This window comes from Salvia hispanica, chromosome 1 (genome assembly GCF_029641045.1).
Source record: "Salvia hispanica isolate PSC_SH4W2 chromosome 1, Shi_PSC_v1, whole genome shotgun sequence".
Classification (NCBI taxonomy): Eukaryota; Viridiplantae; Streptophyta; class Magnoliopsida; order Lamiales; family Lamiaceae; genus Salvia; species Salvia hispanica.
In genome coordinates, this window is record NC_142692.1 from 24,944,446 (window position 1) to 25,085,318 (window position 140,873).

At 38.9% G+C, this 140,873-nt stretch overlaps 8 protein-coding genes across 9 annotated transcripts in view; 7 read left to right on the plus strand and 1 right to left on the minus strand.

Moving 5' to 3' along the window:
• Positions 1–23,951: 23,951 nt before the first annotated feature.
• LOC148933496 (protein FAR1-RELATED SEQUENCE 5-like) lies at positions 23,952–26,364 on the plus strand. The gene is made up of 4 exons (XM_089060347.1): positions 23,952–24,352; positions 24,977–25,251; positions 25,379–25,457; positions 25,833–26,364. Exons 1-4 carry the CDS (start codon positions 23,952–23,954, stop codon positions 26,362–26,364), a joined length of 1,287 nt encoding a protein of 428 aa, XP_088916473.1.
• Positions 26,365–46,844: 20,480 nt separating this feature from the next.
• LOC125196947 (uncharacterized) lies at positions 46,845–53,150 on the plus strand. The gene is given in 5 exon segments (XM_089060349.1): positions 46,845–47,075; positions 47,193–49,077; positions 49,165–49,356; positions 52,767–52,825; positions 53,007–53,150. Coding segments are annotated over 5 exon segments (2,511 nt in total).
• Positions 53,151–62,065: 8,915 nt separating this feature from the next.
• Positions 62,066–64,600, plus strand: LOC148933497 (protein FAR1-RELATED SEQUENCE 5-like). Its single transcript, XM_089060352.1, has 5 exons — positions 62,066–62,138; positions 62,436–63,114; positions 63,293–63,360; positions 63,460–63,551; positions 63,665–64,600. Exons 1-5 carry the CDS (start codon positions 62,066–62,068, stop codon positions 64,598–64,600), a joined length of 1,848 nt encoding a protein of 615 aa, XP_088916478.1.
• A 15,133-nt stretch (positions 64,601–79,733) lies between these two features.
• On the minus strand, positions 79,734–80,296 carry LOC125218853 (Cytochrome C assembly protein). Its single transcript, XM_048120632.2, is given in 3 exon segments — positions 79,734–80,096; positions 80,098–80,131; positions 80,238–80,296. Coding segments are annotated over 3 exon segments (456 nt in total).
• A 338-nt stretch (positions 80,297–80,634) lies between these two features.
• On the plus strand, positions 80,635–80,853 carry LOC125218852 (uncharacterized). Its single transcript, XM_089069221.1, is given in 1 exon segment — positions 80,635–80,853. A coding segment is annotated over 1 exon segment (219 nt).
• A 44,407-nt stretch (positions 80,854–125,260) lies between these two features.
• Positions 125,261–126,314, plus strand: LOC148933498 (glutathione S-transferase T2-like). The gene is made up of 2 exons (XM_089060354.1): positions 125,261–125,314; positions 125,811–126,314. The coding sequence occupies exons 1-2, from the start codon at positions 125,261–125,263 to the stop codon at positions 126,312–126,314; spliced, it is 558 nt and encodes a 185-aa protein (XP_088916480.1).
• Positions 126,315–127,558: 1,244 nt separating this feature from the next.
• LOC125217710 (17.8 kDa class I heat shock protein-like) lies at positions 127,559–128,343 on the plus strand. The gene has a single exon (XM_048119231.2). It carries the CDS (start codon positions 127,753–127,755, stop codon positions 128,221–128,223), a length of 471 nt encoding a protein of 156 aa, XP_047975188.1. The 5' UTR covers positions 127,559–127,752; the 3' UTR covers positions 128,224–128,343.
• Positions 128,344–136,404: 8,061 nt separating this feature from the next.
• Positions 136,405–140,873, plus strand: part of EIN2 (NRAMP metal ion transporter family protein) — a 7,015-nt gene continuing 2,546 nt past the window's right edge. Inside the window, exons 1-7 of one of the 2 annotated variants that reach the window (XM_048081838.2) lie at positions 136,405–136,600; positions 137,576–138,305; positions 138,872–138,958; positions 139,047–139,157; positions 139,239–139,451; positions 139,664–139,846; positions 139,951–140,873. The exon at positions 139,951–140,873 is cut by the window's right edge and continues 1,672 nt beyond it. In XM_048081838.2, the coding sequence (XP_047937795.1) occupies positions 138,057–138,305; positions 138,872–138,958; positions 139,047–139,157; positions 139,239–139,451; positions 139,664–139,846; positions 139,951–140,873 (1,766 nt within the window). In that variant the 5' untranslated portion in view covers positions 136,405–136,600; positions 137,576–138,056. Of the gene's footprint in view, positions 136,601–137,575; positions 138,306–138,871; positions 138,959–139,046; positions 139,452–139,663; positions 139,847–139,950 lie in introns of both variants that reach the window. The other variant, XM_089062510.1, reaches the window with a different exon arrangement.

Sequence of the window (140,873 nt, forward strand, 5' to 3'; positions counted from 1 at the left end):
CTTACACAATCGTTGGCATTCGACCGCATGGAGAAGTGGAAATTCAGGGAGTCAATGCTAACTCTGTTTCGTTCCTTGTTAATGGTCATAGAGTGAAAGTGTTTAGGGATAGTTCGGAGTTGTGTGAAGTGGAAGAAATTCCACTCCACACACCTTCCACTATAGCCTAGTAAGCCATGTTTAAATATTCTTCGGGAATTACTAGGTCAGGTAGATAGGGTAAAATTTTCGATCAGCTGACTGGACCAGTTAATTCCCAAGAATATTTAAACAATTAGGTGTAAATAACATGAATAAGTTTTTTTTTAAAAAAATACAAAAAAATATATATATACTTCTAAAACCCAAAAAGATTTTTGAAAATTCTGATCGTCTGTGGAAATGCACAAGTGTCAAAGGCTCATCTCTTTGACCCAGACGTTCAGCAAATTTCGTTATTTTTTACTAAGTGTTTCGGATTACCAGGTCAGAGGGAAGTGAGAAAAATCAGGGGGAAGTTTGAATTTTGAATTTTAAAAAGCTGGCGAGGCGTACGGTTGCTCGCGTCAGAGACGCGACCGTTCGGCTGCAGCCAATCATAATATTCCCTTTTCTATTTTATTTCCTTTTCCTTTTTCTTTTCCTTTTAATTATTTTATTTTCCTTTTATTTTCTTTTTCCTAAAATAACTTCCCTAAGAAAACTAATTAACTTCCCCCACCCAAAAATTATTTTCTCATAACTCACCATTCCCAAACTTTTTTCTCTCTCTGCAGATCCGAGAAACATCAAACCCAACGCCATTAACCACCGCCGTTAACCACCGCCGTACACGAAGATGCAGAAAAATCCGGTGTCACGCACAACCCGCGGAAAGAACCCGCCGAAGGGAAAGACCACGAAGAAGGTGGCGGAGGCGACGAGTTCGGCTCCCATGACCGAGAAAACACCCACGCCGCCACCAGAAGAAAACCCCACCCCACCGGAACTTTCACCGCAGCCCATACCGACTGAAGTGCAACCACAGCAAAACACGGGACAAGACAACCCCGCCGAGGCGAAATCCGAAGAAGTAGAATCGGATCCCGAGGAAGTCATAGAAGAATTCATGAGGAAGTACGGGAAGGGGCCGAAGGTGAGCAAATTCTTCGCAAAAATGTCGGAGGCATGCCGGAAACAAGAAGAGGTAATTCCTGCCCTAACCCCACTTACAATTCCACCAAGACCACACACATTAATCGAAACACCCACCGCACAAGCCTTACCAACGCACACCGAAAACCCCCAAATTTAACGGAAACCCTAACCCAAGAGACGAACCCCCCACATACAAGTCCTCGAAAAGAAACTGAGCCCCATGCCGAACCCTCTGTAAATAAAGAAGAAACTGGAGAGGAGGAGGGTGATAGGATGGGTATGGAGGAATTAAAGAGAGAGGATGGAGGGGGTAGTCTAGGAGAGCAAGAAGAAATACCGGATGTAGAGGCCGCTGGGTCAGGGGATGGAAGGGAACAGGAGGAGGGTAGAGATGGTGGGGAGAGTGACAGAACAGAGGAAGTGGGTCAAAAAGAAACAGGGGAGGTGGAAGCGAGTGAAGAACAGGGTATAGAGGTGACTGAGGATGATGTGAAGTGTTGGTTTTGCAGCGGAAATCTATTTAGTTTGATTGAAAGATTTACATCTAAACATGCTTTTATCTGATTGTAAACTAGAAACATGTTCATAAGCATATAATCAAGATCATACTGAATATATATGCAATTAAATAGAACGATTTACCGTATGAATTCAATCAATTGAATTCGAACTCCTTCTTCAATCGATCTCTACCACGGATCTTCTGATCTGTTCACTTTAACTTGGAATTGACCTTTGTGTGGGCAAAGCTTGTCAAATACTCAAAAACCGGAGAAGAATTGGAGACAGAAATCTCTAAGGAAGAAGAACCCTAGAAATCGATTTTTCTTTCACAGATTGCAGAGAACTAAAAATATCGGTAGAATTAATTCTGTCTTATCTTCTTCTCCCTTTTATATTAAGTTAATTATTTTGGGCCAGACCAGGGATCTATGGAGGATTGGATTGGGCCACAATTCAGGCTTTCACTAATTAAATTAAAACTAATTTAATTCAAGCCCAAACTTAAATATTATTATCGTCCACTATAGATATAATATTGACTGCCCGTCCAATTCCGGGACTTCCTCTTTAATTAAATCATTTCCCGTGTTAAAGATATAAATATCCATTAATTAATATCAAGTCTGCTATCTGACTTTTATTAATTAATTTCTTTTTCCAAGAGTTTTCTAGTTTAGAAACATTATTTATTATTCATGGAATAAATTCCAACTGGCCAGTTTTCTGAATAATAAAACCTTTTTCTAAACACCTCTTGAGGATATTATCAGACTGGCCTCTCCCAGCACACGATTCATTGCAATAACAATACTAGCACCACTTAGACATTAATGATCACTACCCAATCTATTAGGATTCTTGGGCAACGAAATACCCTCACCATTTGATAAGTCAAAGTCGTTTTCAATTAATATCGTATGCTCAATGTTATGTCAACAATGATTAAGAAATGACAATCACCGAGACCTCGTCTTTCAGTAAATAGCCAAGAAAGACTTATCTCACTGTTTGATCCTTTCAGTGCTATACCACACCGACGTCGTTCATTTCCTTAGGTAAGAAAATTTTCGGGCTGACGTCGCAACCTTTCACGATAGGTAGTCAAAGTCTATCTAGGTTGTGAAACATTTTTCTTACTGCAAGAACCGACAAGTTACCTACTGTGAACGCCGCTCCACAACTCGTCTACTGTGCAGAAGACTTAGACTCATTTTGCTTAAACTATGTATTTAAATAGAAAACATATTTCAACATCTCATAAATACATAAGTAACCCATAAGCAAAACACATTGTAACAAAATATTCTTTCTCATTAAATGGTAAAAATGGATAGAAGAGTTATTACATATACAAGCATACGAAAGATGCTTTTCCAGTATACTAAACTCTAACAGGAAGGGTAGTGAAGGTAGCGTAGGTGAAGAAGGTGAGACGGGTGTTGACAAGGAGGCTGAGAAAGAAGGTGAGAGTGTTGATGAGGAAGTTGCTGTTGAGGAGACCGAGAAGGAAGTTGAAAATGAGGAGGAAGGAAGAGACGGCAATGAGCAAGATGCTGAGAATGTTTGTGAAGAAATCGAGACTGACATCGTCGTGGTGGACGATACGACTACTGATGAACAAGTGACTCCGACGGATGAGAGGATGACGAGTAGGCAATCCCGTCTGAACAGAAAGCAAGTGGATGAGGCAGAGGCAGGCAGATCCAAGCCCCTGAGGCTGGAAGACATAGAGGAGACTGAGGATGGTATTCCCCCGGTCCAGGAGACTGTGGCAGCTGAGAAGGAGATCTCTCCAGAGGCTATGGAGACGAGATACGAAGCTGAGAGGAAAAGGAAGGGGAAGCATACTGCTAAGCCCCAGCAGAAGAAATCTCGCCCCGCGAACACCACTGTGGTGATTAGCGAGCCAGAGGCGATCCATGTGCTGTTTGCCCATCCAACAGACAAAGAGGAGGCTGAGATACCAGCCGTGGAAGAGAGCCCGTTTGAGACGATGGAGGTCCTTGTGACCAAGAGGTTGTTGGAAGCCATGGTCCAGTTTGAGGACCCAAAGCTGCAGAAGGCATGTGATGGCCGAGCCACGAATGGAAAATCGACGAAGTCCGGAAAGAAGTTGTGCCTCTCGGACCTGGAGGAACTAGGAATGGAGAAGAAGTTCATCTCCTACTTCAAAAGCATCGGGTTTGAGTGGCTTCTCAACCACAGCAATGCGGAGGTGCCGGTGGCTCTGGCCAAGGAGTTCTTCACATCATTCAAGTTCAAACAATCTACAGATCTCGATGCGGACACAATCTCCTTCAGGATATTCAACGAGGAGATGGAAATGAGTATAAGGGAGTGGTCGTTGAGACTGGGACTACTGACACCTGAGGAGGAGGAAGAAGGAGCGTGGAATGTGAGAGAGATCGGCGCGCCCAAGAATACAGCTGGCTTCGATGCTGAGGAGGCCTGGAGGATGGTTGCCCACAAGAAGGTGGCCAAGTTCAAGGCAAGCACTTCGAAGGGGATGAACATCACTGACCCTGTACTCCGATTGGCACAAGTATATATCGGGTACAATCTCTTGGGTCAAGTGGGTGCAACCCTCACTACTCCAGAGCTGTATTTCATGTGGTGCATGCTGAACAATGTGAAGGTCCACCTCGGGTACTGGACTGCCTATGCGTGCCAGAGAGTCAGAACTCACTCCGACCGCCATCTCTACACGTGCAACTTGCTGGGAGCATACCTCCAGAGAAACGTGTCAATGAAGATAGCCAACTCGGTCATCAACCTGCCAGTGTGTAGCGACCCAGGATACTTCGATCTCCCGTTCTTCTTCAACAAAGGACTGACTATAATGAAGGATGGCACGTTGAGATTTTACGAAGTAGGGAAGGGTGATGGAGTGAAGATAAAGACAGAGAAGGCAGATGATGAAGGCGAGGAGAAGGTGGCAGACGAAGGGTGGCGGACGAGAATGGAGGACACGATGTTGAAGCTGGGAGCAAATACGGTGCAGCAACAAGAGATCTTGCTGAAGCTGCACCAAGAGGCGTTGGCTCAGAGGGCGATGATGGCCGCGCAAGCTGACAAGATGGCCCAGGCCATGGAAACAATGATGAAGATGGTCACTGTGGTTGGCCATAAGATCCTCCGGGCCCAGCAGCAGCGCATGCCTCCCAAGTTGCCCACAGAATCTAGGCAGCTGACTCCAGGAGCTACCCCAGAAAAGCCAGCCCCCAGCACCCAAGGAATGCCACTAGAGAAGAAGAGAAAGGACAACGAGACCACCACCAGCGTACCAGTGAAGAAGGATACCCCCAGGCCAGGGGAACAGAAGGCCAAGAAGGATGATGAACCCAAACCCAGCCAGAAGAAAGCAAAGACGATGCCCAAGAAGTCTGGTCCCACGAGGGACCAGAGCCAGAATTGACCCCCCTCCAACCAAGTAATTTTAAATTTCAGTTTTTTTTTATGTCATTTTATGTTTTAGTTCGTTTTTTTTACAAAGCATGCCATTTTTATGTGTCTGTGAATACTTGTGTTATCTTTATGTATATATGTGTTAGCTATCTTCTCCCACTTAGCCCGATGCTCGGTCTAAGTGTGAGAAGTTTGTTTTTATATAGCATGCTTTGGTGTCTGTTAATTTGTGTACCTTCTCCCACTTAGCCCGATGCTCGGTCTAAGTGTGAGAAGTTTGTTTTTTTTATATAATATGTGTTTTGTGAGTCTTTTAGGTGTCGCACTAACTTAGCCCTGTTTTCCACTTCACAAAAAAATGCTTGGGGACAAGCATGGTGAAGTGGGAGGGGGGAGGGAGTTAGTGCAAGTTAGTGTCAATTATATGTGTCTGTTTACTAGGTCTAGGAGTTAGTAGTAGTTAGTTAGTAGGAAATTATGTGTTTATGCATAACTGGTGAATAGAAAGCAAAGCCCCTTAGTGAGAGTGATTGAAGAGAGAATGCATGTCAACTTTGATGCCCTTTTCCTTAATAAATCAAAATCGGTTTGGATGAAGTAAGGACGAAAGAGTATGCCTCGACTAATCTAGCTGTGAAGCCCTCCACAAAAGTGAGTTATAAGCCTTAAACACTTCATACTAACACAAAATGAGAGGGCTGCCACTTGATGCTTAGGGAAAGAACTTAGAAGGAGAAAATTTTTGGTGATAAAAGTAACCTCTCGGGCCTAGGGGAAGGGTACTGGAGGTATAAGCTGGACGAAGTCCAGGGTCTAAAAAGGGAGGAACAAACTGGAACAAGGTCCAGATAAAAAAAAAAATTGGAGTTATAAGCTGGACGAAGTCCAGGGAGGTATAAGCTGGACGAAGTCCAGGAGGGAAGGAGAAAATTATAATAAGAGCTAAGACAGGGGAACTATCTGACCCGAGGCATCAGTGGTATGGCATATAAAGAGCGAACGATCCTAACATCCCTGGTGAGGAATGAGTGATCGAGCGAATCCAACAGTTAGTGAAGTTAGGGGCTATCTTGACAAACTGACAAGCCGATTAGATAGAAGAAGGGAAGGGGAAGATTCGGAGACTGTAGGTTCTTGAATTGACCTTAATCTTGTGGGGATGGCTGCTAGAAAATAAACCAGTTTATGCAATTATATGTTTATGTGTTGATATGTGTTTTTATCTGTTTTCTTTGTCTAAGTCCTTAGCGTCTAGGTCTAGTAGTTTGAGTCTTTTTCCTTTTTTAGTAGAGTCGGTTAAAGGGAAACCATGCATTGAAACGTGCCTTATTCCTTTTTCTTGTCTTCATACTTGAGGGCAAGTATGGTTTAAGTGTGAGCAGTTTGATAAGGCTCGTTTCATACATCGGTTTAGGGTTAAAATTCTGTGCATTTGGGGCGCTAATGTGCGTTATTGAGTTCAGGTGCGTAGTAAATCTGTCGGACCCAGGAGTTGTTGTTACCTGACTTGGCAGATGCAAAAGAGATGAAATTGAAGCAAAAATCAGAAGTTGTCGTTCAGACCTGGGAGAATCAAAAGTGCGCGACAGGAGCAGAATGGAGCGAGAGCAAATTATTTTAAAGAGTCTTACTCAAGGGCAGGAGCGTAAAATCACCAGAGGGGATACCCTAGGGATCAGAGCCTCACATATATAAAGAGCTCAACCTTGAAGAACAAGACAATCGGTGAACAGCCACTTCTACGCTCTCCTAGCTCTAGTTTTAGTTCTCTACTTCAAATTTTCATCTTCGACTGCTGCGCACTTGGACATGGAGGATTCTGGCCACCGTGGTTCTCATCGTCATCGTTGTTATTTTGCTGTGTAACACTGCCTTGTGGAGGCGAAGAAACAATTTTATTTGCTTTCGTTTAGTACCTTATTGATTTCTAAGTTTCACAACTCTAGTTTCTTGCTTTGATCTACTGGATTCAGACCTATTTCTAGTTATTATGGAAGTTTATGTTTGCTTTTGGTCGAATATCTCTGAGTTTATGTTCATCTCTTGTTTTTAGCTTTCGTTCTTGTTTGTTGTTGGATGTTTGGAGCTGAGATCTGTGTTTGTTGTTGGAGGTTGGGAATTTGCATATGAAGATGTTTGGATTTGTTGAATCTTGGTGTTTCGGAGTTGGAGTTTCGCATATTTGGTGCTTGATGTTTACGTTATGCATGATTATGGCTATTTACTTTCTGTTTCTGCATCCTTTAGGTCCAGTAGAGTAGATCTGTTAGTTTAGGCTTTAATTTCTCGTTTTAAGTCTAAATCTAAAGTTTGCTCTGTTTTCATGGTGTTTAAAACTCTGTTTTATCTGCTACTCTCATTTGATTCCCGAAGAAGATGAAGTTGTTGGTAGTTAGAACCAAATCTGCTTTATGTCAGTACTTTTCTGCATGTACTTTACTTTTTCTGCATATCTGCTAGACCTGTCAGTACGATCTACTTTGTCTCTTTTACTTTTCTGCATGCTTTTCCAGACCCTGGTAGTTTACGGAAGTTTGTCTTGCTTTTCGCTTTATGCTTGTTTGCCCAAATTAGGAAAGTCTGTCTAGTTAAGTTTACCCCTAGCTGTCTTAGAACTTAAAAATATCTCACTTTCTCTGAGTCATGTATGTTCCGTACGCTTTCGTTTCTTAGGCCCAGTAAAGTTCTTCTGATCCTTTAGACCGAGTAGGTAGAGTAAAGTTCTCCTGGTCTATTAGACCCAATAGGTAGAGTAAAGTTTCGCTTATCTCTCAGACCCAGTAGTTTTAAGTTCTCGACCCACAAAAATTGCGTGGCAGCAGCCAACCCCTTTCTTTTCCAAAACATCCTCAAATGCAGTTTCGTAACACCTACTTCCTCGTGGGATCGATCCTTTACTTCCCTGTGCTAAGTTATAGTATAGTGGGTTGAGGTTTTTTGAAGGGACAGAGTGCACCCAACGACCCCTTTCTGATAAGTTTCATGATCTTCTAGCCTCTGAAGTCTAGTCGAATCCTCTGGACCTGTTAGATCGAGTGACACATATCACAGTACAAACCTGCACTGCACTCTTGGGACCTGTCAAAGGGCAAAGAGCACATGGTTTGGAAGCTTAATAAGGCCATTTATGGCCTCAAGCAAGCATCTAGATCATGGAATCAGTGCTTCGATCAAACTGTTCATAAGTTTGGATTCAAAAAATGCCCTAACGAGAGCTGCGTGTACAAGAAGGTAGAAAAATGGAATGTGTTGTTCTTAGTTTTATATGTAGATGACATTCTTCTAATTGGAAACAATAGAAAGATGTTGTCATCAGTTCGAACTTGGTTGTCAAACCAGTTCGAGATGAATGATATGGGAGATGCGGGACACATCCTAGGTATCAAGGTCCTTAGGGATCATGAGAAAAGGATGTTGTGATTATCCCAAGAACCCTACATCGATACTGTACTTAGTCGTTTTAGCATGCAAGATGCCAAGAAAGGTTTCTTACCTTTTAGACATGGCATCCATTTATCTCAAGAGATGTGTCCTAAGACTGCATCTGAGATAGCAGAGATGAGAAGGATACCATACGCTTCGGCACTTGGTAGTCAAATCCGGGCCAAGGACATTGGACTGCAGTAAAGAACATACTCAAGTACCTTAAACGGACTAAGGACTATGTTCTAGTTTACAAAGAAGGCGAGCTATGTCCTTTGGGATATACTGATTTAGACTTTCAAGCTGATCAGGACTCGAGAAAATCTACTTCTGGTTATGTGTTTACCTTAGGAGGTGGAGCCGTAATTTGGAAGAGTGTAAAGCAGAAATGCATTGCAGACTCTACCATGGAAGCCGAATATGTGGCCGCTTTGGAGGCTGCAAAGGAGGCTGTATGGCTCAAGAACTTTCTTATGGACTTAGGTGTGGTTACGAATCTGCCCAAGAGCATCACCATTTATTGTGATAATTCTGGTGCTGTGGCAAATTCGAAGGAACCAAGAGCTCACAAAGCGAGCAAACACATTGAGAGGAAGTACATAAAATCAGAGATATAGTGCAGAGAGGAGACATACAAGTAGTCAAGATCCTTTTACTAAGGCATTGGCGGTCAAACCGTTCGAGCGCCACGTAGAAGGAATGGGAGTTCGACTCGCTCGAGACCTCAAATCGCTTTCAGTATAAGTGGGAGAATTAGACGTAGTGCACATTTTTTTTGTATACTCGAAAGCTGTTTGAGTATAAGTGGGAGATTATTAGAGTTTGTATACTAGAAATCACCTTTCGAGTGATTGCATACTGTTAAAACTCTTATTTTATTTTCCAAATGAATAAACAGATTATTTTTGTCATAATGTTGTTATGTTTTACATTTAATGGATGTTTATTGCATATTTAAATGTATAAGTAACTTAACAAAGTCTAAGTCTTTGTTTTAATAGACCGGTTGTGGGCGTCATTCACTTTAAGGTAATACTGTCAGTTCTAAACAAAGAAAAAGAATAATTTCACAACCTAGATAGGCTTAGACTACCTATCGTGAAGGGTTGCAATGTCAGTACGATTATTTCTAAGTCTTACTGAAATAAGATGCCGTTGGTGTGGTATAGCACTGAATGGATCTAACAACGAGACAGTCTTTATGCTATCTACTGAAAGACGAGGTCTCGTAAATTATTTCTCAATCAATGTACGTTAGCATTGAGCATACGGTATTGATTATGCACTACTTTGACTTACCAAATGGTGCGGGTTTTTCGCAACCCAATAAGCCTGGTATATTGGGTAGTGGTGATTAATATCGAGCGGTGCTAGGATTGCTATTATGTTGAATCGTGCTCGAGGTGAGTCTTGTTTGATAACATCCTCAAGAGAAGCTTGAAATAAGGTTTTATTATTCGGAACCTAGCTAGTTGGAGTTTAATTACTGAAAGGGGAGACCGGGTATGGTAGGTAAACACGCTGTGCGCACAGAAAGAATATAACAGGTTCCATTGGTCCAGCAAATCCACTAGATCACGCGGTCTAGGAACTCGTTGGTCGTCGGACACACAGAGCACTCTTTCAAAAACCCTCAACCACTTTACTAAACCTAGCATAGGGAAGTAGGGATCGATCCCACAGAGATGGATGCGTAATAATCATGTTCAAGGATTTGGACTTATTTTTGGGGTTGGCTGCTGCCACGCATTTTTCTTGGGTTGAGGAAAATAAACTTAACTTGGGAATTTAAACTGCTACGCTAACAGCTAGACCTAGGCGAAACAGCAAAAGCATGCACGAAAATTAACCGAACAATCACTAGATCTAAGAAACTACTCTAATTACCTAGACCTGGGAAACAAACTGACTGTGGGGACCATGACTGAAAAAGCAGAGTACGGACGAAAAGCTGGAAAAACAACTAACTCTGGTACTAACTAACAGCGACATCATCTTCTTCAACCAATTTGCGTAAAAACTCAGAAGAAAAACAACATGAACGAAATCAGAACAGAGCAAACTGAATCTAAACCATTTTAAAGAGTAATAACAAAGAACTAAACAGATCTACAAATGCTAGACGAAGCAAAACAGAAAGCAAGCGGAATACTCAAAATCCATTCACAACTCAACCTCCTCACTTCGGATCCAAACTCAGACGCTAAATCCACTCCGGATCCAAGCATCCGACACAAACTCCAACTCAAAGAAACATTTCATAACTTCAGATTTAAACAACAACCTCCAATCAATCAACAAACCACAGATCTATCACCAAATTCCCAGATCAAGTACCACAACAGCAAAAACAGAGATCGACATATAACTTGTCAAAATAAACTCTCAACAGCAGGATCTACGTAAATCAACTTGAAAAATCACAGATAAACGCAAACTAACAGAAGTGAATAGATAATCAGTAGCATCAACAACCGCATCGACTCCCAAAAGTGAAGTTCGACCGTAAAAGTGCAAAACAAACTGAAAATTAAAGAGATTGTATCTTCGCCCTCACGCGGACGGTGTTGCGACTGAAATTTCTGAAAAAAAACCCCTTCGGAACCGAAACTACCCCGGATCTCCCATTCCCAAGTGTGTGTTGTGTGTGTGAGCTAAGAGGGAGCGAAAAAGAGTGATAATTTGTGTGTTGCATGCTCTTCTATTTATAGGCGTTGGAGTGGGGCCCAACGAGGTATAGATAGACTTTGTTGCCCTCAGCTAATGACTCCCTCCTTCACGCCTTCTTTTTCCTTAGATTCTGCTCATTTTTACTTCATTCCTTCGCTAGATTGTTTCCTTCAACACCTCCTTGATCTAGCGATTCTGTCACACACCTGGCTTATAAACCGTGTTAGACCCAGCAAAATGTAACGCGTTTCACCATATAACCGATGCATGAAATTAGCCTTATCAAACTGCTCACACTTAAACCATACTTGTCCTCAAGTATAAAGACAAGAAAACAAGAATAAGGCGAATTTCAAGCAAGGTTATCCCCTGACCGACTCTTTAGACTCTAGACAGACTCCTAGACCTAGACACAATAAAAAAAACATACAAACACATAAACACATAAACACATATGCATGAGCTAGCTTCAACTTTTAGGCAACCATCCCCACAAGATTAAGGTCAATCCAACAGGCTGCACTCCTCCAAATAGGCCCTTTCCCTTCCTCTACCTAGCCAATCTGTCAGCTCGTCAAGATAGCCTTTTACTTACCCAATTGTTGGATTCACTCGATCACTCATTCCTCACCAGGGATGTTAGGATCGATTCTCTCTTAAGTTATTGCCACACCACTGAAGCGTCGGGTTATGAGAGTTTCTCCTTTTCCTGGGTCAGGCTATTATTGTTCCTGCCCTTTAGAAAACTCCCCCTGGACTTCGTCCAGCTTATTCCTCCTTATATATTTTTATTTTTATTTTCTCTTCCCTTTTTTTCCATTTTTTTTTCTTTGGACTTTGTCCAGCTTATTCCTCCATTTCCCCCTCTCTTCTGGACTTCGTCCAGCTTATAACACCTTACCCTGGACTTCGTCCAGCTTATACCTTCATAACCCAATTTCCCTATTTTTTTTTCTCCTTCACAACTCTTCTCCCTAAGCATTCAGTGGCGGCCCTTAAACATGTGTTAGCTCAAAGTTATTTAAGGCTTATAACTCGCTATTATAGTAGGGCTTCACAACTAAGTAAGTAAAGGCATCCTCCATCGTTCTCGCTTCACTCAGATTGACTTGGTTTATTAAAGGAAAAAGCTTCTAAGTTGAAACGCCTCCTATTTTCAATTACTTTCACTAAGGGGATCATGCCGTATTATATTCACTGCTTCATGCGACACAACAAATCTTAGACCTAAAGACTCTTAACATGCAGACAAATTCATGCATTGACTCCTCTCCCCCTCCCACTTCACTCAAGCTTGTCCCCAAGCCATCGTTGTGAAGGGGGGAAACAGAGAAATCAATGCAGCACCAACAACAATTCATATAAAAACAAAAACTTCTCACACTTAGTCCAAGCATTGGGCTAAGTGGGAGGGGAACACAACAAAACAGAAAATACAAACTTCTCACACTTAGACCACGCAGTGGGCTAAGTGGGAGAAGACATAGAAAAATACAAAACACAAATAGTCAACAAAAATAAACACAGATAACTGAAAGTGAGAAAAGTAAAAGTTACTTGGTCATGGGGTGGTGATTCACTTCTGGGGCTGGCTCCCTCGAGAGCCAGACTGGGGTGGGATTCCGGGTCGGGTCACTTTCACTTTCTTCTTTGCTGGCTGCTCCAGCTCTTCCTCTTCCTGTTCTGGCTGGTCGGGTCTGGCTTCTTCACTAGAGACTTTGATTTAGGTGGGGCTGGAACTTGTTTGGGAACGGGTGGGGAGATCAACTGCTTGAGCGATTGCTGCGATCGCTTGACGGAGGGACTGCTCTGGATGGGCTGCTTGACCTCACTGCTGGACCCAGGAGTTACCTTCGACTGGGTCAAGGGGAGTGTCTGTTGCAACCACTTCAACATCTTCATTGAAAGTTCCACCGCTTCCGTCATTCGCTCATTTTGTTTGGCGCACTTCACCGCCAAATCTGCAATGTTGCCCCTCAGGGTCTTCACTTCCTCCCGATTCCTGTTCAATTCCTTTCTGATCCCACCAAGTTCCTTTATCATTTCCTTCCTCATCAACTGCATCTCCTTCCTCACATCCTGGACTTCCTTACGTAGCTCTTCAACCTCTTCACTTGGCATGGCTTCCTCGGCTTCCTCAGGCTCTGCTTTTACCTTGTCTAACGAGTAGAAGAGGGTCTTGGCGCCATGAGTTTGCAGCAACCCCTTGTTGAAAAAATAATCAACACTGAACACCTCCGGGGGGTCGCACATGACTACCAAAGGAGCGGCCTTGGCAATCTTCATTTCTATGTTTCGTTGGAGGTAGGCGCCGAGGAGGTGGCAGGTATACATATGACGCGCAGGGTTGCTCGTCATTTGGTGGCATGCCTGAGCCAGCCAATAACCTAGGTGCACCTTCACGCCTTTCGCCATGCACCATGTGAAGTAAAGGTCGGTAGTTGTAAGAGATGAATTAGCGGTTCCCATCAAGTTGTAGCTGATAAACGTCTGAGCAAAGCGGAGGATCCGGTCTTCGATGTGGGAGGCTTTGGAGTAGCTGGACTTGAACGTTCCCTCCTTGGGGTGAGTGATCAGTTCCCATGCCGTTTGAACCTTGAAACCCGGCGTGTTCTTCGACAAACCGATCATCCTTTCATTCCATGCCCCCTCCTCATCCTCAGCTTGGGTAAACAATCCCATTCGCAGAGACCATTCCCGGATGCTCATCTCATATTCATCATTAAAAAGCCTGAACGTTATTGAATCCGCGTCAAGGTCAGTGGTGTTTTTTAATCGAAAGGTGGAGAAAAACTCCCTTGCTAGATCCACCGGCACCCTCTCCTGGCTGTGCTGTAGTAACCACTCAAATCCTATCGAATAGATATAAGCGCGGAATTCCTTGTCACATGCAATCATTTTAAGCTCCCTTGAGCTGTACTGCTTCCCAGAGTTGGCCATCTTCCCGGCGCTACATCTTTCCTTGTACACTGCGGTCCTCTTCTGATCGTCGAACTGCCTCATCTCCTCTAGCAGCTCTTTAGTCAACTAGACCTCTGGATGTCCTCGAATAGGCTCTTCTTCAGCTTCTTCAGATTCATAGTCGGGCTCAGGGATAGGCTCGTCTTGTTCCTCGACAGAGGGATCCTCGGTCATAGGGGAAAGGGTCTCCTCGACCTCCTTGACGGAGGGAGCTTTCCTTGACCGAGTAGATGAGGTCGCCGCCGCCTTCCCTTTTCTCGCCCTTTCCTTGGCCAGGCGGTGTTCCTCTGCCTCCGCAGCATCAGGAACTAAGTCATCGACTTCATCGAGGAGACTCCTCCTGGTGCGCCTCCTTTCTGCCCTCTTGTCTATCTTGGGTTCATCTTCCTCCTGGTCACCCACCAGGTCCACAATCAAATTCAGCTCTCCCTCGGGCTCTGGTACTCCAGTCGCAAGTAGATCTGCTTCTTCCAACAACTTTTCCGGGGTTTCCCCCTCATGTTCCACTATCGGGGTCGCCCCCTCAACATAAATGGGGTTCTCCCCCCAGACACCACTTGGGGTCGCCCCCTCTTCCATGAGTTCAGGGGTCGCACCCCTGAATTCAGTTGGGGTCTCATCCCCAGTTTCCATAGGGGTTTCCCCCTCAGCAACATCCTTCACAATAGGGGTTTCCCCCTCAATCGTACTGTTCACAATAGGGGTTTCCCCCTCCACAACTTCATCTAAAACAGGGGTTTCCCCCTCACCAACTTCCTTACCTTCAAAATTAGGGTTCTCGTCGCCTTGCTTTTCTGTCTCCACCATTGTCCCGCCGTTCGTCGGTCCATCACCCCCTGGCCGTTCGTGTACCGCCTCCTCTTTCTCCGTCTCCTGTGAAGCGGTTTCTGCATGTTGAGATCCAGAATCTTGCGGCCTTTCTTCACGAAGATTCGCCAGTTCTACAGCCGAGTCTGCCAGAATCGTCAGTGGTGGTATGACCGGCGCGGACGTCATTAGGCTAGCGGAGAACAGGGCATATACTTCTTTTGTTTTCTCGATGCTCCCCAATTTCTGCGTCAATTCTGCCAACAGGGTTGGGTCGTACACGGTCTGCTGCGAACTTCCAGTGAGTTTGGTTGACTCCATCACTGCAGATCTGAAATTAGATAAAAACTGGGTCGAATTTTGGTTAGGGTTTGTATTTTAGAGAGAGAACGAAAGTAGAGAGAAGGGAGAGTAAATCAGATTTTCGTCGATTCGGGATTATTGGAGAGAGAGAAGCGACGGTTGCTTTTCTGATGAAAGGATGGTGCAGTTGCAGGCATGATGTAAGCAACCGTATAACTCCCATAATTATCGGCAGATTTTGAAATTCAAATTATCTCCGTCCCTATTTGACCTCTTCCTCCAAGCCTTCCTTGACTTCTTCCTTCATGCTTTCCTTAACTTCTTCCTTCAGATTCTTCTCTAGCTGATTCCCTTGATCATGATCCTATACTTATATAATAAAAAAAATTGAAGGTTCCAGACTCCCAGGTCAAGGTTAGAGTATAAAGTATCGGTTTCCTTCGGAGTCTGGTGCTTTGAAAATATTTTTGGATTTTCTTTAGTTTGAAAAATAATTAAACTATTTACACACTTCTTTAGAGTATTCCCGAGATTCCCTGGTTCAGTTCGTATTTTCAAAATTGTTAACCTACTGCTTGACCCAGGAATTCATCGAGAATACCTCCTCGTCCGTCTAGGAGATAGTAGGGAGTGCGTGTAGTGGAACTTCATCCACCACACACAACTCGGAATTATCCCTATAGACTTTCACTCTATGACCATTGACAAGGAAAGGGACAGAGTTAGAAGCACTTCCCTGGATCTCCACTGCTCCGTTTGCACGGATGCCGGCGATTGTATATGGGCCGATCCATTTAGACTTCAATTTCCCTGGCATTAGCTTGAGTCGCGATTGGAAAAGGAGCACCTTCTGCCCCACATGAAGTTCCTTGACCCAGAGATTCTTATCATGCCATAACTTCGTCCTTTCTTTGTACCACATGGCAGACTCAAATGACTCAGCCGAAGTTCCTCCAATTCTTGCAATTGTAACTTCCTCTCTTCTTCGCAAGCTATCGGCTTCATGTTCAACTCTTTCACTGCCCAGTACGCCTTGTGCTCAATACCAACAGGTAAGTGACACATCTTGCCAAACACAAGCCTGTAAGGCGACATTCCAATAGGCGTTTTAAAAGCAGTTCTTTAGGCCCACAATGCGTCTCCGAGCCTCTTGCTCCAGTCCTTCCTTGACGGATTAACTGTTTTCTCCAATATCTCCTTGATCTCGCGATTAGAAATCTTTGCTTGGCCATTAGACTGGGGATGGTACGGAGTCGACACTCTATGGTGAACACCATATTTCTTCATCAGAGCCTCGATGGTGCGATTACAGAAATGAGTTCCTTGATCTGAGACGATGGCCCAGGGAACTCCATATCTGTTGAAAATATTGGCCTTCAAAATTTTTGCCATCTCCTTCGATTCGCATGTTGTGGTGGCCTTAGCTTCTATCCACTTGGACATATAGTCTACTGCAACCAATATATACGTGTTCCCACAAGATGATGGGAACGGTCCCATAAAGTCCATTCCCCACACATCAAAAATTTCACACACGATCACCGGGACCTGAGGCATCTCGTCCCTCCTTGAAATTCCCCCCGTCTGTTGGCACCTCTAGCAACATTGGCAGAACACAAAGGCATCCCTATTTAGCGTCGGCCAATAAAAACCGTTGTCCAAAACTTTCCTCGCTGTCTTCCTTGGTCCAAAGTGTCCTCCACATGCCAAAGTGTGGCAATGAATTAACACATCTTTTTGTTCCCATTCGGGAATGCAGCGTCTAATCACTTGATCTGAGCACATTTTCCACAGGTAAGGGTCGTCCCAAAAGTAATATTTGGCTTCGCTTTTAATTTTCATCCTCTGGGCCCGGGAAACTTCATCTGAACTTGGCACTTCTCCCGTGACCAAGTAGTTGGCTAAGTCAGCAAACCACGGTTCTGTGTTCAGTGTGCGCTTCCCTTTATCCGATTCCCCTAGACCGGTTAAAGCTAAAACCGCTTCCCAGTTGAGTGGTCTAGGAAATTTCTCAAGAAAGTACAAATGCTCCTCGGGAAAGGCATCAGGTATGGCCTCTTCTGTTTCCCCTTGATATATTCTGCTCAAGTGATCAGCTACTCTATTCTCCGTTCCTCTTTTGTCTCTTACTTCCCAATCAAACTCCTGCAAGAGTAACACCCAACAGATTAATCTCGACTTAGACTCCTTCTTAGCCAGTAAGTACTTTACTATCGTGTGATCCGTGAAGACTATAACCCTTGACCCAAGGAGGTAGGGTCGGAATTTTTCAAACGAGTATACGACAGCCAACCTTTCCTTCTCCGTGGTGTCATAATTCTTCTGAGCCTGATTCAGCGTTTTGGAAGCATAGAAGATCACATAGCTTTTTCCATCAATTTTCTGCCCTATGACAGCTTCCACAGCAAAATCACTCGCGTCACACATTATCTCGAAAAGATGGTTCCAGTCTGGCGCCCTGATAATTGGTGCTGACACTAACCTGTCCTTAAGCAACTGAAATGCCTTTTTGCATCCTTCGTCAAAGACGAATTCCACATCAATGTGTAACAGACGAGTGAGTGGTTGTGCGATTTTTGCGAAATCCTTGATAAACCTCCTATAAAACCCTGCATGACCTAGGAAGCCTCTCACCTCTTTTTGGTTCGTAGGGTATGGTAACTTTGATATCACATCTACCTTTGCTTTGTCCACTTGTATCCCTCTCTCCGAAACCACGTGACCCAGGACAATGCCTTCAGTCGCCATGAAATGGCATTTCTCCAAATTTAATACTAAATGCTTCTCTTGGCATCTCTGTAACACTAGATCAAAGCTGGGTAAACAAGTATCAAATGAGTTCCCATATACGGTGAAATCGTCCATGAATATCTCAATGCATACTTCCAGCAAATCCGAAAAAATGCTCATCATACACCGCTGGAAGGTTCCCGGTGCATTACACAATCCAAACGGCATTCTTCGGTATACATAGGTACCAAAGGGGCACGTGAACGTGGTTTTCCCTTGGTCCTCTGGATTAACGTAAATTTGGAAGTAACCACTGTATCCATCAAGGAAACAAAAGTACTGCTTGCCAGCCAGTCTTTCTAGCATCTGATCAATGAAAGGTAGATGGAAATGATCCTTCTTTGTGGCTTCGTTCAACTTCCTGTAGTCGATGCACATCCTCCACCCTGTCACTAGTCTGGTGGGCACCAGCTCATTCTTTTCATTCTTAACAACCTGTATTCCAGATTTTTTTGGCACCATATGGACAGGACTGACCCACTCACTGTCCGGAATGGAGTAGATGATCCCTAGGGCAAGCAATTTTAACACTTCCTTTAGGACCTCCTCTCGCATGTTCAGATTCAGTTTCCGTTGTGCATCTCGATGAGCCTTTGCACCTTCTTCTAGCCGAATGTGGTGCATACAAAGATCCGGACTTATTCCTACCAAATCCGAAAGAGTCCACCCTATTGCTTTCTTGTTTCTTTTGATGACTTCCAATAACCCCTTCTCTTGCTCCTTGGTCAGGTTACTGTTGACTATTACCGGAAATGTCCCATTCTCCTCCAAGTAAGCGTACTTGAGGCCTGGTGGAAGCGTCTTCAGCTCCTTCTTTGTTCCATTCATCTCCTGGGGCAAGGGATTTTTTTCCGCAATTTTTGGCAATGCCTCATTCTCAGACCCAGGAGATTTCTCCAGACTAGCCACGTGAGCCGATCCCTTAGATTTGGCTGACTCAGGTCTTCTACAAAACTCCATGATGGCCTCTGTGAGTTCCTCATCTGTCAATCCTGTTGTGTTCATCCTACAATTGAATGGCTCAACTCCGAGTTACCAATTTGTCCCTGCATTAATTCCGTCTCAAGATATTCTTGGACCACGGGGTTAATTACATCAATAGCATAGAGGTTCTCAACATCTAAAGGCCTTTTCATCCCCTCGTCTATGCTAAAAGTATATTTTTCCCCATTATAATCCAAGCAAATCGTTCCATCGAAGACATCGATAATGGTCTTAGCGGTACGCAAAAATGGTTTCCCTAAAAGTACACCACTAGACTCAGCAGACTCATTATCATTCATCTTGATCACATAAAAATCAGCAGGATATAGAAAATCATGCACCTTGACTATAACATTTTCCAACACACCTTCAGGACAAATGCAAGTTCTATCTGCTAACTGGAACACTACCTTGGTAGCAACCATCCTTACTCCAGTCAATTTCTTATAGATCGAAAGCGGTAAAACATTAATGGACGCCCCTAGATCACACATAGCATGCTCGACCTTGATGTCCCCTAGAGAGATGGGTAATGTGAACATACTTGGGTTAGTGCATTTTGAAGGCATCCTCTTCTTTTGTATCACAGCAGACACATTCTACCCGATCACAATTTTTCCGTCTGGCTTGGTCTTCCCTGCAATGAATTCTTTGATGAACTTGCTGAAAGCAGACATTTTTAGGGCTTGCAAGAATGGCAGGTTGATTTCCAACTTGCTAAAAATCTCCATGAGATCCTCTGCATCATCCTTTTTTTTCTTTGCATCCCCTCGGTATGGAAATGGCTTTGGTCGCTTTACTGCATTAGTGAAAGTCCCAGCCTGGGTTTCATCAGCTCCCCTGTTTCCTTCCTTGCTCACTTCTTCAGGTTCTGGGTCTAGGAAGAATGGGTCTCTTGGTCGAGGTAGGGATCCCCCTAAATCTCCCTTCTAGAGGTCATCCTGAACAAGGATTTCCCTGGGTCTAGAGCTATCTTCTTGATGCATCTGACTCTTTTTTCCTTCACTAGCCTGCATAGGCACCTCCTCGTCAATTTCTAGCATCGGTCCTTCATAACCCCACCCAGATCTCAAGGTGATTTGACTAATGTTTGCTCGGTCTGGCGGTTTGACGGTAGCAGGAAGCTTCCCTTCAGTTCCCCGCATCTCATTCAAGGAGACTGCGATCTGGGACAGTTGCTTTGCAATCATATCCATGGCGGCTTTATGTTCAGACTGAGCGTCTTGTAACTTGTGCACCACGTCATTGTTGGAGTGCAGGTTACTCTGCATGAACTGCTGTGAATTCACTAGGTCGTGGACCATGTCATCCAAACTCCTCTGTGGTCTGGAGTTGAACTGATTAGAATTTGGCCCTTGACCTTGGTTCTGACGATAATTCCCTTGATGATTGTTGTATTGATTACTAGACCCTTGATTCCCCTGATGGTTGTTGTACTGGTTACCAGACCCTAGATTCCCTTGATGATTTGGTTGGAAATTCTGGTAGTTCCCTTGGTTGTTTCTCTGATGAGGTGGCACATATGAGCTCCCTGGATTATTCTGATTCCTATTTCCCCAATTAGTATGGTCCTGATTCCTGTACCCCAGTTGCAATTGCCCCTCTTGACCTTTCCCTGACCAGTTGGATTGCCTCTCCGGAGGGTGTGCATAGTTCGTGAGCTGAAGTGGGGGTGGCTGGCCTTGATCATGATCCGTCCACCTAAAGTTTGGGTGAGTCCTCCATGCAGCATCCCTCTGTCTTCCTTGGTTCCAACTTCCGTTGGGATTCCAACTTCCCATCGAGTTTGCCTGAGCTTGGCACTCCCCTTCACAGGGCTGACTGTAATACGGCTGAAGTTGCCTTTCCTCTGGACCAGGGGGTTTCTCGATTTCCACTGGAGCATGCGGATTGTATTTCTCAATTGCATTCAGCAAGGCTTTCTCCAGTTTATCGATCCTATCTTCCACCTTCTTGTCATCTTGTTCCATTACTGAATTGGCTGACCCTCTCCTCAATATACTTCGCGGGTTATCATAGGCCTTCTTCGCCTCGATCAGCCTTCCTAAAGTTTCCCTAACTTCACTTGCTTTATTCTTAGTAAAATTTCCCCCGCTCGAGGAATTCATCAAGTCCTTCGATTCAGGATTTGCACCTTCGTAGAACAGATAGTAGGTCTCCGCTTCTATCATCCTGTGGTTCGGACAAGCATCCAGCAGCCCCTTGAACCGGGACCAATAAGAACTCAGAGACTCATCGTATTCCTGCTTGCACTCCTGAATCTCCTTCTTCAAGGCATTCGTCTTGTTGGACGGAAAAAAGTAATCCAAAAACTCTAGTTTAAAGACCTTCCATGTGTTGATCGAGTCCGGTGAGAGCCTTAGCAGCCAAGTATTCGCCTCTCCTTTGAGAGCAAACAGGATTGCTCGAAGACGGTAGTCCTCCTCTGTGGCCTCGTTGGGTCGCTTTTGAATACTGCATAGTTTACTGAACTCGTTCAAAAATTCATAAGAGCATTCGTTCCTTCGCCCAGAGAACGTGGGTAGAAGTCTGAGTACATTCGTTTTGATATCAATCGACCTCCGGCGTGGGTTCGAGACTATAGCATGGGCGGGTTCACCGTCGAGTTGTGCGGTGAGCGACCCTATTTCCGGATCAGGATCTATTAGATGAGCCATATTCGGGTCTTCCTCCTCCTCGGTCTCGGAATGCTCTGTTTCTGTTGATGACTCCGGGTTCTCCTCTCCCGACGAATTCCACTCTTTTTCACTCTCTGAATCGAACGGGAATGGATCCTCCGTCCTCAATCCTGATCTGGTGGTGATGTTAGATGTAGATTACTTGACTCGCCACTTGTATTGGCCACTCCCTGACCCAGATGAGCTCGCCCAACTTACAGAATGGAAGCCTGCGTTCATAAACTGTCAAGGAGAAAGAAAAAAACAGAAATTAAAATATTTACACCAAATCCTTAAACGCAATAACAATAAACGCCATCCTTCCCCGGCAACGGCGCCATATGAAAGGGGAGACCGGGTATGGTCTGTAAACACGCTGTGCGCACAGAAAGAATATAACAGGTTCCCTTGGTCCAGCAAATCCACTAGATCACGCGGTCTAGGAACTCGTTGGTCGTCGGAAAATCCTAGTCGTCGGACACACAGAGCACTCTTTCCAAAACCCCCAACCACTTTACTAAACCTAGCATAGGGAAGTAGGGATCGATCCCACATAGATGGATGCGTAATCATGTTCAAGGATTTGGACTTATTTTTGGGGTTGGCTGCTGCCACGCATTTTTCTATCACCAAATTCCCAGATCAAGTACCACAACAGCAAAAACAGAGATCGACATATAACTTGTCAAAATAAACTCTCAACAGCAGGATCTACGTAAATCAACTTGAAAAATCACAGATAAGCGCAAAATAACAGATGTGAATAGATAATCAGTAGCATCAACAACCGCATCGACTCCCAAAAGTGAATTCGACCGTAAAAGTGCAAAACAAACTGAAAATTAAAGAGATTGTATCTTCGCCCTCACGCGGACGGTGTTGCGACTGAAATTTCTGAAAAAAAAAACCCTTCGGAACCGAAACTACCCCAGATCTCCCATTCCCAAGTGTGTGTTGTGTGTGTGAGCTAAGAGTGAGCGAAAAAGAGTGATAATTTGTGTGTTGCATGCTCTTCTATTTATAGGCGTTGGAGTGGGGCCCAGTGAGGTATAGATAGACTTTGTTGCCCTCAGCTACTGACTCCCTCCTTCACGCCTTCTTTTTCCTTAGATTCTGCTCATTTTTACTTCATTCCTTCGCTAGATTGTTTCCTTCAGCACCTCCTTGATCTAGCGATTCTGTCACACATCTGGCTTATAAACCGTGTTAGACCCAGCAAAATGTAACGCTTTTCACCATATAACCCGATGCATGAAATTAGCCTTATCAATTACTCTATGAATAATAAATAAGGTTTTCTTGCTGAGTCCTCTCTTGGAATAAATAAGATATTAATTAATTAAGTCCATAGCAGACAATAATTGATTAATGGATGTTTCTATCTTAAGCGCGGGAAATAAATATAAAGTAATGGAAACCCGAAGTACTTGTAATTTCGGATTTGGATGGGGAGTGCAATATTACTTCTGTAGTGGCTGCTCGTAATATTCCAGTTTCAAGCTTATATTAAATTGGGTTTAATTTAATTAGTAAAAAGCTAATTGGAGGAGCCCATATCCAAAGCCTTCCATAGATCCCTGTCTGGGCCCAATATGTGACTTATTATAAATAGGAGAATAAAGGAGACAGAAAATACACTTGTATTTTACTCAAAATTTTCGGCCCCCTCTACTCCTAGTAGTGGTCGAATTTTTCTCCTCCGTGGGAAAGAATTTATGTGTTCTCTATTTAAGTCCTAGTGCACTGGTGAGATCAGCCCACCCTGATATCAGTCCACAGTCCGGGAACCAGTCAGAAGATCCGTGGTTTTGTACTAAAGATCTTCACGTGGAGAAGGCGCTAGCTATCTTCGATTCTTTGGAGAATCATCAAGGTATAATGGCTGAACCTTAGAAAGGCATGTTTTAGGTTTCAATTAATTTAAAGCATGTTATTATTTGAGTTATGAGCATGATACATGTGATAATTATGCGAATAGAATTTGTCTAAATAATCCGCTAAATAGATCAGAATTATTATGTAATTGATTTATGTGAGCGCTTCCGCTGCCAACCCCTACACCTTGATCTTGCATTGGACTTCTACAACAATTATGCTCGATATGTTGGGTTTGACACCCGTAAGAAAGGATCGAAAAAGGAAAAATATGTCATTACTTGGATTTATGTGGTGTGTAGCCGAGACGGTACAAAGCAAAGAAAAAATGAACAACATGAGGTGAAACGCAAGCGTTCTTCTACTAAGTGCTTTTGTAATGCTAAAGTGTCTTGGAAGTTTTTTATGGGTATTGGTTATGTTATACAAAGTTTTGTTGAAGAACATAATCACGAGATGGTTGAGGAACGCCATAAGCGTTTTATGAAGTTGAACCGCAATTTGGATTTAGTCCATCAGAAATTCATACTTGATTGCGCTAACGCAAATATCGGTCCAACATTAAGTTTTAGCTTACTCAAGGAAGTTCTTGGTGGATTAGATTATGTAGGGTGTACTGTTTTAGAAGTGCGCAACTACAGACGCGACCTTAGAGCATACGTGGAAGGAGCTGATGCAAAAATGCTATTAAATGAGATGCGCAGGAAGAATGAACTTTGTGCAGCATTTACCTATGAATTTGAGGTCAACTCAAAGGATAGACTGACACGTTTGTTTTGGTGTGATCCAACTGCAAAGAGAAATTATCATTTGTATGGTGATATTATTTCTTTTGATACGACATACTCAACAAATAGGTACGTGCACACTAATTATATTCATATGCCTCATAGTTTACTGTCTTTCACTTCAATGTAGTATATTGAGCGTATAATGATATATATTGTTCATATAGTGAACTAGTATATGATTATAGCGTATTGTTTATTTCTGCATGCTTATAGTGTATTGTTTTTCAATTTAGTGAAGTATATTGAGCATTTAGTGAACTACAATAAGCTTACAATGAAGTATATTGAGCATGACTCATATTGTACTGTTTTTATTCATTTTAGTGAAGTATATTGAGCATTTAGTGGACTAAAATATGCTTACAGTAAAGTGTATTGAGTATGCTTATATTGCTCTGTTTTTTCGTTTCAGTGAAGTAAAATGTGTTTAGAGTGAAGTATTCCTTGATTAGAGTGAAGTGTTTGTGATCCATGCTTATGTGCACTATTTTATCACTTCAGTGAAGTAAAATATGCTTAGACTGAAGTATTATAGAGTTAGAGTGAAGTGTTTGTGATCCATGCTTAAAGTGCTTTGTTTTTGCATTTCAGTGAAGTAAAACATGCTTATAATGAAGTATTTCATGCTTAAAGTGAAGTGTTTGTGACTAATGTATATTCTGCATGTCTTATAGTGATTTTAACATGTAGGTACTGCATGATATTTGCTCCTTTTATGGGCAAGGATAATCATGGTTGCCCTGTGACATTTGCTGCTGGCCTTTTGTCCAAGGAAAATGCCAACTCTTTTTCATGGTTATTTAAACAATTTGTGAAATGTATGGGTGTGGCTCCCAAGCTAATCGTAACCGACCAAGACTTAGGACACATTTGGTGCATGTGGCATATAATGAATAAAGTTGCTGACAAATTGCCAAAGAACATGCTTGGTAGTGAAGAACTAAAGAAGAAATTGAATACATGTGGTTTGGTCGGAGTTGATAGAGCCCGATGCATTTGAAGAATCTTGGCATGCTATAATGGAAAGATATGGGCTGGCCAATAATGACTGGTTTTCATCAATGTTTGCATCTCGAATGTTTTGGGTTCCAGCCTTTTTCCGTGATTTTCCGATGAGCTCGTTGATAAAGACAACATCTTTGTCCGAATCACAGAATAACTTCTTTAAAAGGTACGCAAAGTGTCGGACTAACCTTATGCTATTTTATATGAACTATAACCATGCTTTGGAGACTCAAAGAAGTAATAGCGCAAAGCTTGAATACTATGATTCAACAAAAGTGCCTATATTGCGAACAGAATTGGAAATCGAGAAACATGCATCAACGATATATAGTGGTAGTGCTTTTAATGCAATTCAAGAGGAGATAGTTTATGCATGTTTCTCTTTGTCTTGTGCAACTCTAGGAGTGTCTACCAATAGAGAGAATGAAGTATATAACATAAATGACAAGGATTCAAACTCATGGACAGTGACTTACTCCATTGGCGATGACACCTATTTGTGTGGATGTAAAAAATTTGAGTGACTTGGTCTATTGTGCAGCCATATATTTTGTGTGTTGAAATATAAGTTTGTGAAGTTGATACCTGAGAAGTTGCGTGGATGGAGATGGTTGAAGTCACAGTTTGTGAAGCCAATACATGGAGGTTTTTGTGATGATCATGAAATATTCTCTGTTGTAGACGAGAAGAAGATTGCATTTAAAAACATGTATGCATTATTCTTTGAAATAGCACAAAGTATTGAAGGAAACATTGACCAAATCAATGTATTTACTGCAATTATTGAAGAAGGTAAGAAGCAGCTTCTTGGAGAAGGTGTTGTTCTGTCTTCAATAGAGAAGCGAGCTTTGATTGAAAACTTCTATGGCTCACAAGTTCCAAAATTTATTGAAGTTTATCCTCCTAATGTTGTCAGTACAAAGGGAAGTGGAAGTAGGAGGAAATCAAAGAAGGAGGCAGCAATCAAGTTAGCAAAGAAACCAGGCCGAAAGTGTGGAAACTGCCATCTGATTGGACACCATGATTCGAGGAACTGCAAAAAGGTGAATGAGAAGACAAAACAGAGGCAGTGAGGATTTGGAAAGAAATAGTTCACTTTGGTTTTAGGAGGAGAAGAACAAGAAAAAGAGGATAAACCAATTTTGAAGCTGGTTGTTTTGTTTTATTCCAATAGTTCTGTTCCAAAATTTATTACTTCATTCAGATATTTCTGTTCTTCATTCCTTTAGTTCTATACTTCAGTCTTATAGTTTCTTCATTTACATATTGAATTTGAATTTGTTTAAACTTTTTGCAAGCTTAAATAGAATAGACTGAAGTGTTTTTATAATGGCTTATTTGTTCTTTATTATGACGTTTATCTTAATCTTACTTTGATATATTTTCGATTTGTCAATCACTTATCAATAATCAATAGATCTTAGAAATGAACAAAATATGGTACCCAATGCAGTATTTCAGGCTAACACTGAACAACATTTAAAGAGGAAAAACCAATGTTGAGGCTGGTTGTTCTATTCTGTTCCAGTAGCTCTGTTCCAAATGTTACTTTATTCGGATATTTCTATTCTTCATTCCCTTACTTTTGTACTTCAATCATGTAGTTTCTTACTTCGTTTACATTTTTGAATTTAAACTTGTTTAGACTTTTTGCAAGCTTAAAGAGAATAGACTGAAGTGTTTTTATAATGTCTTATTAATCTTACTTTATATTTTTCATTTGTCAATATATCTTTGAAATGAACTAAGATTTCTGAAATGAACTAAATCGGTTATCCAATGCAGTTTTATAGGCTAATAATGAACAACATTACAAAGTGTGGTATTTTATTCAAAATTGCTCAAAACAGATGTATGTCAAATACAAAATTTGATTCATTATTTCTTCTTTAAATATGCCGCAATCATTTTCTCAACATAAATTTTAATGTGTTTGCTTTCCTCTTCGTAATACGCTGATGTAACAATTTTGTTGTTGAAGCTTTCGTGGCTGTTTTCGGCTAACAGCAGTGCCGAACAATATTTGGCCCTCAAGCTCTGAAGCACACCTGAACTTGATTTCTTCAAGCTGCAATTCCAGCAACCTTCACGCTCACCCTTGTACGTTTCCATATGCCGCATCAGAAATACTCCACAGTCTTCAACGTTATCAACTGTCCTCTATGGAATTTTCAATCTCTCCATTTTGGCATTGGAAACGATCTTGCAATATGAGTGGAGATCATTCTTGGTGAGGAAGTGACAAAATATGATCTCTGCATGTACAAAACAAATACATGGCATTTGTAGTTGTGTGTATTCATATGTATGTGCTATAAAATTTAATCATAAGAGAAGAATACGAACCAATGTTTCTGGAATGTGACCATAATTAATTGTGAGGTCGTTGTCATCCCCGTTTGCAGAATTGTCTATTATAGCAATAGCATTTCTCTTGAAGCAAAAACAAACAGCATAATAATGCTGATTTGCACATATGGGGAAGAAGACCTATTGAATGAAGTAACAAGCAATATGAATGAAGTAATAAAGTATACAAATGAAGTACTGAACAATCTGAAAAATGAAGTAATATGAAAAATGAATGAAGTAATAAAACGTATGAATGAAGTAATATAGTGTAAAAATGAAGTACTAATGAAGTAATGATGCTTGTACCGTGTTCACATCTTTCCATTTGAAATATGTAATTTCCTTCACCTCTCTGTCCAAGTTGTTACAAAAGTTTGCAATAACTGTGTTGACATCCATGGATTGAGGCTTTGTCACAATGGTGTACAACTGCATATTAATATTAATGTAGTTAGGATCTTCATAACATACAATCTTATTATATTTCAATAATTTGTACTTACACATGGATAAGTGGTGAAGAATAGCCGCCTTGATGAGTATGGTGATCGGATTTCTTCCATGTTGTTGAGGTAGGAAGCCCATGCATCTATAACGCCAACCACAATCAATTGCCAAGGTATCAAAGAACACATTTCCATATTTGTAACTTTCACAACATCGTCGTCATAAACAAGTACAAATCTGCACATTATGTAATACATGTTAGAATTTCACATTCTATTGTTGGATATGTTAATGGTGTGATATACTATTAGAAAACAATATTAGAAATCATACCCGTTTCTTTCATGTGTTACAAGAATCCAGTAATATGATTCTTTCTCATCTTTACTGTGCTTATTTGTAATCTTAACTGGTCTGTCAGCGAATGGAGATCGCAATGCATGAGAAACAGTTTTCTCTGCTCTAGTACGTACCTCCATTCGACCCTTCAAAGTTTTGATCTATTTTTTGCAATAAATAAATCACTTGTAACACATTATATATTAACCACAAGATAAACTTCAGATTATATATTATTAGATTCTTAATTTGCACAGGATTACCTTGTTAGCATTGTAAACAATGATCTCAGTCCCCACCGGCTTACCAACTAGAGGACCACTATCCATGAAATCATCATCAATGTATATATCCTTGTAAGCATCAATAACTGACTGTATTTCCGCAGAGACATTAACATTCTATTCACCAAAATATAGATATAAGTTTTTCCATGATGTAGTGTATCATATTAATAATGAAGTATTATATAATTAAATAGTTCATTCAGAGATATGTTTACTTCGTCACAACTAAATATTACTTCATCCAGAATAAATTTATACCTTTGCTCCATCATCTGTATGCAATCTCATATTTGCTCCATGCTGAACTACACACGGTGTATTAAAATTCTGGTAGTGGCAATACGTCCATTCAAAAAATGATTCATTTCAATGACAATTTACTTCATCATATAGGAGGCATACTTCTAGCTATTGTAATATTACCTCTGCCACTATATTAGCTTCTAAGTTTTCCCTAAGTCCAGCATCAACATTGAAGATTGATGGTGGAATATTCTGCCAGTGGTATTATATAATCAGATAGTTCATTCAGTAAGATGTTTACTTCATCACAACTAAATATTACTTCATGCAGAATGAATAATTATATAATTAGATAGTTCATTCAGTGAGATTTTTACTTCATCACAACTAAGTATTACTTCATCCAGAATAAAATTATACCTTTGCTCCATCTTTTGGCTCATTATCTGTATGCGATCTCATATTTGCTCCATGTTGAACTACCCACGACGTATTAAAATCCTGGTAGTTGCAATACGTCTATTCAAAAAATGATTCATTCAAGGAGAATTTACTTCATCATATATGAGGCATACTTCTAACTATTGTAGTATTACCTCTGCCACTAGATTAGCTTCTAAGTTTCCTCTAAGTCCAGCATCAACATTGAAGATTGATGGTGGAATATTCTGCCATTAGTATTATATAATCAGATAGTTCATTCATTAAGATGTTTACTTCATCACAACTAAATATTACTTCATCCAGAATGAATAATTATATAATTAAATAGTTCATTCAGTGAGATTTTTACTTCATCCATAATAAATTTATACCTTTGCTCCATCATCTTTTAGCTCATCATCTGTATACGATCTCATATTTGCTCCATGTTGAACTACACATGGTGTATTAAAATACTGATAGTTGCAATACGTCCATTCAAAAAATGATTCATTTCAAGGACAATTTACTTCAACATATAGGAGGCATACTTCTAGCTATTGTAATATTACCTCTGCCACTAGATTAGCTTCTAAGTTTTTCCTAAGTCCAACATCAACATTGAAGATTGATGGTGGAATATTCTGCCAGTAGTATTATATAATCAGATAGTTCATTCAGTAAGATGTTTACTTCATCACAACTAAATATTACTTCAGGCAGAATGAATAATTATATAATTAGATAGTTTATTCAGTGAGATTTTTACTTCATCACAACTAAGTATTACTTCTTCCAGAATAAAATTATACCTTTGCTCCATCTTTTCGCTCATTATCTGTATGCGATCTCATATTTGCTCCACGTTGAACTACACACGATGTATTAAAATCCTGGTAGTTGCAATACGTCTATTCAAAAAATGATTCATTCAAGGAGAATTTACTTCATCATATAGGAGGCATACTTCTAACTATTGTAGTATTACCTCTGCCACTAGATTAGCTTCTAAGTTTCCCCTAAGTCCAGCATCAACATTGAAGATTGATGGTGGAATATTCTGCCATTAGTATCATATAATCAGATAGTTCATTCATTAAGATGTTTACTTCATCACAACTAAATATTACTTCATCCAGAATGAATAATTATATAATTAAATAGTTCATTCAGTGAGATTTTTACTTCATCCATAATAAATTTATACCTTTGCTCCATCATCTTTTAGCTCATCATCTGTATACAATCTCATATTTGCTCCATGTTGAACTACACGTATTAAAATCCTGATAGTTGCAATACGTCCATTCAAAAAATGATTCATTTCAAGGACAATTTACTTCATCATATAGGAGGCATACTTCTAGCTATTGTAATATTACCTTTTGCCACTAGATTAGCTTCTAAGTTTCCCCTAAGTCCAGCATCAACATTGAAGATTGATGGTGGAATATTCTGCTAGTAGTATTATATAATTAGATAGTTCATTCAATGAGATGTTTACTTCATCACAACTAAATATTACTTCATGCAGAATCAATAAGAGGCAAGAACAGCTTCTTACCTTGTCCAAATCTTGGACAGGCATGAATTGCACAGCCTCAAAGATGTAGCTTCCGGGATCTATGTCCCTTGTTGGTGTAGTATCAACCTGTATATAATAAACAGGAATACAAACAAAACCCAATGAACAATTACTCTTCATTTTAAAACCCCATTATGGAGAAAGTCAGTTAGTTACAAAAACCATTTAATACAACAAAAAGGTTTAGTTCATCCCAAATACATGCCTAACTAATGTGTTTTATAAATTACATCCCAATAACACAAAACTCCAAGCACAACATCACGACGCAACTCATCATCAACTTACGTTTCTTTCATGAAACTCTAATCCTAGATCAAACGATGGCCCTTCGGTTTGCCATTTCTTTCTTTATTCAACCACCCTCATTACTTTTTCTACAGCCTCAATAAACTCGGGATTGTCGATGTCATCTTCTTCCATTGCTTGAGACATGGACTGGACATCATTGGCATCTTCTTCCGGCTCCGTCTCATTCAACCCCATCATCTTCATTGTGCATTTGGCTGCAACTTTAGAGCACCCATCATTCTTTAGCTCATCTGCACCATCTTTCAACTCCTTCATCAGTTCCCCAAGGACATCAGCAGCCTTTCCCATAGGTGTGATAACTGTAGTTCTACGTGGGGTTGTCTTAGAGATATCTTTGGGCTTTGCCCCAGAGGAGGACGCAATATTGACCTTGACAACCTCTTCAGACAGGTGGCTTCTTCGGGGGTCAAAGATTGGCTCCTTAATGCCTCTGCCGAATGGTCCGGGCTCAAGCTCCATTTTCTGGCGTTGGTGGATTAACGTGCTTGTCCAGCCCTTAATGGTTGGGAATGTTCGGGTAACAGGCCTCGATCGAAGCACAATCCTATCAATATAACATGGCTACAAAATGAAAGCTATCATTAGTAAAGTTCATATTTAAAACATATTTATTTAAGGTTAATAAATTTTAGAATTTAAAACTTACCACCAGAAATGAAATTGGGCCAATGAATGGTGTGTCCTTGTTTTTAGCCCAGGTATTATAGGCCTTGAGTAAGCTATCAATGACATAGCCACACCAGTTTTATTCCTTGACTTTATCAATGTCATGGATTACCCCTTCAATTTGCGTGCGCAAGTATCCATCTCCCTTAGGGTTGATCAAGATTGTATCAACCAAAATCAGGAATATCTTCCTGAACTTCTCCCCTCCATGGACATCACTTAACATCTTTTCTATAAGCATATCTGCACCCATTGTAGACCTCTTTCGACCTCCAAATTCTGCAATCTCGTTTATGAACTTGTTGGTCGTTTGACATCCATTATGCTCTAACCTCAAACTACCATTTGGCAACCCCAAGGTAGCCCGTACATCATCATGCCCAATATGTAGTATACCACGTTAGTATACTACACCGCATGTATCTTGATCAAAATGATCAAGAATCTCAAATGCGAGCTTCGCTGGGATATAGTTCAAGTTGAAGTGAAAAAGACTTCCAAACCCCATATCTTCTACAGCATCTCTTTGATCATCATTAAGCGATTCAATCGCTTCAACAAATTTCCTAGGTCCTCTCTTAAGACATAGGACTCTCTGGACAGAAGGTCTACTTGCATCTTCTTTAGCATCATTACGAGCAAATTTTTTACCTTTTTCTTGTCCTTTTTTAGCATCATTCCCTTCTATATTTGCCGATTCTGCAACTTTGTTAACAATCTTCTTTCTTCGCTTCTCCTTATCCTTATCTGTCTGTACCCCACCAGGTAAAGCACCTTCTGTTTCCCTGATTCTCTTTGTGCCTAATATATGCAAGTAAAATTATTTAGTTCATCAGTTAACTTATTTAGGTCATTGCAACTAAAATTTATTTTAAAACGAACCTTGGTTCTCTGTATTTGGCAGCTTATCATGCTTAATTTTTGTCCTCCTTTCATCATTAAAGTCATTACCACCACATGCTTGCTTCAGATTCATCATTTCTGAACAAAGTGGACTATTTTAGTCAATGAATTAAATTACATGTTGTATTAAATCAAACCATAATGAAAGTTTTGGATTTTAACCTTGAAGCTTCTCAATGGGTGTAATGGTTTGCTCTATAGCCTTCAATTTCTTGTCCCCTGCATCAGCATCATCATTAATAAATACAATTAATAGTACTAGTTAACTACACCATGTCAATTTATTATTTCAAAACAAAAATAGCTTAGACTTCACTTTTTACCTTCCAGAACAAAATTTTTGAGGCCTTTAGCTGCATCCAATTTCTCTACAGATGAACCTTTGGCTACATAAAAAGTACACAACACATTAAAAATTAGATAATGATCAAGATCTTACTTAATCATATGAATTCAATACTTCATTCATCTATGCTTTAATTTCATTTTTTACTTTTGGTAGCAGGGATTTCAGAACTACTTGCATTCTTGCTAGTTGCAGAGGAATTTTTATCTATACATAACAAACACAGAATTAATATACAACATATCATCCACAATTATAGATAATTTACTTGGAATACTATGTTACCTCATTTATTATGATTTTCACTTAATATTAATTCATTTTTAGAGTCAGATACTTCATTATAATGTTATATTACTTCATTTTAGTAATAAACCCTATTGTATAAACATAGCATTTATACTACTTCAATACAGTAAATAGGTAGTTCATAGTTAAAGTCTGTTACTTCATTATAATGTTCTATTACTTCATTAAAGTCTGTAACAGGGAACATGAATAAAGTAATAAAGTGTATGAATGAAGTACTTGCCTAAGTAATTTGAGAGGATTTCCTCGAATTCATCTTCTTTCTAGAGTAATTTTCACCTATACATGAGAATACAGAATAAATTTACAACATATCATATACAATTACAGATAGTTCACTTAAAATAAAGTGTGTGGATACATAAGACACAACTAACTTCATTATATCAATTTACTACTTCATATATAATTATAGATAGTTCACTTGGAATACTCTGTTACCTCATTTAATATGATTTTTCACTTTATATTACTTCATTATCATAACTTATTACTTCATTATATGAATTCAATACTTCACAACAACTAGATTATAGTTAATAGGAAAACAGATCAGTTGCATTACCTCATCACATAAAATATGTAGTTCATTTGAATATGCAAACAATGCAGCAGTTAATTTTAGTTCTAAATCCTAAACTCATACAAAACAGTAAACATATACTTCATTTTTAGAGTCATTTACTTCATTGTAATGTTTTATTACTTCATTTTAGTAATAAAACCTACTGTATAACTTATTACTTCATTATATGAATTCAATACTTCACAACAACTAATATACAACATATCATCCACAATTATAGATAGTTCACTTGGAATAACACTATGTTAATTCATTAAGTACACATTAAATATCAATTCATTTTTTACCTTTTGTAGTAGGGATTTCAGTAGGGATTTGAGGAGAACTACTTGCTTTTTTCCTAGTTGGATAGGAATGTTTACCTATACATAACAAATACAGAATTAATTTACAACATATCATCCACAATTATAGATAGTTCACTTGGAATAACACTATGTTAATTCATTAAGTACACATTAAATATCAATTCATTTTTTACCTTTTGTAGTAGGGATTTCAGTAGGGATTTGAGGAGAACTACTTGCTTTTTTCCTAGTTGGAGAGGAATTTTTACCTATACATAACAAACACAGAATTAATTTACAACATATCATCCACAATTATAGATAGTTCATTTGGAATACTCTGTTACCTCATTTAATATGATTACAGATAGTTTAATACTCCCTCCGTCCCGCTTTAGGAGTCCCGGTTGAGTCGGGCACATGTTTTAAGAAAAAAGTGTTTAGTGTGTAATAAATAAATATTGTAGTGGATGTTGGGACCCACTTTTAGTTGAATGTCCAATAAATAAGTGTTTTAGTGGATGTTGGGACCCATTTTTAATATTTTTTTATTAGTTGTAGTGGATGTTGGGACCCACTTTTAGCACTTTGTAGGCATTTTTTATTAATTTATCTCAACCGGGACTCCTAAAGCGGGACGCCCAAAATTAATCAACCGGAACTCCTAAAGCGGGACGGAGGGAGTATGATACTTCATTATCATAACTTATTACTTCATTATATGAATTCAATACTTCACAACAACTAGATTATAGTTAAAAGGAAAACAGATCAGTTGCATTACCTCATCACATAAAATATGTAGTTCATTTGAATATGCAAACAATGCAGCAGTTAATTTTAATTCTAAATCCTAAACTCATACAAAACAGTAAACATATACTTCATATTTATAGACTGTTACTTCATTATCATGTTTTATTACTTCATTTTGGTAATAAACCTTACTATATAAACAAATCATTTATATTACTTCATTATCATAATTTATTACTTCATCTTATCAATTTACTACTTCATTAAAAAGAATATGTAGTTCATTTTAATGAAGAACACATCAGTTAAGTTTAATCCAAAAATCCTATACACATTAATAAGAAACACAATATCAATATATAATATATCATCTACAATTATAGAAAGTTCACTTGGAATACTCTGTTACCTCATTATCATAATTTATTTCTTCATTTTACAAATTTAATTCCTAGGTTTTACCTTCTGGATCTGGAATTTTTTTTCCAGCATCTGCATCGAGGTTTCGAGTTGCTTGTTTGATAGCCGTCTGCTTGCGAGTTGATTTTTGTACTATTTTGACAAAAATCAGAGTCGAAGTTAGGAATGAGATGAAGTAAATGAAATAAATTAAGAGTAAGAACTTTGAAAAGCTTCATAGTTGTATTACCTTTACTAGAATTTCGGCCAGAACGCAAATGGCGGCTAGAATTTTCCGTTGAAGATTTTCGAGTATCAACCATTTTGAAAATGTGGATTCGATGTAGATGCTTAATGGTACAAATGCTGAACAGATGTCGTCGATTTCAGTCGTATATGGCCGGAGATGAGTGGTGAAGATGAAGATTAGTCGTCGATTTTCCGATCGCTAGGGTTTTGTGAGAGAAATTTTGAGAGAGAAGTAAAATTTTGAGAGAAAAAATGTGAGCGGAAGACTCAAAGCGGGAGAATTTTTTTTGGGGATTTTGATTTTTTACCCTAATTATGAAATTACATAAATACCCCCATTGAAGTAAATTGTGTATACAATGAAGTGTGAAAAATAACCCCTTGCTTATCTAATCTTGTCCTTGATTTTCTTGATCTTGTGGCTATAATTTGTTCTCTAGTTATGTACTTAATGGGCACTTGCCCTATATCACTACTCTCTCTCTCTCTCTCTCTATATATATATATATATAGGGGAGCATTAAGGTCCTATTGCCGCCTTAGTATCTATTTCCTTCTTAATATCAACCACGTTAAAATGACAACACTCTTAAAATGACACTGTGACACCACGCTAGACTGCAATATTATATATGCTAGACCGCAACAGTATAAACGCTAGACAACAATTTACAACAATCTATAGATTGCAGTCTAGCGTATTGGATATTACAGGCCGCGTCACCTTGCAGTCCAGAGTATTGGATGTTGCAGTCCGCGTAAATTTACCCTTGCGAATTTTTTATGATTGCCACATGCCAGCTGATTATTCATCCACGTGTACAAATGATTGGCTAGGAATGGTGGTATGATGTTATTTTAAGATGGGTTGTCATTTTAACACATCCCTATATATATATCAACCATTAGATTAGTATGATGGACCAACTAGATTAAGCCTCACAAAATCATCCCGTGTTGCATTATTAGGTTCATTCTGTGCATTATATGGGTAAAATTGTAAAACAACCATGAATTAAAAAACGGAAGGAGCGAGATTTAAGCAATCCTTCCATCTGCTCACTCTCTCTCTCACTCCAAACGTCTCTTCCCATCAGCCCACGATTCTCAAATCGTCTCCCCATTTCAAACCAGGAAAAACCCTAGCCGCCACTCAAATTAAAGAGACACCACCTCTCCCGCCGATTTTTCGCCGTGAAAAGCACAGCCGGTTGACGATTCACAGTACTAATGTGATTCCTTCGCCGCACGATGATAGATTTGCAGTCGACAACAAGTTCCGATTTTTGGTAACAAGGCTGGGCTCACACTCTTGAACGGCGCCAGCGACGCGAATTCAAGCTGCACTGTTTTGATACAGTCGTCTACGTAGACAACCGTCTCCCTGCACAATAATAAAGTGTGCATAAGTAACCCTTTTCCCAGCAAATAGTCGAGCAAAACTATAAAACTTACTTATTCACTTCCGCTGTGCTCAGTACCCAATAGTATAGTGACTTGTCCGGATAGTTTGGGTTTGCTGTTAGTGTAACCGCCCGGTTATTGAATGGAGAACGGGCAGCCAGACTGGCTTTCTTGAAACGGGATGATGCTAGCTTCCCAGGATCCTGCAAGAATAGGTGATACGGTCACTTCAAAATCACCATCTGGAATGTCCAAGCCCGACAAAGCAACACCCTTTCCCTTTCCAGCAACAACTTTTGCAGCAAAACCTTCAGATTTGTTTGGTTTTTTCAAGCCAGACACAGCAACACCCTTTCCCTTTCCAGCACCCACCTTTCCAGCAAGACCTTCAGGTTCGTTTGGTTTTTCCCCAACACCAATCTCAATACCCTTTTCAGTAGCTGGGCCAATTTTCTACATGGACAAAAGTAAGGTTCCATTTAATGCATAATAAGTACTGTATAATTCAAAACAAAACCTAAATAATGCGCACTACCAACACCATTTAATGCATACAAACGACCATATTGTTATGCTTAATACAACCTATATAATGCAAGCAATTAATTATTTTGAGAACTCCAACATAATACTTTTAATGACTAAACTGTTGAATACAATGCACGCAACCTGTCAAATAATGAACAACTTAACAACTAGTTGTAATTCATAATAATTAATAAAGGAATTACTTTTGTATGGGCAGCCTGTTTTCCCTTCACCTCCTTAGGATCTACATCCTTATCAGATGGAATCTCACTGCGTTCCAGGTTTTGTTTTCCTGCCTTTTTGGCCTTGTTTTTGACTTTATCTCCGCTTCCTCCTTCACTTTCACCTCTAACCACAGACGGCTGTACACAATGGACGCACAGTTAAGTATTTTGAAAAATGAAGAATGTGTACACATTCAATGATGTAATGTTCCTACCCCATTGTTGATTTCCACACCACCCGCGGCTGTCCCAGATGCCGTTCCAGATCCACCAACCGAATTAGGCTTGTCTCCTGACACAAGTAAATAATGCATAAATTATGATTAATGCAAAAACCTCTATATACAATGCGTTGTAAACTTTACAAAAATTAGCATCACCTTCATGCTCCCCTCCAACGCCATCATCTCCTGTCTCCTCAGCATTAGTGTTTTCCTCTCCCCGACAACTACCCTCTGCCCGTTGTACTTCCTGCGTAGCAAAAGGGTCAGGACACTCAAAGCCATCCAAGACGAACGATGGCCTATCAAAGCCTCTGCTTATTGTCTTCTTTTTGTCGTATGCCTGCATCATCTTCTCCATTTCAGCAATCCACTCGAGACTGTACTCTTCCTCGTCTTCCCTCGCTTGTGTTAGTGTTATCATGATTTCCTCATCTTCCACAGGCTTTTCATCTTCCATCCCTAACAACTTCAACCCAATCTGATTCCCCACTCGGAAGCACCCATCGTCAAGCAGTTCAATAGGTATCTGCTTAAAATCATCGACCCACCTCGAAATAGCGTGTCCCATCAAAGAACTCGAAACGATAAAACAATCTCTGAGTCTCTTCGCCTTGTACCTGTTGGGGATTCCACTAACTCCCCTTTCCACAGCTTCCACCCTCCTTGCTTCCTCGTCAGTAAGATACTGATGTTTGTCAATACGGCCCTCTAACCTCCCAGTTCCGAACTGATCAAGCTCCACATCCTCCCTATGCTTGAGGGTCTCCGCTTTCCAACCCTTTATAGTGGGCCAGGCACGCTCGACTCGCCTCCGTATGTGAACCACACGGTCCACGTACGCACACTGACAACAACCAAGCAATGTCAAATATTAGTAGCGCAGCGCGACACAAAAACAATGCACAGTAAATGCTATTATAATGCAACAGATTGGGTTCATTAATGCAGCAAAAAGTAATGCATGTACTCTAACATATAATGCACTGACAGTATTACCTACCAAAAGAAAGTGGATTGGTCCGGTGAAGTATGCAGTTTCCCCCCTGGCCCAGCCCGGATAAGTGACTTCCAGAATGGATAAGACATAACCACACCAATTTATGTCACTGATAGCCTCCACATCGTCGATAAAGTGTAGTATCTTTGGCTTGCAATTGCCATCTGACGGAGTCTCCATCAAGGTATTCTCAAGTAAGAATATGAATAGACGCTTGAAGACCGGACCACCATCAGTTTCATCATTAATCATATTCGCAACATCTGTCGCGTTCAGCTTCTACCGAGACTTTTTACACCGCGCAGCAACCATATCGTTGAACTCGAAGTTTGACTAATATTCTTCTTTGCGTGCAATCGGAGTCCGCCCTCTCGGGAAGCCCAATGTCAGGTGGACATCCTCCTCATCTAGTGTTAGGTGCTCGCCACCAGATAATGGAATCTCGCACCGAGCCAGATTTAACGACTTCAACACCCGGTAAGCTAGGTAACCTGGGATCTCCCTGATGTTGAACTCTAGGACGGCGCCGAATCCCAGTTCGATCACGCTTCCTTCTGCCGGGGAGTCAGGTTTTGTATACATGAAATGAACTCAGTGGGGTTCTGTCGACAGTACAGGTGGTCGGCTTTCTTCCCCTGGGTTTCTTTTTCTCCACGTCTTCATTGCGTGAACTTGTTGCAGCTTCTTCCTCAGGCCGATGGTGCTTAGACCCTATCCAGAACAGGTAAAACCATGGTTTAGAACAAATAATCTATGCGTTTCAGTAAGTAATGCACGACATCTATTTCCCAATGCATAGAACTGAAGATGTAATGTACAAACCCAAACATACTAATCAATTACTTGCTAAAGGGATGAATCCAACAACTTCATGCCAAACTCCCACATAAAAAAAATGAACAATAATCTACAAAAATGATGGAATGATGCATAACCTTCATTCGGTTCTAGCTGGCTTTTGTAGGGGCGACCTCTTTTAGTCATTCTATATCTGCGCGACGAGAGGGCCAAAATCGGTTAGTGTTCAACCATAACTCAGTGTGGTATCACCCAAAAAATGACGAAAAGTGTACATATTGGCCAGAAATCCAGTATATAGTAAATAGAATGCTCATAATACCAACTTCTCCAACAAAAAAACAACAACTTTTGTGCATTACACCAACTGGAGAGTAAACCGATGCAAAACCCAGATCCAACTGAGAGAACTAATTGTTATAGCAAGGATCAACAAAACCCTAATTCTAATAACCGCAATTTCATCTTTTCCAACAAAATCGAGAAAAATAATTTTGTGCATTATTTCGATTATAATGTATAAATCGATGTTTAGGAGTGTTTGTGCCTACCAAACAAAAAATCAGAACCACACCTTTTTGTTTGCGGGAAAGGTATCGACTTTCAAGGAGCGCGCGAAGTGATTTCACGGCAGGAATCGTCCACCGATGTAGATTTCACGGCGGGAATGGTCGACCGACGGAGATTTCACGGCGGTCAACGTTGATAGAAGTTGATTTCAACTGAGACACAACGGCGGCTAGGGTTTGTTCAATTAGGGAGAAGTTTTGTGGAGAGAATGTTGATGGGATGGAGTGAGAGAGAGGGGAGATGAGAGGTCGATGAAAATGCCGCGTAAATTTAGGACCTGCCGTTTTGAAACTGATTGTGTAGTATGTTATTTTACTCCTTTACCCTTTTAATGCACGAAAATGCACTAATAATGCAACACGGGATTGGATTGGCTTTTTAATCTAGTCCATCCATTCCATCAATCTAATGGTTGATACTAAGAAGAGAAAAGATACTTAGGGTGTAATAGGACCCTAATGCTCCCCTATATATATATATATATATATATATATATATATATGTATATAGAGTCCTATTATCCACAAATCCACTCTTAAAGACCGAACCACCGAACCCTACCAAATTAGGGCTTTTAGATCGAGTTTTTTATGGATAAGATACAGAAATTTATAAATTATTTTTGCCTTCATCACGAGCCTATTTTAATTCATCTGAAGGTAAATAAGTCATACTAACATGTTACGAAGATTTAACTTCGTTCCAGAATATATTACTTCATTCTAGTAGGTTTTTACTTCATTCTAGTAGGTTTTTACTTCATTCCAGTACGTAAATGTGGTTTCGCCGTCGGGTGCCGTTCTTTCTCTTTATAATATCTATCACCAACGCCATGGCGCTAATATGGTATAATAAACACATGGAATAATGTAATAAATTATTGGAATGAAGTATGTGTAGAAGCATTTGAAGTACAAAATGAAGTAATAAACTTATATAATGAAGTAAAATGGGTTTGTAATGAAGCCGAAAAAATTTTCACACCAGCACATCTCATCAAACAAACTAGATCTAATGGCCCAGATTTGGTCTCTAGTTTGGTCTTTAAAATTGGTTCGACATTGATCACAACTCTATGTATATATATATATATATATACTAAGAAGAGAAAAGATACTTAGGGTGTAATAGGACCCTAATGCTCCCCTATATATATATATATATATATATATATATATATATATATATATAGGGATGTATTCAAATCCTTTTCATATCTTTTGTCCTTTTTCCTTCTTAATCCTAGCCCCACGATTTTGTCATCTGACGGTTAGATTAATGCCACGTGTCATTTAATAATGCACATTTTCATTCTAATAATGCACAGCGGCTAATAATGCAATATTATAGACTAATAATGCACATTTTCATTCTAATAATGCACAACGGCTAATAATGCAACATTATAGACTAATAATGTATTGATCACAACCATCCAATTCAAGGATCCAAGGGCTGAGATTAAGAATGAAATAGGACACTTAGGGTGCAAAGGAGCCTAACGCACCCCTATATATATAATATATATATATATATATATATATATGGATGTATTAAGATGACAACCCTCTTTATTATAACACCATACCACCATTTTAGGCCATTGGATCTGAAAATCGTGTGCTTGTCATGCTGCCACGTGTAAAAACACATAGGGGTAAAATAGGAAATTTCTAATTTTACGTTACCAGATTGCAGTGCTGTTTATTGAATATTGCAGTCTTACCACAACAATATTGCAGTTTACCACGACTGCAATATCTAATACAGTAGACTGCAAACCCGTGTTTTTTCATAAAACTTAATCCTAGGCGTCCATAAATGAGATCTAACGGACTATATTGGTGGTATGGTGTTATCCTATCTATGGTGGAACCATAGTGCACCCCTAACTGTTACTGTCCTGTTGAAGCCCTAAGTGAACGGCCCCCTCTTTGCTTTCGAACTAAAGCCGACTTGCAATTCATTTCCAACCTTAAACAAAGGTAGGCTCAAGCTAAGATTCTGCTCGTGACTTTGAAAAGAAAGACTTTGCTTTGTCCCTTCAGTGGATGCTAAGCTCATTACAAACATCGGCATATTAGGGATTCCTTTCTAAATATACCTCTTTCCGAATCCGAATCTCATGAAATGTTCTTAGAATAGAGCTATATAAGAGTTATAGAAGGGACTTTCTCACTTGTTTGAAGACAGATGATTCAGCTACTGATATTATTGATCCCAAAAGACAGATTCTCTCTATTGTATCATTGTAAGGTAGAGAGTGATGCACCAGCAAGAAAACGGATGCGCTAACGCGCAACGGCTTTCACGCTAGCGCACTCGTCCGTAGCTTGTTGAGATGCCCGAACGCTATAGAGTAGTTTACTACTTTAAAGTGAAAGGATTTCCAGTAGCTAAAACCCAAGAGTTACTGAGTTCATGTCCTGATGGCGCTAGTAGGGAAACAACAGTTAGATGTTAGTTCCAAACGTAGCTAGTAGTCAAACTGAGTTCTTTTCTTTGGCATTGAGCCTATGGCCCCGAACTCCCTTCTTTATATCCCACATTACTAGTAGGAAAGGTCGCGTACAAGAGTTGTTTTCTAGGCCAGTGCTTTAATATTTGCAGCCTTTCCCTTTGGACTGCTGAGATCTCCTCCTTTTCTCCTTTCGCCCTATTGACTAAGGAGTGAATTGCCGGAGTAAGAACTAAATGGGGACAAGGAGCCACTAAGGCCAAGTTCCCCTCTTGATCGGACGATTCCCTTGATTCTACTGCCATGTAGCTAAGCTAGCTAGTTTTAAGAGGTGCTGCAAGCGAAGGCGAAAGCGAACTACTACTCAAGAGGAAGCCCAAAGGTGTGAAGCCAAGTCTCCTGGTCTTTGACAAAAGCAACTACAAATCCGGAAGTAGACAGAAATATAGAAAGGTAAATTCTTACACTTCCCTACCGAGAAAAGTTGTAAATCTGCTTTTCATTCACAACGACATCGAGAAATCGAGAAAGTTTTATCTCATACAGCTGTAAAAGTTATAAACTTCATTTTCTTCTCCTCGCCATGAATGCCAGGTGAACACCTTAGTATGAATTCCCTTAGTTAAGATCGGACGGGTCCCGTGGCTATGGCTCCAGTAGAAGCAAAAGTAAAGGAACAAGAACTCCTTAGCCTTAGCAGCAATTACTGGAAAAATAGATACGCCTACTCTCACCCTGCCCCGGAACGGCAAATAGCGAAACTAAAACAAGGAAATCCCCAACATTCTGAGAAAAAAGCAAAGAACGAGAGCAGCAATAGCAACTTCAACAACGGGATCGGGCAACTTGCCGTCTTGCTTTTCCTACTCTTACCTAGCCTAGTCCTCTGGATACGATACGGGTTACCCGAAAAAAGAAAGAAGAAAAAGAAAGGAGAAATTCGTATTTCCCTATCGGAGTTGTTCGTAGGAAAGTCGATCAAAAAGGAAAGAAGATCGAAAGTTTGGAAATACCCATTGCACGAGGGAGAAAACGAGCGATTTACCTATGGGTTAGAATGAAGCTTAACCCTAGCTTAGCTACAACGAGTAAAGAGCAACATGAATTCAACTCAATTCACCTAGGGGCTGCTCCACTTCAAGAGGACTAGGTGGTATGGAGGGTACGGAAGGAACCGACCCTGAAGGGATGGGTGAGAGATCTGTAGGCACAGGTGGGAAATTGGACCATGGATTAGAAGGTCCCGCTTCATTCCCTATTTCCAAGTCCATACAAAAGGCTACGTCCCCAGACTTGCTTATAATAATAAGCATAAGCATTTTCATTAAAAAGGAGATTAAGCTCCTTTGAACAAAGAGAAAAAAAGAGAATTTTGTGATGATCCGACGCAGCAACGGATACGGATCAAGGGGGCTCTGGGCCCTTGTCAAAGCTTCAGCACATTCTTTTAAGAATGTTTCTATTTCTATTTTTTTTTCTTTCTATGGCTGCTTATAAAACGATAGTTGAAACCACCCTTCAAGACACTCATAGAGTGAGCCGCCGTCTTGTTGCCTCTAGTGTTGTAACGTAGAGGTGTCAGACTCTCACTATAAGATAAAACTCGCTTAATCGTTGAATAGAGGCCATACAACAAGGATTTAGTTGGAGAGAAGCAGAGGACTAAAGAATCATGAATTGAGGTTTATTATAGCTTAGCACGAAGTGATTAAGGAAAAGGCAAGCTTCTCTTTCTTTCAGTGGACTAAACTCCTTCTTTCAATCTTAGTATGTAAGAGATTCCGCTTCAGTTGAGGAACGAGCCACTGGGCGTTGCTTTTTCGAGCTCCATGAGATCGGATTAGGACCAATAAAGAGAACAAAGGCCCCCGTGGATGTACGATCAGTAAAGTCCCCTGCCCAATCAGCATCCAAAAAGCTATGGAGATACAAAGAAGGACTAGACCGCAAAAAAATGCCATAATCACGAGTACCATTGAGATATCGTAGTAGACGCTTGACGGCACACTAATGGCGCTCAGAAGGAGCATGCATAAACTGAAAGGCGAAAGCAATATCTGGTTGTGTCATGAGAAGATATTGTGATATGACCATGAGTGCTAGACATCAAGTGTCTTCACCTCGACGTGAGCCATGGATTGATTGGGGTCCAAGGAAGAGAGTGAAGACGTGCCAAGGATTCAATAAAGCTAGAGGGACTCCCGAGGATGCGAGGAATAGAGAAGGCTTGGATTTGAGAACAAATCCTTTCCAAGAAGGGGAGGATGATACGATCATGGAAGCCGTGCGTCAAGGATTTCAACTACAGCTGGATTCAACCAAAAACCATCCTATCGAGATGATATCCGAAAGCTCTGAAACTACCACCATCGTTTTCTTCTTGGAAACAGCTTCGCGTGGGTATCTTGCACATCTCAATCGGAGTCCGAATGAGGGAGTTATGGCAGTTTTACAGAAGTCACGCAGAACTGGCGAGGGAGTCCAGAGAGAACACCCGGGCGGGTGTTTTGCACCCTGCAATTCACCCGAGACTTAGTTTTTGAGGGCCTTTTTCCACATTTTGGGCCCTTAGTATAAATACCTTTTGGTGTCATTTTTCATTCTAGATTAAAATTGTGATTGAAGTTATCTCCCTAGTGAGTTTTTCCTCTTTGAGGAATGTATCCAATTCCTTCCTTGAAGTTTGCTTGTCTCAATTTCATAGATTGATTCAAGTAGAGGTATGCATCAATGGGGTGTATCCATTGAGTAGTGGAGCCAAGGGGTGATAGAGCTATTGAAAGTTGCCTAGGGTTGTTTCCATTATTTTGGTCAAGGTCCTAAGGTCATAACTCTTTCATCTCATCATTATAAACATGCTTTCCATTCCTAAACTTCCATCAATTCTTGTTTAGATTCAACTTTTGTGGTTGGGTCTACCTTATCCCTTGTTTTATTGATAAATTGAAAATCAATCTCACAAAAATAGTTAGATCAAGCATCATATCCACCAAAATTCATCCAAAGTGGGCGCGGGGATCAATACTCAAAAAATTCATAAAGATCAGCCAAATTTCAGCATAAAGCTTCATCCCATGTCTTGTGTTCTTTAGTGTGTGTGTTTGCTCTAGGCCTAGTTTTCCTTGCTTTCATATGTTTAATCATTATTACTTTGGTATTTACTACTTGGTGTCCATATGTACTTGAGGTGTATACCTTGATTGAGTTGTCCGGGCGCCAACGAGTGGGAATTGGATCGAGAGTGTATGATACTAGCACCACTATATTCTAAACCTACCGAGTGACATTGGTGAGTGACTTGGGAGGGGGGTGTTGGGATACTACATTGGGGTGAGTTAGCTTCTTAAATATCTCTTTCTTAATTTTACTAATCTCTAAGACTAGTCTCTAGTCTTTGTTTTTGTGTTTGTAGGAAACTTTGATGCCTCCTATGACTCGATCCAACAAAATGGGAGACATCCACGAGGAGGAAGTCGAGAAGGGCGCGGGCACAAGTAGTTCCAAACCCGAAGGGGATCTAGTGAGCATGATGTCCCAAATGATGGAAGATTTTAGTCATGATCTCAAACAAGAGATGAGAGAATGGGATGCCCGGATGGATGCCCGGAGGAAGGAGTTCGAGACCCGATGGAAATCCAATCAAAACACATTGCTTGGAGCCTTAAAGGAGGTTCGTGCATCAAGATCCATCACTCTTAAAAGTGACCATCTACATCTCAAAGCTTCCGGCATAGAACATGTAGTGTCAAGGGGTAATGGAGCCAATAGGCGGTTTGGAGGAGGAAGTGAGGAGTATGGTCGTTTGGGGTAGGAAACCAACATGGAGGGGTGGAGTCTTGTGGGGAAATTGAAGGAAGGAATATGGAAAATCGGGATGAGAATGGAGGCTATGGTAGATTTGGGATGGGAAATCAACAAGGGAGAGTTGGGCTCTATGGTGATGATAGAGATGACAATGAATCAAGGTACCATGAAGATGGACTTGATAGGCGAAGTCATGGGGAACGAGTTCCAAAGTCTCATGGAGAGTGGCATTCTAGGAGGGTGAGAGATCATGTTAGCCATAAGGGGTTTGAGAGGCCAATTGAAGAAGTCTCATATAGAGCTCGATTGAGGCCTACCTACCTACATGGTGGTGTTGACACGAACCAAAGAGGTAACTCATCAAGTCATTTGACTACATCCTCTTCTTTCCATTTCTCACATAAGCCTCATGATGTATATGGAAATGTCTCCTCTTCGATGAGCTTAAACCAAATTAGTAGAGAAAAACAACGAGAGAGAGAGAGAGAGAAAAGGCCTGAGAGTGAAAGTGAGTCTAAAAAGCCAAGAGAGCGTGATAAAAGACAAGAGTGTGTGGTGCAAAAGTCAAGAGAGAGTGGTGGGGGTGAGAGAAAATAAAATTATCAAATGAGAGAATAACCACAAGCACAAGTGAGTAAAGGGTGCTTGTTAGATTCTAAGGCCAACCTTGGGTGGGCACCAAATGATCCTTTGCCTCTTGCCCTTGGTGAGGAAAATAAGCTCTTACCCACAAACACTTCTTCTATGTCTTTTTGTGTTGATGAATGTGTAGGAAATTTAATTGAAGACATGGAAGTGAAATATCAAATTGCAAATGGCTTGGAAACTATGCCCCTGGAGAAGGACCAAGAGGAACAAGGGCAAGTGGATGAACTCCTTGCCCAAGGTTCAAGTGCACTATCCTTGTCTCCTTGTGATGCTCCCTTGCATATGATTACACTAGAGAAGTCTCTTTGTGTTGATAGATTTGTTATTAATGACTTGTGTAAAAAGTGGTCTCATGAGCTTGAATCTTTGAATGCTAAATCTACCTTTGCACCATATATTGATCCTTTCTTGATAAGCCCAAGCATTGAGAGACATGACATTTCTCTTATGGATTCTACCTTGAATATTGGAGTGACTACCTTTTACGCTAAGATGCCTAAGCTTTCATTTGTTGGTAATTTTGAGCTTCATGAGTGTGCGGCTAAGGATAGTAGGACCAAGAGGAGTGACATGGATAGTGACTTTAGAACTTGGTGTTTGCTATGTTTTCATTTCAAGGTGGTTAAACCCTTCAATGGGATTGGAGTGTTCTATGGCCGTTTTGTGAAGGATTTTTCCACTCATATGTCTCTTGAGGATGATGTTGTGAATATGGGCATAAAATTGCATTGTTCCCATAATTGTGGTCTTGTTTTTATATTGTTGGAGGAATTGTGTAAGGCCTATTTTGATAAAAATCTTATGATGCGTACTATGACTTTACACAAGTTACATATGCATGATGTTGTGCTTATTATGATCCATGTGGAGCATAAAGATTTATGGATACATTTTGCATATGCTTTTGACCACTTTATGAAATTGTTCAAGCAAGTGAGTGAAATCCATTGTGATGAACTTTGTTTGTTGAATGATAATCCTTCTTGCAAACTTGATGTGTGTTGTGATGAACCACCTCTATATTTTGACCAAGAGTTTGTCAATTTGTGGAAGAGAACTTCTTATTTGAGCAAGAGTGGTGTGTTAATGATTGAAAATGATTGTTCGTTGCATGAGCGTGAGAATAAAATTTTTGTGCTTAGACCTCTCTTGATAACTTTCCATTTTGCACCATATGAGGACCCTTTCTTGTATATGCCAAGTCTTGATGAGAATGCCAACTCTTTTGTCAATATGTTCAATAATTTGGGCATCATTTGTATGGGAATGATCGAGCCAAATAGAAACAAGGTGCTTGGGGCATGTGTGTTTTGGCATGTTGATTGCTTTTATTGCATGTCTATCAAACCATTCAATGGGGTTGGGATGTTTTATGGTCTATTTGTGAAGAACTTTATATCTAATGGCTTTGTTTGGGACTACATTGTGAAGGAATGCCTATGCTTATTTGCACCCACATCTTGTACCTATATTGTGAGATTGTTTGAGTTTTGGTATGAAGGGAATCTTGATGAGTTTGTCTTGATTCCTTATGCGTGGGATTTGAACATGAAAGGATTCATTAATTTGTGTTCTCATATTTATTGTGACTTGGCCTTGAGCTTGAGGGAACATGAATTTGGAAGTCCATACAACGTCTTTGGTGTATTATTGTCTCTAAGAGCCGTTAGTGGTCTTAATCCTTTTCATCATACTTTGATATTTGATTTGCTCTTTTTCTATTCCATAGGTGTGCGGAATCCGGATTTGAGGGAAAATCCTTTCCAAGAAGGGGAGAATGATATGACCATGAGTGCTAGACATCAAGTGTCTTCACCTCGACGTGAGCCATGGATTGATTGGGGTCCAAGGAAGAGAGTGAAGACGTGCCAAGGATTCAATAAAGCTAGAGGGTCTCCCGAGGATGCGAGGAATAGAGAAGGTTTGGATTTGAGAACAAATCCTTTCCAAGAAGGGGAGGATGATACGATCATGGAAGCCGTGCGTCAAGGATTTCAACTACAGCTGGATTCAACCAAAAACCGTCCTATCGAGATGATATCCGAAAGCTATGAAACTACCACCATCGTCTTTGTCTTGGAAACAGCTTCGCGTGGGTATCTTGCACATCTCAATCGGAGTCCGAATGAGGGAGTTATGGTGGTTTTACAGAAGTCGCGCAGAACTGGCGAGGGAGTCCAGAAAGAACACCCGGGCGGGTGTTTTGCACCCTGCAATTCACCCGACCGGGTGAATCACCCGAGACTTAGTTTTTGAGGGCCTTTTTCCACATTTTGGGCCCTTAGTATAAATACCTTTTGGTGTCATTTTTCATTCTAGATTAAAATTGTGATTGAAGTTATCTCCCTAGTGAGTTTTTCCTCTTTGAGGAATGTATCCAATTCCTTCCTTGAAGTTTGCTTGTCTCAATTTCATAGATTGATTCAAGTAGAGGTATGCATCAATGGGGTGTATCCATTGAGTAGTGGAGCCAAGGGGTGATAGAGCTATTGAAAGTTGCCTAGGGTTGTTTCCATTATTTTGGTCAAGGTCCTAAGGTCATAACTCTTTCATCTCATCATTATACACATGCTTTCCATTCCTAATCTTCCATCAATTCTTGTTTAGATTCAACTTTTGTGGTTGGGTCTACCTTATCCTTTGTTTTATTGATTACTTGAAAATCAATCTCACAAAAATAGTTAGATCAAGCATCATAAATGGGTAATACTTGGGAAATGGATCATAAAATACATGGATCCTTATCATATTGAAGGCTACCAAGTGGTACACGGTGGAATCAGATGGGGGAGAACCATCATGTAGAGAGAGAGAAGTACCAACAACAAGAGGACTGTTGGTTGGTTTGGAAGTAAGCATGTTGTGATGAGCAAGAAGATCAACAATATACTTCCGTTGGGAAAGAAAAAGAGAGCCGGGTCGAGAAAGCTCTTCCACGCCAAGAAAATAAGATAAGGACCCGAACTCTTATTTTATTCCCGACAAACACGCGGTTTGGCTAGTTCGACGAGTTGGGCGAAAGCTTCGATTCATGGTAGGAAGCTGAGCTAGGCATTTATTCTTTTTCAACGGGAGTGAAAACCTTCCTTCTATGCTGACAGAAGCTTGGGGTGCAAGCATTGAGTCAAACTGATTCAGGTATAGCAATATAGTTTTTGTCTCTCTCTCCTACCTAGCACACTAAAATAGGTAGCATGGATCAGTAATTAAGTAGTATAGCTAGGTCTGTGAGAGATGGGTTCGTTTGTCAGTCAGTCTCGGTAGTTCAGTCAGAGCGACATCCGTGGCTGGCATAACTCAGTTCCTTGATGGATAGATGCTAGTGTCGCCAGATCAGTCTAGTTCGATCAGTTGACAGTGGAGTAGTTCCGTCATAGCATGGGTAGCTCAATCATTCAGTACAGAGATGAGAACGCTAGCGACAGGGCTTCTTCCATACTTGCCCTTTCCTGCTTGCTTTCCAACTTGAACAACAGGGACGAAACTGGGACTGAGTCTGCGACTACTCTTATAAATAAGCAAAAAGAAATGACTCAACAGAAGGTACTCGGCTTCTGTGCTGGACTTGGATACAGTTTCTTCTTTCTTGGTTTTCCAAGCGATCAATGATGAGCCAAGGAAAAGAAAAACAACCACCGCTTGGTTATATCCTTTCCTAAACCACTTCCTATCTATGGTGGCACCATAGTGCACCCCTATATATATATATATATATAATTGTGATCAATTGAGATTATTTAGGCTAATTGAGAAATGAGATGCAATATCAGCCACTCATTTTTATTAAATGAGTGGTCCAGATTTTGCCACACAATAAATATTTTCAGATTAATTTAATATGAAAGGGTAAAACTGTCTTTTCGCATTTTAATCTAGGTTTCTTCAGCATATTACCGTGAGATTGGCGATTGTGTTAGATGTTGCAATTGCCGTCAGATCACTTATTGAATCTATTTTAACGATTTATGATTCAATTGATTCGAAAATTAGACTCAGACGATTTCAACGATTTCAACGATATCTGATTTAGGATTCAACTTTCGAAAAACAGATTTCTGTGTTGATTTTGAAGTTTTTCAGTCGATTTTACCGATTTTGAAGTTCTTCAGCTTTCAATTGCGATTTTGGTGAGAATTGCGATTTCGTGAGATCTCTGATTCAATTGATTGAAACAATTTCTGATTCAATTGACTCAAAAATTAGAACGCAAACGATTTCAACGATTCGAACGATATCTAATTCGACGATTCCCCAGGATATCAATTTTCGAACAGAAGACAAATCGACGGATTTCGGTGTTGAATTTGAAGTTTTTAGGTCGATTTTATCTATTTTGATTCTATTTTTATGTTTTATTTGTTGATGCCCAGTCAAATTTCTTCCTAATCAATTTTTATTTTTTTGCTTTTTCATCTTTAGCTTCGATTTCACTTCATAATCAACACCTAAGTGTTATCTGATGGATTCTTCATCTTATTCCGAGTCGACGTCGACGAATGGTGGAGGTAATTTGGTTTGATTTCCATTAACATGATTTTTTTGTGTTGTGTTGGTGAATTATACTCTGTTGACATGACATGATGTATGTTACCTGTCAAATTTTGTGTTATGTTGGTGAATTATACTCTGTAGCTATACTCTTTGTTGATATTCTGTTTCATTAACATGATTTTTTTGTGTTATGTTGGTGAATAATACTCTGTTGACATAAACGCACTGTTGATATTTAAATTGATGTTCTGTTGACATAAATGCAAATCTGTTGGCATGATGTATGTTATCTGTTAAATATTCTATTTAGCTATACTCTTTGATGACATTTTGTTGATATACAAAATAGTTTTATGTAAAATGAACCCTCCCATGTCTGAACAGCCCCTGCTGTGGTGTTTGTTGGTGGAGGAAGAGGTTATGGATAGTGTTGAGAGTCCATGATAGGATGTCTGATGTATGTTACCTGTTAAATATTCTATGTAGCTATACTCTTTGTTGACATTTTGTTGATATACAAAATAGTTGTATGCAAAATGCAACCTCCCTTGTCTGAACAACCTCTGTTGTGGTGTTTGTTGGTGGAGGAAGGTGTTATGGATAGGGTTGAGAGTCCATGATATGATGTCTGAGATGTTGGTGCTGGTGTGGGTCAATTAAGATATGCTAGTTGACATTATCTGTTTCAGTTTGTTTACATATTTTCCGATTATGTTGTAGGATTTGTTATTCCAATTTATGATTGCTTGCTTATGCAATTTGCATAATTTGAGAGATGAATCTGATTGGATTGCAGTTATCATGATAATTCATTTGCAACTTCTAAGGCTCTGCATATAGCTAATAAGATCAACTCTTCATCAACATTCCATGTATTGGAAGCCTTTTTCCACCATCAGGTACATTGTGAATCTCCTACATCGGTTCTTGATCTTATAATTCATGAAATCTTGTGTGTGGTTCTTTTTTTTCAAGCGCGGTTGTATAGTATAAAGCTCGAATTACTTAGTTGAAGATTGCAATGCTGCATAACATGCTAATTGCACTTGAGATTGAGTGATTGATTGAAAATTAAAACAGGAACTGTTTTATGGGAAGGTGACATTTAACAAGTCTAAAGCAGCTGTGAGGGAGCGTATAGCGGACTTCGCAGCAAAGGCTCTTGGATCGTTACCGTATTGTTCTGCAGTCAAATCCGGCTTCAAAGACATGAATTATATGTAAAACATTGTTGTTGACATGAATTATATGTAAAACGTTGTTGTTGACATGATTTATATGTAAAACGTTGTTGTTGACATAAATAATATAGGTCGTTGATATGAAAATATTCGTTGTTGACATTAATTATTTGTAAAATGTTGTTGTTGACATAATAGTTGACATAAATAACGTTTGTTGTTGACATCGTGGTTCCCATAAATAAAATTTGTTGTTGACATCATAGTTGACATAAATAATGTTCGCTTTTGACATTGTAGTTGACATAATGTCTCCGTAGTTGACATCGCGAAAATGACAATTATGCCCCCTAGTTGACATAATGTTTGAGTAGTTGACATTGCGCGAAAATTGTGAATGAGTGGCTGAAAATTGTTGACATTTGGTTATAAGTTGTTGACATTTTAATACAAGTTGTCAGACTTGCCTCCGTGCTACTCGCTGATGAGGGCGTCCAGGCTGCCCCAGTCCTGCCTGGAGGGGTAATTACAATTACAATTCATGTTTTTAAGGTTAATTACAATTAAAAATCATGTCAACTATATATACTAGTCATGCCAAAAACTAATATAATTATGTCAACTATGGTGCATATCGTGTCAACGGTATATACAAGTCATGTCAACTACGATACATATCGTGTCAACTACACGTACAAACCATGTCAACTATGTTACATACTATGTCAACTACACGTACAAGCCATGTCAACTCTACATAGAAACCATGTCAACAACAATTATAAGTCATGTCATCTACACGTACAAGCCATGTCTACAACAATCAGAGTTGTTTTTTAGTTGTTAACATATACTAAAAGTTATTGACATTATCTTATTAGTTGTTGATATTTGATTTTGCTCTCTAATGACATCTATCTTATAATTTTCTTTATTAATTATAATATTTGTTTTCTGAGTTGTTGACACTTTATACAAGCTGTTGATATTTGGTGATAGGTTGTTGACATTTCAATACAATTTGTTGAACTGATTAACATTTGATATAACTGCTAAGTTCAAAATTCAGAATCCACAATAATAGTTTTAAAACTCATCCAACTATATAATTTAAGATTACTAACACATGGAGATGTAGTCATATAATTTAAGATTACTTAAACATATAATTTAATTATGCTCAATTATAATTCATGTTTTTAAGGTTAGTTACATTTAAAAATCATGTCAACTATATATACTAGTCATGTCAACAACTAATATAATTATGTCAACTATGGTGCATATCGTGTCAACGGCACATACAAGTCATGTCAAATACGGTACATATCGTGTCAACTACACGTACAAGACATGTCAACTATGTTATATACTATGTCAACTACACATAGAACCATGTTAACAACAATTATAAGTCATGTCAACAACAATTATAAGCCATGTCAACTACACATAGAACCATGTCAACAACAATTATAAGCCATGTCAACTACACATAGAAACCATGTCAACAACAATTATAAGTCATGTCAACAATATGTACAAATCATGTCGACAACAATTATAACCAAATGTCAACTACACTTTCAAGCCATGTCAACAAAAATTCAATCATTTTATAAAAACAATATACTATTTAATCTTAGTTATAGTTAGTTAATTTTAACAATATTCTCTTCTTTCTCTTTCCCTTTCTCCTGTTGTTTTTCTTTGTTCCTTTCAACTTGTGCGTCATCCATTGGGCCTGCAGCGGGTGGTGAGATAGGAGAGGCTGATTCATTGGCTCACCCCTTTAGGATCATAACCTGGCGATGTAGGAATATTTTCTGTGTTTCTTTCTTCTGCATACTGCTTGTAAATTAGTTCTACAATGTTAGTATATAAACTGTAGGAGTAATCTAATGTCAACTCAGAGATACATATGTAAACAAAATGATGTACTTACTTCATCAAAGAAATGTCCCAATTTAAAAGTTGGAAATTCAGTCAAATCTACAAGAACTTCTTTTTCTTTTTCAGCAATAACTATTGATTTAGATATTGTTTTCCAGTGATCAAAAGTATCAGGCTTGTCTTGAAGGAGCGTATTGGACAAATGAAGAAACTTGTCAGCCACAGATTCAAGTGGAGTCGTTTGGCTTCCAAGTGCAGATCTAGCCATATCACACACCAATCCAAATAAAAAATTAGATTTTATGTGTGAGGGAGCTTCTTTAAGGACCTTGACAAGATTGATCTTCCCGTAATTCATGTGATTAATGGTTTTCACTACATTCTGTATAAATTCTTTTGGGAGTAGGTTTTGGGAAGACCCAACACCACTGTCATCAACAGCAGGCATTTGTTGTTGAGGCACTTGTTCTTCCTCAATGGACCCAACTTCACCGCCAACGACTGCCTTTCTCTCCACCACAATATCATCTCCCGTCTCCTCTCCCATTACATCCTTTGGTCCAAAACATACAGTATATATATATGTACCACATCATTCATTCATTCATTCATTTATTCATTCAGAAAAACGCTTCATATTTTGGAACGGAGTGGAGCCACGGCTGTGCCTTACCGAATCACACATCATCAAAGAGCTTCTGTCCAAATACAGCAGCCTCTCCGTGAAATCCTGTCTCCAGCAGCAGGGCTCCAAGCATTTCACCGGCCGTGGCCTCTTGATGGCTAACGGCAACGACTGGTACCACCAGCGCCATATCAACAGTCAACAATCAATTAGTGAAATCGATCCTGTTTATAATGTGAATATAACTATGTCAACAGTCATTCAAACAAGCATACACTATGTCAATATCTTGTTTATAATGCACAGTCTAATTAGTGAAATTGATCCTGTTTATAATGTGAATATAACTATGTCAACAGCAATTCAAACAAACATACACTATGTCAACAATATACAATATCATGTTAACAGATGTATACTTTTATAGCTATGTCAATAGCTATTGAATAAAATGTCAATAATCTTAAAAATTTAAACAAATCCTTAACTGGAAGGTGATGCTTGATGTTCTCTGATCTTCAATTGCTAATCAACAAAAAAAATCATCAGAAATTGAATTCATAAGAAAACTGATTATTCTAGTATTAATCACATCAAAATCATACTACTAATGAAATCGAATAAGGAAAATCCCCCCAAAATCAAGGAAAATCAGAGAAATCATCTACAATTCCACATCAATGTCACAACCAGATCGGCCCCAAATTCTGGGAGGTAAATTGCGACGAATTTATTTTTGTCAAATTTAGCAGGAATGTCAAATTCTCAATCATCCACAACTTCCGATTCTACCATCGCTAATCAACAAAAAAAATTAGCGGGAATCGAATTCATAAAAAAAGATATTCAGATGTGTTTTAATACACCAAAATCGAAGCAATATACTTAAAATTTGAATCAATTTCTTAACCTGAAGAAGTCGCTTCAACCGTCGCCGATTTGGAATGCCTATTCTCTTCGATCGCTGCTTCAGCCAATTCAGCTTCAATCGATGTTTCAACCGATTCTTTTCGCTATCGTCATTGTAGAAAACTCTGTTTGAATGTTTACGGTTTGAATTTTGAAGATCAGCGAGATTTTGCAGATTTTGAAGGGGTTCGAATTGTATGAATTGTATGAAGATTTGAAGATTTTTCAACAGAGAGGTTTTAAGAAATTGGATTGAAATACGTTTTTATGTTTTAAGTTTTTTAATTAATGAAATTACAATTATAGCCCCTTGTTGACATAATGTGGTATTTGTTGACATTTTGTTAATCTTGTGGATTAGTGGCTCATATTGCATCTCATTTCTCAATTTAGCTAAATAATCTCAACCTAACAAGACCATATATGTATATATATATATATATATATATATATAGGGAGATGATCAAAATAAGAATGCATTTAAATCCAGAAATGCAGCCCAAATCTTGGCCCTAAGATTAGATGATCTAATGATCAATAATTAACCAAAAATACGGAAGGTCATAATTGAGTAGTTTTAGGTCATATTATAAGATTTGAGTTTATGTCATATTAAGATCATTTTAGGTCATGCTTACAAAGCATGACCTAAAAATAAACTAACTATGACCTAAAAATGCCCTACGTATGACTTTGTTCCGCGTTTCTGTATTTAAATCTGGTCTTCATAGATCAAAACCCTATATATTTTTTGGTCATAGTTAGTTTATTTTTAGGTCATGCTAACAAAGCATGACCTAAAATGATCTTAACATGACATAAACCAAAATCTTATAATATGACCTAAAACTACTTAATTATGACCTTCCGTGTTTTTGGTTAATTATTGACCATTAGATCATCTAATCCTAGGGCCAAGATTTGGGCTGCATTTCTGGATTTAAATGCATTCTTATTTTGATCATATATATATATATATATATATATATATATATATGGGAGTGCTCAAATCCATAACCCAATTTATATCAAATATTCATGTTGATCTCATCCCTTTATTTTATCAATCTAACGGCCAAGAAATATGCTTCTTTTATTAATAATATTATTATTTTAATTCAGAAAATGGTAGATTTGGTATGAGAAATTTAGTTAGTTTTCTTCCATAATTTACGTTATTTATGTTTCCTAAATTCAAGGCTATCATGATTTGATTTCCTTAATTAATTATCTTAATCTAAACCACATCTTTCTACAATAATATTGTTATTGCATTTATAATTGAAAGCGTAAAAATTTTTATTTTTTGAGATATACTACTTACTTTTTTTAATTTAGCAATCCAATCATCAAAGCTGTAACGACTTACATTATTGATAATGTAGGTTTACATTATTTTAGATAACACACTGTAATACATGATGAATACGTTATAATGTAACTTAATCTATTAAATAATGTAACATCTTCTACAAATAATGTCAACACAGAAAATAATATATACATTACATTTGCAATACTAAACAGAGTACAAAATCATGCTACACTGTTCGTGTTCTTCTAAAATAGAGTACATCATCCCTATTTCGACGACCTCCGTCCTCTACATCTTCTACATCCATCTCCTCAAAGTAATCATCAAACTCATCATCATAATCTACTCTTGTCCTCTTCGACCTTGTTCAAAAGTTAATAATATTATCGCATACTCAACAATGTACGTCATATATGTGTTAAAATAAAGACATGCTGAAAATGAATAATGTATTTGCACACCAACATGAAGACTTATGTCGTTTACATTATTGTCGTAGAGAGCATACATTACTACATAATGAATCTGTTTTAATGTATCAAACTGAGGTAAATAATGTAAATTATAGACTAAATAATGTACACAACAATTCACAATAATATAGTACAAACATGACGACTAATGTATGCTGAATAAGCAATAATGTATACAACAATCTTGAATAATGTAACGACAACTACTAATAAACAGCTACAAATAATGAAGATCAATAATGTACATAACCCATGCACAGTAATGAAATACGAACAAGAGAAATGAAGTATGCTTACCGGCAACAAACGTATCATTACCATAAAAATTGATTCTTTTCACGAAAATTACAGGAATCGTCACGTTAATGTAAACATTAAATTGGACAATTCTAATCGGATATTTGAGTAACTAATGTATATCGGAGATGATTGAGAGAATTCCATATCTAAATTACCTTAACTGATCGAAAATGGAGCCTTCAACTTAAAGTTTCTAGCCTACGACACTCGGCGTAGTTTTGAACAAATTCACGTTTACGCCACAATTCTGGTCGCCAATTGTTGATATAAGCTTCGTTTGAGGTCTCCGTCTTCAGTGGGTAAGGAATCGCCACAAACTAGGATTGAATATAGAGAGCAAAAGTGAGAAACTAGGTTTTCGTCGATTTGGGGTAAATAGGAGAGAGAAATCGAGAGAGACAGCGTATATTTCGCTCCTTACGTTTTAAAACTGAATTCTGAATAAGATGTACCAATTATACCCCCATAATGTAACCAGTACTCCTAAATAATGTAGATCGGGGTATGATATATACTTTACATCTAATCCGTCCATCAAGTTAATCCTAAGGCTGGAAATACATTTGAACTTAACACTAAAGGGTCACTTTGATCCTAATGCTCCCCTATATATATATATATGGTCTTGTTAGGTTGAGATTTATCAACCTAATTGAGAATTGAGATGCAATCTCAGCCACTCATCCAGAATATTTGTGAAATGTCAACAGCATGTAGTTTATGTCAACAGAGGGGTATAATTGTAATTTTATTAATTTTTTTGTTTTTTTTTGTTTTTTTTTTTACTTTTATTATATTTTTTAATTTTTTTTTTCAACTACAGATACAATTCATGTCAACACATAAAAAGTCAACAACTTTATTCAATAAATACTATTTGACATGAATTGTACATGTAGTTAACATGGATTGTACACATAGTTGACATTATATGTGTGTAGTTGAAAAATAAAAATTAAAAAATAAAAAAAAAATTAAAAATTTAAAAAATTAAAAAAAATTAAAAATTTTAAAAAAATTTAAATTTTTTTTAAAAAATTAAAAAAATAATTTTAAAAAATTTTAAAAAAATTAATAAAAAATTAAAATTAAAAATTAAAAAAAAAATTATTGAATAAAATTTACCATAATATTACTATTCTTCCGTTTCATAATTAATTAATCTAAAGATATTTTCCATGTGGAAAAATCTGGACCACTCATTTAATAAAAATGAGTGGCTGATATTGCATCTCATTTCTCAATTAGCATAAAAAATCTCAATTGATCACAATCCTATATATATTTATAGTAATATCATGGTAAATTTTATTCAATAAATTTTTTTAATTTTTAATTTTAATTTTTTATTAGTTTTTTTTAAAAATTTTAAAATTATTTTTTATTATTTTTTTTAATTTTTTTTAAATTTTTAATTTTTTTTATTATTATTTTTATTTTTATTTTTATTTTTCAACTACATATACAATCCCTGTCAACTACACACATATAATATCAACTATGTGTACAATCCATGTCAACCACACACAATTCATGTCAACTACACACATATAATGTCAACTACATATACAATTCATGTTAACTACACAATATAATGTCAACTACATGTACAATTCATGTCAAATAGTATTTATTGAATAAAGTTGTTGACATTTGATGTGTATTTGACTTGAATTGTATATGTAGTTGAAAAAAAATTAAAAAAAAAACGAAAAAAAAAATTAAAAAAAATAAAATAAATTAAATTAAAAAAATTAAAAAAAATTAAAAAAAAATTTTAAAAAATATTTAAAAAAAATTAAAAAAATAAAAAAAACTAATAAAATTACAATTATGCCTCTCTGTTGACATAAACTACATGCTGTTGACATTTCACAAATATTCTGGATGAGTGGTTGAGATTGAATCTCAATTCTCAATTAGGTTGATAAATCTCAACCTAACAAGACCATATATATATATATATATATATATATATATGGAGATGATCAAAACAAGTACGTGTTTAAATCCAGAAATGTAGCCCAAATCTTGGCCCTAGGATTAGATGATCTAATGGTCAATAATTAACCCAAAACACGGAAGGTCATAATTAAGTAGTTTTAGGTCATATTATAAGATTTGGGTTTATGTCATGTTAAGATCATTTTAGGTCATGCTTTGTTAGCATGACCTAAAAATAAACTAACTATGACCTAAAAATGTCTTACGTATGACCGTGTTCTGCATTTCTGTATTTAAATCTGGTCTTCATAGATCAAAACCCTATATATATATATATATATATATATATGGATGTATTCAAATCCTTTTCATATCTTTTGTCCTTTTTTCTTCTTAATCCTAGCCCCACGATTTTGTCATCTGACGGTTAGATTAATGCCACGTGTCATTTAATAATGCACATTTTCATTCTAATAATGCACAGCGGCTAATAATGCAACATTATAGACTAATAATGCACATTTTCATTCTAATAATGCACAACGGCTAATAATGCAACATTATAGACTAATAATGCATTGATCACAACCATCCAATTCAAGGATCCAAGGGCTGAGATTATGAAGGAAATAAGACACTTAGGCTCCTTTTTCCTTCTTAAACCTAGCCCCACGATCCAAGGGGTGCGTTAGGCTCCTTTGCACCCTAAGTGTCCTATTTCCTTCTTAATCTCAGCCCTTGGATCCTTGAATTGGATGGTTGTGATCAATGCATTATTAGTCTATAATGTTGCATTATTAGCCGTTGTGCATTATTAGAATAAAAATGTGCATTATTAGTCTATAATGTTGCATTATTAGCCGCTGTGCATTATTAGAACGAAAATGTGCATTATTAAATGACACGTGGCATTAAGCTAACCGTCAGATGACAAAATCGTGAGGCTAGGATTAAGAAGGAAAAAGAACAAAAGATATGAAAAGGATTTGAATACATCCATATATATATATATATATATATATATATATATATATATATAGGTTTTTGATCAAAACAAGAATTGGTTTAAATAAAGAAATCAAGGCCAACTTCCAGCCTTATGATCTTGCGAGATCATCTTGCGATTAAAACATCTGATGGCTCACTTTATTAACTAAATCTTATTATTTTATTCATTAAAAATCCAATAAGGTTACTAAAGTAATTAGCTAATCATCGCTTGTTATGGCAACTCCTATAATTTTGCAATGTCTCTTTCCACTAACAAATCATATGCGTGAATTATGATTTAACATTCCTCAACTTCATCTCCTTCGTATCTTCATCTTCTTCAGCCACAGTACCATCAAACTTCCATTATACTTGTTCCAGATATATTTGTTCACAATCTCAATTCTATATCATCGTCGTTGGCAGATCCCAACTCCAATCGTGTTCCATATTAATCTGTTCTATTCTCAATTCTATATCATAGTCATTGGCAGATCCTAACATCAAGAATGGAATCCGACACAAATTCTACTTCGCACGTAGATAATCAATCATACTCCGATGACGTTGTTGAGAATACAGGTTATGGTTATTGTTGTATTTTTAATTTATTGTTATGCTCCATTTCATATATTTGTATCTGTGTCTTTCAGTGTCTTCTGTCAAAATGAATCTTTTCACCTATATTATTTGATCGATTTTTCTGCTATGCTTCGTTTTGTGTTTAGTATGACCCATTTCCGTATAAGACAATTGAACTTGTTGTATGCCGCGATTTCATCCTATTATGACCTATTATCATTCTAAATCCAGTTGATGAAAACTTGTCTTTACTTCATCGTTACTTTTTAGGTGTGTTCTGATTATGAATTTTTACAGATTTAAATACACCAGGATGTCCTATAGAGCTTAAACCTTTTGTTGGCCGTAGCTTCCCCACATTGGACAACACCATTGAGTTCTACGAGAACTATGGGCGTCGTGTCGGCTTTGACACAAGGAAGAACGGTTCAAAGAAGGTTGATAATCTTACCATATGGTTTTACATGGTGTGTAACAGAGAAGGTGAGCAGAAATTTATCGATGAACAACCCAAACGACGACGTAAATCGAAAAAATGTGGATGTAATGCTCGGGTTCCATTCAAATTCGATTCTGACCGTGGTTATGTCATTCAACACTTGAACGAAGAACACAACCACCCCATGGTTTTGGTACAACACCATAAGTTCATGAGATTAAATCGTCAACTTGATCCAGTACACCAAAAATTTATTATGGATTGTGCTGGTGCTAATATTGGTCCTTCACTCACTTTCAAGCTTTTGACTGAATTGATGGGCGGATATGATTCCGTTGGGTGTACAGTGTTGGACATCCGTAACTACACACGGGATATCAGAAGATATGCTGAAGGATTTGACGCCCAAATGATAATAGACGAGATGAAGAAGAAGAAGGAAAGTTGTGAAGCCTTCATGTACGAGTATGAGGTTGATTCTCGTAGTCGACTGACGCATTTATTCTGGTGCGATCCTATTGCTAAGAAGAATTTCATGTAATTTGGTGACATTGTCTCGTTTGACACTACCTACTCAACGAATAGGTAAATGTTGACCACTTAAAATTGCTACCTTTTTCTGTTGTGCTATGATTTCAGTTTATTATGACATATTATCATACTACATCGAGATCCACTTGTTCATGATTTAATCCTTTGTTGTTTTGCTATGCAGGTACTCTATGATATTTGCTCCGTTCACTGGGAAGGACAACCATGGGCGTGCGGTGTCCTTTGGAGCTGGTTTGCTTTGTAGTGAGAGTGCAGACTCTTTTTCATGGCTTTTCAAATAGTTTATCAAGTGCATGGGACTAGCTCCTAAGTTGATAATTACTGATCAAGACTTGGGAATGAAAGTAGCTGTTGAAAAGATTCTTGTGAATACACGTCATAGATGGTGCATGTGGCACATCATGGCTAAAGTCGCTGAAAAGGTACCTAAATCACTTCTTGGTAATTCTGATTTTAAAAAGGATTTGAATTCATGTGCTTTAGGGACTTCCCTAACATTTCTCTGATAAAGACGACATCTGTTTCTGAATCTCAGAACAGTTTTTTTAAGAGGTATACTCAGTGTAGGGCTAACCTTGTTATGTTTTTAATGAACTTCAACAATGCTGTTGATGCCCAACGCAACCAGTCCGCAAAGTTGGATTATATGGACGTGAATACTACCGCAAAGATAAAAACAGAGTGGTCTGTTGAGAAGCATGCATCAGCAATATTCACAGACTATGCATTCAAGGAAATTCAGGAACAGATTCTGGAGGCGTATAACCACTGCAGCCTTATATCTATATCAAATGAATCAAGTCCTGAGCTTTACAAGGTATTAGATCATTATTCAAACACATGGGATGTAACATTATCCGTGGAGGATTCTTTGTTCCAATGTGGATGTAAGATGTTTTCTAGGATCGGTCTTGTATGCTGCCACATCTTTCATGTGTTGAAGAACAAAAAGATGCGCTTGATTCCGGAGAATCTGATTGGAGGTCGGTGGTTGAAATCACCTCTAGTTAAAGCTGTGCATGCTGTCCGATTTGAAGATGTAGCAACGCATGTTTTTGTTGATGAGAAGAAAAATGCTCAAGCAATTTTATTGGGAGAGATATTGGGTTTGTATCAGGCTGTATCTTTCAATATTGATCAAATTCATGAGCTGACATCTATAGTTCGTGAAGCAAGACAACAGATTTTTGCCGGCGGAGTAGTAACATCTACATGGCAGAAGAAGAAGCTAATTGAAGAATTTTATGGGGCAGAGGCACCCCAGGAAGTAGATGTTCAACCACCTGATGTCGTCAGCACGAAGGGATCTGGTAGTAGACTCCCGTCAAGAGTGGAGAAGGCTTTGAAGATTAAGAGCAAGCCTTTGCGTCAATGCAAGAAATGTCAGGAGTGGGGTCACCACGATTCAAGGAATTGCGTCAAATTCAAAGAGAAAGAAAAACGGCGTTCAAGAAGAAATTCTGAAGTTTGATACCATGTAATTTTATTTTTTTTCTTGAAGTAACATCAGTCCAAGCTTCAGGTTTTTTGAAATTTCTCAGTTCGGTCGGCTTTGTATGCGGCATTCTGATATTCAATAGTTTTATGTAATGACTCGAATAGTGGATTATTATTACCCAATTAACCGAAGCGTTTTCATGACTCAAATATTCGTTTATTATGACCAAATGATAAGAATTGTGTATTTTTGGTTAAGTTTGTATGATATGAACATTTCGATCGGAATGGTATAAGACCTAAGGGTGCTCAGTAATGTGATGTCATGCATCAAATGTTGGTTTATTATGACACTAGTTGACCATAAGATGGTATGACTCATATATTCATTTATAATTACAAGGTGTTTCAGAGTGCAGTTTTATGCAACGACTAATTTTGGGGTATAGAAGTCCAATTTCACGTCATTATATGTGCAATTTTAATTCAAATGACTGAAAATTGGATGGAAAAAGGCGTAGGTGTAGTAGCTTTGTAGATATCGGCAGCAAAATTGGACAGACGACGTGTTGGTATATCTATTTTTTTAATAATTGGTACAATGCAGCATGAGGTGGAGTACTATTACTAGTACATAGAGACTCCAAAAATGAATACAAATGAAATAATATATAGTAACAAAAACAACAGGCTGTCTTCTATAAACCATGGTCCGCAAAACAAGAATTACAATGTCTAAACATCATTTATTTCAAATAGTGGTACTCTATAAAGAAATGGACAATAATTTTCACTAGTTTTAGTTATGACAAAAGTAGTGATCAGGATCCGTAGTTTGCTATCATCTTTTCTACGTTGATCATTGTTTTCTTGCTCTCCTTCGCATAGTGTTTGGATGCCTCCTATTTATTCAGTAATGCGAAGTGGTTATTTCTTGCTAACAACAACACATGATTGTATTTAGCTCTTAGATACTGAAGCACACCTCTGTTTTTAGTCGATAGTCCACAACTCCATTGACCCTCTCTTTCACCCATGTAGACTTCAAGGTGTCTTAGCAAATAAACACCACTGTCCGCAATATTATCCGCCGTTCTCCAACTCATCTTCAACCTCTGAATAGGTGCGTCGATCACTGTCTTGCATTGATTGTGGCAACCAATCATGCTTAAATACTTACAGAAGAACGTCCTCTGCAAAACATGCAACGCGTCAGTATAAATAACATTTAAGTATTACTGCGAGGACTAATGTGTCACACATACCAACATCTCTGGAACAGAACCGTAGGTATACCGGAAGTCATGCTCTTCTCTATCTTTAGAAGCGTCTATTATTACCACTGCTTTGCGATGGAAACAGAAGCACACAGTGTAGTACCTTTTTGAAAGGCAGAATGCAAAGAAAACCTATATTTTGTAACATGTTAGGCTTTTTGTCAAAAATTATTGGAGTTTGCTCTTAACATTTTGAATTTGTATCATGGTTGCAACATCAACATACCATATCTATATCTCCCCATCTGAAGTGTGGTATTTCGCTGACCTCTTTGTCAACGTTTGTTGCAAATTCATTTAGTTTGTCTGCATCATCAATTTTTCCATTTGCCTCCACAACCGTGTACAGCTGCACAAGTTATAGCAACAGAGTTAGGTCATAACTTTTAATCATAAAAAAACATGTCATGATAACTAGATATTCGTGTCATGATAGACTGATTAGGTATACTCACAGCAGGGTAGGTTGTGAAAAACAGCCTTTTGGGTGAAGTGACCGATTTCAAATCTTCTATTTGGTTAAGTACCGAGCAGTAGGCACTAATTATTCCAGTAGAAACCTCTTGATGTGGAAATAGCGAACAGAATTCCAAAAGTGTGACTTCAACAACTCGATCAATGTAAATAATATTTTCTCTGACATTCCAACAAATTATTTATTAGTTATTAGTCCAAAGATTTATTAGGTTGGTTTATTTCATAATACTTATTCATTTCCGTGGTAAGTGGTCATCATCCAGTAATACATAACCCGTTCCTCCGGAGTAAGCTTGCATGACACGGTTACTGCTCTCTCAAGAAATGGCGAACGCAATGCATTAGAAACTCTCATTTCTGCCTTAGAGCGAACGTTCATCTTCAAGTTTTGATGGTTGTCACGTAACTACAAGTAGATATTACAGGTCATTTGGATATGATGTATAAATACTCTCTAACTTCAGTTTAGGCAGTATATCCCCCTTCTACCTGGAACCAAATAGATCAGTACAAAAAAACTTACTTGTTGGTTTTCATAGATGACCACCTCTTTGCCCACTTTTGTTTTTGACTTATTAGAGAAAGGCGTGACAAAATCCTCATCAACTTCATCACATTCCATGTACGCTTCCACTGCCGACTTTATAATTCCTTCAACATCGTGTTCCTTAACCTACATGTTAATTTTAACATAATGTTACAAAAGACGGGCATACAACATTGTTGTTCTTTAATAATGGAACTAAGGATACACACAACCTTAGCTTCATCAATGCTACCAAGCTTATGATCCAAATTTGTTATTAATTTTGTTCCTGACGCTTCCAAGAAAAAGTCGTCTGCAGCATCATTACCACCGCCTTCCATGTAGTCAGCCATGGCTGATTTTATAATCTCATCCACATTAATAGCTCTTCCCTATTTATAAGACAATTCAGAATAAGCTGTGTAATTATCTTTGACTAATGTCAATCCGTATTATCCTTTGGGTCATAATAGATGCAAACAACGATATTTATCAACGCGTAATGTACCTTTTCTGAACCCGTCGTATGTGATCCACTTCCACCACTGTGTAATGATGTACCAGTATTTGGGTTGCGCTCCTGATACTCACTCTGCAAGAGCATAGATAATAAGTACTATACACTAACTCAACAAACATTTCAATAAAAATAGTTTTTGAATTACATTATAACATAATCATTTACCTTCGATGCACATAAACGTGCTGCTCCGGAACCAACACTCATAACAGACTTCTCTGTGTCCGAGCATTGATTTCTTCCTATAGCTGTGAAACTACTGATCTGTGAAACAGACTAAATAAAACAGTAATATTAATGAAGGTTTAAGTATGACATTCATATGCACTCAAATGTAATCTAGATATCGTACAATGAAGCCATTGTACAAGATATACCTTGTTGACTCCAATATATGGTGTACCAAAACAACTCTGAAATTCATTTATGTTAGTTCTATTTCTTTCTTTCATGGAGATTCTTCTGGCGATACCACCCTGCGAGTCACTATGTTTGTGAAACAGAATTCTTTGGAAAAGAGTATCATGCATCAGACTAAAAGAGCAAGTATATCACATATATCAGATAAGCTTGTCATGGGTAAAAAAAATTTCTACGCCCGAAGAATACTCTTAACAATATCCAAAAACATTATACTAAACGCATATCCGAGTTTGGGTCATACTAAACTCATATCCGAGTTTTGGTCATACTAAACGTATATATAAGTCATACTAAACATAGAGCCGAGTTTGTGTCATACTAAACGTAGAGCCGAGTTTGGGTCATACTAACCGTTGAGCCGAGTATGGGTCATACTAAACGCATATCCCAATCATGGAAAATAAGTGAGGAGTGTGTCATAGCAAACGGTTCTTAGGTCAAACATAGTCATTGTACCATTACAAATTACATACTACTGAGACAACAGTATTGAAATATTTAGTGCAGGCAGCTTGCTTTTTCATCAAAAATTACATTTGTGTTCGGGATAGTCTTCAACTTACATTATCTGCTACAAAAGACGGATGGAGTTCAAATGATGGCCCTTGGTCTGTAAGCTTGTTCAGTTGTGCTGTAATTTTGATCATGCGTTGCACAATCTCTATAAGCTCTGGTGCATTCAGCTTGTCCTTTGCCAAAGCTGTCTTCATGGACGCAACCGTTTCCTCCTCGCCCACCTCCACTTCAGGAATTATCCCCATCATATTGCAGGCAGTTGATGCAGCAAGCTTCATCGCTTCAAAATTCTTGATTATATCAGTTAAATCATCCATACTTCGCACCAAATTCTCCAGTCCCCGCACTGCATCGTCACTTGCATCTGCGAACGCCTCCATCGCGGTTTCCAACTGCTCCTTTGGCTCCGGCTCTTCTGCTTCAAAGACAACTAGCATTGATGGCCGAGGCAGCTTTTCAGGGTTACCTCTTTCTACCACACTTCCTCTCCCGATAGTATCACTAGACTCAAGCTCCATCTTCTTTCTCTGCCTGAGCTTTTCGCTTGTCCAACCATAAACGGTCGGGAAAACGCGTGACACTAGCAGTTTTTTTTGGAAAACGCGATCCACATAAAAGGCCTGCAAGAATTTAACAAGTTATAACTCATGCTTCAAGAATTTAAATTATATACACAATGCAGATTTAGTAAATGGAATGTTATTTGAAAACTGTATATAAACAGAGTGTAATAAAGATCATACCACCAAGAATGCAATTGGTCCTGTGAAGGGGGCGTTGTTGGTTATCCTCCAGTTCTTTGTTGCAACTGCCAGTGTCTCAAGTACAAAAGCACACCAGTTGTATTCTTTCACAACTGACATGTCTCTGAATAAATAGTCTATATGAGTTCTGCACTTGCCATCCCCACATGGATTTATCAGCACTGTGTCTAAGATAAGAACGAAGATCTTTCGAAACCATTCACCTCCAGACTTATACTTCAAAACATGTTTTATAAGGTCTTCTGGAAGAATACGACCATAGGTGTTTCCTATTCTTCGAGCAACCTCCTCAAAGAATGGTTTTTTATTCTGCCTTTCGACGCGGTTGATCAACGCCCCCCCCCCCCCATAGGAAACCCCAAATTCATGTAGACATCTTCAGGGTAAATAGGCAGTCGTCCGGTGTCCAGCTGTATTGTGCAGTCTATTTCGCGGAAACCTCTTACCAGGTCATAAGCCATTTTTCCAGGGACCTCAGCGATGCTAAATGCTTTAACTCTCCGAATCCCATCTCTACCACTTCATTCATCTGCTCTTCGTTTAGAGCTTGTAAAAGCTCTATGATTTTCCGCGGGCTGGCTTTGAGCTTAAGCGTTTCGTGCCTTATTATTTCTTCACCTGTCTCTGCTGTTCCAACAACCTCCTCGACCTTTTCCTTCCCTTTACTCTCCTTCTTCACTGGACCCTTTTTTGGTAATTACCACTGGATCGCTTGTTTCCATAACAGATTCGCGAAGACGCTTTGAGCCTGCAAAAATAAAATCAAATCAATAATATTTATACTTCATAGTATTAGTTGTTATATAATAGAGTAATACCTTTACACATATTAGGCGATTCAGTTACATCGCCAATCGTGTGTGCCTTCGATGTATCTGCCTTATCTGTTTTTGTTGTTTCCATTTGCATAAATTTAAGGCTCTCCTTAGCCCTAGCTCTTTTTCGTAATATAAGTTCATTGGCCTTGTTTAAGGACAGACCAGTCCTGCCTACACCTACACAGATATAGGCAAAAGCAATTATTTTTCCAATGATATAATAATTTCACATAGGATTCATTATATCTGCCACTTCCGCTATGATGAATTAAAACCTAAAAATACAGTAATGCAGACAAATGGGAAACAAATGGGCTGATCATTTCAATTCCTTATTCAGTGTCACTGTCACATTACCTACACAAGTATGACTTCATTCTTAGATGGAAGTAAGTCATTTTAAACAGTTATTACATGATTCAAATATGTTTCATACACATACATTACACACACATGCCATTTATATTACCACATCACAAACACCAAGTGGACAATCTATGACATGTTCCAACTGGATATATTTCCATTGGAACGTGTTTTTCTTCATGTTGCTGAATTTTTTACACATATTCCCTTAGTATAAGGGCACAACTAAATCAACTTAATGGTGTGTAGTACTTAAATATGATATCAGAGTTAACATACTATGACATGTTCCAACTTATTTGTTTACATAAAATTAATTTTCAAAGTGTGTAACAAACAAATGCAAATGTATAACCTTTTGCCGCATTCATTACGTTTGCTTCCACTTCTTTCCCTTTTGTAGTTGTGTTTGAATCTCCTATCAACGCATCTGTGCAATTCAATGATGCTAATATTAATATGTAACCGTCATAAAACAACATTTGAGTAAAAGAAATATCATTGCAGTCATATCAAGTTATGATTTGGGTTAAAAGTAATTACCTTTCCCAGAAATGGTAGCAGCTACACCCGTCCCTTTAATCTTTTCTACTTCAGCAATGACATTTGGAGGTGGTCCTGCATCTAAAAAATCAACAAAATAGTTTCTCAAAAAGGGCGGTTGAATAAGGTAAGTAGATCTAACTTTAACCTTGTTAAAATGATTACAGCCTCAACATACTATGACATGTTACCACTTAAGTATGTGTTAGAAATTATATTCAAAGATGTAAAACATATAATATTTACAACCTTTTTCAATAGTGACTACAGTAGATGCCGGTTCCATCCCTCCGGTAATTGCTTCCGAATTCGCTGCATAAAAACAAGGTCAAAAGTCCGGCCTGCTAGTCAATAAATAATAATTTTGTATATCAAGTTCTGATTTGTATTTACTCACCTGTTCCAATATTCACAACGTTTTTTTTCTTTTCATATCCATTACTGTTTAACATTTACACAAACAAAGCATAATAGTATGGCCTTTTTACAGCAAATATATCCCACGTTTGTCCTATTATAATAGTAAATCACATCTTTCTTCGTTCACTCTACTCAAAACAGAGGTACATAATGTAAATACATATATGTTTAATCTGTATACCAAATCAGACCTTACGAAAAGAATTAAAACTTCATTCCTTCAAATAATAATCCAGTAAAAGGAATTCGTCATACCTTTCCGTTCCTTAGGTTTTGGGGGTGCCTTTTGCTTCCCAGTATTCCGTTCATAGACTAGGTTAAATCCAAAAAAATGAATTTGATTTTTGGTCAGATTCGAGTCGAGTTTCGCTCATATTGAAAAAAAAAAACATACCAACCTTTTCCGTCATGAGGCGAGTTTCCTGAAGATCTTGTTTCCACCATGGTTGGAGTAGACGGTACACAAATCGCGCTTCATAAATTGAGATTTGAAGTCGATTTCGATGCCCAGCCGTGACCCTCTTCGCCGATAATGTGCCTAGTGTTTTGTAGGGTTAGGTGATTTTGCTTCCGAGTCGATTTAGGTGATAATTCGTGGGGGGAATTGTTAGGGTTTTTGTGTTTTCGTCGGGATTTTGAGCGAGAGAGAGAGAGGGAATTGAATGGCGCGGGAACCGAAGAAGCAACTTAATATTATGGGGAGTAATTATTATCCCAATAAATCCGCTCCTGGAAAACGGAAGGGCGTTTCATTATATTTCCAGTCCCTGTTTTAAACTTGCATGACACAGAACGATCCTATTATGACCCACGGGTTTGACAAAACCAATCCAGATCGTGGCCTTTCATCTCCAGACTCTAACGGACCATATATTGTCTTTATTTCTTTACTTAGGGGCTTACTTTGGTAGATTAAAACCCTATATATATATATATATATATCCTTTCCTAAACCACTTCCCGTTCAGTTTCTGAAAGATAGAGATAAGGTTTTCTAAATGAGATCTTGTTCCACGAATATGCAGGCTAGAAAGATGTTATTGGCTGCTATTCTATCTATTTGTCCATCAAGTTCGAAGAAGATCTCAATCTATAATGAAGAAATGATAGTAGCTCGTTGTTTTATAGGCTTTATCATATTCAGTCGGAAGAGTTCAGGAGCTCTTTCGTAGAGAGGCGGTAATGCCAAACGGTGTAGCAACTCTATTCCGCTCTAATGCCATCTTTCGGCTTCTCTGGGTAGCGCAATCATTGGGAAGTGGTTGAGGAGGGAGAGTTTCATGGAATACAGAGGGACTTTCTAGGTTTTCTTGGAGGAAAAGGGGGGAACATGGATGCGAAAGCACCAACGGTAGTCTCTGGTTAATAAATGATGCCAGATCCAATATGATTGATAGCGCACGCCTACCCACGACTTTCAAGTAAACGAAGCGAGATGGGGTCATTGAGCGAGTGGTGAGATAGCAGTTTTCTAGGTGCAATGGTAATTGTGTAAGTAAGGTAGCCCGGACAAACTAAACGCAAAGCGATGACAAAAGAGTTGATAGAGCTGCCTCTGGGCGTTGTGAGTTGCATTTTCACCTATAGGCGATAAAGAGGATACACGAAGAAAGGCTAGTGCCCTAGTGCCCCAGATCTTGGGTTTCGACAGATTGGATTCAAAGGCGATTCAAGATTCAGTAAGAAAGATTCAAGATTCGGTCATGTTTCAGTCAGTCATGTCGATTCACTATTCATCGGTGATGACAACTAGCCTTTCGTAGGGAACTTAGAAGAAGAAGAGGCATACTGGCTTTTCCTCTATGGCTTTGAGAATAGGAGAGTGCCCGCTGAATCTGTTCTATTTTGAGTGCCTGGTGAATCTCTTCTTATGGAGTGGTACCCATTTTGTCTAATTGACTTCATACGGCTTTCGGGCTCATAAGGGGGATTTTGCTAACCCCCTCTCTTCTATGTTCAGGTAAGAGAGATGACTGAGACGGGAAGAAAGGGAGTTGGAAAAGACGGCATTAGATGAAAAAGGATACGCTCCAAAAGGGGATGGAGTACCGGTAACTTAACTCTTTAATGAATGCAGGAACGGAACAATTTCCAGTGGTGAAAGCCCTACTTATGAAAGAAGCAAGGGGCCTGGTAATCCTACTCTCTGTCTTGCTACCTATGACTGCTTTGTCAACTCTGGTGACGGAGTACCACTCACTGCACGGCTAAGGGGACTATGTCTTGTATGCTAAGAGAAAGGAAAATTTTTATGACTCATAGCATTACTCAGGGGAATCCTACAAGCCATGGGACCCTTTACTCCATCAATGGAATTATGGCCTTAAACAAGCCATTAAGACATTAGCATAGAACGTTTAACATCGGGCCTACACTCAGACTTAAGGGAAAGCCTAGCCAAAAGATGAGGAAAAGGAAGAGGAAGCCGGATCCGATCAGTGGCGCTATCCAGCCTAAGGCAACAAAGAAGAAGTTCAGTCGAAGCAAGAAATGAAATCCCCTGCTCCATTCAGAAGATTTGATCAATTACCAGTAACGCCATCTCAGTGACTTCCAGGGCTGATTGCTGCAGGGCTTGTCACTCCCCTTCCTTACAGGAAAGAGCATACAAAGGCAAGAATCCCAAGTTTGCATTAACCAACAAGCAAGAAGCAAGGGCAAGAAAGAGTACGACAGGAAAGAGAAAGGGCCTTTCAGCTTCTGCTCGAGTTCCTCTTGGACGGCTTTTTCTTGTCAGCAGCCATACACCTACCTAATTATATAATCTATCTTCCTAGGAGAATGAATGTAAAGATCGTAACTCCAATCTCCGAGGCAGTGAAGCTATTTTGTTCACTCTGTTCTTGTCGGATCTTCAAGCGGGTAGGTAGACAGGTTTCGCAGTACCTTTCGTTCCTATTAGGTAGGCAGGGGAGGTATTCCGCTCATGCATGAAGTAGGCTGATCCAACACAAACAGAGCTAGTTAAGATTCAAGTGTCTCAACCGATCCAACCGCACATGGACATCAGAAAGAAGCAACCACTTGAGATGCTGAACCGACCGACCCTTATTCTATTTGTTTGCCGGGCATCTCGCATACAGACAGGTAAAGGAGACTCAATTCCAAGAAATTGATATTCTATAGAAATTGGGACCTTTGGCGCAAAGTGGTTGCCGTTGTCTGCTCCAATCGAAATCTCTTTTGGGTTCATGAATAGAGGAAAGAGGATATCTCCCGTAAAATACATAAATAATAGCTGGCCCATTTTCTCTTCTAGTAAATAACCTTCGGAAAGAAAGCATTCCTACCTCTCGTCTGCATCTGAGTGGGCTCTAACCCAATAACTGAGCCTGCGTCAAGCTAGTGAAATCTTTAGAGGGGCGGCTATTGACTCCGGTGCTTTAGTATCCGATGGGATAGTATGAGTACTATGAGCTCTAAGCCTAGGCTCTGGGATGAATTGCCGGTTCAAGGACGGGTCAGTGCAAAGCACTTTGTTGATGATTGCAGGCATACTCGCGGAGCATTCCCTTCTTGGACCACAAACAAGATCTATGAGCAAATAGATGAATTCAAGTGATAGCAATGATGCATTCAAGCTCTTCTCTGCGAACCGATCACAAGGTGGATTTATTATGATGAATTAGGATTCGCTTTTTGTTAACCACCTTGCCTGCAATCTCGCTTTCAGTCAACTAGTTGTCATTACGACTAGCCGTATGTGTGCGCAAGAGCCTTGTTTACACTTTTTGCATGCTCTGTTGTAAGATTCCTTTTCTTTGGTTATGCGACTAGGAAAAGTGATCCACTAAGAAATGAATATAAGGAGGGATAAATTCAGTACAATTTAGCTAGAGAAATCAGATAAAGAAGAGAAATTTGACCTTTAACATGCGTACACAGAACATTCTCTCGTAGATACCTTATCCGTTCTACTGTGATCTCGTGTTCTCAACCAGATTCCTATCTTTGCTTCGGTAACAACGGGATATTCCTTATCTCTTTGTGTTTTTATCTTCAACAGACTCTTGAAAAAGCTCTTAAGCTAAGGAGTGAACACTTCATTCAAGGATGGTAGTTAAGGAATTGACTGAAGTTCATCCAATCTTTGGTAATATAGTCTAGTATGAGAAGAAGAGTTCGAATCTCAGATTTTCACTACTCTCTTCCTTATTCAAACTCTATTCCTTCTTTGATTTCGAAAGGACGTATGAACGTATGATAAGATCTGCACAAATGTGGGAGTCAACCCCTCCCTTTCCTCCTTTCAATCTTCTACTTGTTTCGCTTTCACTTTCTCGGTGGGTTCTGATAGCCATAGTGATTATATGATATGATGACTGCTCCTTCAGCACCAAACCTTCTTCTTCCCTTTCTCTCCCTCCTTTCACGAGACACTATCTCACTTGCTTGAATGAAGACACCTTCTTATCTTACTCTTACGATATTTCTAGAAAAAGCATGGTTAGAAGAATGGGATGAGGCGCGGAAACCAGTGTTGAATTCAATTCAAACAGTTATTTCTCATACCGCGAATTTAGCTAAAGAGCATTCCCTTACCTACACAGCATTCCACAGTTATCCGTACCTTGACCTTGAACCAGAACTCCAAGCTTAGCTTAAGGAAGAACGGAAAAAGGACTAGTCCAAAGAAGGTTTTAAACGGCATCTGAAGGAAATCAAACCTTCTCAATTGATGTTATGGTTCTTCTAAGGAGGAAAGGAAGACACACAAGCCAAGCGAAAAGGAACAGGCCTGAACAAGCAATGAACACAGTACCGGCACAACGATTCTTTATGCAGAATAAAGAACTAGAAGTTCCTTATGTCGACTAATCACTAATGAAGTTCCTTCTATTAGGCCTTGTATGGGATTTTGTTAATGAGTTCTTGAAGCAGGAAAGATCTCTTTTTTTCACAATAAAGAAGATCTATTTGCCTCAATTCAAGGTCTAGGATGCTTTAAGGCGGCCGAGGTTGAGTGCCTTCTTTGGATCGCTTGTATTCTTTTTCGCACATGGAGGCCAGGCCGAAGCTGAAACCTAGTCATCAGTGGTGTATGGAGATGTTGTGCTTTATGCTCAAAGGGGCTCTTCTCTCTCTTGCTCTAGCTTGCCAGTCGCTCCGAGACCATGGATTTCTTTTTAATGAAATGAAAAAAAGAAGAGAAGGAGGAGTCAGTTTTCGACATTAGCTCGTGATAACGCTCAGCCACCCGCATGCTCTTACTATATCTAACTCATTCGAGGTTTCCGATATTAGAAATCTCATCAAATACAAATAGAAGGCTCATTCGTAGATCAGCACAAAGCTATTGATCTAATCCGATTCAAGATGAGTAACCGAGTTCTTCTTCCACACGAGAATCCGGGGAAGAATCTGATTCGTTCTTACGGGAAAGTGACACTTCTCAGAGAACAGGTGCTTACTTGCAGTATGGTGTAACTGCCCTTACTTCAGCATTTCTTTAGTTTCATTTTCCCCTCCACAAGAAAACTGAAGTTGTCGGGGTGATAATCAGATTCCATAACAGATGTCCGGGAGGATTGGACCTTTCTTTCTCAAATATTCCCACGCTGAAGATAAAGAGAAGCCACCCCCTTTTTGAGAGTTTCCACAAAGAGATTTGTCAAGAAGTCCAGGGTTAATCCTGATTGAGTCATTGATGACAACCTCTGAAGGTAAATTCCAACCATCTTCACAGAAGAATGAGCACATCCTTCCCTACACGTACATTGAACTAAATGTTCAAAGCATATAGTTGCATTTGAATGCTAACTGGAAGTTGGATCAAGTATATCCTACTGAGCTCAAGAGATTAACGGCAATTCTTTCTTTTAGGAAGGATTCGATCCCATCCCACCCAAGTGCCAAGGATTGAATGTAGTAATTAATTCATTTCCAGTCTAGGCTTCCTTCGCACAGGCTACACATGGCTCCAGGCGTCATAAAAGCTAAAAATAATTCCTTCTCTTGTCGCAAAGAGAGCAGTCGATCGGTTCTTAGTAGTTTCGAGGAGCTAGCTAGTAGCCCCATATACTATTGGATTCTCAAGATTGGAGGAAAGAACGACGATGGAATAGGAATGGGAATAGGCTGAGTTGAGTACAAACGAATGATAGGTATTAGCTAAAGGGCGCGGGCAGAACTAGGTGTTATCTACCTTTTAAGTTATCCGGACGAGATAGAAGTGAATACTAAACGAAAAGAGCAAGGCTCCCCCAAGGGATGAGCCTCGCTTCTAATATCAACCACACAGGCAAGAAGTCGATTACATATCGAAGACATCTATAAGTAGGCCTTTTGCTATTGCGATCAGGACTGCTCGCTTTTGTTTGGAAGCGAGATTGTCGGTTAGTCACGGCAGTCATCCCAAGCCTTCATGATTTTGACAAGCTCATTTCCCGCCTTAGCCGGGGTCTTGATGATGGGGTTTGGTGCCCCTTGCATAGCGGAAGACTTGTACAAAACAAATAAATCAGGCGATGATCTATTTGACCGATTATGCGATTAATCAATTCACATGTTAAACATATAATTGCATGCTAGAAACCAAATAATTCATGCTCAAAGAAAGTAAATCCTAAAACATGAATTCTACGGTTTAGAGTTACCGATTTGATTCTCCAAAGAATCGTCAATTGCTCGCGCCTTCTCCACGTGATGATCTTCAATACTAGACCACGGATCTTCTCTCTGGTTCCCGAACTGTATCTCGATATCAGGGTGGGCTGATCTTATCAAGATACTAGGACTCGAATAAAGAAGACAGAAGAAATCCTTTTGGGAAAAGGAGTAGAAATCGAAATCTCCTTCAGCTGGGGGGCCGAAAATTTCGAAAATTTCAAGTATGAAAATTGTGATCATTCTGTCTCCTTTATTCTCCTATTTATATTAAGTTCCTTATGGGCCCAGACAGGGATCTATGGAAGGTTTTGGATATGGGCTCGCCCAATTAGCTTTTTACTAATTAAATTGAACCCACAATTTAATACAAGCTTATATTGGAATATTACGAGCAGCCACTACAGAAGTAATATTGAACTCTCCCCATCCAAGTCCGAAATTATAAGTAATACGGGTTTCCACTTTTATTATTTATTTCCCGCGCTTAAGATATAAATGTCCATTAATTAATTAATATCTTATTAATTCCAAGAATGGACTTAGCAAGAAACACTTATTTATTATTCATAGAGTAATAAAACTCCAACTGGCCATTTTTCCGAATAATAAAACCTTGCTCGACCTCCTCTTGAGGACATTATCAAACGAGACTCACCTCGTGCACGTTTCAACATAATAGCAATCCTAGCACCGCTAGATATTAATCACCACAACCCAATATATAAGGATTATTGGGTTGCGAAAAACCCGCACATTTGATAAGTTAAAGTAGTGCATAATCAATACCGTATGCTCAATGCTAACATATGTAGATTAAGAAATAACATTTTATCAAGACCTAGTCTTTCGGTAGATAGCATAAAGACACGTCTTGCTGTTAGATCCGTTCAGTGCTATACCACACCAATGTCAAATTATTTCAGTAAGGCTTAGAAATATGCGGACTGACATTGCAACCTTTCACGATAGGTAGCCAAAGCCTATCTAGGTTGTGAAATTCTTCTTTTTCTTTTGCAAAGCATTGCATAGATCTGACCGTGTTACCTTAAAGTGGACGACGCCCACAACCAGTCTACTAAGCAAAAGACTTAGACTTTGTTTACTTCTTATGCATTTAAATGTTTGTAAAACATCTTATAAATGCACAAGCAAACACAATGTAATAATAATAGTGATTCTATTCGTGCGAGACTGCTCGAATAATACTGAATCGGGTTAAAAGTGGATTATAGAGTTTTACGTATACAAGCAAGATTCTATTCGAGCGAAACTTGCTCGAAACATGCTTTTCAGTATACCAAACCTAACACTTGAAACTTTGTCGAATCTGCGGTTGGTTCAGGTTGTCTATTAGCTAGGTTATTTTACTAAGCTTGGCTGCGTCAGCAGCCTCTAGGCTTAAAGAGGAGAGGACTCTCTGGACGAGATCGGTCCGGGGAGAATGTTGGGAGAAGGTGGTCGGAAAGAACCTGACCTTCAGTTTGAGGTCTTCGACCTACTCGTCAACGGGCGCGGGATCCCCATCGCCGATGGGGGTTACCTCTTGCGCCTCGGAAGAGGCGTTCTGTGGTCTTCTTCTAGACGGCCCCGCTTGCTCCACGACCGTAGTCTGGGCTTGCCCAGCTACAGAAATCTTTGTAGTACCATTTCATTTTTGGGTCGTACGAAGAAGTCTTTGTGTCACTGACGAGAAATCTTTCGAGTCATGACTCACTAGATCGGGAAGAGTGCACGTTCGAAGATATGACAAAAAAAAAAAGAAACCCTGTAGTGATGTAGTGAAAAGGGCGGACTGCTATTCAGCCACACCACAGTGACCCCCGAAGCCATCTTCTTCTAGTTGCGGGACAAAATCCGACGGCCAATTGCTGGCTCTGAATAACCAGCTCAGCAATAAGCACAATTATCTCATAAGATAACGGGGCGGGCTTGCGCGCGAGTCAAATGACGTAGGTGCACAAGAGTACTTCGCACCACAACCATCTCCCTTTTATAGGTTCTATGGACCGATGCCTGCTGCTTCATTTGAGAGAAAAGAATCATAGATATGTCGGTCATTAGAAGGAAGAATGGCCATAAAAAGATCCCTTGTGCATCATCTGTAGCAAAACTATGAACGGGAGCTAGCAATCCGGACCGTATTGAAAAAGTTCCTGAGACACAGCATGGAAAAGTCACAATATTAAGAAAGGAGGTACAAGAATGAAGAAGGGGTAGAATTACTGAATGAATACAACATGTGGCTAATACCCGAGGCATAAAAGAAGCATTTTCTAAGGGATCCCAAAACCACCAGCCACCCCGACCTAATTCATGATGAGCCCACCAACTTCCTGGCAAAATGCCTACGGTTAAAAACCACCGACATGCCAAGATCCAAATTTGAATTGGTTCATGGTCCTGGTCAGAGACCACTGTGTTCGCGCCGACGGTCCAACAAATAGGCGTAGTAGTGGTATCTTTCTTTCCATTATGAACGACACGTTTCGCCTGCTCCCTCCCCGTGTCCACTAGCGCTCGTGTCCAGAGCGAAGAGAAGGCGAAAAAGCGCCGCCGAAGCAGCATAAGCAGGCTTCTATTGCTACGTAACAATAAAGCAAGATAACATTTTGCGCCCACATCTTTGAATTTGAGGGTAAAGAGCTCGCTTGCTATACGAGATCCGACGCATCCAACAGAGCGAAAGAGTCTTCCAGTCTTTTCGGCGGCATCCTTCCGCATTAGCGGCGAGTGGAGTGCCACAATCCCATTCATCATTTTTTATCTACATAAGCCACAACCCATAGCACTGGCGACGGCTCCGGCATAAATGCAAGGAGGATGTATAGCTGATATAGGATCTTGTGGACAAGGATTTGATTCTGCAAGTGGTTCGGTGAGAACAAAGAAATTTTGAACAAAAGGGTCGGAACTCACTGATAGGAAAGGAGAAAAAAACAAAGCAATGCCAAGAGCTCTGTCAATCCGCTGTTCATCGATAAACGAAGCTCTCTCTTTATCATCTCGTGCCAGATGCAAGAAAGGATGAGTCCTTTTTCCTTCTCGCGAACCGCGGGAGCGCCTAGCACCCAGAAGAGCAAAGCTCATTTTCCTTTCAAGGTAAAGCGGCGCATAAAAAAGGGTTGGTCCGTCAAAAGTTCGGTTTCTTCGCGAACGAAGTTCAGAATCAACAAGGGTTCGTAGAACAAAGGGAGTGTACAACTAGGGTTGCGCCCCACTTTTTTGTTCGTAACGAGGGAGGGAGAGAATGGAGTACTTCACGAAGTTCGAAAGAAAGGAATAAAAAATAGTTTCTCTATAGCCTCCTCGTTTTGAGACATTATGGCTTTTGGGTCGACCCCGGTAATAATAACAAAGAAGGAATCCATAAAAACTTAGGATTCGACACCATGATAAAATACTAACCTCATGATTAGACCATGTCCCTGAGATTTGATAAAAGAAAGGTGCATTAGCGGTTAATACATTGTAATTGGATAAGTTATTAGGAATATGACGGAACGAAAGACCAAGGAAAGAAAGAAGAATACACCAAAATGCAGGTGCTGCACCAAACACTGGTGGTTCTTTCTTGTTGTAAGTGAATGCAACGAAAAGACCCGGAAATAATGAATAATGAAAGAATTCATAAATTGACATTTCGTGCTCATTTAAAAATTTCTGCTTTGTTATTCCCATCATCGGGTAACCACAGGATGATCCACAAGAAAGGTGGCAGGATTCGAACCTATGGCCTGCCTGCCCCTGACCTGCCGGGTTGGGTGGCCGGGTTAGCACTCCTCGTCGCCTCTGTACCCGAAACAGATGCGTTGTGCTACCCAACGCGTAACCTTGTCTCCCCTACTCCTCCTCTGGTTGTGCCATTACCAATCGCGGCCCCGGTCCGGCCGCCCCTGACCTAAGAAGAACGATTATCCTTATGAACAAATAGGGACCAGCTTACTTACTTCTCGAGCGATAGTTCCACGATCTTGACCCGCAACTTGGTGGGAGTAGAGGCATCAAAGCTTGCCCAACCTATACAAGGGGCTTGGAGATACAGTTTCCAGGTTGGATATTTTAGATCAAATAGGACTAGTTGGGTAGATAGAGGTGGTAAAATCTAACCTTTCAATCGATGTTTAGTAGGGCGGGTCGCTTGAGTGTCAAAACCAAGCGGTGGTTGTTTTTCTTTTCCTTGGCTCATCATTGATCGCTTGGAAAACCAAGAAAGAAGAAACTGTTTCCAAGTCCAACACAGAAGCCGAGTACCTTCTCTTGAGTCATTTCTTTTTGCTTATTTATAAGAGTAGTCGCAGACTAAGTCCCAGTTTCGTCCATGTTGTTCGAGTTGGAAAGCAAGCAGGAAAGGGCAAGTATGGAAGAAGCCCTCTCGTTAGCGTTCTCATCTCTGTACTGAATGATTGAGCTACCCATGCTATGACGGAACTACTCCACTGTCAACTGATCGAACTAGACTAATCTAGCGACACTAGCATCTATCCATCAAGGAACTGAGTTATGCCAGCCACGGATGTCGCTCTGACTGAACTACTGAGACTGACTGACAAACGAACCCAGCTCTCACAGACCTAGCTGTACTACTTAATTACTGATCCATGCTACCTATTTTAGTGCGCTAGGTATGAGAGGGAGACAAAAACTATATTGCTATACCTGAATTAGTTGACTCAATGCTTGCACCCCAAGCTTCTGTCAGCATAGAAGGAAGGTTTTCACTCCCGTTGAAAAAGAATAAATGCCCTAGCTCAGCTTCCTACCATGAATCAAAGCTTTCGCCCAACTCGTCGAACTAGCCAAACCGCGTGTTTGTCAGGAATAAAATAAGAGTTGGGGTCCTTATCTTATTTTCTTGGCGTGGAAGTGCTTTCTAGGCCCGGCTCTCTTTTTCTTTCCCAACGAAAGTATATTGTTGATCTTCTTGCTCGTCACGACATGCTTACTTCCAAACCAACCAACACTCCTCTTGTTGTTGGTACTTCTCTCTCTCTACATGATAGTTCTCCCCCATCTGACTCCACCGTGTACCGCTTGGTAGCCTTCAATATCTTCTCATGACACCTCCTTGATATTGCTTTCGCCTTTCAGTTTATGCATGCTCCTTCTGAGCGCCATTGGTGTGCCGTCAAGCGTCTACTACGATATCTCAATGGTACTCGTGATTATGGCATTTTTTGCGGTCTAGTCCTTCTTTGTATCTCCATAGCTTTTCGGATGCTGATTGGGCAGGGAACTTTACTGATCGTACATCCATGGGGGCCTTTGTTCTGTTTATTGGTCCTAATACGATCTCATTGAGCTCGAAAAAACAACGCCCAGTGGCTCGTTCCTCAACTGAAGCGGAATCTCTTACATACTAAGATTGAAAGAAGGAGTTTAGTCCACTGAAAGAATGAGAAACTTGCCTTTTCCTTAATCACTTCGTGCTAAGCTATAATAAACCTCAATTCATGATTCTTTAGTCCTCTGCTTCTCTCCAACTAAATCCTTGTTGTATGGCCTCTATTCAATGATTAAGCGAGTTTTATCTTATAGTGAGAGTCTGACACCTCTACGTTACAACACTAGAGGCAACAAGACGGCGGCTCTCACTCTATGAGTGTCTTGAAGGGTGGTTTCAACTATCGTTTTATAAGCGGCCATAGATTGAAAAAAAAATAGAAATAGATACATTCTTAAAAGAATGTGCTGAAGCTTTGACAAGGGCCCAAAGCCCCCTTGATCCGTATCCGTTGCTGCGTCGGATCATCACAAAATTCTCTTTTTTTCTCTTTGTTCAAAGGAACTTACTCTCCTTTTTAATGAAAATGCTTATGCTTATTATTATAAGCAAGTCTGGGGATGTAGCCTTTTCTATGGACTTGGAAATAGGGAATGAAGCGGGACCTTCTAATCCATGGTCCAATTTCCCACCTGTGCCTACAGATCTCTCACCCATCCCTTCAAGGTCGGTTCCTTCCGTACCCTCCTTACCACCTAGTCCTCTTGAAGTGGAGTAGCCCCTAGGTGAATTGAGTTCAATTAATGTTGCTCTTTACTCGTTGTAGTTAAGCTAGGGTTGAGCTTCATTCTAACCCATAGGTAAATCGCTCGTTTTCTCCCTCGTGCAATGGGTATTTACAAACTTTCGGTCTTCTTTCCTTTTTGATCGACTTTCCTACGAACAACTCCGAAAGGGAAATACAAATTTCTCCTTTCATTTTCTTCTTTCTTTTGTCGGGTAACCCGTATCGTATCCAGAGGACTGGGCTAGGTAAGAGTAGGAAGAGCAAGACGGCGAGTTGCCCGATCCCGTTGTTGAAGGTTCTATTGCTACTTTCGTTCTTTGCTTTTTTCTCAAAATGTTGGGGATTTCCTTGTTTTAGTTTAGCTATTTGCCGTTCCGGGGCAGGGTGAGAGTAGGCGTATCTATTTTTCCAGTAACTATTGCTAAGGCTAAGGAGTTCTTGTTCCTTTACTTTTGCTTCTATGAGATAAAACTTTTACAGCTATATGAGATAAAACTTTCTCGATTTCTCGATGTCGTTGTGAATGGAAAGTAGGTTTACAACTTTTCTCGGTAGTGAAGTGTAAGAATTTACCTTTCTATATTTCTGTCTACTTCCGGATTTGTAGTTGCTTTTGTCAAAGACCAGGAGACTTGGCTTCGCACCTTTGGGCTTCCTCTTGAGTAGTAGTTCGCTTTCGCCTTCGCTTGCAGCACCTCTTAAACTGGCTAGCTTAGCTACAGAGCAGTAGAATCAAGGGAATCGTCTGATCAAGAGGGGAACTTGGCCTTAGTGGATCCTTGTTCCCGTTTAGTTCTTACTCCGGCAGTTCACTCCTTAGTCAACAGGGCGAAAGGAGAAAAGGAGGGGATCTCAGCAGTCCAAAGGGAAAGGCTGCAAAGATTAAAGCATTGGCCTAAAAAACAACTCTTGTACGTGACCATTCCTACTAGTAATGTGGGATATAAAGAAGGGAGTTCGGGGCCATAGGCTCAATGCCAAAGAAAAGAACTCAGTTTGACTACTAGCTACGTTTGGAACTAACATCTAACTATTGTTTCCCTACTAGCGCCATCAGGACATGAACTCAGTAACTCTTGGGTTTTAGCTACTGGAAATCCTTTCACTTTAAAGTAGTAAACTACTCTATAGCGTTCAGGCATCTCAACAAGCAACGGACAAGCGCGCTAGCGCGAAAGCTGTTGCGCGTTAGCGCATCCGTTTTCTTGATGGTGCATCACTCTCTACCTTACAATGATACAATAGAGAGAATCGGTCTTTTGGGATCAGTAATATCAGTAGCTGAATCATCTGTCTTCAAACAAGTGAGAAAGTCCCTTCTATAACTCTTATATAGCTCTATTCTAAGAACATTTCATGAGATTCGGATTTGGAAAGAGGTATATTTAGAAAGGAATCCCTAATATGCCGATTATTGTAATGAGCTTAGCATCCACTGAAGGGACAAAGCAAAGTCTTTCTTTTCAAAGTCACGAGAAGAATCTTAGCTTGAGCCTACCTTCGTTTAAGGTTGGAAAACATTTGCAAGTCGGCTTGAGTTCGAAAGCAAAGAGGGGGCCGTTCACTTAGGGCTTCAACAGGACAATAACAGTTAGGGGTGCACTATGAGTGGTAGGATGTAACATCCCGGATTTTCGAACCCTAATTTTAGAGCCGTAAAATTTATGACTTAAGAGATGTGAATTAAATGAGGAACAAAGTTATGACCGAGTTGTGTCTAGGGTTGCGTTGGAAGTTTGAAAAGTCAAACTTGTTGAATATATGACGTGGCATATGAATATTTTGAATTAAAGGTGAAATTATGTGGTGATTTGATTGTTTAAGGGTGAGTGAGAATATTAGGAAAAAATTCCATAAATACTATAACCACATTATTTGATATTTTCGACCCCTTCACCTTATTGGAGAAGGAATTCTATTTTTCCAGATTTAATTTATTTCTTGAGATATTTTTCCAAATTAAATCCAAAACCCAATTATTCTCTATCTCTCCATAAAAAAAAAATCCAACACCCATGTTGTTCTAGGTGATTTTAGAAAATCACCTATTTTTGGGAAGGAGGAATTATTTTATTGTTTAATTGATCCCTTATTGATTTCCTTCCATACCTTAAATTAAATATTCTAGCAAATCTTACCATACCTCAAGAGATCTTGTCATATCTTATTTTAGTTAATATCCAAATCTTTTCCTTATGGGAGAAACCCCATAATACACGCCTATTACCATTTTTCCAATGGGAGGATTTTTATTTTATTTTGCTCCGTGATATTTTATTCTACTCCGGAAAAATATACCAAACGAAATCTTGGCTAAATAAGAGCCATAATTTTCAAAAATTTCCATGCCTTGAACCCTAGCTCACTTTTTTTTTATTTCTTCTTCTCTACTTCACAATCTTGATTTTATTTAATTGTGTAGAATCAAATCTTCCCAAATATTCTATTTAATTACCTAAAGATTTTATTTAAATCTATAAATAGGAGAGAAACCTAACCCTAGCCCCCAAAGAAATCGCCCCCACCCCTACCACACGCCCCTCTCCCTCTCTTCTCACTCTCTTAATTTTCTTCTATAATTCTTCATCTTGTGAGAAGAGTTAGAGTTTGAGCCTCAAGATTTTTGAAGAATCAAGTCTCTACTTCGTTTCTACCGTTCGTTTTGACAAGAAAAGGTACCTACATATTAATCTTCTTCTTTTAAACCGTTTACTCGGTATTCTTGAACCCTCATGCATCTGGTTTGAGCGAGAGTGGGATATGTGGGACATAGAAAATGTATGTGCGTATGTGCGTGTGTGCGTGTGTGTGTATGCGTGCGTGTGTGCGTGTGTGTTTTTGTGACATGTGATTGATAAGTCGTATTCTAAGCCTTGGTTACTGGTCAGTATGTCGTGAAATTCATGTATTATCTGCAAAACAGTTGCTTAAGTGTGCAGGATTGAAGGATCCAAGTCAGTAGGAGACGATTCAGGTGACGCAAGTGAAAAGGGCGCCAGAAGGGTGCGATACTGACCAGGATGCATGCCAGAGAAAAGGCTCGAGATGGAGAAGGAGGATAGCTGGGATGATCATTGACAAGGGCAAAAAGGTCAAAACGCGGGAGAAGTCTACCCTAAAAGCAAGGGCAAGCCTCCCTATAAAAGAAGCCACTTGGAGAGAGAGAAGGGGTTCGCAGTTCGACAATCACACTTAGTAGAATTCTCTCTAGAAGATCAATCCTTCAGCATTATCCTACCTCTCGTTCCTTGCCACAGCCATGGTCACTTGACGTCCAAGAGTCTGCCGGAGAAGTCATCAGTCCGCCGTTCCAGCCAGTTATCGTAGCAGTGTAGTAGTATCATCGCCCGGAGTGGCATAAACAATCTTAATCGCTTTCTTAGTTTAAAGTTTACTGGTTTTCATCATTTAAGTTATTTGCAAACACTCATCGTTGTTGCTCTTTTGAAGTACGTTGTTATTTTCCAACATTTACATTATGAAGTTTCTATTTCGCATGTCACTTTGGTTCGAGTTTGCTTCATTCTGCCTAGGAAAGTTAGATTTAGTCATTGCTTTCAATTTCTAAATGTTTTCTTATCGAGAGTTGTTGATTCAAAGTGTAGCTATGTTTAGTCAAGTTTTCGTGCATGAGTTCTTTTCTGCGTTGTGATTACTACCTTGCATGTCAGTCAGTAGAAGTTAAGTTGCAGTTTCACTGTTTAATTTAAGTTTGAGCATTTAAATCGATGGATCTTAAGTTTGAATTTGTGAATCTGAAGTTCAGTCATGGTGTTTGTGTTTATCTGAATTCTGTTAATACTTGGTGAAGAAGAAAACGTCAAAAACAACTTTAGTTTGAACCACTTTACTTTTAAGTTACTTTTGCTTTTGTTCCCATTTTTTCAGATGTACTGCCCAAACCTGTCAGAAAGCCCCAGCCATCAGATATACCTTGTTGTCTAATTTTCCTCTTTTAGTAACTGTCTACTTTCCATGTCTCTGATACACCTTGTCCCCTATTTTCACGAACACTCCCACATTTCTGTTATTTTCCCGCTTACTAGTCAGTAGAGTACTACCTTTATTTCCTGTCTAGGTAAAATCTCAACCCAAGCGTGGTAGCTAACCAAACACCCAGGAAAGTCACCACAGTTATCTAAATGTGTCCATCCTCGTGGGATTCGACACTTACCTCTACTATACTAATCAGTAGAAGTGGGTTGAGGAAATTTGTTTGAAGCCAGGTCCCGGTTATCGTACCAACGACTCAGCTAGGTCGGGAATCTCTTCCGGATCAGTTGGATACACTCCAATTTTCATACGAAAACCCCCCAAAGGGAAAAGGGATAAACCTGGACCTTCAAAATGGCGTCGTTGCCGGGGATGGATGGCGTTCATACCTGTTATTGTGTGTAATCTTTTTGGTGTACATACTGTTTATAATTTTTTTCTTTTTGTTTTCAGTTTATGAGAAGTGGCTCGGCTCCTGGCCAGTGGAGACCAAGGATACTTCCCCGAGGAACAATACTCGTAAAACCACTCGTTCTGGCCTGTCGACAGCACTGTCCGACCTAGGCACGAGTAGCGACGAAGAAAAAGAGGAGCTAGAGTACCAACTCCCGGAGCTTCCACCCCAGCCAGTAAGAACACTAGTGAGGATGGCTGACCATGGTGAGGACGATCCCGAGCTCGCAACACTTACCGCACATGCCGACGGAGATCCCCCACAAGCCATAGTGGTCACCCCAGGCCAGACCGCCTGTGATGTGAAACCCCACGTTATCGCAATCTTACCGACTTACTGTGGGAAGAGCTACGAGGGACCATACGAATTCTTAAATGAGTTCTGCAAAATCTGTAAGGCACAGAGGCGGCCAGCAGGAGCGAGCGAGGACGATTACAGACTGAAAGCCCTGCCTTTTGTCCTGAAGGGAGAGGCCAACACTTGGTTCATGCGCCTGCCAGCCGACTCTATCAATACATGGCCTGATTTCAAGTCAGTTTTCCTAGCCGAGTTTTTCCCGTCTTCGAAGACGAGTGCATTGAAGAGGAAAATATCGTGCATAAGGCAAGAGTATGATGAAACCCTGAGCGAGTATTGGGAGAAGTACATGAGCCTTTTGGAGTCATGCCGCAACCATCGCATGAAGGAGATAGAGGTGCACCACACCTTCTATGAAGGGATGAACAAGGAAACCAAGGATCTGGCGAATTCATCATCTGGAGGCGATTTCCCTCAGTTGAGAGTAAGTGAAGCCAAGAAGGTGTTACGTAAGTTGTTGAATGCAAAGAAGACATACGACAACGCTAGAGATGGGTACAGCAGAGAAAGGGTAGCGAGTGCTTCGACTACTGACCAGGAGGAACGGATGGACTTGAAGATGGAGGAATTAAAGAAGGAATTGCTGACTGCAATCAAGCAGAACACTCCACCACCTTCTCCAACTGGAGGCCAAGAAGCCCCAACACTACCATATGATCAGCCGGACAACTCGCTGGATGTGGAGCAAGCAAATGCCGCAGGATACTACAATTCCAACGGCAATTGGATTCCGGGGAAACAAAGAGATGCACCGTGGAGGGACCACCAAAATTTTCGATGGGGAGATGGAAATCAGAATCAGAACCAAAATCAGGCTCCAAATCAACCCAACCCCCAACCGAACCAATATCCCAACCGTGGCCCAACAAACCCTGACTACCAGTCTAACTGGGTAGAAAGAAACCAGCATCCTCAGAACCAAAGCTCTCAAAACCAGAACCCGAACCCTACCTATGTGCCACCCCATCAGCGAAACTCTCAAAACCAGAACCAAAACCAAAACCAAAACCAATTTAACCCAGGGCCTCAACATAACACCCACCACCAAAACCAAAGTCAGTACCAGCACAACCACGACCAGTATAACCCTCCTGCCCAGTATAACCAGTACCCACCGAACCAAAACCAACAAAATTTCTCAGGCTACCAGTCAAACCCACCACCTCAGTATAACCAGCACCAGAGCTCAAACCAATTCCATCAGCCAAACAGGTCGAGGAGGTCTATGGAGGACATGATGGGGGAGATGCTTGCCTCGCAGCAAAGCATTAAAAATGACTTGCAGTCCAGTAATGAAACAATGCAAGGGATGCAAAGTGCCCAGAAGGAGCATAGGGCAAATATGGACATGATGAACAGGCAGTTGGCCCAATTCGCTAACTCGGTGGGCGAAATGAAAGGGAACTCAGGGAAACTCCCATCTACAGTCCATGTACCTGAAAAGGCAAATGTGAGCAAAATTACACTACGGTCCGGGACAGCCTATAATGGACCTCAGCTCAAGAATCCTGTTGGGGAGTCTAGTAGAGAAGGGGTGCTGAGCGACGTCATCTCAGCGGAAGAACTCAAAAGGCCTCTACCTCAGATGGAGGATCCGTTTTTTCTAAACAAGGAGCCTACCGTGGAAGAAAAGGAGGGAGAAACACAACCTGGGAATGAGCAACCGGGAGGAGTAATACCCACATCGGAACCCCAAGCCCAGGAGGAGCCAACGGGAATTCCACAAGGACTGACTGGAGAAGCTAAGGGAGAAAAACCGTTTCCATATCGGTTTGTGACGAAGAGGAAGAAGGAAAACCCTGTGGATTTCATGTCGATCTTTGGGAAGTTGGATGTCACCATACCATTCCTCCAAGCCGTGAGACTGCCCCCTCTGGGGAAGTTTATAAAAGAGTTCATAGCCGGGAAGGCCCAGGAGGATGGAAAGATCATGGTGGAGGGAATAGCGTCAGCCATTGTACAGGAGAAGCTACCACCCAAGAGAGCCGTGATGGGGTTTGGTGCCCCTTGCACAGCGGAAGACTTGTACAAAACAAATAAATCAGATACGGATCTATTTGACCGATTATGCGATTAATAAATTCACATGTTAAACAGATAATTGCATGCTAGAACACAAATAATTCATGCTTAGAAAATATAAAACCTAAACATGAATACTACAGTTTAGAGTTACCGATTTGATTCTCCAAAGAATCGTTGATTGCTCGCGCCTTCTCCACGTGATGATCTTCAATACTAGACCACGGATCTTCTCTCTGGTTCCCGAACTGTATCTCAATATCAGGGTGGGCTGATCTTATCAAAATACTAGGACTCGAATAAAGAAGACAGAAGAAATCCTTTTGGAAAAGGGAGTAGAATTCGAAATTCTCCTCAGCTGGAGAGACGAAAATTTCGAAAATTTTAAGTATGAAAATTGTGTTAATTCTGTCTCCTTTATTCTCCTATTTATATTAAGTTCCTTTTGGGCCCAGACAGGGATCTATGGAAGGTTTTGGATATGGGCTCCCCCAATTAGCTTTTTACTAATTAAATTGAACCCACAATTTAATACAAGCTTATATTGGAATATTACGAGCAGCCACTACAGAGGTAATATTGAACTCTCCCCATCCAAATCCGAAATTACAAGTAATCCGGGTTTCCGTTATTTATTATTTATTTCCCGCGCTTAAGATATAAATGTCCATTAATTAATTAATGTCTGCTATGGACTTAATTAATTAATATCTTATTAATTCCAAGCGTGGACTTAGCAAGAATCATTTATTTATTATTCATAGAGTAATAAAACTCCAACTGGCCAGTTTTCCGAATAATAAAACCTTGTTCAAGCTCCTCTTGAGGACATTATCAAACGAGACTCACCTCGTGCACGATTCAACATAATAGCAATCCTAGCACCGCTAGATATTAATCACCACTACCCAATATATCAGGATTATTGGGTTGCGAAAAACCCGCACCATTTGATAAGTCAAAGTAGTGCATAATCAATACCGTATGCTCAATGCTAACATATGTAGATTAAGAAATAGTATTTTATCAAGACCTAGTCTTTCAGTAGATAGCATAAAGACACGTCTTGCTGTTAGATCCGTTCAGTGCTATACCACACCAATGTCATCTTATTTCAGTAAGGCTTAGAAATAATCGGACTGACATTGCAACCTTTCACGATAGGTAGCCAAAGCCTATCTAGGTTGTGAAATTCTTCTTTTTCTTTTGCAAAGCATTGCATAGATCTGACCGTGTTACCTTAAAGTGGACGACGCCCACAACCGGTCTACTAAGCAAAAGACTTAGACTTTGTTTACTTCTTATGCATTTAAATGTTTGTAATACATCTTATAAATGCACAAGCAAACACAATGTAATAATAATAGTGATTCTATTCGTCTGAGACTGCTCGAATAATACTGAATCGGGTTAAAAGTGGATTGTAGAGTTTTATGTATACAAGCAAGATTCTATTCGCGCGAAACTTGCTCGAAACATGCTTTTCAGTATACCAAACCTAACAATCTCACTTATACTCAAAACATGCTTTCGAGTATACCCACTGCCAAAAACTCTCCCACTTATACACAAAGCAGGTATTGATACTAGATATATCGAACTACCATTCATTTCACAAGGTGAAAGAAAAATCTGCTTGGTTGTTCTCTGATAATATCTTTTTCACCATAATGTCTTTGCTGCGCACTTGATCTTTAATTAATTTCATCCCCATATGTGATTGCTTAGCTTAATAAACTCGTGTGTCCCTTGAGTTAGCCTTTACTAGAGTAATCCAAAAATAATACTCGTAGGCGTACTCAAACTTACGATTAAAGCTATTAGGAAGATATTCCTAAGGTAAACACATATTCAGAGGATGACTTACTCGATCACTGATTAGTCATAAAACTAAGACAGTGTAACCCCAAGGACATTACATGAATGACTGGTAAACTAGAATATAATTACTAGTCTTTCTCAAGCACTAGGGTATATTCATTACCTCAATCAAAATCCTTTGCCATGGTTATTATGATATATACTTGCTATGCATAAGCACAACTAATATCAAACTTAGTACACATTATAGCATACATGAGACAATTATCTCCGAAACTAGTCTCATAATTCTTGATCTCACTAAGCGTTAAACGACACTTGACTAGAGACAAGACAATTCCATCTTGAGAGGTATAAACCTTTTCATGTAATTTCTAATGCTTAAATGTTCCAAGCAATGTGTAGATATAAGATTCCTAAGAGAATGTCAACATTCTTTCTAGCATCTTAAAAGGACTTAGATGCTTAAGAATGTAATTAGTTTCTCTTAAATCATATATCTTAAACTGGGTAGACGACCAGTTTCCTACGCCAGATGCCAATCTTAGTTGTTTGCAACTTTTGTAGATTTCATCATCGTAGAGTACCAATAATACCATACATAATGCACTTTCAACTTCCTTGTGCTTACAACACTGTTAAGGACATAAGTCAAATTCCAAATATTTGACAATTTTGATAAAACATATATACTCTGATTTAGATGCTTGCCTAAGACCACGAAGGTCTATATAAGCTTCCAATCATGCGTTTCTTGCCCTTAATTACATATCCCATTAGAATGTTCTAGTAGATGATTTCCTCAAGACTTCTATTTATAGAAGGCTGTCTTGACAATCATAATACATACATTCTAATTTATGTAAGTTCAAATAGACAATATGATCGAACAAATCCTGGCGCAACGATAGCGAGAAGATAATTCTCTTTGGGCATAACCCATTGTCATTGTCTAGCCATTTGAGATCCACATTTACACTTGCAAAGATACTTGCTCCCACTGACTGACACAGCCTATAGGTAGTTTTGCAAGTCTTGTAAAACATGTTGTCTATCTTAGATTGTAGTTTGGAATCTATCACCTTTTCAAGGATGAATATCCAAATGAACCAATACTACATTGTAGTTAAAGGGATTATGTTCAAGTTGATCTAAGACTTAGTCTTATGACACTCTTAGACCCATGAACTTGTTGTGTTCCAGTGGAACGCTCCCACTACGATATGGTTCTTACAATCTTAGGTACTGAAGTTGATTTTATTAGTGCAATAGTTTCTAATGGTATGACTTCTTGGTAATGTGGAAAATCCGATATCTCTCTCTTTATTTTGAGAGTTATCACGTTGTTAGGCTTGTAGTTCATCTCTTGATCTTCATACAAGAATTATATCTTTGAAGATTACAGAACTTATAACCTTACATCATTTGGAACAAACCTTAATACATGCCTCAGTACTCAACTCCAAATTCTTGGACACTTTTCCAATACGTGTTGGAACAACATTACACCTTGAGATGTGCTAGACTAGAGATGCTCTAGTCCACAACTCGTGTTTTGTAGAAGGTACTGATGTTGGTAGTTTCTTTAATATTTATCCCATCAATGATAAGATTTTAATGAGTACAACTCATCACTTAATCAAACTTGTCTTAGAAAGACTTCGATTCCTTCTTACATAACTATCCCATTCATTAGATGAATGCTTGGATTCGTTAATGGAGATTAGACTCCCACTACTGATCATAACCCTTTGCTCGTCCCCTTATGGTGTAAACCATTAAGACTTGCTAGTCTTTCTATGTTGCACTTCTATAAGTATTTTGAATCTCTTGAAAAATCAAATGATTCTAACTCATAGTGCATTAAACAGACTTTATCAACTGTCAAGCTATTTAACGAAATGTTAAAATCTTGATAGTCTAGATCACTTCGAACAATTTCTAAGTATTTTCTTGGCCTTAAGGCTAAGAGCCATAAATACTTTATCATTCAATGATTAAGAAGTTGATGTGTTGTTGAATACTCAACCTTGTCGCATTTATATTATTTTAATACTATGATGCCTTAAGCATCAACCATAAAACAATAGTTGAGCATTAATAGCTCCCACTGCAACAAAAACCTAACTAGATAAAGATCTCTTACTTAGAAGTTGCATTGTCATGTAATTCATTGTCCTTCTATAAAATAGGTCAATCCAACTCACAAAGCATCTTTTCTCGCTTTAAACAAACTTCGATGACAATCCAGACTCTCTCATTTCCATATCTAGTCTTTTGTTCAAATGAACTAGGACTTAAGAAAAATGCAGCCTTTATGAATTCGTATTTATCATGTTACTTTCCTCTAATAGTAACACAACGACTATTATTCTGAAGATTTTCTACTTTTCAGTTAAACCTTCTTATAGTCATTTCTTGTTACTTTAGGCGATGACTTGTGTCAGAAACTATTTGAATGATCAAAAGATTCTCAAAATATTCTGTTACTCTAGGATATTCCAATCGAATCATCTTGACAGATTCTATTGATATCCATCTTTTATCGTCATTAACCAAGACTTATCGAGCTACTTAAAGGAAAATAGCTTGACCTTATTCCTCAAAGAACTTGTCAAGTACATGCATAATGCATTCTCGAACTTTCTTCGTGGAATTATGTCGAGGAAATGGAGGACATGAATCATTGAGTATAAACTCCAAGCTTTCAGCGATGAGAATTTAATCCATTTTCGTTTCCGGTCTACATAATTTAGGCATTCGAGTTTTCTTTCTTTAAGGATCGCAGACAAATATTAAATGACATAATGAAGATTTGACAAAGAAACTTATTATCACATACTCATGCTCAATACATAATCACAAATAACCACAAAACAATTATGTATCTTACAACTGCAAAATTAATAAATTGTATCCTCCTTTGGAGGTTAATACGCATTAAAACTTTGACAATTTTACTGGTCACTTCACCGACGCATCAATATCTTCCTCCTTTGGAGGTCAACACGCCTAATGCTGCCTAAGCACGACCATCAGATTTAGCATTACAGAATTTTATTTCTACAACACACTCCCATAACAATGTTCATGTGCTGATAACAAAACCAAGCTATCTCATAAATTCTGATTGAACCCTGAAACTCGCAGTTCCTTAGGATTATTGTCCCCACTTTGCAGGTGGCAATAATATTGGGAACCACTTTCTAGTTCATTCTATTTATTATGTGAGAAGTCCGCCCTTATGAACTTACTGTTTTCGTAGGATTATTGTCCCTACTTTGTAGGTGGCGATAATATTAGAAAACCAGCTTCACAAAATTTGGCAGTCCAACCGATGGAGACCGTATACAACGCACTTGTTGTAATCATCACTTAGATATTTTTATATGGTTTTTGCATAATTATCACATAAGCAGATAAAGCAGATAATCCACTTAAAATAGATAAACACCAAATAAACAGAAAAATCCATCTAATGCATGGCATTTAAACACACAGGATAATTATCGACAATTATTAATTTAGTCAAGGGAGAATCAATTAAATAATTAAGTTTTATATTGGATCATAATTATCCAATTACTGATAGGATTTATCAAGATAGAGTTAACTATCTAAATCCATTTAGGATTATTCAAGATTTTATTTCGATAAATCAAATCCTACATTTCAAGATAACGTTGATCTAGGATTATCATTATTTAAATCGTACTAGGATATTACTAGATAGAAACAATTCCATCATAATCCATAAGATAAAAATAAAATCCTATCAACCAAGATTTATACAAATCTTAATTCTATTTAGAATAGATATCCAGAATATATCAAACATTACTTAGGATTTCTTAGATAAACAAATTTATCTAGATCCAATTAAATAAGGATTTTCTTATATATCAATAACATCCTAATCAATCTAGGACATAAATCCAAAAGATAATGATAAATTGGATTAATACTTATTTTAATCCATCTAAGATTTGTCTTAATAGAATTAAATACATTCAAATCTATAGGATAAAATAAATTAATATAAATGTTATCCTAATTCATCTAGGATTTATCACAGAGTAAATCCACATAAATCCATAGAATAAGATAATATTATATTATAATTATTCAAATCTATCCAAGATTTATCTTGGAACAAATCCATATAAATCTATAAGATAAAAATAAAAATATTATATTATCACTATCCAAATCCATCTAGAATTTATCTATGAATAAATTCATATAAATTCATAAGATAAGAATAAAATAATATTATCATTATCTAAATCCAATTATGATTCGTCTAGGGATAAATCCACATTAATCCATAGGATAAGATAAATATTAGATTGTCATTATCCAAATTTAACTAGGATTTTCGTCTAGGAATTAAATCCCTACAAATCCATAAAATAAGGATAAAAATCTATAATTAATCCATGATTTGATACAAAATCAAATCTTATATAATATATAAAATCCACAAAAGATATATTTAAATCTTATTTCCAAATTAATTTTGAATTATTTCCGAAATTGAATCCAAGGATTTGAAAATCCTAATCAAAATTGGAAAAAGAAGTCACAGAACGAGACATCGCAATGTCGCGCGGCTGCTCACGAGGGACGCCGCTGCTGCCCGACGTCAACGCAGCTGCGTCGTCGTCACTGCCTGCGCGTCGCCTCCAACAGCTCTCTCGGCTCCGCAGCCGCTGCTTCTTCTCCGGTGCTGCTGCGTCGTTGCTGTTGCGACGTCGCCTTCGCAGCGGCTGCGACAACAGCTTCCTCCGAGCCCGGAAACTGCCCAAGAAAGACTCCCACTCGAAAAGCCGCCGCCGCCGGAGAAACTGCTGTCTCGATGGCAGATCGCCGCTGCTATCCGTGCAGCTGCGTCGCTGCTGAATTGCCGTCTCATCTGTCCGCCGCCGAGCACAGCGGCTGCTGCCACGTCGTCCCTGCAGCCACCGGCGCTGCTGCGTCGGCACAGATGCCGCTGATCGTCTTGACGGCAGATCACCGCCGTATGTTTTGAAAACAAATCGGCGCTCACGTAATAAAGAATCAAAACAAAATTGATTCATGTACTACCATTATCCAATTAATCAAAACATGCAACAAAGATATAAAATTGCGGCAATCATGATAGTGTTTGTCTTGTATGGAATAATTGCAACAATTCCATGATTTAACAACAAATTTGATGATGGAGAATTAAAACTCCCAAATAGATCAAATATGCACCGAACACAAGAAAACACTAAATTTGCGCAGCTATCGGGTTCATGGTACATACGTTATGATTATTCATACGAAAAATAAACAACCACGCAACGTACAAAACATGCATTCAAGCAATTCTCATAACATGAAATTAATCCACATAATCAGAGCCAAAAATTGGCTCTGATACCAATTGATGGGGTTTGGTGCCCCTTGCACAGCGGAAGACTTGTACAAAACAAATAAATCAGATACGGATCTATTTGACCGATTATGCGATTAATCAATTCACATGTTAAACAGATAATTGCATGCTAGAACACAAATAATTCATGCTTAGAAAATATAAACCTAAACATGAATACTAAGGTTTAGAGTTACCGATTTGATTCTCCAAAGAATCGTCGATTGCTCGCGCCTTCTCCACGTGATGATCTTCAATACTAGACCACGGATCTTCTCTCTGGTTCCCGAACTGTATCTCGATATCAGGGTGGGCTGATCTTATCAAAATACTAGGACTCGAATAAAGAAGACAGAAGAAATCCTTTTGGAAAAGGGAGTAGAATTCGAAATTCTCCTCAGCTGGAGAGACGAAAATTTCGAAAATTTTAAGTATGAAAATTGTGTTAATTCTGTCTCCTTTATTCTCCTATTTATATTAAGTTCTTTTTGGGCCCAGACAGGGATCTATGGAAGGTTTTGGATATGGGCTCCCCCAATTAGCTTTTTACTAATTAAATTGAACCCGCAATTTAATACAAGCTTATATTGGAATATTACGAGCAGCCACTACAGAGGTAATATTGAACTGTCCCCATCCAAATCCGAAATTACAAGTAATCCGGGTTTCCGTTATTTATTATTTATTTTCCGCGCTTAAGATATAAATGTCCATTAATTAATTAATGTCTGCTATGGACTTAATTAATTAATATCTTATTAATTCCAAGCGTGGACGTAGCAAGAATCATTTATTTATTATTCATAGAGTAATAAAACTCCAACTGGCCAGTTTTCCGAATAATAAAACCTTGTTCAAGCTCCTCTTGAGGACATTATCAAACGAGACTCACCTCGTGCACGATTCAACATAATAGCAATCCTAGCACCGCTAGATATTAATCACCACTACCCAATATATCAGGATTATTGGGTTGCGAAAAACCCGCACCATTTGATAAGTCAAAGTAGTGCATAATCAATACCGTATGCTCAATGCTAACATATGTAGATTAAGAAATAGTATTTTATCATGACCTAGTCTTTCAGTAGATAGCATAAAGACACGTCTTGCTGTTAGATCCGTTCAGTGCTATACCACACCAATGTCATCTTATTTCAGTAAGGCTTAGAAATAATCGGACTGACATTGCAACCTTTCACGATAGGTAGCCAAAGCCTATCTAGATTGTGAAATTCTTCTTTTTCTTTTGCAAAGCATTGCATAGATCTGACCGTGTTACCTTAAAGTGGACGACGCCCACAACCGGTCTACTAAGAAAAAGACTTAGACTTTGTTTACTTCTTATGCATTTAAATGTTTGTAATACATCTTATAAATGCACAAGCAAACACAATGTAATAATAATAGTGATTCTATTCGTCTGAGACTGTTCGAATAATACTGAATCGGGTTAAAAGTGGATTGTAGAGTTTTATGTATACAAGCAAGATTCTATTCGCGCGAAACTTGCTCGAAACATGCTTTTCAGTATACCAAACCTAACAAGCCGACCCAGGTATGTTTACCCTACCCATAACAATTGGAGATGTGAAAATCGAGCATGCAATGTGTGATTTAGGAGCATCTATCAATGTTATGCCGTTATCCATTTATAATCGGCTAAAGGGGGTAAAATTGTCGAATACTAGGGTGTTGATCCAACTGGCTGATAGGTCATGTATCAATCCTGAGGGTGTGTTAGAAAATGTGTTGGTCAGGATACAGAACTTTACTTATCCCACTGATTTTTATGTCATTAAAATGAGTGAACCAGAAGCTAGGGAGTCTAGCGGGATATTGTTAGGAAGACCATTTTTAAGAACGGCTAAGACAATTGTGGATATGGCCGATGGGACAATATGCATTGATTTTAATGGTGAGAAATTTGTCTTTGACAACAACGAAGCCATGAAAAGACCAATAGATTCTGAAAATCTATGTTATGTTGATGTAATTGACCCCTTAGTCCAAGAATTTCTTGAGACCGAATTATTGCAGGAAAAACTCCAAGCCTTGGATGTGTATGCCCAGGCTGATGTGGAGGCAGCCGCATGGTGTGATCTGATCAGTAGCCGAGGGTTGACTGACGAAGAGATCGAAGAAGCAATTACGGAATTCTGTCAGAAGTCAGAACTAGCAGGATCCGTAGGGGCCGTGGTACCGGCCAGTATGGAGGAAAAACCAGATGCTGAACAGGAACAAGAGGAGGATTCAAAGAAGAACCCTCTACCTACAGACACACAACCCCCGCAAGTGGAGTTGAAAAAGTTGCCAGCGAATCTTAAGTATGCCTACCTAGGGGGGGAAGACTCATTCCCTGTAATCATCAATAGCGGGCTGACTGAAGAGCAAGAGGCAAGTCTACTCACTGTGCTGGGCAAAAACAAGAAGGCTATTGGATGGAGCCTTACGGACTTGGTAGGTATAAGCCCGGATGTTTGCATGCACCATATTAGGCTAGAGGATGGAGCCAAGGCGCATAGAGATTCTCAAAGAAAGGTGAACCCAAACATGCGAGAAGAGATACTGAAAGAAATCTTGAAGTTGCTCTCATTGGGCATTATATACTCGGTGCCAGACAGTGAATGGGTTAGCCAATCCATATGGTCCCCAAGAAGTCAGGGATCCAGGTGATCAAGAATGAGAAGAATGAACTAGTGCCCACCAGACTAGTTACTGGGTGGCGAATGTGTATAGATTACCGAAAGCTGAACACTGCGAACCCATATATTCTCGGACTTGATTGAAGATTGTATAGAGATCTTTATGGATGATTTCACTGTCTATGGAGACTCTTTCGACTCGTGCTTGCAACATTTGGATGTGGTGCTAGGAAGGTGTCAAGCAAAGAGTCTGGTCTTGAACTTTGAGAAATGCCACTTTATGGTTACAGAAGGAATTGTTCTAGGACACGTGGTGTCAGAAAAGGGAATCCAGGTGGATCAAGCTAAAGTGGATGTCATATCCAAACTACCCTTCCCTATTGATCAGAAAGGAATAAGAGGTTTCCTTGGCCATGCTGGATTTTATCGAAGATTTATCAAGGATTTCGCCAAGATTGCCCAACCTCTTACCAGGCTTCTCCAGAACGAGGTGGAGTTCGTCTTCGATGAGCATTGCAAGGCTGCTTTCAACCTCCTTAAGGAAAAATTGATTTCTGCACCGATCATTCAGGCTCCTGACTGGGATCACCCCTTCGAGGTGATGTGCGATGCTAGTGACTATGCAGTGGGGGCCGTACTGGGTTAGAAGATAGATGGGAAAAGGTACGTGATATTCTATGCATCAAAAACCCTGAATCAAGCCCAACGGAATTATGACACCACCGGGTAGGAGATGTTGGCGGTTGTCTATTCATTCGAGAAGTTCAGGCAGTACCTACTGGGTTCCAGAGTCATCGTCTATACTGATCATGCGGCGATCAAGTATCTCATTGCGAAGAAGGAGTCAAAGCCCCGACTAATCAGATGGGTGCTGCTTTTACAAGAATTCGACTGGGAGGTAGAAGACAAGAAGGGAGTTGAGAACAAGGTAGCGGACCACTTGAGCAGAATAATACAAGAAGGGAACAGTGAAGATGTAAGGGATCGATTCCCGGAAGAGCATTTATGTGAAGTAATTTTCTCCACAAGGAAGATCGATTGGGAAGAAGTGATGAGACTCACTGGTCAAGACGCAACAACCAAGGGCACGGAGAAAGTGGGACAGGAACCCTTGTATGCGGACTTGACAAACTACCTAGTAACAGGAGAGCTGCCAATGGTGCCAAACGTGACAAAGGCTCAGAGGATGAAGATCAAGAGCGAAGCAAAGTATTATTTCTGGGACGACCCATACTTGTGGAAGGCAGGAGCAGACCAGGTCATTAGAAGATGTGTTCCTGACTGGGAGCAACGGGATGTACTGACGCACTGCCACTCCTTGGCATGTGGAGGACATTTCGGGCCAATGAAGACTGCCAGAAAAGTGTTAGATAGCGGATTCTACTGGCCGACCCTGAATAGAGATGCATACGAGTTCTGCAAGGGCTGTGACCGTTGCCAACTGACCGGTGGGATCTCCGCGAGAGATGAAATGCCGCAAGTTCTAGTAATAGTTTGTGAGGTGTTCGACATCTGGGGTATGGACTTCATGGGTCCTTTTCCCTCATCTTATGGGAACTCCTACATCCTGGTGGCAGTTGACTACGTGTCAAAATGGATAGAAGCCAAGGCCACAAGCACTTGTGAATCTAAAGAAGTCACCAAGTTCCTCAAGAGTCATATATTCAGCCGATTTGGGATACCAAGGGCAATCATCTCCGATCAAGGGACTCACTTCTGCAACTGAACGGTCGAAGCATTGATGAAGAAGTACGGAGTTCATCACCGCCTATCCAGTCCTTACCACCCTCAGGCCAACGGGCAAGCAGAGATCTCAAACAGAGAAATAAAAAGCATTTTAGAGAAGACAGTCAACCGCTCCAGAAAAGATTGGAGCACAAGGTTGGAAGATGCTCTGTGGGCATATCGGACAGCCTATAAAACTCCTATAGGGATGTCTCCCTATCGCATCGTCTTTGGGAAGATGTGTCACTTGCCAGTGGGAATTGAACACCGGGCATACTGGGCAGTACAACAGGTTAATGTGGATGCTAAGGCCTGTGAAGAGGAAAGGAAGCTACAACTACAAGAGCTGGAGGAACTCAGATTGGAGTCGTTTGACTCAGCCATGTGGTACAAGGAAAAAACAAAGATGTGGCACGACAAAAATCTGAGAACCAAGGATCTCCAAGTTGGTCAGAAAGTACTACTCTTCCAGTCAAGATTGGAGCTAATGCCTGGGAAGCTCAAGTCCAAATGGGTGGGACCTTACATTATCACTGCACTACGTGCTAATGGAGCGGTCGAGATTTCAGGGAGTATCCCTAACTCTGAACCTTTTGTCATTAATGGACATAGATTGAAAATATATAGGGAAAATGAAGAGGTGTGTGTAGTGGAAGAAATTCCACTACACTTTAAGAGCGTCTAAATGACCAGTAGGAAAGGGATTTGAAGTTCCACCTGGTCAACGTCATATGTATTGTACTTACTGACCGGGTAAAACTTCAAACACCCTTAGTAATGATGTAAATATTGTAAATATTTGGTAATTTAATTTAAGTTAAGAAGGAAAAGCAACAAAAAGATTTTTTCAGATCTTATATATTAATTCGGAGTTCGTACTGACCACGAGGATTCTACTTGGGTGAAACTCTGAATTATATTAAAGACCCATTTATTTACTTTTTTCTATTTCTAGCTAATTGAGAAGAGGGAGTTGAGTAAAGTTTGAATTTTGGGGTGTTGCAGCTTTGCAGGCGAGTACAGAGGCTGGGAGACGCGTGAAGCAAGGACGTGACAAGCAACGTCCAATCAGCTGTCAGCAAGCGCAACCGCCTTCCACACGAAGCGTCTCAACCGAGCGACCGCCTACAACCGGTCAAAACCCTCAACTACCCACCCATCTATAAAACACCCCACCGCCTACTCACCTTCACTTTACAAACCCTTACCTGCATTCTCTCACCCACAACCACTACCCTACTCCGAAAACCACCACCCACTACAGAAACCACCGCAAACCACCACCGGTATAGTCATGGCAAAGAGAAAGGCAACCAACAACCCGGCATCTACCACCGGCGAAGCCTCGTCAGAACTCCAGCCAGCAGCCGAGTCGCGGCCGCCAAGCCCACAACGATCACAACCACCGCCGACGACACAAATTCCGGCGATGGTTCCTTTAGACGCACTGGCGGCGTTTCTAAGGCAACAAGACCCCAACAGACACTGGGCAACAACCCTAGCCGGATTTAGCCTAACCGGAGGAATGCCAGCGACATCAAACCCTACCCCAACTGCAACCACAGAAAACCCACCCACCACCACCTCAAAAACCTCAATTCCGACGTCTGAAAATATTTCCTCAAAAATTGCTGCACAATCAGAACCCTCCCACCCTTTTCCCATACACCAACAAACAGAGCCGCTGGACGTCAGCCCTCTTTCCGCCTATCAAGATCCCAACTGGTGAGAAACAGAAGATAAGGAAAGTGGAGGGAGAGCAAGCGAGAGCGAGAAAGGTGAAGCGGAGGAGATTAGGGCCACCGAAACAAAAATCGATGAAGCGGAGAAGGAGGAGATAGATCTGAACGAGACGGCCAGGAAGCAAGGGTTAATGACGGATGATGAATTCCAAGCGATTTTGGGCAAAGGGGATAGGATCGTGGTAAACCCTGAAGGGGTGGCTGAGGTACTGAACCTCGCATCCCAGGCAGTAGGGAAGGGGGAAGCAACAAAGGAAGCGGAAAAGTCGGAAGGGGCAGTCCACCAATCAGTGGAGGAGAGGACAGACGACCAACCGGAAAAGGCAGAAAGACCTGAGGAGAAGGGGCAAGAGCCAGACACACATCAAAAGGAAGCCTCAGTGGTAACTAAATCCAACCCAGTAAAGAGGAGGCTAGTGTTGAAAAACGACCCCAAGGCAGAAAGGCAGAAACCCCAAAGAGTGTCACAGAGATGTTTGGGAAAGTGGACGTCCAACAAGGCAGGAGCAAACACCGCAGCCGATGCAGTGGAGGTTTCGAGTGATGACGAGAAGACTACTCCTACAAAACTTGGGGAGGAGCCCTCGAATGCTATCCAGGAGGACACCCAAATGGCAACAGGGACAGTATCAGCAACGCCGACTGACCAAGAGGAGAATACTGACAAGGTGGCTGAGGGTCTGGACCTCGCATCAGAGTCAGTAGATCGGGAGGAGGCAGCAAGAAGTGATACTAGTGCCCGCATGGTGGCCGAGCCTACCGCCCAGGAGAACACTTCAACACAAGCCGACGAGGAAGCAGAGGCAATGGATATCGAGGCAACCAAGTACATTCAAGAAAGGAAGAGGAAGGGGAAAGCCCCTGTCAAGAAGAAACAAGTCATGAAGAAACAGCGCACTGCCAATGCAAGCATAGTGATTAGAGAGCCGGAAGAGAAAGAGAGATCAAGCGACACCGACTACACTTCCAGCGAGGATTCTGACTCAGAGAGTGATATCTCTCTGGAAGGAGAACACTATCATGAGCAGCAGCTCCCTGACAACCACCTTGAACTAGTCCATCCTCCGGTAGAGAGGATCGTGTACCGGCGGTGGAGGGTAACGCTCACTGATGAGCTTATGGAGGACATGAAGCACTACGACACCAAAAAGCTTCAAGATGCATTTGACGACAAGGATGACAGTAGCAAGCAAGTCAAATGCGGAAAGGTACTCCATATACCCTCTTTGGATGAGTTGTCTGTTCGTGATTCCTTCCTGGCCAGTATGGAAGCATTGGGTTTTGAATGGCTGTTAGAGAATAGGGACCCAGAGATATCTGTGAGATTAGCGAAGGAGTTCTTCACCACGTTTAGATTCCAACTTACTACGGATATAGACGAGGTGTCAATTTCCTTTAGGATATTCGGAGGAGAACTGTCGATGAGTCTGATAGAGTGGACTGTGCGATTGGGTATGTGTAGCCTGGAGGAGGCTATAGGTCCGGACTGGAGAAGCCGTGAGATGGGGGTACCGAGGGACATATAGAATTTAAGCCCCAGGAAGCCTGGGAGGAGCTAACCCACCCCAATGCTGGCCAGTTCGCCTCCACAAAATCCAGATCCACCCACTTCAACAATTCCATGCTGCGATTGGTGCAGCTCTACTTAGGCTATAACCTACTGGGGCAGAGCAACTCCGCTGCAAGAACGCCCATGACCGAATTGTACTTGGTATGGTGCGCTAAGTATGGAAGGAAATTGCACCTGGGGTTTTGGACAGCCTACCAATGCCACCTGATAGCCACCTACCCAGCCAGAAACTTGTCGCTCTGCCACATACTAGGAGCCTTCGTGCGCAACAACATCATCATAACAGAGGCAGAGGACTTGTCTCCAATGTACATGGTCGACGCTCTTGGCCTATTTGATCTACCCTTCTTCGTCCGCACCAACTTGGTATACTACAGAGAAGGTGTACCACAGTTCTACCCAATGGGAGAAGCCCCTGGAGGAAGGGCACAACAAGGCCAGGAGGTGCAAGTTGCCCAGATCGACCAAGCGCAGAGGCTGAGGCAAGAAAATCTGGAGCGGGCAGTGACTGAGCTGGCTGAGGAGAATAGACAATCGCGGGCTGAGATGGCGAAACTGACAGCCCTAATGGAGAGCGTCCTAAGGGAGTTGGCAAGAGGGAAAGCAAGCAGTGGAGCTAGAACAAGCGGACATGGAGGACATGAAGAAGAACCAACCGGACTTGAGGAAGAAGACGGCGGTGGACAACAGGAGGATGATGACAACCAGTCCGGACCTACTGAAGAAGAACCAACGGACCCACCTGCACAGAACCCTGCCCCAAGAAGGAGCAGGAGGAACATCTGACCGAACCACCCCCAACTGACCAGTTAGTTTTCTTTTTAATTTTTAAGTTTTTCTATTGTTTATGTTTTCGTACTCTTATTAAATAGGTAGATTTATGTGTTTTAATTGTATGCAAACCCCATTCATAACACTTAGCCTATTTAATAGTCTAAGTGTGAGAAGTAAAGGGTTTGCTACTTTGGTGCATGTATGTTTATTATGTTTCTAATTTGTGCTTTGTCGTGGGCATGTTACCTCACACTTAGCCTACTGCGTAGTCTAAGTGTGAGGAGTTTATATGTTTATATTTCATGTTTGTAAATATTTTGCTCAGCTTTGTTTATATATCTAGGTATATATCTGAAACTCTCCCACTTAGCCTATTGCATAGTCTAAGTGTGAGAAGTTTTTAGATATAATATGTGTTTGTTATAAGTGTGTGTCTGTCATACTAGCCATTCCCAATTTTCACTTCACAGCCCGTATCTGGGGCAGACACTTGTGAAGTGAGAGGGGGAGCAAATGGCCAGTATGACATGTATATATGTGTTATTTGAGTCAGTGCATGTTAGTTTGTTTTTAGGGTTTGTTTAGGTCTAGAAATTATGTGTTATGTTTTATGAATGGGCTTAAAACTCAACTGCTTCGAACTGACGGTGAAGGGAATTGAGGGAGATAAGGCATGCCGGAAAACAGAAACCACCCCCTCCAGTAACCCCTAGTCAGTATAGATGATGCAAGTATGAAGGAAAAACCCATCCCTTAGGTCAGACACGAAAGCCCTCTTAAAAGGTGAGTTAGAAACCCCAAAGTGGAACTACTTTCCACTAAATACTGGAAAAAAAAAAAAGAAGAGAGGCTACCACATGATGTCTAGGGCAAGGTGACCGCGTGTAACAAACCCTGAAGGCAGTAGGAAACCCCCTTGAAAAAAAAAGGAAAAAAAAAAAGAAAACAGAAACCTACCCTTAGAACCCCATTTTCTAGCCTAACTTATACCCCGAAATAACCCATCAGCCACTGGAACTGTGTGCGTGCAAGGCGTGAGGCAAGGAAGCAACTGCCCAGGAGGACATACAAAAGGAACCAGCTGAAGAAAAGAAAAACAAAGAAAGAAGGAGAAAATCGATCTGAAGTTTCCAGATCCAAAAAAAAAATAGAAGAAGGAATAAGGGTGGCAAAGCCACAGAAAGGAAAATTGAAGAAAATGCTCGCAGATACTTGACCACAAAAAGAGAAAGGAGGAAGAAGGAATAAGGGTGGCGAAGCCACAAAGAAGCTACTGACCAGTTGGAAGCCAATGTCAGAAATTGTCCAGCCGAAGAAGAAGCCCTAGTCAGAAGCCCGAATGCACACAGTTCTCCCTCATAAAATAAGTAGTTAGTTTTTGAACCCTAGAGCCTTAGGGACAACTACCCCAAACACTACAAACCACTAGCCCCATTACAAGCCTTAAAGACCTTCAGGAGCTGCATGTGAGATCTGAGTCCGAAACATCTGTGGTTTAGCGTTGAGAGAAAACAGTCCTAACATCCCCTGTGAGGAATGAGTGACTGAGTGAACCCAGTGTTTGGCCTAGGATTGGGTGATCCTGACAAGCAGATATACTGACTGGGGAAGAAAAGGGGGGCGACAGAAGTTCAGGGCTGCCTAAGGCCGGATTGCACCTGATCTCGAGGGGAAGGGTGGTTGAAAATATAGCTTGTTCTATGTGTTTAAGTTAACTATATGTGTTATGTGTTTGTGTCGTTATTTTTTTTTCTTTTCTTTTGCGTCAGAGTCTTGAGTCTAGCTAGGTAGAGTCGGTCAGGGGAGTAACCAGGCTCAAATTCGACTTATTTCTTTTTGTTTGTCTTCACGCTTGAGGACAAGCATGTGGTAAGTGTGAGCAGTTTGATAAGTCGTATTCTAAGCCTTGGTTACTGGTCAGTATGTCGTTAAATTCATGTATTATCTGCAAAACAGTTGCTTAAGTGTGCAGGATTGAAGGATCCAAGTCAGTAGGAGACGATTCAGGTGACGCAAGTGAAAAGGGCGCCAGAAGGGTGCGATACTGACCAGGATGCATGCCAGATAAAAGGCTCGAGATGGAGAAGGAGGATAGCTGGGATGATCATTGACAAGGGCAAAAAGGTCAAAACGCGGGAGAAGTCTACCCTAAAAGCAAGGGCAAGCCTCCCTATAAAAGAAGCCGCTTGGAGAGAGAGAAGGGGTTCGCAGTTCGACAATCACACTTAGTAGAATTCTCTCTAGAAGATCAATCCTTCAGCATTATCCTACCTCTCGTTCCTCGCCACAGCCATGGTCACTTGACGTCCAAGAGTCTGCCGGAGAAGTCATCAGTCCGCCGTTCCAGCCAGTTATCGTAGCAGTGTAGTAGTATCATCGCCCGGAGTGGCATAAACAATCTTAATCGCTTTCTTAGTTCAAAGTTTACTGGTTTTCATCATTTAAGTTATTTGTAAACACTCATCGTTGTTGCTCTTTAGAAGTACGTTGTTATTTTCCAACATTTACATTATGAAGTTTCTATTTCGCATGTCACTTTGGTTCGAGTTTGCTTCATTCTGCCTAGGAAAGTTAGATTTAGTCATTGCTTTCAATTTCTAAGTGTTTTCTTATCGAGAGTTGTTGATTCAAAGTGTAGCTATGTTTAGTCAAGTTTTCGTGCATGAGTTCTTTTCTGCGTTGTGATTACTACCTTGCATGTCAGTCAGTAGAAGTTAAGTTGCAGTTTCACTGTTTAATTTAAGTTTGAGCATTTAAATCGATGGATCTTAAGTTTGAAATTGCGAATCTGAAGTTCAGTCATGGTGTTTGTGTTTATCTGAATTCTGTTAATACTTGGTGAAGAAGAAAACGTCAAAATCAACTTTAGTTTGAACCACTTTACTTTTAAGTTACTTTTGCTTTTGTTCCCTACTTTTCAGATGTACTGCCCAGACCTGTCAGAAAGCCCCCAGCCATCAGATATACCTTGTTGTCTAATTTTCCTCTTTTAGTAACTGTCTACTTTCCATATGTCTCTGATACACCTTGTCCCCTATTTCACGAACACTCCCACATGTCTGTTATTTTCCCGCCTACTAGTCAGTAGAGTACTACCTTTATTTCCTGTATAGGTAAAATCTCAACCCAAGCGTGGTAGCTAACCAAACACCCAGGAAAGTCACCACAGTTATCTAAACGTGTCCATCCTCGTGGGATTCGACCCTTACCTCCACTATACTAATCAGTAGAAGTGGGTTGAGGAAATTTGTTTGAAGCCAGGTCCCGGTTATCGTACCAACGACTCAGCTAGGTCGGGAATCTCTTCCGGATCAATTGGATACACTCCAATTACATACGAAAACCGTAGGGAAACAAACCTGAAAGGAAATCCTTCAGTGATTAACACTCATGTGTGACATAAGTTGATGTTAGATCTAAGATTGTTGAGTGTGAAGACATATATGATGGATATGTCTTGTTTTGATTGATAAATGTAAACCGGATTGGTGGGAAAAAGGGGAAGCGTTGAGACATGCATGAGTTAAGAGATTGATGTTGAAACTGATTTGTGATATGTGCCTATGTGATTAAAAGGTGAAACATCGGTTGTGAAACCGGATAACGAAAGAGAGAAACGTTGAAACCTAAGCAATCGAGGTGGGCTTCATTCTTAAACTCTTTTATGTGCAAATTTATGAATGTGGAGAGATAAGGGCGGTTTAACTGTTATGCCATGCCTATGTCTGTTTTGTTATGATATTGTGCGCCTGATGCCCAGTTTGAGAGTTCGCTCCATTGGGCTATAGGGCTATGGATATGTATAAACGAATTCGGGTCTAAGTAGGGCCGCAAACCCTATCAGGCTAGTGTACACGGTAGGGATCGGGAGCCGTCCTTGCTAGTCGGCCGGTCTCGTGGGCGAAAATGTGGCCACACTTTCGTCGCACCATGGAAATGTTGTGATTGTGGAAATTGATGAGAAAAGTGGGGAGTTGTTTGACTGGCCAGCCTAAGAGAATATTTTTGTGATACTCGATGATATTTATTTTGATAATTGTAAAACTCGAGTTCACTATGGTAAGGGTGGCATAACTAATAAAATATTTTGGCAACGAGTTCACTGAGTATTTCAAAATACTTAGCCCTGCATGTGTTTTCCTTATGTGCAGGTTGAACGGCGACGAGCGGTGGTGGGTGTTGAGCACATTAATTAAATAAGATGGATATTTTGAATTTCGAGTGTAGCTGTGTCTTCATACATAGCTTCACTTTCTCTTGGTCGTTTCCGCTGAATTTTTGAAACACTTTAGTATTATTTGGCTATTTTGAACTTTTTCCCTGTGGTTTAGAAGATTGAGACATGTTGTGGTTTTTGGCTGAATTTATGTCGAACCCTTGACTTTTGATCGTAGTTTATGGTATCAATTCTTCATTGATTTTCTAGGTTAAACCTTTTATTTATTGCTTGATAGTTCGTTTAATACCTTGGTCAAATCTCTTTAAATGAAACCATAGCCTATGTTTTTATTGCTTTTTTAAGTCCGTTTTGGTAGCAGTCGCCGTATTTATTGTACCCTAGAAATCCGGGCTGTTACAGTTGGTATCAGAGCCTCAGTTCTTTCCGCTCTGGACCCAAGAGTCTTTTCAAAATTTAAAATTTATCCTTGTAACCATTTACTAACGTACTAAATGTGGAAGGATCAGCACCGCAACTCATCCCGCTCAACCACGAAGAATGAGGTAACAAGTATCTCGATGAATATTGATCTGAGTTTGTGAAATGTTGGAAATTGCGATGGGAATATTACTCTGGTGAAAATGAAAATATTTTAATGGGAATTGAAGTTAATATGATGTCTTTGATAATATTGCTTGGGAGTGTGAAATGACGAATGTGCATAAATGTGAAATTTTGCTAATTGCGACTATGCAAAAATTATGAATGCTATTATGCAAGTGAATATGTGTTAAGACCTCTATGAGATGAATGAATGAAATTCTATAGGATTGTGATGGTGATATAGATGCGCATGAACTGCATGATTTATGAAATGCGATTCCATGAATGATTGATTGACTGAGTGTTGCTATTCACATATATTGATGTATGATTCTTGTTATGCTATGAAACACCAAATGGTTTATATGATAAACATGTTTGATTGTGCAATATATGGATGACGTTTGATGTGGTGAAAATTCATGACCAATGAAGTACGAGCTATCGTTAGAACCACTAAGAAAGTGAAATGTGGAACTTTTCAAATCTGTTGCGAACGTAGAAGCCATATGGAGCTTGAGTTAGGTAATGATCGAATATACGTTGAAGTACGAGACTTCAAGCTATGCTTGAAATTATAGAATGCCTAAGAAGTAGGCCAGACTGAACGTGCTAGAACTTAGTTGTAAGTTGACAACTGCAATATCACTTTCCTGAGTAATAAAACCAACAAAAATATATATATTTCGAACTTTGATGTATTCTTACAATGGCGAGATCATACCTAAGATCTAATAAAACAATGCAGTCTTGCATAACATACCAAAGTGGCGATGCGACACAAATACGACGATGTTTATGACACATTAAGACCACGTGTATAATTGCAATGTATTTCGAAAATGACCATGTGACATGGCCAGGAAACTTTGAAGATGCGACCATCAAACATAGTTATTAATTTCGACGACAAGATGAATCTCAATTTGGAATCCACGATTTCATAGAACGATGTTACCATGTTCATGCTCGCGAAAAATGTGCGAGAGAGTGTGACCTTCGTAGCTAGAATGACCGATTTTTAAATCAACAGTACTTACTTGGATCCTAAGTTCTTTTCGGGACGTTTTGAATAACCGTGAGCCCTTGTCTATTTAAACACCTTGGTTGACTCACAATTTGAAAGTGATGTCCCTTATTTCTTTTCCTATATCGAGTCATGAGTTACTTGTCTCGAAAGTTGGTGTTTTCCTTTGTATCTTTGGATATCTCGATTGAGTAGTCTCCTTTGATTCATCATAAGGACGGTATTTTGATTTTATGAGCTTCTTTCATTGAACTTTAATCCTAAAGTTGTTTGCAGTGATGACCTTCAGTATGATTACATCTCCAGACATATTTTCTTCAAAGGATGGAATATTCTTCTTGGAACTTTCGTTCACCCTTTTATTTTGTAACCATGTTTGTGGCAAGCTCTTTCTGGCAGAAGTGAAATTCCTTTTTAGCTCGGTTTCACTACATATATTGTTTCATACTCAATGGTTTTTCTTTCTTCAACACCAAGTTAAGGCTATCATGTTCTCTTCTTCCTTAACGGGTCGATCGTATTAAATTTCTGAAAAGTTCCATTCACTTTGAGTTGCCTTTAACAAACCGCGAATCCATTGATGTGATTCCATTTTTCAATAACATGATGTCGTTCAACCATTTTAGTGCTACTTCATGACATTATGTATATGTTTCTAAATCCTGCCACGACTGATTATTTTAGGCCTCGACATGTTTGGACAATATCATTCATTGTTGTCCGGAATTTTTTTCAAGTTTTGATCGGGCAGTCTGCTATGAAATTTGAGATTTATTGCAGTTTCATCCTGTTTTCATGACCCATCCCATGTTCTTTCGAGCTCCCGTCAGAAGTAAATTCTCAAGCTCTATGGGTCTTACTTGATACCTCTAAACCATTTAATTCTAAGAATGGACGAGTTAAGTTCAATGGAACTTAGTCCTTGTTTAGTTTCAAACCAATTGTCAATGATGAGATTTGAAAGTGTCGAGCTAGAAATGTTATTCTTGTTTCCTCAATTAAGTTTGGAGCCTTTCCGATGAAAGACATTTTGTGGTGCTTCTTCGAGTTGAAATCGGTCCATATCCAAGTTAAGACTGTTTGATTAAATTTTTAGTTCTTAATACATGTTATGAGTTCTTGATGCGTCACGGCAAGGGAAGGTGAAAGCTTAATCTTTTAAGATACACGTGGGAAATAAGTTTTACAGACAGGCACGCGCTGAAATGATACACCAACAAGAGGTGTAGACATGACCAATAGAACGAGATGAGAAAGATTTCGCATTTACGAACTGCTTATAACGAGCTGCTAAGAAATTGAATATCGTGTTATGTACATATATAATAGAAATCTCTCGAACATGCTCGAACGTAGAAATCGTTATAGGAGAACTTAAGTTAGTCGCTCACGACCTGCGAGTTACGGCGATGAGAGATATCGACGTAATTCTAGGAATGGACTGGTTGACCGCGAGTTTCGCGACGATTCGTTGTAAGGAGAGACAAATATCTCTACAAGCTCCGGGAAAGGAACCCATCGTGTATCATGGAATTTCGATGAACCGACGCACCGCGATAATCTCTACGCTGCAAGCTACCGCGATGATGAGGAAGGGACGGCCTGCCTATCTCGTCTATCTTCACGGCAACGAGAATGATGAAAGAAAAGTGGGAGACGTCGCTGTTGTGCGAGAATTTTTAGACGTTTTTCCCGAAGTGTTACCTGGACTGCTGATAAGGCTAATTTCATGCATCGGTTATATGGCGAAAAGCGTTATAATTTGCTGGGTCTAACACGTTTCCTAAGCCAGGTGTGTGAAGAAAAATCGCTAGATCGAGGAAATGCTGAAGGAGATGGTCTAGCGAAGGAAAGGAATGAAGTGAGCAGGATTTAAAAGAAAAGAAGGCGTGACAGAGGTAGTCAATAGCTGAGGGCAACAAAGTCTATCTATACCTCGTTGGGCCCCACTCCAACGCCTATATATAGAAGAGCATGCAACGCACATCATATCACTTTTTCACTCTTTTAGCTCACACACATACACACACTTGGGAATGGGAGATCTGGGGTAGTCGGGTACAAGGTTTCTTATCTTAGAAGTTTCGCAGTTGCAACACCGTCCGCGTGTGGACGAAGATACAATCTCTTTTAATTCCGTTTGTTTTGCACTTTCACGGTCGAACTTCACTTTCGGGAGTCGACTTGGTTGTTGATGAAACTCGTTACCTTTTCGCTTTGGTTGATTTGCGTTTAGTTGTTAAATTTCAAGTTGATTTACGTAGATCTCGCTGCTGGAAGTTTATTTTAACAAGTATTATGTCGATCTCTGTTTTATTTTGATGTTGTGGTGTTTGATATGGGAATTTGGTGATAGATCTGTGGTTTATTGACTGATTGGAAGTTGTTGTTCGAATCTGAAGTGATGAAGTGTTTCTGTTGGTTGGAGTTTGTGTTGGACGCTTGGATCCGGAGTGGATTTAGCGTCTGAGGTTGGATCCGAAGTGAGAAAAGGAAGTTGTTAGATGGATTTGAGTTTTCTTCTTGTTTTATGTTTTACTTCGTCTAGCGTCTGCAGATCTGTTTAGTTCTTCGCTGATTATGCATAAATTTGACTTAGATTTAGTTTGCTCTGTTTTGATTCCGTTCATGTTAATTTTCTTATGAGTTTTTACGCAATTTGGTTGTAGAAGATGATGTCGTTGTTAGTTAGTACTCGAGTTAGTTATTCTGCCAGATTTTCGTCCGTACTCTGCTTTTTCAGTCATGGTCCCCACAGTCAGTTTATTTCCTAGGTCTAGGTAATTGGAGCAGTTAATTTTCTCGCAACGTTCTCCTATTATTTCGCCTAGGTCTAACTATTAGCTTAGGAGTTTTAAGATTCCCAAGTCAAGTTTAATTTGTTTTTCCTCAACCCAAGAAAAAAATGCGTGGCGGCAGCCAACACCAAAAACAAATCCAAATCCTTGAACATGAGTATTACGCATCCTTCTCTGTGGGATCGATCCCTACTTCCCTATACTAGGTTTAGTAAAGTGGTTGAGGGTTTTTGAAAGAAGTGCTCTGTGTGTCCGACGACCAGGATTTCCTGCGACCAACGAGTTCCTAGACCGTGTGATCTAGTGGATTTGCTGGACCTAGGGAACCTGTTATTTCCTTCTGAACACACTAAGGAAGAAACACAACACACCCCTACTTTCAACGGCCGCCAGATCGACAATTGGAATTCACAATCGACCTCGAACCTGGAGCCGCACCTGTATCCAAGGCACCGTATCGAATGGCGCCTAAAGAGTTGGAGGAACTCAAGATACAACTCCAAGAGCTCATGGACCTAGGTTTCGTTGGGCCTAGTGTCTCGCCGTGGGGCGCACAAGTACTTTTCGTGAAGAAGAAGGATGAGTCGATGAGAATGTGTATCGACTATAGAGAGCTGAACAAATTGACCCTCAAGAACAAGTATCCACTGCCGAGGATAGATGACTTGTTCGATCAACTTCGAGGAGTCGGCGTCTTCTCAAAGATGGACTTGAGATCCGGATATCATCAACTAAGAGTTCGAAGGGAGGACATACCGAAGACTGCGTTTCGCACAAGATATGGACACTACGAGTTCGTTGTGATGTCGTTCGGTCTAACGAATGCCCCAGCGGTATTCATGGACTTGATGAACCGGGTATTCCACCCATACTTGGATAAATTCGTCCTAGTATTCATAGATGACATTCTAGTCTACTCGAAGAACGAGAAGGAGCACGCAGAACATTTACAAATCGCGTTGGAGACGTTGAGGACCGAGAAGTTGTACGCCAAATTCAGCAAGTGTGAATTTTGGCTGAAGGAAGTGAACTTTCTAGGACACATGGTGTCTACAGAAGGAATCCGAGTGGACCCCGCCAAGGTTGAGGCGGTACAACAATGGAATTCGCCTTCCACACCGAACGAGATTCGGAGTTTCCTGGGCTTGGCAGGATACTACCGAAGGTTCATAGAAGGATTCTCCAAGATAGCGAGACCGATGACCCAACAGCTCAAGAAAGAAGTCAAAGTAGACTGGACGCCGGAGTGTGAAGCGAGCTTTCAACTCTTGAAGGAAAAATTGACCACCGCACCAGTGTTGGCTGTGCCAGAGCTTGGAGTGAACTACGTAGTCTACACCGACGCTTCGAAGGTTGGATTAGGATGCGTGTTGATGCAGAACAACAAGGTGATCGCCTACACGTCTCGACAATTGAAACCACACGAGTTGAACTACCCAACCCACGATTTGGAGTTAGCAGCAGTAATGCATGCCCTAAAGATTTGGAGGCACCATCTCTACGGAGTTAGGTGTGAAATCTTTACGGACCATAAGAGTTTGAAGTACTTCGAGCAGAAGGACCTGAACATGCGACAACGAAGGTGGCTCGAGCTGGTAAAGGACTACGATTGTGGCATCAACTACCACCCTGGCAAGGCAAATGTAGTGGCAGATGCTTTGAGCCGTAGAGACCATTCGCAACTCTCTACTTTTCTGACAGAAGAGGAAAGTTTGATACGAGAGTTGAGTAAATTACGAATAGAAGTGGTAAGGGCACCTGAAACCGTGAAGGGCCAAATCGCCGCCTTAGTAGTAAAGCCTAATCTAAGGACGAGGATCGTTGCAGCACAACGGATGGATGTGAAATTTGAGGAGATTCGAGTCGAAGTAAGAACCGGTGAATCCGGAAATTTTAGCGAGCTTTCCTACAACGCTCTCACCTTTGAAGGGAGATTGTGCATGCCGAACGACGAAGGACTCAAAAACGAGATCATGAGTGAAGCTCACGAAACCCCATACACTGCTCACCCCGGGAGCACAAAGATGTACCAGGATCTGAAGAAGCCTTTTGGTGGAATGACATGAAGAGGGATGTCGCAGCATTTGTGGAACGCTGCTTAGCCTGCCAACAGGTGAAGGCCTTACACCAACGACCATACAGGAAGTTACAACCACTAGAGATACCCGAGTGGAAATGGGAGCACATCGCCATGGACTTCGTGACGGCATTGCCAAGGACCCTAAAAGGGAACACCGCGATCTGGGTGATTATAGACTGACTTACCAAGAGTGCGCACTTCATACCAATTCCTATAACCCATGGATCGGATAAGATAGCTAGGATCTACATACAAGAAATCGTGCGATTACATGGAGTCCCAGTGGCGATTACGTCTGATCGTGACCCGAAGTTCACTTCAAAGTTTTGGATTAGCCTACAGTGCGAACTTGGAGCACGCTTAAATTTTAGCACGGCTTTTCACCCACAGTCCGACGGACAATCCGAAAGGACGATACAAACTCTCGAGGATATGCTAAGGGTCGTGGTGCTCGACCGAGGCGGGAGTTGGGAGACCGCACTCCCTCTGATCGAATTCGCTTACAACAACAGCTTCCAAGCAACGATCGGCATGGCGCCGTATGAAGCACTATATGGAAGAAAGTGTAGATCTTCGCTCTACTGGGATGAAGTTGGCGAACGAAGGGAACTTGGACTCGATGCAGTCGAAGAGATGGTCGAAATCGTTAGACAAATCCGTGCGAGGATGAAGGAGGCCCAGGACAGACAAAAGTCATACGCCGATGTCCGACGGACGGACTTACAGTTCCAAGCCGGCGATAAAGTTTTCCTCAAGATATCCCCGTCGAAAGGGATAACGCGTTTTGGGGTTAAAGGGAAACTGAAGCCGTGTTTCATCGGACCGTACGAAATTCTTGAAGGAGTAGGACCCGTAGTTTATCGTTTAGCGCTGCCGCCCAGCCTTGGGAATGTGCACAACGTCTTTCTTGTGTCGCAGTTGCAGAAATACGTGTTTGGCCCGAAGCACGTAATTCGCTACGAGGAAGTTGCCGTAAACCCGGATCTGAGCTACGAGGAGCAACCCCGGATGATCTTGGACGGAAGGTTCAGATCTCGAGGAACAAATCTACTGCCTTCGTGAAAATACTATGGAGAAATCACGGGCCCGAAGAAGCCACGTTGGAGCTTGAGGACAAGATAATGGAACTATACGCGGAACTCTTCCCATGAAGGTACCAAATTTCGGGACGAAATTTCTTTTAAGAGTGGTAGGATGTAACATCCCGGATTTTCGAACCCTAATTTTAGAGCCGTAAAATTTATGACTTAAGAGATGTGAATTAAATGAGGAACGAAGTTATGACCGAGTTGTGTCTAGGGTTGCGTTGGAAGTTTGAAAAGTCAAACTTGTTGAATATATGACGTGGCATATGAATATTTTGAATTAAAGGTGAAATTATGTGGTGATTTGATTGTTTAAGGGTGAGTGAGAATATTAGGAAAAAATTCCATAAATACTATAACCACATAATTTGATATCTTCGACCCCTTCACCTTATTGGAGAAGGAATTCTATTTTTCCAGATTTAATTTATTTCTTGGGATATTTATCCAAATTAAATCCAAAACCCAATTATTCTCTATCTCTCCATAAAAAAAATCCGACACCCATGTTGTTCTAGGTGATTTTCGAAAATCACCTATTTTTGGGAAGGAGGAATTATTTTATTGTTTAATTGATCCCTTATTGATTTCCTTCCATACCTTAAATTAAATATTCTAGCAAATCTTACCATACCTCAAGAGATCTTGTCATATCTTATTTTAGTTAATATCCAAATCTTTTCCTTATGGGAGAAACCCCATAATACACGCCTATTACCATTTTTCCAATGGGAGGATTTTTATTTTATTTTGCTCCGTGATATTTTATTCTACTCCGGAAAAATATACCAAACGAAATCATGGCTAAATAAGAGCCATAATTTTCAAAAATTTCCATGCCTTGAACCCTAGCTCACTTTCTTTTTTTATTTCTTCTTCTCTACTTCACAATCTTGATTTTATTTAATTGTGTAAAATCAAATCTTCTCAAATATTCTATTTAATTACCTAAAGATTTTATTTAACCCTATAAATAGGAGAGAAACCTAACCCTAGCCCCCAAAGAAATCGCCCCCACCCCTACCACATGCCCCTCTCCCTCTCTTCTAACTCTCTTAATTTTCTTCTATAATTCTTCATCTTGTGAGAAGAGTTAGAGTTTGAGCCTCAAGATTTTTGAAGAATCAAGTCTCTACTTCGTTTCTACCGTTCGTTTTGACAAGAAAAGGTACCTACATATTAATCTTCTTCTTTCAAACCGTTTAATCGGTATTCTTGAACCCTCATGCATCTGGTTTGAGCGAGAGTGGGATATGTGGGACATAGAAAATGTATGTGCGTGTGTGCGTGTGTGTATATGCGTGCGTGTGTGCGTTTGTGTTTTTGTGACGTGTGATTAACACTCATGTGTGACATAAGTTGATGTTAGATCTAAGATTGTTGAGTATGAAGACATATATGATGGATATGTCTTGTTTTGATTGATAAATGTAAACCGGATCGGTGGAAAAAAGGGGAAGCGTTGAGACATGCATGAGTTAAGAGATTGATGTTGAAACTGATTTGTGATATGTGCCTATGTGATTAAAAGGTGAAACCTCGGTTGTGAAGCCGGATAACGAAAGAGAGAAACGTACTTGAAACCTAAGCAGTCGAGGTGGGCTTCATTCTTAAACTCTTTTATGTGCAAATTTATGAATGTGGAGAGATAAGGGCGGTTTAACTGTTATGCCATGCCTATGTCTGTTTTGTTATGATATTGTGCGTCTGATACCCAGTTTGAGAGTTCGCTCCATTGGGCTATAGGGCTATGGATATGTATAAACGAATTCGGGTCTGAGTAGGGCCGCAAACCCTATCAGGCTAGTGTACACGGTGGGGATCGGGAGCCGTCCTTGCTAGTCGGCCGGTCTCGTGGGCGAAAATGTGGCCACACTTTCGTCGCACCATGGAAATGTTGTGATTGTGGAAATTGATGAGAAAAGTGGGGAGTTGTTTGACTGGCCAGTCTAAGAGAATATTTTTGTGATACTCGATGATATTTATTTTGATAATTGTAAAACTCGAGTTCACTATGGTAAGGGTGGCATAACTAATAAAATATTTTGGCAACGAGTTCACTGAGTATTTCAAAATACTTAGCCATGCATGTGTTTTCCTTATGTGCAGGTTGAACGGCGACGAGCGGTGGTGGGTGTTGAGCACATTAATTAAATAAGATGGATATTTTGAACTCCAAGTGTAGCTGTGTCTTCATACATAGCTTCACTTTCTCTTGGTCGTTTCCGCTGAATTTCTGAAATACTTTAGTATTATTTGGCTATTTTGAACTTGTTCCCTGTGGTTTAGAAGATTGAGACATGTTGTGGTTTTTGGATGAATTTATGTCGAACCCTTGACTTTTGATCGTAGTTTATGGTATCAATTCTTCATTGATTTTCTAGGTTAAACCTTTTATTTATTGCTTGATAGTTCGTTTAATACCTTGGTCAAATCTCTTTAAATGAAACCCTAGCCTATGTTTTTATTGCTTTTAAGTCCGTTTTGGTAGCAGTTGCCGTATTTATTATACCCTAGAAATCCGGGCTGTTACATCCACCCACCACGCCGTCCTCCCCCTGCCGCCGTCTAGGCTCCTCCAATTATTCAATACAGCTGATTTCTCTATCTCGATCTCTCTGGATTGGTTAATTGATATTAGAAGCAACTAAATCCATCTAAGTATTTCTCAATTTCATGAGCAACAACTGTTTTCAATTTCAGATCTGTCTCACTGATCTGTCTCACCGAAATCGGCCTCGAGAGGTAAAGAATTGAATTCCGACGCCGATTCGAAATGAATCCCCTCCAATTACATGATGCAGCCAATCCGCAAAGGCTCGGTATCCTAATCGAAGCGCGGTTGAAACGAGAACGATGGAGATTTGGTGAGAAGAAGTCAGAGATCGAAAATTGAGGAGAAGAAATCTGTTTCCACACCGCCGCACATGCTTACCTGGCTTACAGATGTGTGAGAAAGAAAATTGGAGTTGAGAATTTGGAGAGGGCGATTAAAATTGGGGGAAATTAGGATATTCAAGAGTGATGATAGATAGCATCTCATGGTCTTGGTTGACCGCAGCAACTGCTGCTGCATTTTTATTTTGATAAATTATATACACTGAAATTCCTTTTTATTCTCAGAACGTTTATCTCGATATTTAACATTTAAATCAGTGTTGATTATTGATTGATTACGACTGCTTTTATTTGTTTCTGTTTGTTTATCAGATGAGAGTATTTGCATGTTCTATGTAGGAATATTAGCAACATTTATCTTTACTCTATTAATTTGGATCTGTAATATAATATGGTTGGAAATCGCTAACTTGGTACAGGTTTTGTGGTTGAATTTTTTCCTTTGGATCTGTAATATAATATGGTTGGAAATCGCTAACTTGGTACAGGTTTTGTGGTTGAATTTGTTCCTTTTGAAGTTGCATGTGATGCTTTGTTTTGATTAGAGCAATGTGGTTTATGAGCATTTTTTCAAAATCAAGGTTAATCATAATGCACTCCAGGTGTTTGGTGATATTCTCCAAATGGAAATTAGTTGCTAAGAGATAGATTCAAGATTTAGCTATCTTCCTTTTTTAATGTCAACTGCATATATAATCTATGTCAACTACATATATAATGTCAACTATGTGTACAATCCATGTCAACTACATATATAATGTATGTCTAACTACATATACAATTCATGTCAACTACACACGTATAATGTCAACTACACACATATAATATCAACTATGTGTTCAATCATGTCAACTACATATAAAATTCATGTCAATTATATGTACAATCATGTCAACTACATATACAATTCATGTCAACTACACACATATAATGTCAACTACATATACAATTCATATCAACTATACACATATAATGTCAATTATAAGTTGTTGACATTCGATATTCTCGGTATTGATATGTGAATTGTAAGTGTTATTTTTTAGTTGTTGACATTTTAATACGAGTTGTTCGAGTTGTTGATATTCGATATTCTCGGTATTGATATGTGAATTGTAAGTGTTATTTGTTAGTTGTTGACATTTTAATACGAGTTGTTGACATTCGATATTCTCGGTATTGATATGTGAATTATAAGTATTATTTGTTAGTTGTTGACATTTTAATACGAGTTGTTGACATTCGATATTCTCGGTATTGATATGTGAATTATAAGTGTTATTTGTTAGTTGTTAACATTTTAATACGAGTTGTTGACATTCGATATTCTCGGTACTGATATGTGAATTATAAGTGTTATTTTTTAGTTGTTGACATTTTAGTAAGTGTTATTTTATTGAATGTTGAAGATTTGAAAATTTGAAGATTTGAATGTTGAAGATTTAAAGATTTGAAGATTTGAATGTTGAAGAGATTTGAAGATTTGAATGTTGAAGATTTGAAAATTTGAATGTGAAGATTTAAATGTTGAAGATTTGAAGATTTGAAGATTTGAATGTTGAAGAGATTTGAAGATTTGAATGTTGAAGATCTGAAGATTTGAAGATTTGAATGTTGAAGAGATTTGAAGATTTGAATGTTGAAGATTTGAAGATTTGAATGTTGAAGACTTGAAGAGTTGAAGATTTGAATATTGAAGAGATTTGAAGATTTGAATGTTGAAGATTTGATGATTTGAATGTTGAAGATTTGAAGATTTGAAGACTTTACAGCTAGAGTTTTAGAGAGGATTTTAGAAAATGATTTCAAATAAAATTTAATGAAAAGAAAATTATACTCCCGTGTTGACATAATGTGATAGTTGTTGACATTAAGTTAATCTTGTGAATTAGTGGCTGAGATTGCATCTCATTTCTCAATTATGCCCAAAAATCTCATCCTAATATGACCCTATATACTGCTCCATTTTGTTAGACCATTTTCAAGGAAAAAAGTTAATGAATAGGTAAAGTTATATAACTACTATATTTATTTATTTTCCATGAAAATCATTTTCCAAGGAAGAGGTATTTGAGAAGGTATTATACCTTTTTTTTAGAGGTATCTTTACCTCTCTATCAATGGAGAGGTAAAATCTTATAATTACCATATTTGTCCTAATTTCATGAAATCATTCTTTAATGGGGAAGATGTTTGAAAAGGTACGACACTTTATGTTTTTAATGCATTTCACAAGTACACGAAAATATCAACCCAGTTTTATTGAGATTTCACATGCATTATATTGATATTTTACATGCATTATATTGATAATTTATATGCGTTATATTGAGATTTGGTCAAATCATCTACATATACGAATACTGAAATAAAAATCATCAAATTTCATCATCTTGTTATAATTTTCGTGTTTTTTTTGTATTAACATAATGTATTATAAATATCAACACAATGACATGAGTATTTTAATACAAGTACACGAAAATATCAACCCAGTTTTATTGAGATTTCACATGCATTATATTGAGATTTTACATTCATTATATTGAGATTTTATATGCATTATATTGAGATTTCGTCAAATCATCAACATATACGAAAACTGAAATATAAACCATCAAATTTCATCATCCGAACATCGTCGAAACAAAAGCAATTGATATCTTGTTAGAATCCTTATAAAATTACCTTTAATTTGATAAATTTTTTGCAAAAATATAATTTAAATTGAGAGAGATACGTAAATTTAAAATTTTAGGATAATTTTAATAAGAGATGATTGACATTAATACCCTTTAATTTTATTTAATAATTATTTAAATTTAAAATATAATATACTTGACATTATATAAACTATTAGATCTCCTAATCTAATATTTAAAAATTGGCCTTAGTTTTGGATTGCTAATTAGTTAGCAATTTATCACCTCCCTACCTTTCTTATAGTACATTTATCCTTTGGAATGTGTTATTTTTTGAAAGGGTATATTTCACTTTTTAAGAAGATAAATAAATAATATATCTTTTTTATTTATCTTTCCTTGTTGTATATGCTCTTAAGAAAATAGTCATACTTATTTATTTTGACCATCCATCAAAATTAGTTTATACTCCCTCCCAGCCTTAAAAAATATTCGGTAAGATCTAATTTCATTTTAGTATGTTTCTTAAAAGCATGCACTTTCAATATTGGAATTTTTTTTATCTCCATTACAATGAGACATATTCTTCATTGCCAATACTTCATTTATTTATTTTTTTGTTTTTGCCCCTCTTACTTTAATTGTTATGCATTAAAATATATGTTGTGCAAAAATATCATATTTTAAAGGGATATTGACACTTAATATCATGAAACTTTCAAAAAGTTAAGTTTTTCCACGAACTTTGAAATTAACAAATAATATAACGAACTTTACCCCAAGTTTGTTATTTCCCACCAATAAAAAAATTCTGGCAAATAATATCATGATACGGATTTTTTTCATAATTTCTCAACAACAACTTCGAGAGTTTCAAGATTTTCAATCTTTGAGAATAGTTTTTCTTGAAGCACACCCTCCAAATTTGTTCTTCAATCTATTAATATAATCAGAATTTTTTCACTGGTAGGAAATAATAAACTTGGAATAAAGTTGGTGATATTATTTGTCAATTTCAAAGCTCGTGGAAAAAACTCAACTTTTTGAAAATTTTATAATGTCAGGTGCCAATATCTCTATTTTAACAGACCTATAAATAGTGATAAGTTATATTACCTTCTATTACGAGTTCTAGATATTTAACAAAAAAATATATGCAAGACAATGAAAATAATACACTTTGTTTTGGAATGCTCCATGCCAATATCTCTATTTTAACGGACCTATAAATAGTGATAAGTTATATTACCTTCTATTACGAGTTCTAGATATTTAACAAAAAAATATATGCAAGACAATGAAAATAATACACACTATTTCTTTAGAGCATATCCAATGGCGGCAAGCGGGCCGGCTAGTCGCTCCATGCGCGCTGGCCGGTCCGCTAGCAGACCATTGGGACTGGCTAGCGCGAAATCGGCGAGCGAATCGGCATGCTAAATCGGCGAGCCCAAGCCGATTCGTTGGCCGATCCGCTAGCCACCATTGTAGCGTCCCGATCGGCGAGCGCTCCTTTTTTTATATTTTTCGAGACTCTATATATACGCGATTTTAACGTCATTTCCATTCACACCGCTTGTTTTAACGAGTTTCTCTCTCTCTTAGTTTTTGTACAAGAGCAATATCGCGAAATGGAGAACAACAACGACTCTCCTCCAGTGACGTGCGGGTCGCAAACTCCCACGGTACCCGTGGGAAGTGGATGGAGTCCAATGGGCGGTACTACAATATGTACCCTTGGCCACAGATGATGCATGGGATGCCAGGGGTGCAGCCGGTGGTGCAGCCGGGGGGTAGTAGTATGTCAGTGTGGCAGGGCGGGTAGGGGGTGCAGGCGGGGTGGGACAATGTCTATCGCCCCAGTCTTAACTTTTTTACTGTGTCTTCCCACACATCGACCCCATTGGAGACTCAATTCACTGGAGATGACACTTTCTCCCTAGAGGAGTTGTTGGAACAAGTCGATCGATACGACGACACTCCCTTCATACAGGGGGAGTAGATCGGGGTCGGGGCGCACCGAAGTAGAAGAGGGGCAAGGGCAAGGGCAAGGGCAAGGGCAAGGTGGTCGGTGAGTCGTCGTAGCCGGCTGATGACGACAATGTACGGAGGAAGTGGACGGATGACGAGAACGTCGGGCTGTCCAAGGCTTGGGTGACTGTTTGCGATGATCCTCTCCAGTCGAACAATCAGAGGATCGTCAACTTGTGGGCTAAGATTGCAGCAGCCTACAAGACACATTGTCCGCATGGGAAGCCACACAGCGGGGAGAAGTGCCGGAAGCAGTGGGACCGAATCAGGGCTGCGGTCTCCCGATTTGCGGGGTTGTATGCCAACAACCTCCGCATGAAGACCAGCGGCCAAACTGACGACGATGTCAGGAGGATCGCGGAGTCGCAGTTCCCCTTGAAGAATGTTTATAAGGAGTTCACATTCTGGAATTGCTATGAGGTGCTGATGGATTCTGAGAAATTCCGGGCGGGTGTCGATGTTGGCTGGCCGAAGAAGCAGCGGCTGAACCTCGCCGGTGACTACAACAGCAACGGTTGTTCCCACGTGCTCCCGAACGATGCTCAGGAGTTCCCATCCCCTCCGTCGTTTACTCGTCGCACCTGTCCGGTTGGTCAAAGGACTGCGCAACGGGCCCGTTCTAGGGGAGTCGCCCAAGGGTCCCAGGAGGTCTAGTTGGCATTCCCCTACTGGCAAATCGACAACCGAACTCGTGCGTCAACAAACGGTGATGAACATGTGGAAAATTGTCAATCAATGGAAGGCGGCAGAAGACCCCGTGGAAAAGGGGTTTCTTTATGAGATTCTTCAGAGTATGCAGGCCGATTTGGCCCGCGCACGTAGGGCCAGGGGAGACGAGGGGGACTCAGCTGCGCAAGATTTGGGGATCCCGGGTAGTGGCAACGGCGAGTGAGCAGGGGATCGTGTGTGGAAGCAAGATGGTGTTTTTTTTAAACATTATATAATTTTTTTTTTACTTTTTTTAAATTTATAAATAAAATTATCGCATTTTCTCGTATCTGTGTCGTAAATTTAATTCCGTATTTTGCGTGATTGTAATTTATTTGTTTTTTATAATGTTGTTGGCCTATGGCTAGGCTATTGCTTGTCCAGTTTCTTGTCCTGATGATGTGACAGGAGGAGTTTCTTGTCCTGATGATATGACAGGAGGAGTTTTTGGCTAGGCTATGGCTGGCCTAAAGCCATTGGAAGTATAAAAGTAATTGAGTTCGGGCTTATGTTTTTATATAGGGGTAACTGCTTTTAAATTCACTAACTTTCCATGAATTCCGGTTTTTCCCACGAACTTTAAAAAGTTCGTGTAATGTCACGAACTTTATTGTTGGTTGCCATTTTCTCATGTCAGGTTTTCCGGTCTGATTCAAACTGTTCGTTTCCTATTAAGATAATATCCAAATTCTTTTATCTTACTATCATTATCTTCGTCTTTGAAATAGCTTCGCGTGGGTACCTTTTATGCCTCAATCGGAACTCGGATGAAGAAGTTATGGTCATTATGATGGTACAAGGTCGCACAAAGGTTGCAACCTTCATCAAATGGCCATAACATCTTCATCTGAGTTCCGATTGAGGCGTACAAGGTACCCACATGAAGCTATTTCAAAGACGAAGATAACAATAGTAAGATAAAAGAATTTGGACATTGTCTTAATAGGAAACGAACAGTTTGAATCAGATCGGAAAACTTGACATGAAAAAATGACAACCGATAATAAAATTCATGATATTACACAAACTTTTTAAAGTTTAAAGAAAAAAATCAGAATTTATGGAAAGTTGGTAACTTTAAAAACAGTTAGCTAAAGCTTGCGTTGTTTTATTATGGGCTATTACTTTATTCACAAGCCCAAATTTTTTATGTGATCCTCCTCGCAACAGAGAAGTGTAGAATGTGGCAGCTAAATCTAGAATCTACCATTTGTATTCAGATACAGAGAAGTCCAGAATCCACAAGAAACCGACCGATTTCTCTCCTGATTACTATAAATTCTCCTCCTCCTTCATCCCGATTCCTCATCAAACATTTCAAGTCATAATCATAAGCTCTCATCAATCAAACAATTGGCATTAATTCTCCGAGTTGAAGCTAAAAATGTCTCTGATTCCGAGCTTCTTCGGCCGCCGCAGCAGCAACGTGTTCGACCCATTTTCCCTGGATGTATGGGATCCCTTCGAGGGCTTTCCTCTCTCCACCAACTTCCCCTCCTCTGCCCGTGAAACCAGCGCGGTGGCCAACGCCCGCATCGACTGGAAAGAGACGCCGGAGGCCCATCTCTTCAAAGTTGATGTTCCCGGATTGAAGAAAGAGGAAGTTAAGGTTGAGGTTGAGGATGGTGGCATTCTGCAAATCAGTGGAGAGAGAAGCAAGGAGCAGGAAGAGGAGAACGACAAGTGGCACCGTGTGGAGAGGAGCAGTGGCAAGTTCTGCCGTCGCTTCAGGCTGCCGGAGAATGCCAAGCTGGAGCAGGTGAAGGCGGCGATGGAAAATGGAGTGCTCACGGTGACGGTGCCCAAGGAGGAAGTCAAGAAACCGGAAGTTAAGGCTATTGATATTTCTGGTTAAGTGGAAAAATTGGTGGTCGGGTTGTTCTTGATTTCAATTTGTAAAGCTTGTGTTATTATTTTCGGACACTTTGTAAAATGTAATCAAAAACCCGTTTAATAAGATTGTGTTTTTATTTTCCGACACTGCCTAATGTGAACTATCATAAAAAATTTGTGTATTACTATCTGTTTAATAAGCTGCAACACAAATTACATTCCTCACCTGTTATCTGCCTGAACACAAAATACATTCAGCAATAAATATCTGCTTTGGACTTTGGTAGTTCTACGTGCAAGAAAGCATTAGTCGAGATCACTCCTTGTTTGCGGCAATAGAGAATGTGGTCCTTCGGTGTTAATTTATGCCATGAGTTGAGAAAGTCTCAGCATAGTCCACCTTATAGGTATGTAAGAAAGTTTTAGCCTAGCTCACCCCACGAATAGTCCACCCCTTAGGTTTGGGAGAAAGTCTCAACATAGTCTACTTTATAAGTCTGGGTATATTCTTTTATTACAATGTCTTTTTTTTGTTGAAAACATCCGTAGGCATCCTACAAACTTCCTTTAGATAGTTTGTTTTTCACCCGAAGTGTTCTTCATTAATAGGGCTTTCATCTCAATAAACATAGCATCCCTCAAATGCTTATGTTTCATAATTTTTTCGGCTGACTGTGAAATTTCTTTCTTCTCCTATAAGACTGCTTCAAAGGCTAGTGCCATTTTGGTTAGATTTCCTTACACAAAATTTGTAATTCCATATCGACTCTTTCTTTCGATTTTCTCAGAGAAATTGAATTTTCATTAGGTTTAGAAGTTACATCAAATATTGGTAACAAACTCATTATTTTGTAGGTTTTGATTGTATCTTGATGTGTTAGTTGTTGAGTTTCATAGCTTGAATTATGCATTTGAGTCAATTATATACCAATTGGTTATTTCGACATCTTTATTGAGTTTTGAAAGGAAAGTGGACTACAGTTCTGATTCATAAATAACCTCTAGTGGATGTCTCCCTAATTTTACCTAGTTAACGAAGTACTCCACTAATTTTTACGTAATTTGGTTATAATGTTACTATCAGACTGGGCTACATTTAGCAAAACTTAGGCCCAACTAAGCTAAATTAAAATTTGATTTGATCTTTAAATTATTGTTATAAGATAAGATAAAAGCACTAGTCCACAAATAGGCCCGGCCAGTCCGCTTGAATCAAGAAGTAGTAGTAATAATTAAGGTTAAGGATGACTTTAAAAAATTATATAAATCTCACGTATATTTAGAAGATGAGATGCAATGAACCGACTGCCCCAACACTAATCAAAGTGGTACCATAATTAAATGTTTTTTTACGAAACCCCAAATATCACAATCTAGTTAACTAATAATAACAGGAACTAGATTCTTGGTGCAGTCATATGGTGGTTTTCACTTCCCACAAAATTCATTAGCTTCAATTCAATCAAAACAGAAAGAAGAAATTAGGAAATTATTAATCTTTAATTAGTGGGGACCGGCTACATTGCTTAGTCATGTCCGCTGCACCAATACGCTAAGTGCAATGTATTTGTGCATCAGAGCTGATATTAATTAGTACTCTTACAAAAAATCATATACAATTGCTTACACCTAAAATATTTATTATGGAACATTTGCTTTGATTCAATGAATAACCTATATGCTGATTCAACCATGTGCCCAACTTAGAATAATTGCAGCTGCTTTAGAATAATATAATAATATGTTTTATCTTTGCATTACTTACACATACACCAAAATTAATTAAGTAATGAAAGATGTTTATATGATCTTTTCGTTCTTTCAAAATGAATGTTCGAATTTTGTGGAGAGAGAACAATATATACTTTGGGTTTTCAGTGATTTTATATAAATTTTATATCAAAATTCAGAGACGACATATGAAGATTAATTTAAAGTATGGACTGAATTTGCTACTATTTTTTTCAATATTTTTTAAGTAAGTGATCAAATTAAAAATGTTATGGACCTATTTAATTGATGATTCGAATAATTGATTAGTACTATAGCAAATTGAGAATATTGTTTGGATTATCCCAAGTCATTGATTAGACGTTAAAATCATTATCAAAACCTGAAGTACTATATGAGGGACCAGTTGCATTTATTTGACTGGAAGTTCTATAATTAGATTACCCACATTGAATACAAACTTCCACTGTTAAACATTCTCCAAATGATTTAGTTTCAGTGGACTTTGGGCCAATAAATACAAACCCTCGAGTCAAACAATATTCACTTGTGTAAATTGATCATAGGCAAAAAGTTATTAATAAAACAGAGTCATTGATTATTTTAAATATTGCCAATTTTAATTTTGAAATATGGTACAAATACATGTATTGCTTATTCTCTTATAGTCTACTTTTTTTGTCGTAGATATATACAATCTTTTTCAGATTTTTAATTAAAAAAAAAACAACAACATCTTTGGTAGTTTTTTGTGCTCAATGTTACAAATGGTCCATTTTTTGACAAAAAAATGACGGAATGATTAAATTTTAACAGTCAACTCAAATTTGACCAAATTACAATTAGATTGATCTTCAACATTTTTATTTTATTAAATTGATCTACATTACTATAGTTTTACTTTTATTTTAAAAAAATCTTGAAGTGAAAGGATTTCCCTTCTTCATAATTAAATATAGAAAATATCATTATTGCGTAACACAATCAATTTCATCGATTTTGTGATTTCTTACGGATAGTTCAATGCAATTAAGTTTAACTTTCTTAAACATTCACATTCGACCTGATTTCATCACTCAATATCATTCATTTAACGTGTTTTGATCAGTGGGAAAAAAAAATCATTTGATTAGCAAATTAATTAGAATTATAGATTTTTATTAATTACATTAGACGTTTAAATATATACTCCACCATATGCTACTGTTACTTTTTTTTAAAGAAATCTTACTCGTATGTAATCGAGTAAATCGAATTATGTGGTAACAAAGAATTTGTTTATACTTAGATTTAGGATATAATTAGTTAGCAGATTAACAAACTGAACTAATAAAAGAAATTTGACTCATATATAAATCATAGTAGTACCTAACGAAATATCAAGTATTCAAGTTGTTATAATACTGAACGTAATAAATGTTATCATACCCAATATTATTATCAATGTATAGGGAATATTTCTTATAAAATCAATTATCAGCACTAGAAATGACACATCACACATACTTTTTAGATAACCAAGAAGTCAAAAAGATTAAACAAAATGAAGTTTGCTTAACAAAAGAGTCAAATCCTAAATTCATTACACGTTTCAAGTTTATATTGGTACCGCACTACTTAGAAAAAGGTGTTTGCTTCTTCAACGTTACGAATGTCAACCCTTCATGCCCATATATCAATAAAATAGTTGACTCCATTGAGATTTATTTGTATATCTTTCCATCACCTAAACATTTAAATTAAGTACCCTTCAACGTATGGTGATCATATAATTTATAATAAAATGTTTCTGAGCTGATTTGTTTTCCAATTATTATGAAAAATAGAGCTAAAGGAGTGGCAAATAAACTCGGGCAATTTTGTTTGTTTGTTCGAATAAGCTTATTTTAAAAGGGACAATTATTGAGATGGTTAATGTTTGCAATAGTGAACCAAGATTTACTCTTCTCTTATAACTGTAGTGCTTAAATAAGTTGAATTAACTGTTGATTACTTGATTTCTACTGAATTCGAAACAATACTATGTTTTGTTGAATTCTTGATTGACTAAATTTCTGTCCCAAACATTTCATAGTAATTTATTTATCCTATATAAAATTGAAGTTTTTAGTAGAGAGAGTTTTGGTAAGAGTTGTGAGTTTACTATGCTACTCAATATAGCAAATTAACAAACATGATTAGTAAGGTAACATATATTATGACCTTGAGCTGAACTAACTATTGTACTACAACTATATAATGTTATGCAATTTATTTATCTTAAATATATACGTATACTGTATACATTATTAGCTACCATGGATAACCATAATTAGTAGCTTCAGGAGTATTATCATACTTGTGCATTAATAATTTTGGGAGCATTGAAGAGGACAAGTGAAACATACAAATACAAGTAATATAATTTGTCTGAGAGGCACAAGTCGGATTGAAGAATTGAGAATAAAATCAAATCTTTTACTATTATAAATTGAACTAATGGAAATTGCATTTTTTTTTCACGCACAATTAACTTTAGGTGCGTCTATAGAAAAAAGAGAACTATACTTAAAATTGTATCAAACGTGATTCATAAATTTTAAAAATATCTCCAAATGTCCCTCGACTTTGATGTAATATTGTTGAAGGGACTTTTGTATTTTCAGGACTTTTTTTTTCGTCAAAAATACTCTCTAGATTTTTAAGGGTATTTTAGTGTCTGTGTTAAAAGAGAAATGACAATTTTCAGATACACTCCAATTTTTTATGCATATAATCTTATTTTATTTTTCACAGATTTATTATACACAAATTTTAAACTCCATCCGTACCACTCAAGACGTCCACTTTTCCCTTTTAGTTCGTTTAATTCAAGATTACACTTTTAATATTTGAAAATAAATTATCCTGCCATCTCTCACCATTATAATATTCAACTACATTTTTCTCTTTACTTACTTTATTAAATAGTGTAGTATATAATTGTGGATAACGGTGACATCTCTATAAATTCCGAAAAGAAAATGGTGGCAGATACCCATAAAGGCCAGAGCGTATTTTAGAAAAAAAAAAAAAAAAGAGATCGTATTTTAAACAAAAAAAATGTAAAAAACGTGCAAAAAGTCCATTCAGTAATATTACATTGAAGTCTAAGAAAGGGTAAAGTATTTATAAAATTTGAATACCTCGTTTAATACATTTTCAAAAATTAGGTAAAAAAATATGATTCACTCTTAACAAAAGTTAAAAATATGAAAATGCAAATCAAGATCACTCTATTATTATCCTCTTAAAACAACCACTCCACTATACAAACATAGAAAACAAAGTAAAAATGTGAAAACGCAAAATCAAATCACTCTATTATCCCTAAAAACAAGATCATTCCACCATAAAAATCTAGAAAACATCCATTTCTGCAATTCCCCAACACTATTTTCCTCCATTAATATCGTATATCAAAAGAAATCAATTCATTATAATAGTAAAATTTCATAAAATTATCTCATAAATTCTCATAATCATTTTTAAGAGAATTTTTTTTCTCTAAACTCTGCTAGAGTCTCTTTTGCGGCCTTCATTCTTAAAAATATAATTGCGCGTCTCTAAACTTTGATATAATAATGCTATAATAGATTTTACACATGATGCTTTTTTATTCAAGATGCTATTTAATTAATCGATGGAACTTTAAAATTGGTCTCTAAAAATGATATTTGTACCTTGTACCTTTTATCTCTCCGAACTTGAAAAAATCACATCATAAGTCTTTAGAAAATGCAAAATATTATACTCCTCAGCCTAAAAGAATGCATGTCTTTTTCTTCCCTTTTTTTAATGCAGTGACTATTTATTGTATTTTATGAAATCTGTCACTTTTCATGCGGAGTACTTGAAATATATGTATATATATTTTTTAAGTATTTTTCAACACAAAAATCTTTTTATGACACTTGTATATTACTCCATTCGTTTCATGTTAATTTTATCATTTTTTTATTTTGAGAAACTCTAAAATAATTGAGTCATTTTTATTTTTAGCAAGAAGTAATTCTCTCTTTTACTTTATTCTCTATTCAACTCTTTTACTTTATTCACCATTCATTTAACACACTATTCTTAAATTTCGTGCCGAAAAAAATGCTTCAGTTAATAAGAATAAGAAATGGAGGGAGCACCTAGTAAACTTTAATTTGTTCAAATGGAATACCAAACTTTATATTTGAGGTATAATTTAGTTTCTATTTAAATTTACACCATATAACAAATATTCAAATTAATTACATTTATTTTACCCAAATAATTATACTACTATCTATTAATATATTGATCACTACATAATTTTAGAAACATTGATATACTACAAAATTGATAAATGGAGGAAAAAGATCAGTGGATAAACTTCTTTACTCTAAACCTATTCCGTGAATCTGCACTGAAGAAATAATATTCACAAAAAATAGCCTTGTTAGTTAGTACTCCCTATATCCTTAAAGAATATGCACTTTGAATTTAATACGAGTTTTAATGTAAAATTGATAAAGTAAGAGGGATGTAGAAAGAAAGAGTAATTAAAGTATTGTTAGTGGAGAACGAGTCCCACTTTATTAGAATGAAAAAACTTTTCAAAATTAGAAAATGAATATTCTTGTGGAAGATGCTAAAATAGAAAGAGTACATATTCTTATGAGATGGAAGGAGTAAGTACTACTGTAATAATATAAGAAAATTGTTAAAATATTAGTATTAGTGAAAATCTTGATCTTAAAATAGACAGAGGCTAATTTTAAAAAATTTAGAGCAACTCCAAGGGGAGAAGGCAAATAAAAAGGGTATATCATGTTTATACTTTCTCAAAAAGTGCAATATACCTTTCTAATAATCAATCAACTCCAAGGATAAAAGGTATATAGAAAGATATATCATTTAAAAAAAAAATAATAGTATAAAAGCATTAAAAAAACATAAAGTGTAATACCTTCTCAAATATCTTTCCTCTTGGAGAATGATTTTTTATAAAAAGAAGGTCAATATGGTGGTTATATGATTTTACCTCTCCATTGATGGGAAAGTAAAGATACATCTTCAAAATGAGATAAGGTATAATACCTTCTCAAATACGTCTCCTCTTTGAGAATATTTTTTCATGAAGAAAAAATAAATATGATAATTATATTAGTTTATCTTTCTATTTACCTCTCCGATATACTTTTATAAATTAACTATCACATTGCAAATAAAAAAAAATGTGCTGTCCACAACTTCGGATATTGATTTGACATGAATCTAACAATAAAATAAATTATTTTTGTTTGAATCATAGTAGTGATTAAATCTAATTTTTAGAGAATTAAAATTATATCTGATATACCAATATCAGTTGGCATTAAAAAAATTAATATTCATGAATCAATAAATTGATACTATTAAATTAAAATTATGTTTTGTGATATCAAAGCAATTGCAAACTGACATAGTTGTGTGTATCGACTTTAAAAAGAATTTCATGATCAATCTCCTAAAATAAAGAGAGAGAAAAAAAAACTTTAAAATATCATTAATAGAAAATGGACACACTTCATTAGAAAGTACTATAAAACTGAACATAAACAGAGAGACTTATTTTAATCAATGTATTAAGATGAAAAAAAATATTATAGCTATTTAATATGAACAGAAATACCAGATATTAATGTTATCATTAATATTAGAATTTAGAACAAAGAAATATAACATATTAAATATAAATTACTTATGATATTTATACTTTGAGATATTCTACGTTAAAATTCGCAAACTTATAACAAAAACTATTTATGCGTTACATGGCGTAATTATATTCATTCAATAGACTCACACTTGAAACTTCCAGATCATCAAGCTTCCACTGAAATTCGAAATTCTTATTGAATAAATTCGAAATTTAAATACAAAGAAAAAGAAATCGACAATATAAGATTAAGTTGAATTTAAACGATCATCACTTTACTTATAAATATCCCCAAAATAAGGAAAAAAAACAACACAACTAAAGTAATCACTAAAAATTTCCATGTTAAAAGTCAGGTGTCATTAATGATATAAGAGAAACAACCGATTGTTTCACTTTCTACTTTTACACTAACTTTTTTCTAATTTTTTTTTATTAAAAAAACAACCTTTTTATTGGCAGTCACCGACTCACCATTTTCTACATTTTCCCAAAAGATTTTTAATTTTTTGAATGCATAAACACCCATTTGTTTCTTAAAAAGAAAATACTATCACTTTTTATTTATTCGTTTCTCACTTAACGCATAAATTAATAATATAAAATTTGATGCCAAATAGATATTCTTAACTTGAAATATAAAAAAATTTACTAATATACTAAGGTATTAAATTAAATTAAAAAAATGTAAAAGTAGTAATATCTCCAATCTCCATATCTCATCCCACCTACCCAGCACTTCAATTAATTTATGGAGTAATAAAATAAATGTTGTCTTCTTTATCTATCTACACTCTCCCAGCTCACACTCTTTCCTCTTTATCTCTATCTATATCTCTCTCTTTCTGTATCTATATTTGTATCTATAGTTTTCTTCTCCTTTTCCGTTCAGTAAATATGTCAATAAACACGCGTGGCTTTCTTTAAACTCTCTGATCTAGTCTCTCAGCACGTACGACCAAAGCTCGTCGCGATAAAGGTGAATTAATTAAGTGGACAGATGAAAAAACCCTAAATATCTTGCTCCAATACTATGCCGTTAATTGCATGTAATGAGCGTGCTAACTGTTTGTCTTCGTTATGTTTTACGGATTCACAGCCTATTTTGTGCGTATTTGTTTGCTAATCAGGTCCAGATCTATTTTTCGCTGCAGTGAATTATCTGCATGATTGTTGTGAATCGTGATTGTCTCTCACTTTGATTGAATGCAGATTTCGGCTCATGGTTTTAGGTTCACATAGTTTCTTAGTTGAATTAGGTTTTGGGGCTTCTGTGTCTTCTATGCGATTCTCTACTGGTATTAGTCGTCAAGGGAGAGATCTGTTACTCTTAAATGTGCTGCTCTTTACCAGTTGTTGAATTTTATCTTTTTTACTTCATCATCTTTCGTTAAAGATGTTTGTTTCCATTTTTGGGATTTTATTTTGCATTATTAGCATGGCTTAGAATTTAAAATGGACTTTTGATGGAGATGTCTAATTTGATTTTTTTTTACTTTGGTTGGGAGGTTTGGATTCGTGGCTTCCATAAATATTTTTAATGATGACTTATGGATTGCAGTCTAATGTGTCCTGTTGTTCCTATTAACAATGCAAACGAGTTACATTGATTGTGATTTATATGTTCCAGAATTTTTTTGAATGAGTGTATAGTAATATTTGGTAGGTGACCTTATAGCATCGTTGGGTTAAAAGTTGATTTCTTAAGCCATCGTTGTGATTCAATATGAATGCTTTGGCCACTCTACTAAGCCTGTTTCATTTTTTTGTTATGCTTAGTTACTTGTTCTTTGTATGACATCAAATGTTAAAGTTCCACATTGTTATAACTGATCAGTATTTATCTTGTTTATATCACCTGAACATGTTAAAATACTAAAATTATTAAGATTTTTCCCAGACTGGATGTCACATGTTCATTTATTTACAAATGTTTTATTGTTTTGGGTATCAGGAACAAGAAAGTGCTGCTCGGTGACGTTTCAGCATTTCATATCTAATCCGGCTGCAGACATTTTTTGGGATAAAAATCAAAATTCATTCACTGTGGTGCAACTGAGCAGAGTTCGTTCAATTAAAAGTTATCCTGTGATCATTTAGATGAGAAAATAGGTCAACTCTTTGATATAGGCTCTAACAAGTGTCGGCGTGCAGATGGTTTTAGTTGGACTTTTAGTGGTGTCAAGGTTTTTGTTAATCCGCAATCACTTACCAAACAACAGTGAAATTGAGAGGAACATTACACATGCTAAGTTGTGAACTCTTTGAAGTTATATTGTTTATTTTCTTTCAAGTGGTCAAGGGATTTCCTGATTAACCTTATAGTCTGCTCATCTCAAGGTGAAAGTCAAGCTTGGTTTTGACCTACATTGTTGCTGCTTGAAACCCTTGAGGATAATGCAGTTCATCTTTTAAATCTAGAAAAAAGGGAAAAAATGGAATATGAGACACTGGTAACTGATTATCAGCCAAGTTCTAGAGGGCGGGTGCTTGCTGCTATTGGACCGGTGCTTTGGATTGCTGTCAGCTATGTAGACCCAGGGAAATGGGCAGCATCTATTGAGGGAGGTGCTCGGATTGGTTTTGACTTATCCTTGCTGGTGCTTTTGGTAAACTGTGCCGCTATTTTATGTCAGTACCTCTCTGCACGCATAGCAATTGCAACTGGAAAGAATCTTGCACAGGTGGGTTCTTTGTTTTCAATATTTTGCTTCTCATGAAGTGGATAAGTTCGCCCTGTAGCATTATTTTAAATTATAGCTGATATCTGTGAAAATGGATTAAATGTGAAGTCATTTAGGGTGTTAGGTGTATTCAAATTTGATCTCTCATCTCTTGCAAGCACCATATTATCAGGGAGATGAAATGCTTAGTATTAAGGTTATCTGCTTGAATATTCTCAAATATCCTTGAACTTTAACCAGCTAGCTTCCAAAAAAGTCTGTTTCAATCTCGAGGTTAACCATCCTGCATAATTATTTTTCTCTTATCAAATTTCAAGAAAATAATTATCATTTCTTATAACTCTACTTACCTGAAAGTTGTTCACATTCCATATGTCTAGTTGGCGATGAATAGATTGACAATTATTTATCTAGGATTGCCTTACTGTCCAAATTAAAATCTTCAACTGATAGATGTCATCATTCTTGTTCCTCCTCTTCTCCAGTGCTTCTCTGTATAGAATTCCTTATGCTTTTTAAACCCCAAAAAGAATGTGAACTTACGGTGGTGGTTGATGATATCGTAGATTTGCAGCGAGGAATACAATGATTTCACATGCATACTTTTAGGAATTCAAGCAGAGCTCTCAATGATCGTGTTAGATCTCACAATGGTAATTTTATTCCATCAGATGTTACATTGGCTTTAGCTATTTTAATGACATTCTTTCTTTCTAACTGTACAAATGTTTATTCTGGTAGATCCTGGGTACTGCTTATGGCCTTAATGCTGTCCTTGGAGTTGACCTATTTAATTGTGTTTTCTTGACTGGCTTTGATGCCATTCTGTTTCCGTTTCTTGCTAGCTTCCTTGTAAGTTTCTATGCTTCATTGTGCTACAGTTTGTATATTGAATTCCTGCAATATTTTAGTTACCATGCAACTATTTTCCAGGGAAATCCCAAGGCAAAGATCTTATCCATATGTTTGGCATGCTTTGTATTGGCATCTTTTGGCTCGGGAGTTTTTGTAACTCAATCAGAAACCTCGTACTCCATGGGTGGGATTCTTAATAAGCTGACTGGAGAAAATGTGTACACACTCATGAGCATCGTTGGAGCAAATATCATGCCCCACAACCTATACCTCCATTCTTCTATTGTACAGGTATGAAATCTATCACTCATATGGTAGCTTTTTTTGTTGCAACTTGCAAATGTGTGGTTTGAGCCTATTGGGGGCTCTCTCATACAATGCTTTTGCAGCTCTAGACTATCATCTGTGTACAGAGTTTTGTGTTCCTGGTTCTGTGATTTCCTGGTAGTTTTATCTAATGATTTTGTTAAACTATGTTGACTGTGCTTAACTTCATTTTGCAGGTTGAGGGGCAAATAGATGTTTCTAAAGAGGCATTATGTCATGACCATTTTTTTGCCACTTTGTGCATCTTCAGTGGAATTTTCCTGGTGAACTCCATGCTAGTGAACTCAGCTGCCAGTGTGTTTTATAGTAGTGGAATAATTTCACTCACTTCGCAGGATGCATTATCATTACTCGACCAGGTTGGTAGCAGGAGTCACTAAGTGTTGCTTATGTACCATTTAAATGCATTTGTCTGTTTCTAGTGTATTTCATTTAGTACTAAACTTTTTGGATGATGATGCAGGGATTTCGAAGTATGTTAGCTTCAGTTGCTTTAATATTCATCATGTTTGTCTCCAATCAACTTGTAGCTGTATCTTGGTGTTTGGGAAGGCAAGTGACCACCCCTGATTTCTTCAGATTGGAGATTCCGGATTGGCTTCACCGGGCCACCATCAGAATAATTGCCATAATTCCAGCTCTTTTTTGTGTTTGGAATTCAGGAGCTGAAGGTATATTTCAACTCCTGATCTTTACACAGGTTGTGGTTGCTCTTCTGCTTCCATCTTCTGTCATCCCTTTATTTCGAGTGGCTTCTTCCCGATCGATTATGGGAGTCCACAAAAATTCTCTTCCGGTGGAATTCTTTGCTCTTGTCTCCTTCATTGGCATGCTGGGGTTGAAGATTGTGTTTGTCATTGAACTGGTATTTGGAAGTAGCGATTGGGTTGTTAGTTTAAGGTGGAACATTGGAAGTAGTGTACCTATTTCATATATCATTCTTCTGAAAGTTGCTCTTGCCTCCTTGTGTTTGACACTTTGGCTGGCGATTACTCCATTGAAGTCTGCAAGTTCTGGTGTAGATACACAGGCATTGAAGTGGGATAGCCAAGTTGCTGTCATTGATCCATCTGTAGAGATAGCCCCAACTGAAGTTAGTGATCGCCAACATCGACTGGAAAAGTGTGTAGAAAAGCAGGAAACTGCCTTATCATCTGAGATGTTCACTGGGAGCCATCAGAACTTACGGGTTCCAACTCCAGATCTGAGTTTGCCTGAAAGTCTTCTGGATTCTGAGGTAAATCTAACAACAATTGAGGAGAATACATCTGATAGTACATTTTCAAAGCCTGCTCCTGGTAATCCTGAGGCACCAGCAAGCATTTCTGAATCTTCCTTTCCTGGTTCTGGTGTGATTGATAAAAGTGAATCATCAGTTGATGTTGA

Bases quoted from the DNA above. Each gene is read 5' to 3' on its own strand.
- LOC148933496 (XM_089060347.1), top strand. From the start codon at position 23,952: ATGGTTGAGGAACGCCATAAGCGTTTTATGAAGTTGAACCGCAATTTG. The intron at 24,353-24,976 runs GTACGTGCACAC...TTTAACATGTAG, and splicing joins ACGACATACTCAACAAATAG to GTACTGCATGATATTTGCTC. The intron at 25,458-25,832 runs GTACGCAAAGTG...TCTATTGTGCAG, and splicing joins CAGAATAACTTCTTTAAAAG to CCATATATTTTGTGTGTTGA.
- LOC148933497 (XM_089060352.1), top strand. From the start codon at position 62,066: ATGGAATCCGACACAAATTCTACTTCGCACGTAGATAATCAATCATAC. The intron at 62,139-62,435 runs GTTATGGTTATT...GAATTTTTACAG, and splicing joins TGACGTTGTTGAGAATACAG to ATTTAAATACACCAGGATGT. The intron at 63,552-63,664 runs GTACCTAAATCA...TCTGAATCTCAG, and splicing joins TGGCTAAAGTCGCTGAAAAG to AACAGTTTTTTTAAGAGGTA.
- LOC125217710 (XM_048119231.2), top strand. From the start codon at position 127,753: ATGTCTCTGATTCCGAGCTTCTTCGGCCGCCGCAGCAGCAACGTGTTC.
- LOC148933498 (XM_089060354.1), top strand. From the start codon at position 125,261: ATGGAGAACAACAACGACTCTCCTCCAGTGACGTGCGGGTCGCAAACT. The intron at 125,315-125,810 runs GTACCCGTGGGA...GATCCTCTCCAG, and splicing joins GCGGGTCGCAAACTCCCACG to TCGAACAATCAGAGGATCGT.